The 144,179-nt window shown below is 46.6% G+C and overlaps 4 protein-coding genes across 7 annotated transcripts; 2 read left to right on the top strand and 2 right to left on the bottom strand.

Annotated features, from left to right (window-relative positions):
* Window positions 1-1,351: 1,351 nt before the first annotated feature.
* On the bottom strand, window positions 1,352-2,727 carry LOC149343233 (uncharacterized). The gene has a single exon (XM_089546910.1). The coding sequence runs from the start codon at window positions 2,725-2,727 to the stop codon at window positions 1,441-1,443; it is 1,287 nt and encodes a 428-aa protein (XP_089403036.1). The 3' UTR covers window positions 1,352-1,440.
* A 14,517-nt stretch (window positions 2,728-17,244) lies between these two features.
* LOC149343232 (galactosylceramide sulfotransferase-like) lies at window positions 17,245-27,404 on the top strand. The gene is made up of 6 exons (XM_089546909.1): window positions 17,245-17,558; window positions 19,942-20,078; window positions 21,231-21,588; window positions 23,452-23,763; window positions 26,273-26,515; window positions 27,129-27,404. The coding sequence occupies exons 1-6, from the start codon at window positions 17,490-17,492 to the stop codon at window positions 27,402-27,404; spliced, it is 1,395 nt and encodes a 464-aa protein (XP_089403035.1). The 5' UTR covers window positions 17,245-17,489.
* Window positions 27,405-46,859: 19,455 nt separating this feature from the next.
* Window positions 46,860-85,150, top strand: LOC149343231 (galactosylceramide sulfotransferase-like). Of its 2 annotated transcripts, none has more exons than XM_089542332.1 (7): window positions 46,860-47,157; window positions 75,528-75,676; window positions 76,827-76,951; window positions 77,942-78,299; window positions 80,327-80,638; window positions 83,153-83,395; window positions 84,009-85,150. In XM_089542332.1, the coding sequence occupies exons 2-7, from the start codon at window positions 75,668-75,670 to the stop codon at window positions 84,282-84,284; spliced, it is 1,323 nt and encodes a 440-aa protein (XP_089398458.1). In that variant the 5' UTR covers window positions 46,860-47,157; window positions 75,528-75,667; the 3' UTR covers window positions 84,285-85,150. The 2 variants fall into 2 exon arrangements, with proteins under 2 accessions (XP_089398458.1, XP_089398459.1); XM_089542333.1 differs by lacking the exon at window positions 46,860-47,157 and adding an exon at window positions 69,608-69,913.
* A 3,766-nt stretch (window positions 85,151-88,916) lies between these two features.
* On the bottom strand, window positions 88,917-134,165 carry LOC149343230 (sodium-coupled monocarboxylate transporter 1-like). Of its 3 annotated transcripts, none has more exons than XM_089545781.1 (16): window positions 134,075-134,165; window positions 113,561-114,058; window positions 108,087-108,152; window positions 106,685-106,736; window positions 105,731-105,798; window positions 104,110-104,264; window positions 102,649-102,789; window positions 101,652-101,781; window positions 100,004-100,092; window positions 98,714-98,826; window positions 97,161-97,228; window positions 95,691-95,777; window positions 94,447-94,628; window positions 91,979-92,082; window positions 91,045-91,166; window positions 88,917-89,870 (listed from the first exon to the last, which is right to left on the bottom strand). In XM_089545781.1, exons 2-16 carry the CDS (start codon window positions 113,960-113,962, stop codon window positions 89,667-89,669), a joined length of 1,983 nt encoding a protein of 660 aa, XP_089401907.1. In that variant the 5' UTR covers window positions 113,963-114,058; window positions 134,075-134,165; the 3' UTR covers window positions 88,917-89,666. The 3 variants fall into 3 exon arrangements, with proteins under 3 accessions (XP_089401907.1, XP_089401906.1, XP_089401908.1); XM_089545780.1 differs by lacking the exon at window positions 134,075-134,165 and adding an exon at window positions 123,380-123,869; XM_089545782.1 differs by lacking the exons at window positions 91,979-92,082; window positions 134,075-134,165 and adding an exon at window positions 123,380-123,902 and having other exon boundaries at window positions 89,731-89,870.
* Window positions 134,166-144,179: the final 10,014 nt, after the last annotated feature.

Below are 144,179 nucleotides of genomic sequence, written 5' to 3'. Positions count from 1 at the left end.
TGACCGTTACTCATTTGAACAGACAATATCCAGTAATTGTAACCGACCGAAACATGGTCTGTGTAAGGCCATTATTTCACACTTTCAAACAATATAATGCAACACTTTTTTCTTATCATAGAATTTCCAGGTAATAAAGGTCCATCGCGAAATTTTTAAAGAAAATCAGTGAGCTCGTTTTTTTAATCTGTGTCCAATTTCACGTTTTTAAAGAATTTCCCATTGTATATGGTTTAAATCCTTAAATAAAAATATTCTGCCTGTTCTAGAAGTGAAAATTTTGTTCTACGAAAGTAAGACGGATATATTAATACCCATAAAAAATTTCAGAATCAGATTCTTAATCTTTCTAGCCCCATTATATTCCTATAAAACAGGCCTTATTGGAATTGCTTGCTTTTTCAACAATATATTCCTATAAAACAGGCCTTATTGGAATGCCTTGCTTTTGCAACAAGCTTTGCGACTTTTTATTGCGACTTTTTACTGCGAAATTACATTAGTAAAAAAAAACTTGTATTGCTTCGAACAGAAATGTTTGCATAAAGGCTATCAGATTCCAGAAAATTGTATTTTACTTTGTGGGAGGATCCACAATAGCGACTTTGCGAATTTGCAAAAGCGACTTTTTCCGCATCGTGCGATATACAGTTTTTTTTCCCCAAAAAGCCTACAGTGTTTCTTGCAAAGCTAAGGGTCGAAACAATTGCCCATCACATGTAAACATTTCACTGAAAACAAAGAATGGTCATGGGACGTCTTTTACCGTTCTCACTTGAGCATACCCTTATATATACATTCCTGCAACCCAGTGGGCAGGTTACAAAGCAGGCTTCAGACAGACAAGCAAGCAAGCAAGCAAGCAAGCAAACAAACAAACAAACAAACAAACAAACAAACAAACAAACAAACAAACAAACAAACAAACAAACAAACAAACAAACAAACAAACAAATAAACATACTGTAAGGATAAAGAAGAAGATGCGTCGGATGATTTGAAAAGACGAAGACGAGGTGACAGTGTTCAAGACAGCTTCGGGCAGGTGAGAGAACTCGACTTCGGCTCGAGCACAATCGATGATAGCAGCATGGCGCGATAGGAAATCCCAGCCCAGGATAACAGCATGAGAACAGCAGGGCAGTACGACGAATTCGACGGCATAGATGGTCCCCTGGATTACAACGCGAGCGGTACACGCTGCTGACGGCTGGATGTTCTGAGCGCTGCCAGTGCGCAGTGAGAGTCCAGCAATTGGCGTCCTCACTTTTCTTAAAGAACTACACAGCTTTGCGTCCTTGACGGAAACGGCAGCACCAGTGTCTACAAGCGCCATGACAGAAACGCCGTCGACGGAAATTTCAATGAGGTTAGCGGCTGACGGATGAGGCCTTTCGAAGTTCGTTGTGGACGCAGTTCTCGCCTCAGGAACTGCGGCGCCTAGTTTTCCTCCTGGTTAGCGGTGGGGCGACGTCGCATAGGCGAGATAGACCGGCGTCGTGGAGAAGAGGGCCGGCGGCTGGAGAGGGTAGAACGGTCCGGCGAGAAAGTACGACTTTGCGGCGGCGCAGCTGGCACAGAGTACTGACTCGGTGGGGGCCAGTACCCAGGAGCTTGGGGAGGAATTTCCGCGTCCGGGAGACGACGGCGGCAATGCCGAGCTACATGACCTGGGAGACCACAAAAGAAGCAAATCGGCCGATTGTCCGTTGTGCGCCAGGAATCGCTGACCCTTGGAGTAGGTCGACGGTAAGCCACTGGCCCTCGCAAATGCGCCGGAGGCGCACTATAGATTGGCGGCTGCGGTCTTGTGACGACATCGGCATACGTCACTGGAGTCGAGACAGGAGGCGGTCTCGCGACGGCTTCGGCATATATGAGCGGAGCCGCCACAGGTTGTGGTCTGGCGACAACGTCAGCGTATGTCAGCGGAACCGTGACAGGTGGTGACGGATGAGCCGGTGGAAGAGCCTCAGCAACTTGCTCTTGAATTGTATGTCGGAGCGCTGGAGTCAGATATGATGGTCGGTCGTGAGCGCTCGGCAGAAAGGAAAGTTGACGTGCCACTTCTTCCCGCACGAAGTCTTTAATCTGCTGTAGCAGCGAGGGGTCAGGAGCAGGCGCGAGCCCAGCGAGCGACTCAACCTGCTGTGGCCGCTGGCGTGTCAGAATCCTCTGCTTGCGCAACTGCTCAAAGCTTTGACACAGCGTGACGACTTCAGCAACGGTACGCAAGTCGCGCGCTAGAAGCATCTGAAAAGCGTCGTCATCGATGCCTTTCAAGATGTGTTGGATCTTGTCGGCTTCCGACATACGAGCGTTGACCCGCTTGCACAAGTCGACGACATCTTCAATGTAGCTAGTGAAGCTTTCACTAGCCTGCTGAGATCGTTCACGCAATCGCTGTTCGGCTCGGAGTTGCCTGACAGCCGGTCGACCAAATACGTCTGCAAATTTAGTCTTAAAGGTGGACCAGGTTTGAATATCTGCCTCATGGTTGCGATACCAGAGGTTAGCCACACCGGCGAGATAAAAGATGACGTTGTTTAGCTTCGTCACATCGTCCCATTTGTTGTATACGCTCACCCGCTCGTACGATGTGAGCCAATCTTCAACATCGTTCTCGTCAGTCCCGCTGAAAATGGTCGGGTCCCGTTGACGAAGGGAGCCGGCACAGATGACAGCCTGGCCCACTTGTACGGCCTGGTGTTGGACGTCCTCAGGCATCTTGCGCGTCGGGAGAGCGCGACTACGGAGCTCCAGGGCCGATGTTTTTACCCCGGCTCCTCCACCAAATGTAACGGGGGGTTTTTTACGAGGTACTGGGGCGACGGGAACGGCAACGACAGCAGTCTCGGATCAGGTCGGCAAAAGACACACAAGCGTTGCGCTGGCAAAAACTCTCGAGAACACTGTCACCTCGTCTTCGTCTTTTCAAATCATCCGACGCATCTTCTTCTTTATCCTTACAATCGTGGTAAGGATGCGCATGCGCACCTTTATCCTTACAATTTATCTGAGGTGGTGAAGGCGCTTCTCAAAGAGTGCAACACGATTCACCGAACTACCACCGCCTATCATCCGCAGACCAATGGCCTCACTGAACGATTTAACCGCACACTCGGAGACATGCTCTCCAAGTACGTCGCTTCTGACCACACGAATTGGGATCTCGTCCTTCCGTACGTTACTTATGCGTACAATACCGCTACGCAGTCTACCACCGGATTCTCTCCTTTCTTCCTACTTTACGGCCGCCAACCCTCTGCTACTATCGACACTATTCTCCCTTACCGCCCTGATGAATCCGAATATCGGCCCGTTTCCGAAGCCGCGCAACACGCTGAAGCCTGCCGCCAAATTGCCCGGTCACTCACGACTGACACCCAGCATCGCCAGCGCTCCCGCCTCGACCACGACCAAACCTCACCGAACTACACTTCTGGCGCACTTGTGTGGCTATGGATCCCTTCAGGAACTCCCGGTCTCTCCTCAAAATTTCTTGCCAAGTACCATGGTCCCTACCGTGTGCTGGAGCGCACCTCTCCGGTTAATTATATCGTGGAACCCCTCACGCCGTCTCCTGATCTCCGCCGCCGAGGACGGGAGACCGTTCATATCCAGCGCCTCAAGCCCTACTACGACCCCGCCGTCTTGCCATCATCCTAAGTCGCCAGGATGGCTCCTCTTGTCCCCGGGGCGATTGTAAGGATAAAGAAGAAGATGCGTCGGATGATTTGAAAAGACGAAGACGAGGTGACAGTGTTCTCGAGAGTTTTTGCCAGCGCAACGCTTGTGTGTCTTTTGCCGACCTGATCCGAGACTGCTGCCGTTGCCGTTCCCGTCGCCCCAGTACCTCGTAACAAACCCCCCGTTACAATACAAACAAACAAACAAACAAACAAACAAACAAAAAGGCGCACAAAAACACATACAATGGCTAAATGCGCGGAAAGGCCACTGTAAGTGCTCCCGCAATGAGAACAGCTTTTAATCTTATGTCGCTCTCTACAACAGCTAACAATGGTCGCATCCATCAAGGCATGACAGAAGGCGTGGCGTCTGAGAAAACATGGCGGTGGCAGGAGCCTGTGCTAAACGCAGTCCCAGCGTGCTGTTCAGCTAGGAGAGAGATACTGCTGGAAAACAAACCGGTCGGCGCATGTATTTACGAATTAGGCGAAGCTATCTATAATTCCGTACTCTTCGCGACTTATGAGAGTCTGTCTCAGGCATTTTTCTTTTCCCATCCCGAACACTTGTTCGCGCAGACGCTCTTCGAAGAGGAGTTGCAGCGTAAGAGCGTCATGTGAAAATTGTGCCAGCACCCGGTCATGTTTCTTCGACTCATCGATGCACCGCAGCCCTTTCGAGCTACAACGTTTCGTGAGTTGTTTCCTCGCTTCTTTGCAAGACTCCGTGGACATGTTTCTCCTTCGCACGAAAACTTTTTGGAAGAAAACAGTCTAGAAACATACGTTATCGATGCCACATTCGACGTAAAGGGTGCATAAAATACCATTTTGTTTCTTGCGGTTGAAACTTCGAAACTTCAATGCAGTAAGAGCGCGCCGATCGACTGAATTGCAGGATACCTGATAACAAATTGTCCATTTTTGTCCAAGCCGTCAGAGCATGTGCTCACTGTTGAGGGTTCTGAAGTTATTTAGTCATTTTTAGTACCCAGTAAGACGCGAGGCCCTGACGTTCTTGGGCGCGACTTTAGAAAAAGGTTTAGTTTCGTACTTGCAATTTCTGAATGTAGAAATTTATTTGTAACCTTATATACAGTTCTTTTACTGATCCGACAAGCTGCACACGGCGGTATTTTTCAGCAAGATACAGGCAACATTATACTAGCATACAGTTGATTTCAAATCAAGTATTGACTCCAGCAACCGAGAAAGCAAATTGGCGTCGCATTTTTCAGTAAAAGTTTAATGTTCCCTTGAAACGAAGAAAGCACGATTGCTTTACTCCAAGATTAGATTTCACTGAGAAGACAGCGTAGACATGTCTGCTTTTTGGGTGTTATATTATTCATGCAAATATTCAGACGTACGTACATTCGGAGGCTGTTTAGTCGTGTGCGCCCAAGCAGGCAAACAATGTACAACGTCAGTCTCGTGCAGACACTGCAGAACTTCATTACTAACGCACTACATCGAGCTCATTTTTTCTCAAAATGCGTTGTCTATTGCAATATCGTACATAATGCATAATGATGGCTTGCACCACATTATGAAACTGAAGAACCAAGTGCAGAGAAAAAAAGTACACTTTTTGAATATTTTTATTGCTTTGCCACAGAGTTGGCTATACAACATTCAAGTTTAAGTGCAAGACAACGTAACATACAATCCTGTAACACGCGTAGTACATAATATAACGAGACCAGCGCTGTAACTAAACGCTAGTGGGGTTCCAGCCAGCTGTTAAGTGAGTTCAGTATATCTTCCCCTTCCTCGGTTTGCCCGTGGGCTTCACACGGTACGTAGGCAGTTGTTTAAAATGACGCTTTCGTCGACGCGTGGGAAAAACCTTAAGAAACAAGAACTGTGAATACAATGATTCTCTGAAAAGAGATAGTTTATATTGGGGCTCAGAGAGAGAAAGAGCAGACCTATAATAAACAAATATAAATTATGAGTTGGCGCAGATAGTGAACTCCGGCATCGTCTTGGTTCGCGTCACTAGTCCGGAATGCCGCAAGATCCCGCCGCTCCGCGAGCCCACCGTTCGAGGGTAGCTTGCACCGTAGCACTCGAGCACTCGATGTGGAAGGTCTCCCAAGCATCTACGCCGTCTGTGACGTCGCAGACGAGTTGAGGCAGCAGTGAGGTCATTTGAGACAACAAAGATTGAGATCTATAACCTGTTTGTTCATTTGTTTTCACAACTCATGAAGAAGACTGGCATAAAAGTTAATTAAAACCGCCAAGCAGCTATTTAATCGCAATTTTCTGTGCCTTACGTGATTTCAACATTGCATAGCTTGGGGTTGAAACCTAAACCGGAACAAATCCTGATAACAATTTATTTATAAATTTTCCAGCGGGCGCAGACAAATTGTGGGTGGTGGTTTATGTATACCAATGTCTCACGCACCACTTCAAAGAAGAACACATGCAACAAAAAATACGGTGTCCCTACTTCTTTCAAAGATTCTGCCGTTTCATTCATGAGGAGGCAAAGGGTGGTTCTGTGTGTGTGTGTGTTTTTTTTGTTTTTGTACGATGCTCCACCCCTTCCAACATTTCTTAAAAATTTAGAGAACGAGTCAGATACTTGGGATGTTCTCTGCTTGAATGGAGAAGTAAAACAGCATTATAAAACGAATTTAAATTAACTGTACATTTTCATGTATGGGCAAAAAATCTACTCAGAGAAAAAAAAATTTAAATTACCACCGGAACTATAAAAAAAACATCATGTGCAACGCTGTGAAGGCTACGGAAGTAGTCCGCAGAAAAAAATAAAGAGAGGTGTATCACTCCGCGCTGTTTTGTGGCCGTGTGGTCTAACGCTTCGCTCCGGAGAGTTGACAGGCAATGGGGGTGCATGGGTTGAAATCCCGGATGGTGAAACGTTTTTTTTTTCGCACATTTTTTTTTCATCGCAAGTTGAATTTCGCGTGACTTGAATGAGAAAACTCGTTTGTTCAGAATCGCTTGAATATTATCGCGTGTTCTGAAATGAGCTGCATGCATCTGTTCATTCGATGCATACCGCGTTAATGTGAGCTGTCCTAAATTCGTTGTCAATGAGCTCTCACCGGCTTTTGGTCACCAGTAGCGGTTTTCTTCCCGATTCTGCAGCATTGTGACTATACTTTTTAGATGCAAGCGAGAGGTTTGTGCGAAAGATGACGTTCGTTCGTCGGGTTTAATTAATTAGCACACACCACCTCGATATGGCCTCTTTTCCCGTGTTAAATGTTAAATTTAGAACATAGTGTTGATTCACACAGTGAGAGAAAATAGTACAGCCTCAAGAGTTAGATTTGTTGTCGTGAACAAATGTATATGAAGGCCATACAGATGCAAATCAGCTTGTCTCGATTTCCCTGCTCTCCTAGAAGAGCAAAAGCTGCTCAGGCAGGATTTTCATGCAGCCAGGTAAAAAGACTTCCAAGCTGTGGGAGCGTCAAGTAAGAATGCAGAAAAAGTTGTACAACGCTAGGTAAAAATATTTCGAAAGAGCAAACAATAAATGAGACAGGACAATAAAGAATGTTAACCCCGAAGTGTTTGCGAGAAATGGTTTATTCTGGAAACAGCCAGTGGTGCTTTTTCGAGAGCCACGCTATTATATGGAGCATTGTCCATGACGACAATGCTATTGGCCGGAATGTTTGGCAAAAACTTGTCGGTGGACCACTTCTCTAGGTAGTTGCCATCCATCTCAGAGTCGTAGTCAGCGTGGTTTCCCTTTATTGCTTTGAAGAAGTCAGCAGTGTCTTCGACGAATCCTGTTGCACTGCTCCCACCATGTACAAGGATCAAACGGGCGCATTTGCTCGAAGGTGCAGCCAACCCCGTTGTTAAACCTTTCAGGAAGGCATCCTGAGATGACTTTACAGTCTTGTCCAGCCAGACGTATTCTTTTGTGTGCCCTGCGTTGACCCAGGTTTCATCTAGGTAGACGATGCACCTGTAAATGCAAAACAACCGAGTACACGAGTCAATGCTTGTAAGTAAACAAGCACGCTCCAGCATGTAAGTTGGCGATGCACTGCAACAAACACACTGCTGACCCCTGTCTCACAAACAGCCGCTCAAAGACACTGAGAAAAAGATTTATCTCGGCTTAATTGCTTCCTTGTTCGGGCTTATATTTCACGCCCAGGCGGCATTTGGTAGCCAATTTATATTCACTGTATGTTTGCATGGGGTACTTGACTAATTAGGCAACGTTTAAAATCTCTTCACTCGCGGCGACTGCGAACAAAAATTGCCAACATTCGCAGCAGTAGCGCCAGTAACTCGCACCACCGGAGCAACTGGCAGTGTACAGTGGGTGCCCATTCGTTCCTACGGTGACGACGAGATGGCGCTACCCATTGCAGTGCTACATTCTTGGCAGTTTTGCTGCCTTTGCTTGCCGCACCAATTGGGATTTAGCGATTTAATCTGACCCATGCAGACACGTGCCCCACCGAAACGTAGCGCAAAACTGGTCGTGAAACATCACCACTACGCAAAATGTCGGCAACAGCAACGTGGTTTTTTCTGAAGCAACACTTACTGCTCCGACTACAAGGTTGCAAAGCTAACATCAAGCTCTATGTGAAGCCAGTCTAAACGTGCTGCGTAAGAAAATAAGCAAGGAACGACCCGTACCTGCCCTGATTCTTTGATCGCCCGCAGGTACCTGCGACGCCAGGCAATGATGTCACTTCGCTCGATTAGTGCAAGATTCCGTTTTCTTTTATGAAATGTGAATGCAATGGCCTTCATCAACGTCCACAATGTGGTTTTCTTGAAGTTCGGCAGATCGTCGTCCTCATTGCACACTGCCCAGTGTTGTGACTTCCCTCTTCGCGTACATACTGTGCACTTTCAGACGGATGGCATGGACTGTAAAGCTGTCATTCTTGAGTATTCGCGAGCTTGAAATCTTCACGTCGCGAAGTTTTTTCTTCGGAGACGCCACAGGCCCGCACAGACGCTCCGCCTTGATTTTGGCAACGCTACGGGGAGATACTCCGGTGTCCTCGCTCACAGCACTCAGTACTTCCCGAACAGATTTCTGCGGAAAATGGATCCTGGTGCGGCAGAACACATTTGCAATTACTTGCTTGGCGTGCACGAACCTTCGGGAAAACGCGTACAGGAGAGCTGGCCGCGGCTGCTGAGCTGGACGCCATTTTCTCAAAAGTGAAAGGGAGCCGGACGGAAAGAGTAAACACGGCGGCCAGCGGGGACAGCGAAAACGTAGAATGGAAAAAGACGACAAATGCAAAATACAAAATCACAGATCTCGACCGATTCGCTCGCCATAACATCGTTTTTTGTCACACTGATGACAAAAGCATTATCCACGAAGCCTGTCGGCAAAGCATTTGTTATTTTTCGCTCACCACAAGCAACGCACGATTTTTTGTCACGGATGCAGGCTGCGCAGAAAAGAGCGCTAGCTTTGACGGCGTTGCACCTGATGTATGAAACGGAGTTATAGTGTTGTTGGAGCTTAATTCGACATTTATACCATAAGGCTGCCATAGGGAGCCCAGCCGCGATCGCCGTTGTTTATCCGTTAACAAAAACACAGCTGCAATGCAGCATGTGCGCACCTGGCGCGCCAATGGCCGCTTTTTGCCTTTGCTGCTAAGAGCGGAGGCTGTACGGAGTGTGCAGCTATTCTCCGAGGAATACGTGGGAGCGTCGGATCAGCCGAGCAGCCGTGATAAGCACGATAAACGTCGGCAACTACATATCGAACATCGCCGCAGTGAACGTAGCTTGTGTCCGGGAGTATTGCAAGCGTAAACGGGAAGCAAATAAGTGCCTCCTTGGAGAAGCCCGGACCGTCAAGGACGGAGAAGCCGTCTGTTAAATGTGTTCTGACGGAAGAACAGTGTGCTGGCAAAGCCGAAGAGCAGCGGAAACGCCAACACGAGAGCTATTTGCTGAAGTTTCCGTTTTAAGCAGTAGCTAAGCCATGGTAGCCTTTAACGCGTTACCAGTAGTCCTCTCTCGGTGGAAAAGCCGTTTTGTGCGTGTGCGTGTGCGTGCGTGTGTGTGCGTGTGCGTGTGTGTGTGCATGCGTGTGTGTGTGTGTGTGTGTGTGTGCGTGTGTGTGCGTGTGTGTGTGTGCGTGTGTGTGTGTGCGTGTGTGTGTGTGTGTGTGTGTTTGAGTGTGTGTGTATGCGCGTGTGCGTGCGTGCGTGCGTGCGTGTCACCCTCCAGAAGCCTCCACTCACCACAAGCCCACACAGCACCTGAGCAAAAAAACAACGGCGAAATCGAATTGAAATAAGCAATGGGAAGGCGATCAGTCTAAAATGAATTTTACAACCAATACAAATTTGTAGCATAACATCGCATTTTCACCGGTGCATTGTAATCTTGGGGAAGTTTTTGAGGCGACAGCTCATTAATGGACCCCTTTCTCCAAAGACCGGTGTCGTGAGGTGTTCATGTGGAAGGATGAACGGATAGAAGATAGGAGCGTCTACTTTGAAACGGGGTGGTGGCAGTCGCCGCGATGCTCGGCTTTTTTTTTCCTTTATTTTTGTTTATGCTGTTATCAACTGGTCAAAAAATTCTCATTTTCTTTAAATGCATTTTCACTCCTACACTTCTAACCTTATATCACCTTTCTGTTTCTGAGCCACCAATCTTCCAATCGCTTTTTGCTAACCTCCACTGCAGATTATTTCACATGACCAATGCTATCTCTAAACCCTAGGGCCTCAAAGAGAGTGACTGCGCCTACATCGACATCCGGATGGGTACCATCACATTCGAGTATGGGATGCTCAGTTCCTTCTACAGATTTGCCACGAACAGCACTACTGTCACCTTGGTTGAATTTATTTTGTAGCTCCGCGTTCTACGACACCCTAATCTAACTTCAAGGATTAGGGCACTGCATCTTGAGTTATTATAGAGCGATTCCTTCCTGATCTTCCTTTACCAATTTCGATATAGATCTAGACACTATTTATTTTCCATCGAATTAATCCACTTTTTATCTTCCGCGTTTTTACCAGTCGTTTAAAGTTCTTTACTTCTCCGTCCTCGTGTCCTGCATGCGTACTGGTTAGTTTCCTGCTCTTTTCCGCCAATGTGAATTAATGCTCTTTCTGTATAAGTATTTAAATACCTTAGTTGCCCGCCTGTTATTGCCCAATTTCCTTAGACGTTCTTCATACGATATATAACATAAAGCCAGCACTCCAGGCCCCCTAGCGGACTGGAGCTCAACTAGCGGTCGCACAAGCGGAGTTTATGGAGGAGGGGGTATGGAGATGATGATGATGATTTTTACTTGTTCAAGGACTGCTTTGGCCAAAGAGCGTTATGGAACAAGTCACCTTTCTCTACGTAAGGTGTGGAGGCCGGATACCCGAGAACGCAGGATTGTTTTGCGGTATTCCGCACAGCTATTCAGGTTTTTGAACACCAATAGCGATTAAGAAGTGCTTGCGACTGGGCTATTTGAAAGTGTATTGTACAAAATCCGTTCTGCTGGTATTTACGCGGATTCAGTGAACAAAGACTGACAGGAACTGTTAACAAGTAACAGGTTCGCTTCAACGCAATTGCTTTTACTGTAATGGTAGTCCAATCTAGGAAAGTAAAAACAACGTAAAGACGTGAACGAGAGCCTCTCCTTTGTCTGCGTCTTTGCGCTGTTTTCACCTTCAAGTCATGAACCGGCAAGGCCGTCTCAGTGTTCTTATGGAGCGTATTTCAGAGACATAAGCTTATATGAAAATCTCGCATATAGCGAACAAATATTAACATAATTTCTGCACTTTCCTTGACAGTATAGTTGGTCCAATAAGAACGAAATAATAACAACAGAAAAAATTGGCTTTGGCTTAGCTAAGGTTAAGCCTGGATATCTCGAAGCGCGAAAAGCTGGGCAAGACGGAGGAGGAGCCGCGCGTGTAGTGAACAGGGTGCTGTCTTAGAAGGTTGATTTAGAGACATGTGCTGTGGCGCGCATTCCTCTCGGGTGTACACCAAGATAAGAGAGACAAGCATTTGCTTTCCTTAAAAGCAATTTTCATTTCATTTCATTTTCCTCAAGGCCCTTACGGCGCGGTTCGGGTATCCACCGAAATAGGAGAGAGGCAGGAATCGTTTCCTTTCCTTAAAACCTATTCTCTTTTCATTTTTCTTTCCTTACGGAGGCCAGAAGAAGTCTCACACGGCGGTGGAAAAGGCAAAAACAAGCTCAAGATCAAGATCGCAAAATTAAGCTTGCAAGCAGAAGAGTATGCACGATCCCTGGCCAAAAACAACTGGTTGGCCAAATGCGACTCCATGAAAGGCACCCTCAGCACCAAGGTGGCGTGGAGTCTTCTTAGATGTTTGATAGAGCCCTCTAAGTCTCGCGGGGATCAGCAACGTAACCTCAAGAGAGCCCTACACGGCTTCGCGGGCACGGACCAGCAGCTAGTTGCAGCCCTCGTGAGCAAGTACCTCTGTACAGTGAAAGACAACGAGACAGTACGGGATTATGAGGGTATAGACAATCCGGACCTGGACAGAGAGTTCGAAGTCGAGGAAATACAGGCGGCGCTTATGGCCATGAGGCGGGGCACGGCGCCAGGGAACGACAGGGTGACGGTGGGATTGCTTGTCAATCTCAATCAGCAAGCGCTTGAACATCTCACGCAGTACATCAACGAATGCTGGAAAAGTGGACAGTTACCCAAGGCATGGAAGACGGCTGATGTCAGCTTTATTCCCAAGCCTGGAAAGGAGGTGAACATCAATAACCTCAGGCCCATCTCGCTTACGTCGTGCGCCGGGAAACTGATGGAGAAGGCGGTACACATGCGACTTTCTACGTATATAGAAGACCACAATAGTATACCTCACACAATGTTTGGGTTTAGGGCACACTTGTCAACCCAGGACGTGTTACTGCAGCTGAAGATGGAGGTTATCGATTCCCCGCGCAAACGAAACAGTAGGGCCATACTAGCATTAGATCTGAAGGGGGCTTTCGACAACGTGAAGCATTCCAAGATTCTGGACAATCTACAGGATACTCACTGCGGAAAGCGTACCTTTAATTACATCAAGGCTTTCTTGCAAGATAGGCAAGCGCACATCCGGATTGGCGACACGAGGTCCGATGCGATACCCATGGGCACCAGGGGGACGCCTCAGGGAGCAGTCCTTTCTCCACTGCTCTTCAACGTTGCCCTCATGCATCTGCCGGAACAACTTAATGCCATAAGGGGAATCCGCCACGCCCTATACGCGGATGACATAACCATATGGACAACGGAGGGAAACATGGGACAGATGGAGGAGGCCCTCCAAGAGGCTGCCAGTACGGTTGAAAAGTATGCTGAAGAATGCGGACTGCGCTGTTCCCCGGACAAGTCGGAGCTCCTTGTCCTGCAAGGGAAGCGGGATACTGCATCGCTGGAAATCTCGGTCCATGATACACCTATTCCCGAGGCGGAAACAATGCGGATTTTGGGGCTGCTCATTAACAACAAGGGTGTGAACGCAGCAGCGATCACCAAGCTCCGAACGGTGTGCGAACAAGTCATCCGTATGATATCTCGGATCACAAGCAAGAAAAACGGCATGCAAGAACAGGATACCCTTAGACTAATACAGGCCTTTGTCATCTGCAGGATAGTGTACGTGGCCCCGTACCTTCGTTTGAGGAAGACCGATCTAAACCACCTGGACGTTATCATTCGAACGGCTTATAAGAAGGCACTCGGCCTACCCATGAAATCATCTACGGAGCGTCTACTAAAACTAGGGGTACACAACACGGCTGATGAATTGATTAGCGCCCATCTTACAAGCCAGGTAGTGCGACTGGCCACAACTACGACCGGCCGCAGGGTCTTAGAAGATTTAAACATTAGCTTTCCGCAGCAAGTGGCTGGGAGACAAGATATACCTAAAGAGTGGAAGAGCAAATTCCTTACGCTTCCGCTTCCCAAAAACATGCACCCGGAGCACCATCATGCTAGACGAGTGGCGAGGAGCAAGAAGATGAACGAGTGCTATTCAACAAAAGAAGGAGCCTTCTTCGTGGACGCTGCGGGTCCTGTACAAGGAATATCAACAATCTCAGTGGTGCGCCAAATGCAAGTCGTGGACGGGCTTTCAGTTCGTAACGGGGATACACAGGCTATGGAGGAAGTAGCGATAGCCCTAGCCGCAACGCACTCCGAATCTAAATACATAGTTACAGATTCCCAGGCGGCTTATAGAAACTATATGCGTGGCAGAATCACGCCGCTAGCCTGCAAAATTCTTAGTCAATGTAGGACTTCAGCTGAACGGAAGGAATTAATATGGGTACCAGGTCACCAAGGAGTTGAACGGCGCGGTTCGGGTGTCCAGCGGTTCGGGTGTCCACCGTGACGTCACGCAGTTCGCGCATGCGCACCTGTGGCTTTTTCTGACGACGGGGCCCACGCTAGCCTCGGTGTTGACTAGCCTAGTGAAGCTTTTCGCTTCAAAAGAGAGAGTAGACGAAAGGGCTGACGAAATGAGCATCAGTATATGCACGACCTGCGTGCGCTGCTGTTGCTTCAATCCAATGCGCCTGCCACTGATCTCCACTAGGTGGCTGGATGCCGCATTCCCGCTTTCCAAGACGAGCGCGAGTGAAGCCACCGGAAGTTGGACCGCTTGTCCCGGAAGTGGGGTGTCTGCTGTGTATTTCAATGCAAAAAGTCGCGACTTTCGCCCTTTCGTTCTCAGTTTTTTGCGCTGTTGTCGAGTAATGTCTGCTGTTATGTGAAAAGAACAAGCAAGCTGAACGCGAGAAATGTGATCATTGTGTGCAGAACCCTGTAATTTCTGCGAAAGCGAAGAAAACAGGCATGCAGGTCTCACCCTGCCTCGGCAAAGGGGTACGTGCATTGAACACTATGTTCTTGCCTGGTTCCTGTCTTCCGAGCGTAAAGGAGAAGTTGTGGAATGATGATGAGGCTAGGTCTTCTTAAAACCGAATTTTCGTGCAGCAAAGAAAAGGCACAGCGCGAGAGGAATGACTGACAAGAAAGACGAATGCTGCAGTGCGCGTGAGAAGCGCTGTTAGAAGTCAAATGCACCAAGCACCACGAATTAAAGCCCATTCAGGCTTAACTTGCTCCAATACGAATCAGTACATGACATGCTCCGTCGAAAAAGCAGTACCATACCTTTTGGAGGCGCTAATGTGAACAAACCGAACACCGTCGACACCTCACAAGATAAGTAGCCTAGCCCTCGCTCCTTCGCTAAATATAATTCGGTAAAATGGTCGCTGCGAAGTAAGCTGCCTGGTGAATGTTTCAACCTATTCTTTCTTATATTTATCCCCCATTGAAAGCATAACTTGGGCTTGAGCGTGGGAACAAGCATCACAGTAAAGAGCAGAGTTGGCGAAGCTAGGCAAACGGGACGACACCGAGCCGAGTAAACGAGGCTCCATACTTGCTGCGTGTAGCGACGTCCTGTCGTCTGCTAGTGTAGTCCCATTGAGGTGCAATGGGCCCTTATTTTCGAAACGTCTTTCCCGAAGACTTCGCTGGTCTCCTCACTCAGTTGATGGCGCAACAGGTAGGCATTGTCATGTAAAAAGACGAGAACGACGAAAAGACGAAATGCTAAGTAGGAAAACAAAACTGGAACTGAAAAACCGTGCTGAGGTCCGATGTCATGCACCGCCAAAGGCTGACTTCCGGGACAAGGCCACTTACTTCCGGTGGCTTCACTTTCGGGTGCCCGATGCGGCATCCAGCTCCCCTAGTGGAGATCAGTGGCGCCTGCTGAGCGGTGATGCTGCGCAGGAAGCTCTTTCGACCTCATTGTTCAGCGATGAGTAGAAAAGACGTAATAAATGCGAACGAGGAAGATATCCAGACAAAGTAGTGTGCGTAGCACTTCTATCTTACGCTGTGAGAACATCGTAGAAGATATGCATGTTTAAGTTTATACTTGTGTTGTTTCTTTGGTCGTTGATAAAGGAATTGTAAACATCATCAATCGGCATGGAAAGCTCAACGTGAAGATAAAATGCTTCTGGTGGTGCAGGTGTTCTGCTTTATCGCCTTGTTTCATGGTTCCAGAAGTAGGAGACAGTTATTTTTTTGTTCATGTGCGCAGATTTCTGCGAGCATGTCTAAGACGGACTGCATGCTACTCTATAAAAAAAATATCCTGCAAACTAGAAGAGAAAAGTGCAAGCATTGGTGCGGAAAGGGCCAAAAGAAATAAAAAGGGAGAAATAAAATGATAATGATGAATTTTAAACATAAGGGAACATGAGGGGCATTGGTCATTGTTTCTCCCAGAGGCCACTGTCATGAAAATATGAGATACGTGAGATCGTGAAACAAATGCTGTCAGAAGTTTCCCAAAGAGGCAATGTCATAAATTATGAGACGAAAATGTTAAGAGCTAATCGGTGCCCGTGGTGTGGCAGCAAACCATCGTTGTACCACATCACGTGGGAATGCAGTAAAAACGACAACTTTCGCAAAGACCCGAGTGCAGAACAGTGGGAGAGCCGGCTCTCCAGCGGCGATCTGGGTTGCCAACAAGGTCTGATCCAGCACGCCCAGCGAGCAGCGAAGCTCAGCGGAGCCCTGGATTAGGGGCACCGACCCTGTGAGAAGAAGGAAGATGGACCTCTTCTTTCTCGTCTGCTACTAGCACCTTTCTAGAGCAATAAAAGTCTTTTCTACCTACCTACCTAATCGGTGCTTCGAAGGAGCCAGAGTGCTTCTTGGTATCACATGGTCTTGAGAGCACAGCTTTTTGATATAAAGAGAAACGTTTGGGAACAAGCCTATGGAAAGCGCAGTGAGAGTGTTGCACCACCAAGCGTACAACGTTTTCTTTTTTTTATTCGAGCTGTTTGCCATTAGGCATAATGAAAAAGGAAAGAAAGTTATAAAAATGAGTGCAAACAAGCCTCGCTTAAAAAGCGGCACAAGTTCGTGATATAGCGATTATCTAGAGTCCACTTGGTATAGTCGTCTGCAACGTCCCATCGCAGGCCAACCTTTCTTAGTAAACGTCGTCTCACAGAAGCTGTAGCCGGGCAAGTCCACAGCAAGTGTTTTTCATCACACTGGTCGGGCGCAGCACCACAATGGGGACACTTGTCTGTCACTTCGTAACGTTTGTCACGCCACCGATGACGCACACAAGGAGTCAGAGCCGCTCCTGCCCGAATCCGGCGCACAGATACCTCCTCCTCCCGAGTAAGACTCCGGGGGAGAGGGTACGAACACGGAGGAATTAGAGCGCGTGTTCGCTGACGCAAAGACTGTTTCTCGGAAACATGGGACAGGAACGGATCTGAGGGAAGAGGGGAAGGTGGCGGGATATCGGATGTGTCAAGGTGTGTCATTGCATCCACATGAATATTATGCGGATCCTGGGCATGCCCGCGAATCCAGTGTATACGCACAGGACAGGGGTATTTTGTGCAAAGTTGGTGAATGGATTGTGTAACTTGGAATGTGCGCCGGACAGCCTTAAGCTGCTTAAGGGCGGCAAGGGATTCGGTGTAAATGTGTACAATATCGAAAGTAGGTACGAGTGGAAGGGAAGCAATGGCATTGTGTATCGCCTGAAGCTCCAAGGCCAGGGGGGAGCAAGTATCCGTGCTATATGTAGCGCGGGAGTTGAGATGAGGATGTGAGGGACTGTAAACTGCAGTAACTCCCTGCACTGCTGTGTGTGATGCATCGGTGTATATTATGCACCCTGAAGAAAGATGGGCGGCTGATATCGGCGTCGAAGCAGAGGGGCGATTGTCTGTGAGCTGACAGTATGACCATGGGGGAAGAGTCTGTAAACGATGAAGCTGAAGCGACATCTTGCGTGCTCTGTTTGCCTCACGCTGGTCGATAAGTTCACTCAATGTATTAAGTTGAGCGTACTCTTGCAGAATGGGTATGGGTGTGATACGCGGAAGATAAGTTATGGCGCGCATAGCCTCCCGATTGATTGATTCAAGGGAGTCCCACTGTCGTCGGGTGAGGCGATGAAATTGCGCTTGGTACACTATCCGCGGCTGAAGGATGGAGCGCACGAGCTGACGGGCAGTATCAAAACGCGCTCCGCCAGAGCGCATAGCTATGCGTCGAATCAGACCAAGAGTAGCGTGAGCCGATTTACGGGTCGCGTTTAGCCACGGAGTCCCAGTCCCAGATGTATGAAGTAGAAGACCTAGCACACGCACACTTTCAACTTGAGGAATTGGAGAATTGTCTACCTTAAAGGTAAAAGGTGCTGCTTTCCGTAAGCCACTTCTGTTGTCAATGCGAATAAAACAAGATTTATTACACGAGAGGGTCAGACCCAAAGGGGGTAGTCGTGATGTTAAGGCATCCAGCGCTTGCTGAAGCGCCGACTGTTGCACAAACGCATCTGGATTACAGGACCACAAGGTTATGTCGTCGGCGTACGCAAGGACGCGCACAGAAGGAATTTTCTCTAGGGCTCGGACAAGAAGTATAAAAGTTACATTAAATAATGTGGGGGCGAGGACGGAGCCCTGGGGTACACCGCGGTTGGAGGTAAAGTGACGAAAAGGCTTCCCATGGATACGTACACTGAAGGTTCTGTTTGTTAAAAATGAGTGAATTGAAAGGAGAAAGCGATGCGGGAGACCGAGATCTTGAAGGGTGCCAAGAATAGAAGAGTGTAGGACGTTGTCATATGCCTTTGTGATGTCAGTCGCGATCACCGTACGAACAAGATGACTATGGGGAGAATGGTTTAGTACGTCCGCAGCCAAAACAGCCAGGCCGTCTTCTGTTCCAATGTGAGGGCGGAACCCAATTTGAGATTCTGGACAACAATAATTCGATTCCAGCCACCACGACAAGCGAGCTGCTAGAATGTGTTCATAAAGCTTGCAGATAGTAGGCGTAAGTGAAATAGGGCGGAGGGCCGAAAGAGAAACCGGCGGCTGACCTGATTTGGGGATTGGGACAACGATGGAATGTTTCCACTCTGCAGGAATAACTCCAGTATGCCACACCTCATTGAATGTATCAAGGAGGGAATGTAGAGCGTACAACGTCTTCCTCCATCGATGCAGTGGGAGCTGGCCTCGTACTTCAGTTGCCCTGGTTTGCAGCGTCACAGCACGCCGCTGAACGGTTCCCCCTTATTTTTCTCTGATTGTGCGAGACGCCGGCTTCGTCTGCGCAGCTCTGCTGCTGAAGAATCCGGTGTGCAATGATGCGGGTGAGACACTCAGCGCATACCACGTTCTCTGCATTCTGCGAGAACCTTGCAGCAGTCATCGTTGCCTACTCTGCTAGATATATACGTGAGACATATGTCCGTGCGATAAAACAACAGTAGTATGCGCAATCTATCGTGGTGCCTGTTGAAAATTGGAACCGCAGTTTAACACTAGTAAATGCAGACAAAATATATGCAGGCTGTCTGCAAAATTTTTATTTTTATTTGCAGCCACAATCCGTAGCACTGCGTGTAGCAAACAAACTTCAAAGCGGTATTACTGAGAGTTACGTCTTCACATGCGGAGAATCTGGTGGTGGCTGAATGTACAAAAGGGCACAGAACAGAAGATAACTGAAAGACGCGAAACGGGAAAACTTGAAGAAGACAAAAATACAAAGTGTGTTACGCAGGCTGTGCACAAGCGAATCGATATCCTAGACGACTTATTTCCAATGAAACGTTTAGATGATGGCAATTTAGCAAGAGAATGTCAGTGCGGTTGGCTGCACAGCATTTAATGTACACGTTATTGATCTATATGTGTTTCTCTGCATCGTGAAACTTTATCGTCTCCAAAGGACTCATAGGCTATCAAGGGCGCAGCAACGAAGAGATATCTATTAATTTTGGCCAGCTAGCGTTCTGTAGATTGCGCCGATATAGAACAGCATTAGGCCGTTTTTGTATTTCGCCCCTCTTGAAATACAGCCACTGTTGCCAGGACCGAACCCATCTAAGAAAAGGCAAAGGTGGTTCCAGTGTTTGCTTTTTTTTTTGTAGAAAACTGCACTTTCCTATATTTCTTCAATGTTTAGGCACCTATAAGTTCCATCTCACAAATATGGTCCATCTCAACAAGGAGTAAACTCACAAACAGCATATCACATTCAGATGACAACGATGGCAAAAGGGAGTGGGGAGGTGGAGAGCAGTAGAATGGGCGCGTACAACTCCCTTCGATCCTCATGGCTATTTAACCACTCGCGTTTATTCGCAGTCCCCGACGTGCGGCCCGGGGGTGCAGCGCCACCATCACATCTTTGCTGTGCTCCTATTGGCCGCTTTGTGTCTGCTGTTCAGCGGGAGTGTGATCTTCAAGCCTGTCTTCAACTGTACTAGAAGGTGCCGTTTTTCTGGTTTCATCATGCTACCGGTTTTCAGGTCCCGGATTGAGCGTTCACTTTTCCATCTACACGCAGGGTGACAATGTGTGGCGTCGCGCTGGGTGCAATGTTCCTACCCGGGAAGTTATGCCGAACAGGTGGAGAAAGGCCGCGAAAAATAGGGCTCTATTCAAACAAGGGCTTGCGTCAGAAATATGTCACAGGCTTTTTTGCCAATACTGAAGTGGAGCATGTTCCTAGCAAGCATTGTTTGTTTTAATCTTAGTGCAGAGAACCGCAGGTTTAAGACTAGTGTTTAGAGAGCGACGAAAACAACAAACAGTTAGTTAAAAGCGCAGGGACGCTCACCCTTTAAACAAAACGAAGCTTTGATGTTTGGTTTGGCTTGGTTTGGTTTGTTGGGGTTTAACGTCCCAAAGCGACTCAGGCTATGAGGGACGCCGTAGCGAAGGGCACCTGAAATTTCGACCACCTGGGGTTCTTTAGCGTGCACTGACGTCGCACAGCACACGGACCTCTAGAATTTCGCCTTCATCGAAATTTGGCCGTCCGCGGCCGGGATCGAACCCGCGTCTTTCGGGTCAGCAGCCGAGCGCCGTAACCACTGAGCCACCGCGGCGGGTGAAGGTTTGGTGTCTAGTAGCCATTTATCTGCTTGGATCAGGTTATAGGTGCCCATAAAAGTTTTTGGAACGCAAAAACTACAACAAAGCTACACGGCTAGTCTAAGACTGCAGCTGCAAACTGAAGGGAGCGCTTTAAACTTCTCAGTGCCGCATGCATATTGCACCGCTGAAGAATTTATCGCGCCTCTAGGCAGCGAGTGAGTTCAGGTTCTTCCATGTTATCGGTGTTCCGAAAACATTTATTCGATTTGCAAGGATAGGAAATATAAAGGTGAGGGTGGAAGACTATAGTTTATTAGCGTTCTGTTTTGTAAGACTTTCTACTAGGCTGTCATACGAAGACCCGATGTCACGTCCCTGTGTGTCTCTAGCAGAGCGACAAGCCAGTAAGGAGGTGTTGTCGGCCCGGCAGCTCACAAAATTTGACGATATCTAATAAGTTTCCGATAGACTTCCCGTCACGCATAATTTTTATTGGATACTTGCATCATTTCACAAGTCTGTAAGGTCCTGAATTTTTTTCAGTCTTATTGCTCTCACGGTACGTTTTTTGGGCATCACAGGTTATGTGCGATGCCTCACACCCCAATATCCGAGCCCCAGTGCACTTCCAGGAGCACCGTGTGCTTTCTGAAAACGCACAAGTGTGCCAGTTCTGCCGTGCAGAACATGCTCATGCGCTACGGAAAACAGCACGGTCTCACCTTCGCACTGCCTCCGATCGACAACTACCTGGGGCACCCGGCCTTCTTCAACCGGACGCAATTGATGGGGAGCCCGCCCTTCGACATGCTGGTGCACCACACTCGCTTCCACGAGGACGAGGTGCGGGCCGCGTTGAAGCCGGACGCCGTATTCGTCACCATCGTGCGTGAACCGGCGGCGCTGTTTGAGTCGCTGTTCTCGTACTACGGCCTCGAAGTAAGCGGCATGCTATACAAAGAACGCGATGATGCCGTTTATCGCGCTTGAAAATTGTCGTATACTACCTGCAGTCTTTCGCTCTTAATCTCACTCACTCGCACTCACACACTCTAGGCATTTACATGAAGCAGACCAAGTCAGATCGAGTAGATCTGTAAGGCTCACGTAAACGTTAGCCGGTTAGACTGGCTGTGCCCGATTGCAAAAGGTAGATGACACTGCCCGACCCGCTCGGCAAGGTGCATGTAAATGCTGTCGAGTAAGCGCAAGAGAGGTGGGTCAGCGGGAGAGCGGATGAAAAATAAGAGCTTGCTATGCGCTGGAGTCCTCGTTGCTCCGAGGCTAACGATAGCGCGGCGATCTTGGGCGCCGAGTTTGCACGCTCGCACCGTACTGCTCGACGCTGGGCGTCGCTACAATGGCGTTGATTTTCGCTCGCCAAGGCCGTGTTGTAAACGCGCAGTTGACGAGGCGAGTGGCCTTGCTAAGCTCGACTCCTGTCTCGACACGCTCCTGCCGGGCTCACGCAAATAACGCAAATATGTGTGCGTTCCGGTTTCACTGTCGCCCTCAAGATAGCCATTGCCTAGTTAAAGCAGTTTGCGCGCTGAACAACGTTGCTACTTCATTTGTATTACAGTTAGGATATATCCATTACTTAAATTCGTTGCAGCGCCAAAAAATCGAACACCTAGGTATGGAGCTGGAGTAGTTCACGGCGCTTTCTAAACATATTTGCAGTGAATGTGGCATCTTAAAGAAGTTAAAGCAGCGCAAAAAAAAACGGGGCACAAGAGAGACACAACCAACAGGACTGGCGCTTAGCGCCAGTCCTGTTGGTTGTCTTTCTCTTGTGTCCCCGTTTTTTTTTTTTTGCGCTGCTTTAACTTCCTTAAGATGAACCACCGACTAGCCCATACAAAAATTTTGGTGAATGTGGCGTTTGTCTCATGAGCTGAGACAACAAATATGAGACAATAAATTATGTTTGAAAAATGCTAAATATTTCATTTCTTTAAGGGCAACTTAACCGGACGCCCATCGACACTAAAGCTTACCTCGAGTTACCAGGGGGCAAGATGACGCTAGAATTTAGTATTGAAAACTTTGAACACTTCAAAAATACACTGTTCATATGAGCCAGCCCACAGCACAGAAGGTAGGGGCAATGCATTTTGTGTCTCGCCTTGTGCTTTTGTGGTTATTGCCAGCACATAGGGACTGGAAAACATAAAATAAATTGTTCCAACTTTAGTGTCTACGAAAAGGTACTTTAAAAATTCTGCCATATGAGAGTAATATCAAACGATTAACAGTGAATGGGAACTGGCAGCTGCAAAAGCCAAGGAAGGTGCTTATGCATTGAAAGTAATAGCTTGAGCTGGACAAAGAGAAAAGGGCTGAAGCAGTCTCTCGTCGGGTCCTCAACTCGTAGTTCCTCAATAATCTGTCCATGCTTGTACAAGGCAGTGGTAACAAGCAGTCCTCCGGAACAGAAAACGCACCTTCGTCCGGTTAGTTTGCACATGAGGTTAGCCTTTAGTTTTTGCTAAAGAAACTACATTGTTTGTCCAGCTCCCAATGCGTGCACTAGCTGCTCAACCTAACCATAAGAACCCCTCTTGTTGTTAAGAGTGGGTCTCGCCTGCTCTGCGCGGTGCAGCAGCTCTGGCGTTCTCCCATTATTGGCAGTATCAGTTATAATATTGAAGCAGTGATACAAAATCAAAACGAATCATTATCTTGTACAATGCGAACCGTATCGTAACTTAGCCCGTATTAACATGCTTCCTGTCAGGGCCGTTTGCTGGCTTCACGCAGTTTACCAAAAGATCGTTCTTCCTTCCTTTACCGTCACAGGAAAAGATCAAGGTCAAGCTGGAGCAGCTGCCGAGCGCCGTGAAAAACTCATCGCTGACTGAGCATATGCGGGACATCCTGCCAGGTCCACGCCGCAGCAGGCACGGCATTAATCAGATGAGCTTCGACTTGGGCTTCGACATCGAACAGGCCGACAACGCGACGGCCGTGCAAGCCTTCATCGAGCACGTGGACGCCGTGTTCGACCTCGTGATGGTCGCCGAGCGCATCAACGAGTCCCTGGTCCTGCTGCGGCACCTGCTTTGCTGGGACCTGGACGACGTCGTCGTCTTCAGGCTCAACGCGCGCCAGGTGTGTGTCGCTAGCATGCGCTTCCTCGGCGAGTTGGTTCGCATGCTGAATTACAAATGTGAGCTTCAAAAATTTTAAGCTGGTAACAACGGAAAGGAAAGCCAGTCATACGCAGGTATCAGTCTCAGTGTCAATACAATAGAAGTGGGTTAAGTTAATCATGCAGTCGGCGAGGATTTATGGTCCCTCTTGTATAGGATGGTTGTAGAGTGCAGTCCCAATTGAACTATGTATTTATTGAACTTTTTCGTTGACAAAATTGGGTTCTCCATTGTTTTGCTAAGTAAAATATCTTCGGAAGGGAGTCCGTACCCCCAACCCTCACATATACGCCCTGCACGCCATTATTTTGGCTTCACTGCGGGATTGCCTACGGGAAATCAAGAGAAATGATCAATAAACAGCTGAACGTAATACGGTGTACTCCTCTGAACTCGCGTAATTCTAACTAGCTCGAGTAGACCTGCCGGTTTATTTTAACCGACTCTTTGGGGCAGTTCTTATCCAGGATATTAAAAAGGCTGCTGTGAAATTAAGCTAGGTGTATTTCTAAGAAGTTTTCATTTCCCTTTCAATATGAATCTTCGGTAGTCAAGCCGCACTGGCGACTCAGTGGTTATGGTGTTTGGCTGCTGACCCAAAAGACACGGGTTCGATTTAGGTCGGGACACTCGAATTTCGGTGCAGGCGAAAAGCTAGAGGACCGTATATTGTGCGATGATATTACATGTTTGAGAGTCTCAGGTCGTCGAAATCATCCGGAGCCCTCCACTATGGCGTCCTTCATATATTCTGAGTCGGTTTGAGGCGCTAAACCTCAGAAAATTATGAAACCTAACCATTATCGGAACACAACTTTGCATGCACCTGAACAGTAGCGCAACGAAACAAGGGACCAGCGTGCGAGTACACACACAACGCTGGTCCCTTCTGTTGTTGCGCTACTGGTCATGTCAGAAGTATGAACCAACAAGCCCAAATTTCAACTTTACATGCACATTTTTATGCTTTTCTAAACTGCATTTGGTGTCATGTTGCAGTCGCTAAGTTACTGTAAACAAATAGGTTGAATAAAGGCATAAACTACGTTTTTATGCTGAGTTTTAATCTAATTACTGTGACACATTTTACTCTAGTGCTTTTTAAAACGATCAAGGTTTCTTCCATAATCAAATGGAATAAAATGCCTGGCTTCTCCAAGCATGGGACACTAGAGTTCGCTATTGTTTTGCCTCAAAATTTGACTCAACTGGCTCCAAACTTGCTCCAGCTTCATTCATCCAGTTTAATGGTTAGACCGAGGTATATCCATCTATGAGAGATAGGAAAACACTCACGTCACTCCCATCTCGGCGCTCCGACATGCTATAGGTGAAGAATAGTAATTTGGCCGTAGCGCTGGATATGATCCTCTATTATAAACATGACCTGGTCGCTGTCTTTTCTATCGACCCTTAGGAACTGAATGAGTCGCCACATTTTGTGATGAACCACAGTACTCTTGTACAGATTTGTTACCTATTATTTTGAAGTCGCAAGTTGCATGGATGAATATGAGCACAACTTTGAGACACGAATTGTAGAATTAGCGGTATGTGTTGTGGCTCGGCGCTGACAAGATTATCGCCAGTGCGCATGCGTGACTTGCCTATAAAAGCACTGCGCTCCGACGAGTAAGGCAGTTCATCCCTCCCAGCACCTGGCGTGCGCGTCGTTCCATATCAGAATGGTTGCGCGATTTCTCCGCTCCGGCCCTTCGCTGGTCCGCGGAGTCAGAATGGATCCATTGACTTTAGGAGGCACAGGAACGGTGACGAAAGTAGGGAAGACTGAAGAGTGCTGAGGAGGCAGGCAAGGCACCGGAAGAGGGTGGACTACATTAGGAAAGAAACACGTGTTAATAACATCCCAGCTGAAATCAAGAAAAAAGAAATGGGCATAACTAGGCCGTGCAATGCGGAGAATGGGTAACTGATGATACTTTAGACAAAGGAGCGGAATGCAAGAGGAGGTCAACGTAGCAGGCGTTGTTAAGGGTCAGGTGCTATGATGTGATTAGGAAGTCTGCAGGGATATTATGGCCGCTGCTGGTGCAGGATATGGTTAAATGGAAATCAATGGGATGTGTCCTTCTGCAATTCTCTATGGAAAGAAAAATGATCGGTGTAACGTGGAGAGACCGCAAGCGGGCAGAGTGGGTGAGAGAACAAACGCGGGTTGATGACATGCTTATCGAAATATAAGAGGAAGAAGTGGGCTTGGGCAGGGCATGTAATGCCAAGGCAAGATAACAGATGGCTTTTAAGGGTAACGGAGTGGATTCCAAGAGAAGGCAATCGTAGTAGGGGGCGCCAGGAAGTTAGGTGGGTGGATTGGAATTAGAAGTTTGCGGGGATAAGGAGGCCGCAGCCGGCAAAAGACAGGGTTAATTGGAGAGACATGGGAGAAGCATTTGCCCTGCAGTGGGCGTAGTAAGGCTGATGATAGTGATGATGAATTCTATCCGCAGAACGACTTCCGTCACCCAATGAGCTCAAAGCTGGCGGATGAGCTGCGTGCTCTCAACGCTGCCGACGCTCTGCTGTACGAGCACTTCTTACGGCGCTTTGAGCGACGCGTCCAGGCATTCGTCAGGGAGCGCATGGAGAAGGAGCTGACTCTGCTGGAACAGAGGACGCAGATCTGGTACCAGCGCTGCGTGGCGGAGGAAGTTGCAGCCGACAAGAGAGACAAGAACATCTACTCTGCGAAGGCGAGTACTCGAGCCTCGGGAGAGGCTATACAGAAGTGCTGTGTTCTATGAATACTGGTTCACCTTAAACAAGTGGATGCCTTGATCGTTTGAAACGCAGCGAGTTCGAGGTCGAACTGTTCATTAACCACGGTAGCCGTCAGAGGGCCCTGGGACACCTCTTGTGAGACACAAGAAATTATGCCCCTTCCTCGACTGAACAAAAAAGTAAAAGGGAGTTAAAAAGAGCAAGGAAAATGCGGTTTAAAAGCTTTTAACTGATGTTAGTGTTCATTAACATTATTGACGGGAACAGTCATCCTCCCACTCTATGCCTACCGTGTTGCAAAAATTACGTTCAAAAAGGCATTTCGTGTGCTGCTCATATTTTCTATTCTTTAAATCATGAAATATTAATTCTGAAACCCCTCTAAACACGTACAAAACGGCAAAACATCTACTGCGTTCTTGCATCTTTCTAAAGCCTGATAGTTGATAAGGATTGCCTGTAGGAAACATTTGTGCAAAAGTTCGAATCCGCAGTGCAGAACTTAGTCCCTCATAAAAATTAAATGCAATTTCAGAGGAGGAATTGTACTTGGGGACTGAAAACAGCCAATGGAAATCTACGCAGGTATTGAAACTGCAGCTGCGCAACAGCAGTGAGGAGGTGTGCTTCTGGATGACGGCGGCCGAGCAGCTCTTCACGAAGGAGCTCCGCTTCAATCAGCTGCATCGGAATACTGGACTACGGAAGGGTACTGCGAAAACCAGACTGAACTCAACGAGGAGACTCAGGAGCTCCATACTCCGGGAAACGAGACTTCGTGGCGGCAAGAATGACACGCGGCTGAACCGGGCAACGCAGGCAATGGACAGTGCCGCGCTCTCCTTTGGTACTAGGGAGTGATAACAGCGCCTCAAGAATGACATTGAATGATAGCTGCAGGTCTTCATATGACGTCATCCGCAAGTGGCGCTAGCGGTCGTCGCAGCATTCCCCATGTTGGTGGTCGCGCGCGCGGGCGCCTCTGCCAGCTGTAAAGTTTAACTCGCTGGTAATGTGTGAAATGTGAGCGTGTTTTGCGTCTCACCGCTGATATTTTTGTTGGGCCCGTAACATATTGTGGCTAAGTGTATACGTCGTGAACTGCGCGAAACAGAAAACAGCGGGCACGCTGACAAGATTCCAAATTGGGAAAACGTCGACCGGTAGGAGTGTGGAGGCGCCGGCGTAGTGTGCTACGTACAGGACTGCTGCCGCGGGCACGCTGACAAGATTCCACATTGGGAAAACGTCGACCGGTAGGAGCGCGGAGGCGTCGGCGTAGTGTGTGACGTCCAGGACTGCTGCCGTGCGTTGAATTCACCGACATAGAGGCCCGCCTAATGCACGGCTTAAGCTTGCCGACAGCCCAAGGAATTAAAGCATACAAATCTAGAGAGAGTGCAATTCCTTGAGAAGCACGTGAGCCCAAGATCCGTGCTGAGTGTAACGACGGTTGAAGTGCCGTTTTTGGAAAGGTGAGTAAATCTAAGGGTCCGGTCGCTTAGCTGTAGCTTAACTTGCCATCTCTATCTGCTGAAAGTGACGTGTTACTACTGAGTCTAGCGGAATCGCTGCACATTGCCTTGCTGCGAAAGGGCTAGATTCCAGGTCTTGGGCATTCGGAAAAGCGCTACGGTGCTACTATCAAAACTACAAGACATTCTCGCGAGGTCTGCTGTTCGTGCTGCGAGCGCATAACAGTTTTTCTCGACCGTTCTGTCGCGTAAAAAAGGCAGCTATGACGCTTTGCCTTTCTGCTGAAACACCATCTCTGAAGCTTCAGCAGCTCGCGGACTACAGCAGCTGGAAATATCAGTTTTTGCGGCTGCAGTTTTGAAATTTCGGTAATTAACCATGCTGGTTATCATCCATATGTCCTGCATGAGTAGCTGACAGGTATAAACTGATATTATAAGCTGCAAGTCGTGCACATTATTGCGTGCAGTGCAGGCTGCCAGTTATGACGCTGAGTTGCGGCAGGTAGCTGGGTTATATCACGGCACAGAGGAATTTCTGCTGGAAACTTCACGCACAATAAGCATTCCACAAAGAAAAGTGGTCGCGGACGCATTTAACAACGTGCAAATATGTTACGGATCACTAACAGTTAGGCCGGGCACCTGACTGCGCACTGTGACACTGAGTGAGCTAGCGTGAAACGACCGCAAACATCGAGTGTTTGCCGCGACGACATTCGCGCCGTCTGGTAGCGCGGTCACAGTGAATAGCTCTTACAGCAGCGCTCGAAACAGTGAACGTCACCTTCCCTTTCTGAATAGTGTCAATGGAGTTGGGGCAGTGCTTTGGTATCGTCCCGTCTGCGTTAAATTGGTTTTCACATATCTTGGTGGGCACCTGAACCATGCCATAAGGGAAGGGAGGAAGGTGGGAGTGAAAGAAGAAAGAGAGAAAGAGGTGCCGTATAGTGGAGGTCTCCGGAATAATTTCGACCACCTGGGGATCTTTAACGTGCACTGACATCGCACAGCACACGGGCGCCTCTTGCGTTCCGCCTCCATCGAAACGCAGCCGCCGCGTTTGGGTTCGCACCTGGGTACTCCGGCTCGGTAGACGAGCACTTTAACCACTGAGCCACCGCGGCGGGTCCCCTCTGCATTGTTTGTGCCTTTTGACAATGACCTCGCATAAACATCACTATATGTGTTGCTCTCTGAATAGTACAGAGGTGCGAATAGGCACAAAATAAGCCATCGCTTACCGACTACAAGGGGTGAGGAAAGGGGAGGGGGACATTTCGGAAGGATGCTGACAGGCTTTTTCTCTGCGGTATCTGTGTCGCACCAGACTGGGTGATTAATGCTGAAGACGACAGCCAGGAACGCGTCTATTATTAGGTACTTACTCGAGCGTGAAAGGCACAGAGCTGGGCCGCGATTGACGTTTTTCTTTCTTTTCGTTCATTGAAACTGCTTTTACGGTGTAGCAGTTGCCGGCAGTAATAGACTTCTCCCGTTCTGCGTCGTCAGAGCAAAGGTTTCTGTTGCGTTGGGCTAAGCATGCCGCGTATTGGGGTGCCTATATTCGGAAGAACTGCTTCGACGCGTAGCGAGGCGGGTCCAACCTGGAGAAGAAAGACGGCAGGGGAGCACTCACCCCAAGGAAAACCGGTTCAGAGCGAAAAGTGGAGTTTTGGCCATTTTTTGCCACTAAACGCTGTTCACACCAGAGAGAGGTTTATTTCAGAGTTAGTCCCGTATAGTAGCCAGCCTCAATTTTTGTTGGTATTGTCATTGCAAATTAATTTTTTCTGGCAACCAGCAATCAGAAAGTACATGACGCCCTCGAGGGGTAAGATGGAAGAAAAAACTGCGCAATCGCCCACAAGTGACAGTGATTGCAGTATCGCGTTCGTGCAGTGGAGGTGAAGTGTTTGTCTTGACTCATCCCATCATGAAGTAGGCTGCAGCACTAGCCAATCACAGGGGCAGGCAGTGCACGTGACTTCATGTGACCACATGTGATTGGTAATCTTAGTGTGCAACACACAATACTTGCCATTAAGGTGAATGTTATAGCTGCTCTCGCCTCGCTCGCCATCGACGCCGCTCAAAATTTAACTTCGCACCGCTTTCACGGCAGATGAAGAAGGAAAGGAGCTGGCAAGGAGATAACTTGCTGTTGACCTGACTGCAATGAAATATGCTGTAACGGAATATAAAAGTGAAGGCTAATACGATGTGGAAAACTTGTGTGTGCGGTCAAGTCGCTGACCATCCTATGAACGTCAGCTTGACGGCCTAAGTCTTTATTTACAAAGCTGCTCCAGTCAAAACATGGTTTGCTGTCGTGCAATGCTTCTCGACCGCTATTCTACAGCAGGACTACCTCCTTCCTGGCTGTTATGATTGGCCAGCACTCGTGTGCCTGCCTATCTCGATTGCTCCGCCCTGTGATGAAAAGGTGTTTTAGGAACAAGGCCTCCTGCGCATACTGCAACTTGGAGCAGCAGCAGAGCTCCGTCCGAAGAGAGGGTGAGGCATGAGCAATACTAGAGGGCGTGACAAGAAATGAAGAAAGGGTCAAGAATACTTTTTTACCTTGTAAATTTTATATGTTCCTGGTACACAGAATATTTCAGATCGGCGCCAGTACGAGATTTAAAATAATCAAAATTTTTCGGAAGTCTCGACGCTTCATTAGTTTCTCCTTCTGAAATTCATAAGTATATTTATATTTGCATTTATACTTACACTTACAAACATTTACAAATATTACAAACATTTATACTCACAAAAAGCTATCTCTTTTTTTCAGCAAACACGCGTAGAAATCGGTTTCTTTGCGAAATTATTAAAGAATTCCTTTTTTTTATTTCACGACGAAAAAATTCACCATAGTCGCTCAATTAACCTCCGAATATGTCACCGTTAATCTTCCAAGCACGATACGCAAGCTGGATTACGGCCAAAAAAAATTCCTTAAAGGGTTTGTTTTTTTGTTTGTGTTTGTTTGTGTGCCCAGGAACATGTATTTCATATACGGAAGCGTCAGTTATAGAAAAGGGAGGTAGAACAGCAGCCAGCAGCCCGGCACTTAGAGATTGAAACGTACGTATGAACACGTAGCAGACCACCTGCACCGCCCTTGTCATGGAGCTACTTCACGCAATCCGTAATGCCGTGGAAACCATAAATAAAATACAGCCTATAACAAAAGCCCATATCTATCAAGACTCCTTAGCAGCCATAAAACAACCAGAAAGAGTGACAGGCATGATGTGTAACTCAGGACATCCATGCAATAAAAAAAGAAACAAAGATACGTACCCAGACACACTGGACAGAAGCGACGCTGAGAACGCTGAACAGAGAGAAGCGGAAAACCTCGCACACCAAGCTCCAAACAATAATGCATCCCCCAGCAGGCTTCCTTTTCATGCCCGTTCCGCTCCCCCTGCATCCTCTTTAAGAAAAAATACACGTGCACTCATTCCCCCGTCTCCATTCTCCATCTCTCATAATTTAACGAGATTGAGGAGGTAACCCTTAGAAGGGTAGGGGCTGGGGCTGCTCTTACCGCGTTGGTCACGTGCCGATGGGGCTTTCAAGAAGACGCAGGACCTAAAACATGCACGTGGTGCTCCACACCGGCTGTAGAGGTGGATGTTCGCCACCTGCCGTGGACTTTTGCGGGGACAAGGGCTTCAAAGATAGGAATTTTACAGGAAGTGGGACTAACGGCGACAAGAGAGGAGGATCTCTACAAGCGGCTGACCCACAAGAAGTAGAGCAGGAGCCCTCTCCGGTTCCTGCAAGAAAATACCTTACATGGTTTGCTATCGTGTACCAGTCCTTATGGCAAGTGTGCGAAAAAAAAGGATCCAATGCCTGTCAGATAGGGGGACGAACCAACAATTTTAGGGTCAATTAGTATAGATAATCATCGTCATAATAATCCCGACTCTACCGCACCATCCTGAGAAGAAGTAGAAGAAGGCGTGATACGCACAGGTGTGGACATATCGTGCGAAACGCTTCGAATGGAAAGCCCATACCGCTGTCATGGCACCCAAGAGACGCTGCCTGTGCACCCAGCAGGTACAAAGCTCGTGATCTGCCCACAGAGACCTCGAAGAGAAGCTGGACCTGCGTCGACAAACCAGGTTCCTGTCACAGCTCGCCTCCATGCGTTTTCGCTGGAGCAACCAACACCGGCAACCCAGAGCGGCCACCGCGATTACAAAGATCAGCAATGCCTCGCTGCCTCAGGTACGACACTTCTGTAGCGCTCGCAGGAGAGCGGCAAGGCAGGCTTGGCCTCAGTGCTCGTCATGCTCTCGCTGTGCGTTTTGACGGCGCTTGTTGCGTCGGCCGTGGTATCCACGAGTCGAAAGCTGGCTGCTGGAGAGGGTTCCGAAGACCGACAGCCAGTTGCGACTCAGGCCGCCGCAGCAACGCTACCGGACCCGCCTTTAACGGCCAGCTTGGATGCCCTTGGAGCGGAGGAAAAGCAGAGCTCTTCGAACGGGGAGAGACGAGACAAAAGCCTGAGCCGTCAGGACCTGCAACGAGCTCGTGCTCGAAATGTCACCAAGAGAAGAGATAGGCTTTAAATTGAAGTGTTTCTGTTAAAGACTCCTGGATAGGCAAGCTGGACGAGCGCGAATGGACCATGGACATGCCGACGCCTGCACCACGCTCAATGACGAATCGGAGGCGTCGATTTATGTGATGTTCGGTGACAGCTGGACTCCGTGTTCTGAATCACTTGTCTACCCTAGTGCCGAGTCCGTCGTGTGTAAAATTAAAATCCTTTGGCTAATTTAGCATAGACGACTTCATGTAATTAGCGTTTCATGTATATTGCGAAAAAAAGTTTATTATTTTTTTACGAAAGATAGAAGTGATGTCAAGATTTCAACCGTTCTAAATGTTGTTACGGTACTATTGGTCAGACAGTCTGGCAAGGTTAATCATGACTGAGAAGGCGTTATGAAGATGAAATGTTTTTTGCAAAAGAATAATGATTGAGCTCTGTTAATTCGTCTAAGCAGCATCTAAACTGTTTATCGGCTTCACTCAGGCATTGCCTTGTAACATGAATGTATAATACAAAGTTCTCAGGCACTGTCTAAAAATTAGCGAAATCAATTTTCACCTTAGCGAGGCGGCAAACATGCCGGCGACAAACAGGCCAGGAGCATTCATCTTTCCCAGCACATCCATCACAAAGTAAGGCAGCAGCTAGCAGTGCGAAGAACGGAGAGCTTCGTTAATTTCCTGAGGCATGGCAGAAAGAGAGAGAAAAACTATTTTTTTTTTTAGCTCATGTCCGAACCTTAGTCGCCTTGTTAATGGGCACTATGCAGTGGCAGGGGCGGAGTAGGACCAGAGCACGGTCTGCAGAGGGGTTGGTGAAGCGATCCATTGTGTCCACGTGTGGTTATAGGAGGGAGCCACGGGATGTGACGGAAGTAAGGTGGGGGAGTTAGAGGCGTGGGGTGATAGCCAATATGTGTAAATGTTTGAGGAATGCTCATCACACACGAGGCAAGCGGGATTGCCAAGTTTGTCAAGGATATAGTGGTAATACGGTTCACAGGGAAGAGAGTTTGCGGCCATAACAAATTCTTCAGATATCGTCGCTCTTCAAGAAGACCTTTCACAAGTGCAACATTGGTGTAACACGTCGCTCATGTCTCTTAATATTTCAAAGACCTCACTGATTTCTTTTCACCGTCGCCCCAACTTCATCGCGCCAGTGTACACTATTAATAACTGCCCAAATTCTTCGGTCAATCATTACAAATACTTAGGCGTCCATATCTCTCGTGATCTAACTTGAACTCTCCATGTCACCAACATAACTAACTCCGTAAACAGTGTCCTTGGGTATCTTCGCCGCAACCTTGCTCTAGCACCAAGTTCTCTCAAATCGCTCGCTTACAAGACTTTCGTCAGACTTAAACTTGAATATGCTAACTCTGTCTGGGATCCCCATCAGACTAACCTAATTAATACCATTGAGTCTGTTCAGAATCGTGCCGCGAGGTTCATCTCATCTGACTACTCCTATCATACCAGCATCTCAGGTCTGAAATCACGATTGCAATTGCCTACTCTAGTCACCCGCCGGAACACAGCACGTCTCTGCTTATTTCACAAATTCTTCCACAACTTTACAGAAGCCAACCAATTAATTCCACGTGTCCATCGCATTTCCCGCCATAACCACCCGAACGTTGTTTACCCTGAACTTGCCCATACCACCACATTCCAGCAATCATGTTTCTTAAAGACTGCCCGTGACTGGAATAACCTCCCTGCTGAAGTGGCCACCATCATGATTCACCGACTTTTCAAGACCACCATCGAGGAAGCCCATTCATCAATGTAATTTTTGTCCATTTTCTTATTAATGTATAATATTTTTTTTTTGCCGTGTTATCCCCACCCCTCATGTAATGTCCCGAAAGGGACCTTTGAGGAATAATAAATAAATCAATAAAGTAGCGTCGGCATGGCGCCAAAAATGGGAGGGGGGAGGGAAAGGTTCGTCGTAGGTGCCGCAAGTTTTGAAGGTGTTCGCGACGTTCCTGTCAGTGAGTAGCGTGGTGTACCTTGGGATTATAACGGGCTGTCGAGGCACTCTGATGGCCCGGTAGAATTTTTTCTCGGGCCATATTGTGAGAAATCCCATTCCCCGGTATGCCTGGTGACCAGGAATGCATTCAAGACGTACTTGGAGCGTAGGGTGGGTGGTGATGTACTCTACCAAAGTATCTACTGTATAGAGGGAGCTTCTGAGGTTCAAATGCACGTAGCGCAGCCTGGTACTCTGAACGTATGGTAATGGTGGACGAGAAGTGGTTGTGGAGGGTGATCGCCTCTGCTATGGCTAGAGTCTGTGCATCGGTTGAGGAGGGCACTTCTGTGTGTAGATGTGTGGAGGTGCTTCGAGGGCCAACCACTTCAGTAAAAACTTGGTGTCCCAGGATATAGGCGTCGGTATAAGTGTCGTGTCCTAGTGCTGGTATATGGTTGGCTATAGCTTCACGTTGCCCAGAATTTCTCCTGACATGTGGCCTAGGATGGCTTTCACGGTAAGACACGGAAGGCTATTCCACGGGGGATTAGATGGTTGAAGTTGGGCAAGTGGGCCATCGAGGGACAAAAAAGACTGACGAGGTTTCTGCCTAAGGCATGAGAACTGCGACCATCACAGCAATGTCGTACTGGTATAATTTTATGTTAGATGTAAGTTGTTAGACGTAAAGCAGCGCACTCAAAGAATTCTTCCGGCTGTTTGCACCATACCAGACGGATTTGGTCTGGACTCAATGGGGATAAAACATTGCTATTTCTTTCTAGCAGTATATGAGTATAATAAATTAGTTATATGCCTGTTTACTAACAGAGATAAGCCACCATAGTGGCTGAGTTGTTATGGTGCTAGGCTGTTGACCCGAAAGGAGCGAGTTCGATACCGGCCGTGGCGGTCGCATTTCGAGGGAGGCGAAATGCTAGAGGCCAGTGTACTGGGCGATGTCAGTGCACGTTAAAGAACCCCAGGTGGTCGAACTGTCCGGAGCCATCCAATGCTGCTTCCGTCGCAGCCTGGGTTGCTTTGGTACCTAAAACCCAGAAAATCAAACCAACATTTTGCCAGACAGTTCTGACTGCATTTTGCGGCACTAATAATATCCAAGCACTCATCTGTGCCTTTATGAGGTTTATGTTTTGTTATCACCTGGTCTTTTTAACTAGTGTAGTGCCGGCGCCCACATTTCGCTGGCTGGCCTCTCTGGAATCCAGCGCTGCGCGCCCGCCGTCGCTCAAAGCAGGCCCAGACTCTCTCGGACATGTCGCGGCGTCCAGCGTGATTCATCCAGTCTCGCTGTCGCCGACGCGGACCCTTCCTCCTTCCCTCCTCTCCGTCGGTGCGGACTCCTACGATGCTTCAACGGCCGGCCGCCTCTCGGCCATTCGTCCAATTTGAACGGTAGCCTGTGCCGTGACCTGATTGGAGGATTTGAACTGCTGGCCGCCGCAACGGACCCGGGCGGCTATAAAAACGGAGCCGCGCTGAGCCCGCGCAGCAGACGGGCAGCAGAAGAGCCATCACGCCGGAGCTACGCTCGCCGCCGGGGCCGCCCTTCTTCTTTGTGCTAGCCCGTGGTGCTCTTGGCCCTTGTATCATGTAAAAGCCCTTGTACATACTGTACATAAAAGTCCTTTGACTCACCGTCGTCTCGACCGTTTCCTGGCTCGGACTCCCAGTCCCAACACTAGCCAGAGATACCCAATAGCGCCTACGCTGTCGTGACATGATGTGCAAGCAAGAAACATCGTTGTCACTCTTACTGACCTTGTGAAACAAGCGGGACGCGTACACTATCGGTGCACGAAACGCACTGACAGCGGTGGAAACGAAACCACAAGACTATTTTAAAGGCGGTGATGATCACAGCACAGATAACCTTCAGCCAGGCATAGCTATCCTCCACCATATGAAACTTGCGTTTTACGGCGAAACCATCAAGTGGTAATGTTTTGATCACCGCGCTCGTTCATGCTGCGGAAAACCAAAAAAAAGGGGGGTATTCGTGAGGCATATGCAACCGCGCGCCTGCTTTTACTGCGTCCTCTATCAACGGCAGCACCAAGAAAACCTCCCTAAATGTTCAATTTACGGGGTTTAACGTTTCAAAGCGATTTCTCCTACGAGGGACGCCGTAGTGGAGTGCTCCGGCTAATTCTGACCACCTGGGATTCTTTAAGTTGCACTCACATCTGCTGCTCCTGTGGAAGAATAATGCGGACATGAAAATCGTCATCATCATCGGCATAACTGTGTCCATTGCAGAACAAAGGGCTGTCCCATATTCCTCCCATTAGCTCAGTCATGTGCCAGCTGCGGCCACATCATCCCTACAAATTTTGTAATCTCACCCGCCCGTCTTACTTCTTTACACTTCTTGCTGCGTTTTTTTTTCTCTTGGAATCTAATCGATTACCTTAAACGACCATTGGCTATCTTCCCTTCTCACTGCATGTTCCGACCATGCCCATTTTTTCTTGACTTCCATTATTATATACTCGAGTTCGCTCCCTGACCCACTCTGCTTTCTTCCTGTCTATTGGGCTCTTCAAGGGGCTCAAGGCAATACGGATCGCGGTCAAAGTAGACGCACGGCAGTGATCCTGTCGTAAGGATAGTTTCGGATAGAGCGTCCGTTTTGGGCGCACAAGTACGCTGGTCACAGCGAACTTTGAAGATAGACTAAATAAACAGCTCCACTGCCCTTGGAACACGCAACAGTTGCGGCCAAGGTCGCCTGCGGCTATAACGAAGCAGTGGATAAAACGAAGTAATTGCGGGCCCTCGTCGACTTCGCTATAACGAGACTCAATCGAAGTGTTAGGAGCGGTGATGGCGCCATCCCCTATCGATTAAATTGGCCCGCTTGTAACAGATGGCGCCGGGCAGACAGACGTGTTATTTGAAGCCGATTCAAATTCACTCGCAGCTAATGCGTCTAAGAACAGATAGCGTAGCCTACCGCACTGATACGAAGGGAAGTAGTCCATAGTCGTCGTCCTCTGTCACGCATCCGCAAAGGGGAAGGGCATATGTCATCGTGATCGAAGTCATGCATCACCCTTCATGCTTTGTACGTTTACATTGGGCTTCCAAGTGCCAGCAGCATTCATCTAAATAGGAAACGCTACCAGTATTTGGCGATAGAGGAGAAAAAGGCTCGATTCGCCGGCATAATCGACATTTATGCTGCCGCACATAAAGGTGAGAAAGCAGCAATGGCGCCCGAACTCGTCACAAATGCCAAAGACAAGCGGGCGAACTCTGTGGCGATCCAAGCGGCGAAGGCAACGAGGAATTTTGAGCCCACTGCCCAGCAGCATGGAGAAAACGGTAGACAGTGGCTGCCCGTGGACCCTCGAAATCAGCCGCGGAGACCGAGCGCACTGCCCAGCTCGAAAAACGGAAGCAGGAGAAAGGGACGGCACGTCACGCAGCCAAGGAAGGTGGTCGAAACTTACTTAGACTGCCACTGGCACCGTCTATGAGCCGTCCTAGAATGTGCTGTGCTGGTATCTGAGAAGAATTTCATGTTTACATTTTCATGTACGTTTTATGTACATGTACATTAGACAACACGATAGACTGGATTGTTTATATGCTTACTCTAGCGCTGTATGAACTGAATCAATCTATAGTTTCGCAGCTTGGGGCGTGCAAATACTGGCGTTATGCGTTGAACAGCTTATTGAGAAAAGGCGATAGTATCCAGGAAAGAAAAGAAGGCAGTAAATGGCGGTGGCAATTAATGGTATGAGGTAGGCGTTGATAAGCTTGGGCAAACCTACGACTGGCGCGAGTTAGCCAGTCGTAGTTTTTGTGTAGGAGCACCGAACGACAATTGATACTCCTGTTCCCGCCATGAATCCAACATTTATCCGGCGTACCTCCTCGCCATTCCGAACAGGTTAAGAAATTTTGTAGGCTTCGCACGATGAACCAACAGCTGGCACCTCTGGTTTACCCGCACACTACACCGCATTCAAGATAAATGCTTCTGGCCATAGCTGTGTGCGGACGTCACACGATATGTCAAAACATGCCGTCAATGTCAAAGACGAAAGACGGCACCGATCAATGCCAGAAGGAGTATTGAAGCCCATATCACCACCAAGCAAGATCCTTTTGCGCCACGGCTTTCCGGAAGCTCTCATCACGCATAGGGGAACAGCATTTGTTGCCGAGCTTACTCAAGCCATTCTAAACTACAGCCATACAAGCCATTGGCGAACTACCGCATACCATCCGCAGACCAACGGACTTACTGAGCGTCTGAACAAAACTATCGCTGACATGCTCTCCATGTATGTAGACGGCGAGCACAATACTTGGGGTGCCATCCTTACGCCGTTCTTGCGTACAGCACCACTCTGCAGGAGACCACCCAGATGACATCGTTTAGGTTCGTCCACTGCAGGGAAGCAATCACCACGCCCGACGCCATGCTCCCAAACGTCAGCAGTGAAGATAACATCGACATCGCCGCCTAACTTCAACGCGCAGGAGCCCGACGACTTTCCCGGTTATGGAACAAGAACCAAAAGAGCATCGACGCTATGCACTACTCTGCGGTGAGGGCACACGGAATACAAGCCCGGTGAGCGTGTGTGGGTGTGGACACACATTCGCCGCCGCGACTCAGTGAAAAGCTTTTGCGCCGCTACTTCAGCCTTTTCCAGATTTTTCATCGGATCGGAGAACTTGACTACGGGGTCTTCTCTGATGGAATTAAAACATCCTGGCGGCGCCGTTCATGCACAGAAGTTGTACATGTTTTGTTCCTGAAGCCGTATTATGAACGCTAATGGACGGTTATGTCTGTGTGTTTGCCTTCTCAGTGTTTAATCTTCTCTTCTCAATGTTTATTTAGTTTGAATTCCTTTCCTTTTGTTCTAAAGCATTGAGCTGTTGCTTCTTTGAGAAGCGACCAGACTTATCTCGAATGATCGCAGCCACGCACAGTTGCTTCCATTTCGTTCCAGACTTGTTGCTTTGGCGCCTTATCTCGATGGTTCCTTGGCAGCTTTAAACTGAGGTCGGCCGAGAGCGGCTGGCATTATGTTCGACGACCGCCGAGCAGGCTTGTTGCTACGCCGCCGCCGACTCATTCAGTTCTTTGTGGGCGAAGGTCAGCCCACTGAAAAGTTTCTTGGAGGCGCTCTTTTCGCTGTCTTCCTGACTGCCGTCACCACTACGTGAGGATATCGAACTACAAGAATGCGCGTTTGAAAGCTCGTTGAGTTTGTTTTACGTCATTGCGTATTTATGAAATGGCGTCGCGGCGCGTGCTCTACTTGCGGAATCATGGTAACGTATTTTACATCAGCAAATACATAAAGTGTGTCTCCATCTGATGCATAAAAAATGGCAGTGGCGCCAATTTAAAAGTATGCAATGCGAAAGACCCAACTTGGCAAGCTTTCATATGCCCGCTTCTCGACGCTTGGTATATTTCTAATCACATTGCTCATTAAGAAAATTTAAAAACTTGGTTCACTTTCAATTTTTACGGCTTCAATTTTGCTATATGATCTTGCCACCTCAAATAAAAAAATTAAAAGTTGATTGTACACTTTATTTAATTAATCGTGTAATTGTTGAGCTCTGTCAGGTAAATAATCTACACTTCGCTGTATAATTCGCCTGCACAGACCGCACTCACGTATATGTGAAAGTTTTAAAATTGGAAACATTAAAAAAATTACCCTGTGTGCACCAACACCGCGTTCATAAATTAAGCGGGGGGGGGGGGGGGGGGGCGAGGGGGGGGGGGGGGAGGAGGAGGTTGGTTCGCGGCATGCGGATTCGATTAGAGTTTAAAATATTCTTAGCACTCATATGAATACATGGAAGCAAAAGTTTTCAAGCTGTTTTCAGATTTCTCAATGCACCCAGGATGTCGCCCTTTCATGACGAACAACAAAGTTCATCCTAAAAAAGGTTCCGAAACTATCAGGCGCCATTTCGAAGATGTATTTCTAAGATGTATTAAGAGCACGTCCGGGTGGTTACCAGCTGGGGGTACGGCACGGGAGCGCGTCCCAGTGAAAAACGTGTCAGAAAACTTTCAAAAATATATTTCTCGTTTCACAGAGTACCCTTGCATGCGGCGGTTCGTTTACAGCAGGCGAATGCTTTGAAGAAGACTGTGACAGAGAATGCTACGTCATTTTGAAGGTGTTGTTTTAATATATGACAATAAACGTGCGTTGTAAAGCCGGACATACCCCCAAGAGGCGCTCTATAGAGTTTGTGTTTCCCCAGATCGCGCAATCCTCTCGTGGAGTCCGACATTTATTTTTTTGCAGCTACATTCCCTCGCAAACACTGCCGTTCAAACGATACCAAGTTTGACATTGAAGACAGCTTTCAAACAGCACGATAAACGAACTGCGCACTGTACCAGACGACAAACACCTTGACTTCGCACACAGGTGGCGCTGGCGGACCCCAGAGCCTAGCGCATGATTCTATTTTGTGCGTGTTCCATGGCGTTCGAGAACTGCTTTTTCAGGTCATGCTTTCTGGGCTGTCTAATTTGAACGACACTTATTAGTGAGCAAGTTTAGAGCACGCCGCAGCATCTCGGGCTACAAAAATACCTTGCGCGATTCAGGGAAACACCCAGCGGATAGAGCTTTTCGGGTTATGCCCGGTTTTACAACACACGTTTATCACGACATATTTAAACGATACCTTCGAAACTACGTATCATACTCTGTCACATTCTCTTTCAAAGCATTCGCCAGCTGTTAACAAACAGCCGCCTTGAGCACTCTGTGGAACGAGAAAAATATTTCTGAAAGTTTTACTTACATATGTTTCACTGGGTCCCGCTGCCTTTCCGTTGGGAATCAACCCGACACGCCCTTAATGCGGAGTTTTAAATATAAATTCCTATCTAAATGACGCTTCATACTTACAGAAGCTGTTCTGGGATGAACTCGTTTGTAGTTCACTAAGGCACGACGTCCTAGAGGCACTGTGAAATCAGAAAACTGCTTTGAAAACTTCTGCTGCCATGTATTCTTATGGGCGCTAAGCCTACTTTTCACCTCCAAGTATTATCCAGTCGTCCATACCTGTGACAGCAGCGCCACCGCATCTTGCTTACGTCACAGATCGCTGTTGATCTATGGGTTTGGGCGGAGCGTTTTTAAAGAGAGGGAGAGAAAAATATGTTTATTGGACTAGTTCTCTTCTGTTTTCTGATGAGAAGAGGTGGTTAAGACTGCCTCGCTACCCGGCTAAATGTTTCTTTCGAAAATGTTTAAGCATACGCAGTATAGACAGCGCGGTGTGCTTCGATGAGTCCGCTCTACGAACAATGCTTGGCCGTCGCGCAGTTTACACACTGTTTGGGGCCAGGAGATATATGGTTTTAGTACTGCCTTTTGTTAAGCTTGTGTCAGCATGGTTCCCGACAACAGATTGTTTTGTAAGCGCTTTGACGATCGATATCTCGTAGTTCTACTGCAGCAATGGATCATTTGCGAGCGTTTGAGATCGGCTCGCAGAAAAAGTTCATCAGGTGCATGCATTGTCTAGATTTGGTGGCCTTTAGGCTTCACCCACAAGCGTGATTTGTTCTATATTTAGCTATGAGTGGTATAAAAAGAGCGTGAGCATTAAATCTTATACCTTAGCCCTACTATACAAAGAAATTGGCGGAGAAAATAGCATCGATTGCGTGCCGCTTCCAAGAACCATTCATTTTTCAAGCTCCCTATCTACTCCTTTGTACTAAATAAAAGTTTATTTTTTTCCATAGGTGGTTCTTTTTCCTCAGCAGTCAATGTGTCGGCGGACGACGTACGAAGCAGGCTGTTGCTATCCACTATTCGACTCGCTTCAGCTGCTTGCTACCGATCCATCTACTTTACCGATCATCCTCATCGTCGACGATATTTCCGATCTTAACTGCCTTATTATTTTATATTGTGTAGTGTGCCAACTGTGACAGGTTCCGCTACCGCCATGCGCCGACACTGCGCTGCGCCTGACGACGACGAAGTTATGCGCCGACACTACGCTGCGCCTGACGACGACGAAGTTGCCCCGCTCTCTTGGTGCTGGCTACGCCCGTCTACGCTGCCAGATCCTGCACGGCGGTTCGGTCTCTTGAGGACGCCTAATAAACGCACCCCTACAATTGGTGGAGGTGCTGATTCGTCCCCTACCAACCTGGAACTCCGGAGCCGTACGCTGCCGCCTGTGTCAACCATGCCAGATGAGACTGCCCCAACACCGGCGGCCAGTTCAACCACCGTCATTTGTTCTGGCGCGATCCGGCAGCGTGACCCTGCCCTCTTCAGTGGGACTGCCGACCAAGATGTTGACGACTGGTTGTCATCGTATGAGCGAGTGAGCAGCTATAACAAGTGGGATGACACTATCAAGCTGAGTAACGTCATCTTTTATCTCACGGACGTGGCGAACCTCTGGTTTCGAAACCATGAGGCGGACCTACCCACTTGGCCCGTATTTAAGAAGAGCTTCCGAAATCGCTTCCCGCCATCCCTGTCTCCTGCTTCCCTTTGCTGTTCTGACGATCGACCATGGACAAAGTGCAATTTACGTCTCGAACCCATCTTCGTGCCCGTCAGCAGTGCTCCGAGGTGAATGCCTCGGGCGTATTGAAGAACTTGATTCCTGCCTTCCCTACCCTATTCTCGATACCACCGCTTCCTTCGATGTCGATGTGCTCAGCTCTTGTGATGTTCAGAATGATCCACCGCCCTCCGACGTCTTCCACCGTGCCATTGACGCCGACCTTCCACCCGCGCTACGTGATCAACTCGTCGCCCTCCTCCAGCGCTTCAGTTCTTCTTTCGATCTTCCTCAGACTGCCTTGGGCCGTACGTCTGTCGTTGCGCACACCATCGACACCGGTACACACGCCCCTCTTCGCCAGCGCCCCTATCGTGTCTCGGCTTCTGAGCGCCGCGTCATTTCTGATCACGTGGACGACATGCTCCGTCGGGGTGTCATACAGCCCTCCCACAGTCCCTGGGCGTCTCCTGTTGTGTTGGTAAAAAAGAAAGATGGTTCCATCAGGTTCTGTGTTGATTACCGCCGGCTCAACAACATCACACGCAAGGACGTCTATCCCCTGCCACGAATCGATGACGCCCTGGACTGCTTGCAGGGAGCTGAGTATTTCTCCTCGCTGGATTTGAGGTCAGGCTACTGGCAGGTGCCCATGGCTGACGCTGATCGCTCAAAAACTGCCTTCATAACACCTGACGGCTTATATGAGTTCAATGTCATGCCGTTTGGCCTTTGCAACGCCCCGGCAACTTTCGAACGCCTGATGGACACTATCCTTAGTGGACTCAAGTGGGAGAGTTGTCTTTGCTATCTCGATGACATCGTCGTCTTTTCTGCGGACTTTTCTTCTCATCTCATCCGCCTCGAGCGCGTTCTGACTTGTCTTACTGACGCTGGGCTCCAGATGAATTTGAAAAAGTGCCGCTTTGCTGCCCGACAACTCACCATTTTAGGACATGTAGTCTCTAAAGACGGCATTCTTCCGGACCCCGCCAAACTTCGTGCAGTTGCCGAATTTCTGAAGCCCACCTCACTGAAGCAGCTCCGTAGCTTCGTTGGCCTTTGCTCTTACTTCCGTCGCTTCATCTTGAATTTCGCCACGATCATCGCTCCTCTGACCCAGCTACTCGCAGGCAGCTCCAACCTCTCCGCTTGGACGCCTGCTTGCGATGACGCCTTCGACACCTTGCGCCACCTTTTGGTTTCGCCTCCCATCCTGCGCCAGTTTGACCCGACTGCGCCTACTGAGATCCACACTGACGCCAGCGGTATTGGACTGGGTGCCGTTCTCACTCAACGCAAACCTGGCTTCCGTGAATATGTGGTCGCCTACGCCAGTCGAACCTTGAGCAAAGCGGAGGCCAACTATTCTGTTACCGAACGAGAATGTTTGGCCATCATTTGGGCTATTGGAAAATTTCGTCCCTATGTCTACGGTCGCCCGTTCTGTATAGTAACCGACCACCATGCCCTGTGCTGGCTGGCCTCTCTCAAAGACCCGTCAGGCCGCCTAGCTCGCTGGGCTCTGCGATTGCAGGAGTATGACATTCATGTCATTTACCGCTCTGGCATCAAGCATAATGACGCGGACGCTCTTTCCCGCTCGCCGCTACCTAGTGCTTCATCGCCTGCTCCTGTGTCTGCTTACGACTTGTGCTCGCTTGCCACTGCCGACATGTCCACCGAGCAGCGGAAAGACCCTTGGATCGCCACTCTTATTAACTTCCTTTCGAGTCCTACGACTGATAATTCGTCCCGTTCCCTCTTACGTCAAGCCCGTCACTTTTCTATTCGGGACGGTCTCCTCTATCGTCGCAATTACCTGTTCGACGGACGCAAATGGCTCCTAGTGATCCCCCGCCATCTACGCACCGACATTTGCACCGCTTTCCATGCGGACCCCCAGTGTGCACACGGCGGCGTGTTGAAAACCTATACGCGTATGCGTCTCCGATTCTACTGGCGTGGCATGTACCGCTTTGTTCGCCACTTTGTGCGATCTTGCCAATCCTGTCAACGGCGTAAATGTCCGCCTCACACCTCGCCTGCTCCACTGCAGCCGTTACCCTGCCCTGCCCGCCCGTTTGACCGCGTTGGCATAGACCTCTACGGCCCCCTCCCTCCCACTCCCGCTGGTCACCGCTGGATTATCGTGGCCGTGGATCATCTCACACGTTATGCTGAAACGTCTCCATTACCATCTGCCTCCGCCCGCGACGTGGCTTCCTTTCTTCTAAAGAACCTGATTCTTCGCCATGGTGCTCCTCAAGAACTGCTCAGCGACCGTGGACGCGTATTCCTGTCTGACGCACTTGAGGCCCTCCTCAAGGAATGCCGCATTATCCATCGAACCGCTTCGTCTTACCACCCTCAGACCAACGGCCTGACCGAGCGTTTCAACCGAACCCTCAGTGACATGCTGTCCATGTACGTCGACGCCAACCACTCCAACTGGGGCCAAGTTCTTCCCTTCGTCACCTACGCATATAACACTGCGACACAAACCACCACTGGATTCTCTCCCTTCTTTCTTCTGTACGGCCGCGAGCCCCCCTGCACGATGGATACTCTTCTTCGCTACCAACCCGACATTTCCGAGTCCACGCCACTGTCCGACGCTGCCAGGTACGCCGAAGAATGCCGCCAGCTTGCTCGCTCGTTTACCACGCAGACCCAGTGGCAGCAAAAACATGACCGCGACACTTCCGCGGCCTCTACCTCCTACCCTGCCGACTCCCTTGTGTGGCTCTGGGTGCCTCCCACAACTCCCGGCCTTTCGCGGAAACTGCTGCATCGGTATCATGGTTCCTACCGGGTTCTCAAGCAAACATCTCCGGTCAATTATATTGTTGAGCCTGTTGCACCCCCTGCGGACTTGCGTCGCCGTGGCCGCGAAACCGTCCACGTCGACCGACTGAAGCCGTACTACGACCCCTCTGTTCTTCCTTCCCCTTAAGACGCCAGGATGGCTCCTTTTCACCGGGGGGAAACTGTAGTGTGCCAACTGTGACAGGTTCCGCTACCGCCATGCACCGACACTGCGCTGCGCCTGACGACGACGAAGTTATGCGCCGACACTACGCTGCGCCTGACGACGACGAAGTTGCCCCGCTCTCTTGGTGCTGGCTACGCCCGTCTACGCTGCCAGATCCTGCACGGCGGTTCGGTCTCTTGAGGACGCCTAATAAACGCACCCCTACAATTGAAATATTTATTGTCTTGGATAATAATACAGTTAATTGTATAATGTAATCAAAATAAAATAAGGCACTGCAACATTAAAAACAGACACCATTCTCTAATTACTCTCTCCTTAGTTCCGAAGAGTTTTTTCTTCTCTCGTACTTGACATATACAAAGGTCTTTATTTCTTCTGTTCTTTCGTACTGAGCATATAGAGAACCTTTTAGATTCTCTGTTCTCTCTAAGCGAGGAAATAGGCACAGAAGATAGAAAAGGGGACTCTGGTTGATGTAAAACTAGAAAGATCTGTTTGTTTTGCGAGCACGTGCCCAAAGATAAAATCAACTGCCAGTATGAGCATGTCGCCAGAGGAAAACGTCTGCCAGAAACAGCTTTTCATTGTGTCTCAATCGCTAGCCCAGCTGACAACGTTCGCATACGTCAAACGTGACATTAGCCACGTCGTTTGAAGCAACTTCGCGAGGTCTGTACCACATACAAGCCGGAGCTTAGAACATGATTCAGTTCGCAAACTCTATATATTGAGCTAATAAGCGAAAAAAAAAAACAGCCAGTTGATAGACGCAGGTACAATTTCATCATAACTTTCAGTCTAGCTCCCCTTTTTTTCAATTTTTTGTTTGCAGCTGTCGAAAGTTAATCTTTAGCTCTCGTTTGACATTTTCGTGAAAGTCGTGCTTCGATGAAGAGCTATTTAGCGCCTCGTGTGATATTTACGCCAGAACCCAGAAGTTCACCGGTTCTACCGGACCCATCTCATGGATATATGCTACAAGGCCACTTCGAGCTAAAACATCTTGTGAGTTATCTTATCCTTTCTTTTCAGAACTCCAGGAATATGTTTGTATTTTATACGCAGTAGTTATCTAGGAAAGAGCCATAAAGCCTGTTTGATTAACGTCACGTATTGGAAGGAACCCGTCAGTCTATAAAGCTGCAATCTGTTACTTCGGGGGCCATGACCTTGCTTCAGAGTTCTTAGATTCCGCAGGATATTTGACCTGATTTTAATGTCATGAAGGTAGCGCCGTTCGATAAAGGAAAGAAGAATTTGAAATCCACCGTCCGACTCAGCACATTTTTCCTCAAGAAGTCGCTTTCCCATCAGACATCAAGGAATGCTTCGCAGCGTTGAAGCTTGAAAAAACTGTGATGAGAGAGCCGATAGACTATGTTTCATCATGTTTTGATACGAATCGTGGGACTTTGTTCAGGCCCTAACAATTGGCGCCAGAGCCTGGCTTCAACCTGGAGCTGATCAGGAGTCTGACAGGTCCCACTTGTTTCCCTGGACTGCGCATGGTGCATGCCTTTTGTATCCGATCCAGCGGACAGCGACAAAATGCCGCAGGAAAAGTGCTTCGAAGGCAGCCTTGTGGCGAACGCGCTGAGTTTCTCTATGATGGTTTTCAAAGTCCACGCCAAACTAGACAGGGTAGTGGCGTGCTGTTGAACTAAAGAAGAGCAACCTTTGTTGCTGTCACCATGACGGATGTTGACAGCAGTGTTGGGAGCGTACGACTGCTCCCCCGCGCGCTTTCCTCTTTCTCGTCGCATGTTCAGTCTGTAACCACAGCATACTGTAAAAGGCATTCTTCAGCCCGACTGCGGCATAATAAATTAAAAATTTTAAATGGTAACTAGAGCTAGGTCGGCAAGCGGCACCGTTTTGGCCGCGCAGGTCCTATTGCCCAGCGCTCGCGTTAGTGCCGAGAAAGTCCCCGCTCACTTTTCTATTTGCGCGAGCGTCATGTGCGTATTGAATATTGCAAGCCAAGCTAGGTGCCTAACATTGAAGAAATGCTTCATTCTATCGCGCCTTCTTCATTCTAGACCTCCGACACCAGCGTGCAAAACGCGTTTCTTTGGTCATTGTAATTCGAGATAGTGGCTTAAAATTAAAATTATCGCTGCTTTAAGCCGATATTTTATTGACCTGTGGCAGAGTTTAGTTTTTATGGCACATCGCGCAACATCAAGGCAACTTAAGTAGGACGTAACCACACACATTTCAGCTGTTTTGGATCATGTTAACTTCGCATCAAAAGGTTCTTGCTCAAGCAGCCCAAGACGCTGCGGCAAGGCTTCAGGGAAGAGCCTTGTTTTTATAAGAAGGAAGCCTGCGTGGACCGCTTTCTTCAGAGAGTAACAGAGCAAATTATTTCGTGGCGCTCAGCTGTACCTGCTTTGGCAATGAAAGTCGCTGCACTGCTCTAGTTCAAAGGGGCGTCAGGGAAAATCGAAAAAATGAATTTCTGGCCAATTTCTTCCACTCTTTGATGCTCATATGGCATAAGAGCATATTTCTTTACATGGTTTAGACATTACGTGAGGCAAGAGCTTTGACCGACTGCGATTAACATTCCTCATAAAGGCTGAACTGTGCATAAAAGCGAGAAAAGTGATTGTCGGCAGCCCCGACAGCATTTCGCGTGGCGGACTACAGGCGGTGTAAGCACCGCACTGTTCGGGGCGTTTAATCGTGATTGTAAACGTGATTTACAAACGGGTAGCAGAGAAAATTCAGTATTGGACACAACGTTTCGGTTTGGTTTAGTTTAGTTTATGGGGGCTTAACGGCCAAAAGCGACTCAAGCTGTGAGAGACGCCGTAGTGAAGGGCTCCTGGAAATTTCGACCACCTGGGGTTCTTTAATGTGCTCTGACATTGCACAGTACATGGGCCTGTAGAATTTCGCCTCCATAGAAATTCAACCGTCGTGGCCGGGATTAAACCAGCATCTTTCGGGTCAGCAGCCGAGCACCATAACCACTGAGCCATCGCGCCATTTCTTCATCAGATCTTTAGTCTCCTGAGATAGCTTCCCGGTATCCTGTCGAACCATCCTACCGCCTTCTTCTACGGAGCACTCAATAATGATAGCTGTGAGATGACTGTTCATTGTTTCAACATTACGGTCATCATCTTCAGTTAAAGCGGAAGATCTGTTCTGCAGCAAAATCCTGAATTTCTCTACTTTCCCTCTTAATGCTAACTCATTAATAGACTTCCGCTTCAGTAATTTCTTCCGTTCTCTTTTAAAACATAAGCGAATTCGAGACCTTACCAATTTCCGGTCGCTACAACGGACCTTTGCCAGGGCCTCCACATCCTCTACGATGCCAGGGTGAGCGCACAGTATGAAGTCTATTTCATTTTTTGTCTCATCATTGGGGTTCTTCCACGTGCACTTCCTGTTTGCTCGTTTGCGGAAGAAGGTATTCATGATCCGTAAATTATTTCTATCTGCGAACTCTACGAAGAACTCTCCCCTGCTATTTCTAGAACCTATACCATTGTTACCTACCGCGTCGTCTCCAGGCTGCTTCTTGCCTGCCTGCACATTGAAGTCGCCCGTCATTACAGTGTACTGTGATTTTACTTTGGTCATTGCCAATTCCACGTCTTCATCGAAGCTTTCAACGATCTGGTCATCACAGCTTGATGTAGGCGCGTAGGCCTGCACCACCTTCAGATTGTACCTCTTATTAAACCGAATTACGATAGCTGCCACTCTCTCGTTAATACTATAAAACTTCTATAATGTTGCCAGCTATTTCCTGATTAATGAGGAAACCCACACCTAGTTCTCGTCTGTTCGCTGATCCGCGATAGCACCGTACGCGTCCTCCCTTTGCTACTGTTTACGCCTCATTCGTCCACCTAACCTAACTAAACCCTTTGGCATCCCATTTAATACCCGCTAATTCCTACAACAGCACTGCTAAGCTAGCCTCACTGGATAAGGTTCTAGCGTTAAACGTTGCCACGTAGATATCAAAATTTTACCTCTACGCGCCTTCATTTTTCTCTGTTTTTTATTTGATTTCGTGTGTCCACTCAATCCGGTTATTTCTACCGTGATTTTGAGATGGCTTCGGTAAAAAGAGTAAACAATTACCGTTCGCATTTAACGCCTAGGGACAAAATCACGCCTTTTTTTTCTGCCGAAGCAGTTTTGGAAAGAATAGCACAAGGCAACAGATCTATCGGATAGCGATGACGCCACTCTTACAGGTTTGAAGGCTGCAGCACGAAAACAAAGTTTATTGCACAAAAGGTCAGCAGCCCTTCTGCACAGCAATGAACACAATATGATTTCAATTTTTTTTCCGCAAAAATGTCAGCAGTTAGTCTGCGTAACAATAGATGGACGATGTTTTCAAAGTTCAAAGTTTTTTGGAGAAAATGTCAGCAGTTCCTCTGTACAACAATTTACAGAAGATGCTTTGAAATTGCACACAGCAAGAGAGCAAAACAAGAAATTGGTATTCACTTTAAGAAGTATGACTTTATGTCATTTTTTGCTACTTTTACTTATGTCATAATAAAGTACACTTTCGCACAACTTTCACAATTTTATGTGAAGTATTTGTGGCATGGCCATTGGGTGCAAAAAAATTGGCAGTGACTTAGCACAGCTATGCCAGAATATACGTAGCAACAGTGAGAGGCGACGGCTTCCGGTTAAGAAGAATTGATCTTCACCTGACGATACCGCCGCATGGCGGCGGCTCTTGTCTCTTTTTCGTCACCCATGCGAAGCGATTGGGATACACCGAGTGATATATCCTCAGCTTTTATATACACAGCCGCACATACGTAGTTTATCTACACGACCCCGCAAGCGGGCGGCGGCCGAGCTCTGACGTCATGCGCCGCGCACCTGCTGCCCTTCTCCGGTTACCACGCATGCGCATTCACGCGCAGCGCTGGCGGGCGTAGTCGGACCGGCGCGGCTCTTCGCGCGGTGGCGGCGGCGGCGGCCAACTCTGACGTCATGCGCCACGCACCTGCCACTTATACATTAAGCTTTGAATTTCTGTTGACGCAATGTTGAACATGTGTTGAGCCAACAGAAATTCAATGGAAATTCAACGTGTGTCGAGTCTACACAACACTTACTCAACAGAATTTCTGTGCCCAAAAACAATACAAATATGGGGCGTAATTTCTGTTGAATTTCTCTTGTTTTTGCTTTGAGCACCCACCAGAAAAATGTTCAACAGTAAGCGCTTTGCAACCATCCGTGGCAATGTGTGCGATTTTATGAGCTGTTCTGACAGGAGAATGTAATGCTATATGAGAAATCAGCTGCTACTCTTGATTCATGCACAAAGAAAACGGCGCGAAATAAGGGGACAAAAGAGAAACACACGCGACAGTACCAGCGCCACGCGTGGCGCTGGAGCTGTATTACATTATGCGTATTAAGAACGCATGCAGCCCCTATTAAAATTCTCGGAAACCACTCAAAGTCATTTCCTTGCATAGAGAAAAGTGCTAGTAGTGCTGAAAGTGCTAGACAGTAACGCAAGCCACAAGAGTCCTGAACTAAGGAGTCCGCCCATATTTCTCGTCCAACTTTTAACAAGCTTATAGAGTTTTATCTCTCTATCGAGCACCGCGAACTGCAAGAGGCATTTCTTAATGGTAGTCAGTGCGTTGCACTTGCTCTGGTGAATGACACGCGTCAGCACTTCAACACGTGGAAGTTCTTTCATCCCTCTGTTGCAGAGCACTGTAAAGATATAAAAAGATCAAAGTACCTGTTCAGTACGTTTTGCCACCTAACCTGTAACGTGTTCGAAGGTGCCACAAATTCAAAGGTGTCACATTCAAAAGAAAGCTTGAAATATCTTATTTCGAAAGAACAGTTCATTTTTAACGTTATATTTCTAAAAAAATATGGCTCCTCCTTCATAGATATACCAGAGTTTTAAAGCCGTCAGAGAAGAATGGTTGTGGCTGCTAGCGACACCAACTACGCATTACATTAGCGTAGGACACAAAGTGCATCCCCTCCTTCAGCTCTGACCATAGCAACAAGCCACACGGCGCTACGTCCGGACTATCTGCAATTCCAGATGAGTGCCTCATCAGCTGACACTCGACTTGACAACGCTTGGCCACACACGCGTTGGGAGACAACTGCCGCACTGAAGGAGCTGCAGTTCCGAGACGTTCTACCTCCCCCACCCTGTAGTGCGGACATAGGCCATGTGACTCATTGCTATTCCCAAAGCTGAAGGAGCATCTGAAGGGGAAGCAATTTGTGTTCGGCGATAAGTCCACTCATGACATGTGTATTTGGTGTCGCCTGTAGCCAGCCTCTTCCTTCTCTGACGTCATCCAAATACTAGTTATAATGCAGCATCATCCTCGCCAGTATGCTTCTTCAACGTCCTTGTTCACTTTCTGCTGCTCAATTATACGATCATGAACCAACTACCTCACTAATCCACCTTATTAACTCAAATACTAGTGTTTCAACGACGCAGGTGCTTCTTTGGTAACGGGGAAAGGGAAGAAAACGGATTGTTCTCTCGAAAGAAAACATTTAAAGATATCTTTTGAATCGGACATCTATGAATTTGAACATTTAATCACGACGTTACAGACCAGAAGGCAAAACTTTTTGAACAGCCCTCGTAACATCACATTTCAGAGCCTTGCCTTTTCAAATGTCGAAATGAAGCGCTTGCTTCACGCCAGTGGCCCTTAATCACGCAGGCAACATTTAGCGCAAAGAGTACGATCCCCTTTTGGCTCCATGTTTGTTCATTTGACATTTCAAACGAAACAGCTGTCCTAACAAACAAACATGGCGTTTTTCGTGCTGCCATATATTTTTTCCCATTTCTGATCAAGAGAGACGTCTACAATACACCGAGGAACTGCTCGCATTTTATGAACTACATTCATTAGTGTAAAGTATTTTTTTATTTTGTTCAAAACGCCGCGGGTAAAGTGACTACTGGTAACACAAATAGAAGCTTTATGCGTCTATTGTGCATATGCGAGTCGTTTGTTTCAAGCAGATAATCGGGGAAGTTGGTCGCAGTTCGTAACGAAAATACAAAGCGCGAAAATGACCCACGCAAGAAAAGGAATATGCAGGGACGTGAGCTGACTAGCAATTGAAATCATTGTTGTATATCATATAAGACGTACCAGTTAAGGAACCTGGTTCGTCGTTGAGCAGCATAATGGGTTCAAAGGCCTTTTCCGCACCTTGCTAACCAGTGAGAGCGAGAGTGAAAGCAGAGAAGTCGACGTGAGAGATCATCAAAGATGTTTAACAAACGCTATTCTTGACGCTTGCGACGACTTAAACGTTAGTGGCCAATTTCACCTGTGGACTGTCAGCTGCCGCAGTGACCGCTCAATTTACAGTGTCGATGACCGATGGTTAGACTGGCCGTCATTAGGTTTGCCATTGTGTTAACCTTAATGAATGTTGCCTTGATTAGACTTGCGGATAAAATTCTAAATAGCGCCAACATCAGTTCATATACTGATGACATTTACATCTCAGTTTGTGGTGTCACACGCCCTTGAGCACTGCCTTGAGCGCATGCTAAATAAGTGCATTGTTTTTGTTTTAGTTATGACGGTTTTTGTTTAGAAAGTTACACTACGTTTCTACAAAATTGTCATTCACATGCGAGCACTTTTCATAACTCTCCATAAGCTTCTTTAATCTCTCTAGGTGACCCTCCTGCGCATGTGACGACAAGCTTTATATGTACGTTTCAGACATGCAATAAAATCAGTTGGAAGTTGGCGCTTCGTCCTGTTACCTACCTATGTAACACAAAAAACACAAAAAAACACAAAAATCCCCTGTGCGCCTTGGTTTCTGTGGCTGTTGGCTTCATTCATATTTATAACGAGCCCCTCATTCCCTTCCCTTCTTTGCTTAATTGCTTAGCGAGCGCCTCGGTTCTGGCAGCCTTGACGCCATAGGAAGCATAAGAGGGTTCTCACGCAGCTTCCACCCTCTCCGTTCGATGACGTTCTACGTCACACCTGCGGCAACTCAGGACGTTCTACGCCCGCCGCTTATGAACGTGGGTGGCGCTGATCAACATTCTCAAAGTTAGGTTACTTGTAAACATAAATACCCCCGAAAGCAGAAGATTTGACAGCCGTCGCCGTAGCTCAGAGGTAGAGCACCGGACGCGTAATTCGGAGGTCGTGGGTTCGGATCCCACCGGCGGCATGTGGTTGTTTTTTCTTCTGCTTTTCTAATCAATTAGCTTTAAGCGATAACATATTGAGTAATATTATAAATTGATCCACACCACAAAATAAAAAAAAATAAAAAATCCCCTGTGCGCCTTGGTTTCTGTGGTTGTTGGCTTCTTTCATATTTATAACCAGCCCCTCATTCCCTTCCCTTGTTTGCTTAATTGCTTAGCGAGGGCCTTGGTTCTGGCAGCCTTGACGCCATAGGTAGCATAAGAGGATTCTCACGCAATTTCCACCCTCTCCGTTCGATGACGTTCTACGTCACACCTGCGGTAACTCAGGACGTTCTACGTCCGCCGCTTATGAACGTGGGTGGCGCTGATGAACACTCTCAAAGTTAGGTTATTTGTAAACATAAATACCCCCGAAAGCAGATTTGACAGCCGTCGCCGTAGCTCAGAGGTAGAGCACCGGACGCGTAATTCGGAGGTCGTGGGTTCGGATCCCACCGGCGGCATGTGGTTGTTTTTTCTTCTCCTTTTCTAATCAATTAGCTTTAAGCGATAACATATTGAGTAATATTATAAATTGATCCACACCACAAAATAAAAAAAACACAAAAAATCCCCTGTGCGCCTTGGTTTCTGTGGCTGTTGGCTTCTTTCATATTTATAACGAGCCCCTCATTCCCTTCCCTTGTTTGCTTAATTGCTTAGCGAGGGCCTCGGTTCTGGCAGCCTTGACGCCATAGGAAGCATAAGAGGGTTCTCACGCAGCTTCCACCCTCTCCGTTCGATGATGTTCTACGTCACACCTGCGGTAACTCAGGACGTTCTACGTCCGCCGCTTATGAACGTGGGTGGCGCTGATGAACACTCTCAAAGTTAGGTTACTTGTAAACATAAATACCCCCGAAAGCAGAAGATTTGACAGCCGTCGCCGTAGCTCAGAGGTAGAGCACCGGACGCGTAATTCGGAGGTCGTGGGTTCGGATCCCACCGGCGGCATGTGGTTGTTTTTTCTTCTGCTTTTCTAATCAATTAGCTTTAAGCGATAACATATTGAGTAATATTATAAATTGATCCACACTACAAAATAAAAAAAAGAAACAAAAAATCCCCTGTGCGCCTTGGTTTCTGTGGCTGTTGGCTTCTTTCATATTTATAACGAGCCCCTCATTCCCTTCTCTTGTTTGCTTAATTGCTTAGCGAGGGCCTCGGTTCTGGCAGCCTTGACGCCATAGGAAGCATAAGAGGGTTCTCACGCAGCTTCCACCCTCTCCGTTCGATGACGTTCTACGTCACACCTGCGGTAACTCAGGACGTTCTACGTCCGCCGCTTATGAATGTGGGTGGCGCTGATGAACACTCTCAAAGTTAGGTTACTTGTAAACATAAATACCCCCGAAAGCAGAAGATTTGACAGCCGTCGCCGTAGCTCAGAGGTAGAGCACCGGACGCGTAATTCGGAGGTCGTGGGTTCGGATCCCACCGGCGGCATGTGGTTGTTTTTTCTTCTGCTTTTCTAATCAATTAGCTTTAAGCGATAACATATTGAGTAATATTATAAATTGATCCACACCACAAAATAAAAAAAAACAAAAAATCCCCTGTGCGCCTTGGTTTCTGTGGCTGTTGGCTTCATTCATATTTATAACGAGCCCCTCATTCCCTTCCCTTCTTTGCTTAATTGCTTAGCGAGCGCCTCGGTTCTGGCAGCCTTGACGCCATAGGAAGCATAAGAGGGTTCTCACGCAGCTTCCACCCTCTCCGTTCGATGACGTTCTACGTCACACCTGCGGCAACTCAGGACGTTCTACGCCCGCCGCTTATGAACGTGGGTGGCGCTGATCAACACTCTCAAAGTTAGGTTACTTGTAAACATAAATACCCCCGAAAGCAGAAGATTTGACAGCCGTCGCCGTAGCTCAGAGGTAGAGCACCGGACGCGTAATTCGGAGGTCGTGGGTTCGGATCCCACCGGCGGCATGTGGTTGTTTTTTCTTCTGCTTTTCTAATCAATTAGCTTTAAGCGATAACATATTGAGTAATATTATAAATTGATCCACACCACAAAATAAAAAAAAACAAAAAATCCCCTGTGCGCCTTGGTTTCTGTGGCTGTTGGCTTCTTTCATATTTATAACGAGCCCCTCATTCCCTTCCCTTGTTTGCTTAATTGCTTAGCGAGGGCCTCGGTTCTGGCAGCCTTGACGCCATAGGAAGCATAAGAGGGTTCTCACGCAGCTTCCACCCTCTCCGTTCGATGATGTTCTACGTCACACCTGCGGTAACTCAGGACGTTCTACGTCCGCCGCTTATGAACGTGGGTGGCGCTGATGAACACTCTCAAAGTTAGGTTACTTGTACACATAAATACCCCCGAAAGCAGATGATTTGACAGCCGTCGCCGTAGCTCAGAGGTAGAGCACCGGACGCGTAATTCAGAGGTCGTGGGTTCGGATCCCACCGGCGGCATGTGGTTGTTTTTTCTTCTGCTTTTCTAATCAATTAGCTTTAAGCGATAACATATTGAGTAATATTATAAATTGATCCACACCACAAAATAAAAAAAACAAAAAATCCCCTGTGCACCTTGGTTTCTGTGGCTGTTGGCTTCTTTCATATTTATAACGAGCCCCTCATTCCCTTCCCTTGTTTGCTTAATTGCTTAGCGAGGGCCTCGGTTCTGGCAGCCTTGACGCCATAGGAAGCATAAGAGGGTTCTCACGCAGCTTCCACCCTCTCCGTTCGATGACGTTCTACGTCACACCTGCGGTAACTCAGGACGTTCTACGTCCGCCGCTTATGAACGTGGGTGGCGGTGATGAACACTCTCAAAGTTAGGTTACTTGTAAACATAAATACCCCCGAAAGCAGAAGATTTTACAGCCGTCGCCGTAGCTCAGAGGTAGAGCACCGGACGCGTAATTCGGAGGTCGTGGGTTCGGATCCCACCGGCGGCATGTGGTTGTTTTTTCTTCTGCTTTTCTAATCAATTAGCTTTAAGCGATAACATATTGAGTAATATTATAAATTGATCCACACTACAAAATAAAAAAAAGAAACAAAAAATCCCCTGTGCGCCTTGGTTTCTGTGGCTGTTGGCTTCTTTCATATTTATAACGAGCCCCTCATTCCCTTCTCTTGTTTGCTTAATTGCTTAGCGAGGGCCTCGGTTCTGGCAGCCTTGACGCCATAGGAAGCATAAGAGGGTTCTCACGCAGCTTCCACCCTCTCCGTTCGATGACGTTCTACGTCACACCTGCGGTAACTCAGGACGTTCTACGTCCGCCGCTTATGAATGTGGGTGGCGCTGATGAACACTCTCAAAGTTAGGTTACTTGTAAACATAAATACCCCCGAAAGCAGAAGATTTGACAGCCGTCGCCGTAGCTCAGAGGTAGAGCACCGGACGCGTAATTCGGAGGTCGTGGGTTCGGATCCCACCGGCGGCATGTGGTTGTTTTTTCTTCTGCTTTTCTAATCAATTAGCTTTAAGCGATAACATATTGAGTAATATTATAAATTGATCCACACCACAAAATAAAAAAAAACAAAAAATTCCCTGTGCGCCTTGGTTTCTGTGGCTGTTGGCTTCATTCATATTTATAACGAGCCCCTCATTCCCTTCCCTTCTTTGCTTAATTGCTTAGCGAGCGCCTCGGTTCTGGCAGCCTTGACGCCATAGGAAGCATAAGAGGGTTCTCACGCAGCTTCCACCCTCTCCGTTCGATGACGTTCTACGTCACACCTGCGGCAACTCAGGACGTTCTACGCCCGCCGCTTATGAACGTGGGTGGCGCTGATGAACACTCTCAAAGTTAGGTTACTTGTAAACATAAATACCCCCGAAAGCAGAAGATTTGACAGCCGTCGCCGTAGCTCAGAGGTAGAGCACCGGACGCGTAATTCGGAGGTCGTGGGTTCGGATCCCACCGGCGGCATGTGGTTGTTTTTTCTTCTGCTTTTCTAATCAATTAGCTTTAAGCGATAACATATTGAGTAATATTATAAATTGATCCACACCACAAAATAAAAAAAAACAAAAAATCCCCTGTGCGCCTTGGTTTCTGTGGCTGTTGGCTTCTTTCATATTTATAACCAGCCCCTCATTCCCTTCCCTTGTTTGCTTAATTGCTTAGCGAGGGCCTTGGTTCTGGCAGCCTTGACGCCATAGGTAGCATAAGAGGGTTCTCACGCAGCTTCCACCCTCTCCGTTCGATGACGTTCTACGTCACACCTGCGGTAACTCAGGACGTTCTACGTCCGCCGCTTATGAACGTGGGTGGCGCTGATGAACACTCTCAAAGTTAGGTTACTTGTACACATAAATACCCCCGAAAGCAGAAGATTTGACAGCCGTCGCCGTAGCTCAGAGGTAGAGCACCGGACGCGTAATTCGGAGGTCGTGGGTTCGGATCCCACCGGCGGCATGTGGTTGTTTTTTCTTCTGCTTTTCTAATCAATTAGCTTTAAGCGATAACATATTGAGTAATATTATAAATTGATCCACACCACAAAATAAAAAAAACAAAAAATCCCCTGTGCGCCTTGGTTTCTGTGGCTGTTGGCTTCTTTCATATTTATAACGAGCCCCTCATTCCCTTCCCTTGTTTGCTTAATTGCTTAGCGAGGGCCTCGGTTCTGGCAGCCTTGACGCCATAGGAAGCATAAGAGGGTTCTCACGCAGCTTCCATCCTCTCCGTTCGATGACGTTCTACGTCACACCTGCGGTAACTCAGGACGTTCTACGTCCGCCGCTTATGAACGTGGGTGGCGGTGATGAACACTCTCAAAGTTAGGTTACTTGTAAACATAAATACCCCCGAAAGCAGAAGATTTGACAGCCGTCGCCGTAGCTCAGAGGTAGAGCACCGGACGCGTAATTCGGAGGTCGTGGGTTCGGATCCCACCGGCGGCATGTGGTTGTTTTTTCTTCTGCTTTTCTAATCAATTAGCTTTAAGCGATAACATATTGAGTAATATTATAAATTGATCCACACTACAAAATAAAAAAAAGAAACAAAAAATCCCCTGTGCGCCTTGGTTTCTGTGGCTGTTGGCTTCTTTCATATTTATAACGAGCCCCTCATTCCCTTCCCTTGTTTGCTTAATTGCTTAGCGAGGGCCTCGGTTCTGGCAGCCTTGACGCCATAGGAAGCATAAGAGGGTTCTCACGCAGCTTCCACCCTCTCCGTTCGATGACGTTCTACGTCACACCTGCGGTAACTCAGGACGTTCTACGTCCGCCGCTTATGAATGTGGGTGGCGCTGATGAACACTCTCAAAGTTAGGTTACTTGTAAACATAAATACCCCCGAAAGCAGAACATTTGACAGCCGTCGCCATAGCTCAGAGGTAGAGCACCGGACGCGTAATTCGGAGGTCGTGGGTTCGGATCCCACCGGCGGCATGTGGTTGTTTTTTCTTCTGCTTTTCTAATCAATTAGCTTTAAGCGATAAGATATTGAGAAATATTATAAATTTATCCACACCACAAAATAAAAAAAAAACAAAAAATACCCTGTGCGCCTTGGTTTCTGTGGCTGTTGGCTTCTTTCATATGTGTCTGTCTGTTTTTTGCGCCTAAAACCTATTCAAATATGAACCAAAACCAACTAGACCAGCAGCAAGTGCTCTTTAATCTCTCTGCATAGAAGTTCGCCGCCTGACAATTGAACCAGTTGTTGCAATTGTTTCCCAAGTGACGCAGAACGTACCCAAGAAGGGGGATAGGCCAGGGTTCATTGAGGAGGGCCAGAAGAGGTACTGCTGGGGCCAGTTGGTATATGACCCTTGCGTCCAATAGAAGGGGATAAACTGGTTGTGAGCTAATCAGTTAACAACGGTGGTCTCGAGTTCCTTGTATTCAATCCATAGTTCGCCAAGTAACTGTTGCAAGACTGGGAAATAGTTGCTAGGTGCAAACTCGAGACAGCAGTGGGCTGATAAAAAAGTGCGCGACTTGAATCGTCTCTTTGGTTCCTTCAGCAATGTGTGGAAGCGCGGACTTGCTGGAGGACTATTGGTGGTCTTGGTGGAGGACTATTCGGGAAGTCACTTTCCCTCGCCGTCGATTGAATTTTTGACGCATGTCTCAATCTAGTGAACGTTTCGCAGTACATGTTAGCTTTAACTGTTGTTCCACATTCATTAAAATCGTCTCAGAAACAGTAGCCGTCATTTTCCGACTCGACTAATCAGATTGCTTGATTGTTTCTCGGTTTTAAAGAAGTTGAGTGGCGCCGCTGCACTGACTGATGTTTTGTTTCTGTGTTTGCGTGGAGTATCCACGTCTTGTCGCCCATAACAACGGGAAACAAGACATCTGCGTATCGTCGACAGCGGCCTAAAAATGGTCACCTTCTACACAATTTGTGATGTCCGAGCTTTTCCGCAACAGTCGTGTGAATAGTGGTGCGTCGAACAAGAGGAAATTTATTCGCCAGAGCACTAATCGCCAGTCGTCGATCAAATTGCAGTTCTTTATCCACTTGATGAACCATTATTTTCTTGCTCTGGATAATAGGCCTACAACTCCGCTCTTCACTATGCACATTTGTGCGGCCATTTTTGAATCTTATACACCATCATCTAACCTTTAGTTCAGTCATTACTGTAGGTCCGTAAACTAGACACAACTTGGGATGAATCTAGGCAGCCGATGACCATTTTGCACAGAAAAATCGAATAACAGCACACGCATCGCAACAGGCAGGAGCGACAATTTTCGCAGACATATTTGTCTGCAGCCATCAACAAGCAAAATGAGTACTAAACTAAACAATATCAGTGGATTCTAAAACAATCTATAGAACCCGCTGCGTGAGTGCGACTTTGTTCTTACCTGCTAGTGTTTAAATATAAGTAAGTGACCCTTACTTTTCGAATACACCTCGTATTTTAGCTGTTGCGGCAAAAGGCTGTCTACATATCTATCGTAAGTTTTTTCTTTAACATTAGCTTTGCAAGGCATCATTTTACACGAGTCATACGCTGGGCAAGGCTTTCAGCATTGTTTAAAGCACACTCCGGTGGCAGAGAGCGAATCTGTCATTACTGAACTCGAGAGGAAACCTCGCCGTGTTTAGGGTCTGCCGACCAGCTGTGGTAACATAGATGATCGGAGCACGGTTAGTCACTTTCGGATCTCGCGAACGCATCTGCATCACAACTGAAATACTTGATAACTGCGATTACAAGCATTCTTTATGTAATTTGCATTATAATGAGTGAAACTGTGAATCTTGACAGCTAAAACCGGAAAATCTTCACAGACAGGAAAGACTTCAATTCAGATCACTCGGGGAGCCACCGCGCAATACTTGGCGTCGGTTCAATTTAAGGTATTCCGATGTGCAGAAAACTGAATTTTCTAATTGCGCTTTTCGTTCGTATCCGGCAGCAAATTTATGTTAATCAGTGAAAGTAATGTCTTGCTGTCGAGGAATGGAAATCCATATTTACAAATGAGACAAAGCCAGTGCTTGACGGACGTGTGACATGTGTAAATGTACAAGGTAAAAGCCTAAATACTTGCACATCTAAACAAAAAAATGTGGAAATATCCAGAATTATATGTGCTGCTCAACTTAGCTTTGAAATGGTACAGTGAGCGCCTTTTTTGTTTGCCACTAAAAAAGCACTTTTACAGTGCGTTTACATCAAAATGGAGCTGTGCAGCACTTCTTAAAGGCACGTAAAAAGTTTCTACTGAAAGGACACTTCCTTGGAAAGCAGTTGAGAAGTGACAATAGATGTGTCCTGCGAGTAAAAATATTTTAAAAGCGCATTGGATTAATGATCGATCTAAAAGCGATTTAAAAGAGCACGATGTAAAATCACCCGGCTTCATATTTAGCTTCTGTTCGTGACTCGCCACTAAGTAAAAAACTATTGCTTCGCAGAAATGAGAACAACTGTGACAACGGAAAAAGCGAATTCACCACATTTTGTAAATGCCTAGTAAATGGGCAGAAACATAAAAAATGTAGCTCACCTCACACAAAACAATCATTTTTCGTTGGAACAAAGTTCTTTCTACCAATGTTAAGCAAATACTGGTTTTGCGCTGGTCGTCACGTTTCTTGAGGAATGTAGAAAACTGAAAACCGTTTTGCCGTCCTATTTGTGGACTGATACCCACAGTAGCACAAAACATCGCGGGTGTGACGGATACACTGTTGGGCGAAGTTCGTATGTTATTCACAACTTTTATGCTTCTTGGAGGTCGTCATTAAATCGTCTGATAGTTAACACGGCTTCGTGCTCAGCATGTACCTCACTGCACAAAAGAGCATTACGTAACATTATAACCCCTGCAAACCTTCCTTTCCTTATCCATGTTCATCATTTGCTCTCCGCCTTCTCCTACGCTATTGTCCTTTTTCTGCGCTTCCATAAAGTTAATTAATGTCACTTATTCGATTGCATTTCTTGGTCGCATGAAATGAAAGGACAATATCGCGCATTTAATCTACACAGTTAACGGTCTGCAGAGTACACATACACTGACGTATCTGAGGGACGTCTCATACACTGGTGGTCTCAAGGCCACCTGTTATCCGAGTCAAGTTATAGTGTTGTGCGCTTGCTTTCATGCGCCCATTACACTGTTTAACATTAATGCGTTTCTACGTATATAAATAGTATTTCTTTCTTCCGCCAGGGTACTGGTCATCATGATGATTTATCTACTTGGTTCAGGGAGGGCAGCTCTCGCCTCACACAGGAAACCGTAACTTGAGACAGCACAAAGTTTTGGGACGTTCATTACAGAGGACAAATATTTGTTAAATTAAAATCTTAAATGTCGGCGCAAAGGCCCATGTCAATCATGCCTCATATGGTTCTCGTATATCCCTTTAATTTCGAATCCTTACTTTCAATGGCTTACAAATATACAAAGGTACGCATTTCAGCGAAACATGATATGATATGAAAACAGGTTGGTTTGGTTTGGTTTATGGGGTTTAACGTCCCAAAGCGACTGAGGCTATGAGAGACGCCGTAGTGAAGGGCTCCGGAAATTTCGACCAACTGGGGTTCTTTAACGTGCACTGACATCGCACAGTACACGGGCCTCTAGAATTTCTCCTGCAAAGAAATTCCAGCCGCCGCGGCCGGGATCGAACCCGCGTCTTTCGGGTCAGCAGCCGAGCACCATAACCGCTGAGCCACCGCGGCGGCGAAAACAGGTTGTACTCTTGGGTGACACCAATAAAAATAAAAATAGTGCAAGCAAAAAAAATGGAAGGTAAAAGCAATGAAAATAAAAAAGCTGTTTAAAAAAAATAATGCGTGTGCTCAGAACGTAATCGTGAGTAAACAGGAAATCAGTGCAAAGTGCTGAGGCAGAAGTACTCGTATTCGGGCGTGTTGGTTCATAACTTTTCAGGAGGACACAGGGGCGCAATAAAAGACACGGACATGGAAGTAGACAGGGACGAGCGCTCGTCCCTGAAGGCAAGCAATTCGAGATGTCTTTTTAAAAATGAACAGTGCCAATGACATAAACTTTATATTATGAGATAGAACGTCTCAGTTTTTTTAGTCTTCCTCTAAATATATTAACTATAGTAAAGGTAATTGATTGGATGCTGTAATTAGCTTGAACTCAAAATAATCACACTTAGCGTTTGAACGCAGAATTTTTTTGATTAAAAATAACAGTTTGTAGAGGTTGAATGTGATACACAATCTTGCTGTAGTGAATGCCACAGAAAACAACTATGGCAGCGTTAACTTGAAGTCCCGTAAGGGCAAAAGGCTAAGAGATATAGAAAGCGTGGAAATGACGACGCGAAGCCTGCAAGCGAAGTGGGTCGCTTTGTTTTTTTTAAATCTTGAAGTGTTATAGTGTGGAGCAAATAGCTCGACCACCATAACTCTTACAATAACCTACATTGCTGCGAATGAACGTGGAAAGGTCGCCAGAAAATTGTAATTCTTGAAAGAAATCCGCTACAATGTACATTTGCGTTTCGATGCGTTTCGATGCTTTCGATGCACATTTCACTTCATCTTCATGACTTTAATCTTTTAGCCCATATATTATTTTACAACTGCACAGCTAACCTTGGTTAACTTGGGAAGGCCAGAAAGCACGATGTTAGAACACATCATCTCCACCGAAAACCTTTTCAAGCCTTTTCGACCTTCTAAGCTTTTCATAAGTTTATATTTAAAGCTTGGCTCAGAGCTGCTCAGCTAGGAGTAATGAAATTAAATTTGAAAAAGCAAGTTCCCCACAAACTGCTTAAAATTCACGACAGGAACAGTGCGCATATTTTATTGCACATTCATTTATTTCAAACATTTGAGGTGGAGAAAGAAAGAATATTTAGTTCATAAAATGCACATAATGGGGACTCAGATCCTACTTTAGAGCACAACGCTACCACCACCGTTAGTGCCCCCTGGGCAGCACTAATTTTGAGAGAACAAACGTGAATGATGATTAAAGAACTTTATTTGCACCCGTCAAGAAATCAGTGCGTGATGAAGACTTCACTCAGCGAAGTCCAGGGCCAGATGGATGACTTTCTTTTGGTCTCCTTCTCTCTGGCTGACCATCAAAGCCTCCAAGGACTATATATTCTTGTCTGGTTCGCTGTTGCTAGGGCATGTCCACACCATGTGGATCATGTCTGCAATTTCGTTACACTCTTTACACCTCGGGACAAGGATCGCCGGATGCCATCTGCTTAGTGCTAGTGGGTTGGGAAAAACACGTGTAGCAAAATTCTGCTTGCTTTTGCACCGCTTGCACGCTGGTCTAGGACAAGGGACTGCAAGAGACATTTCCTAATAGTATTTTGTGCGTTGCATTTACTCTCGCTGCTTGTACTGGCTCGTGTTCAGGTTTATGCTACTCCGTTAAAAAATGAATCCCGGCAATTGCTAAAAGTTGCAACATAACCACTCTGCTCAGCCCTTTTCATCTTGACATGAAATTTAACAGGCAGTAAAATTAGCATGGCAAAGCCATGTCGGCCCATCATGCGGCAGAATTCTTTAATATCTATAGTGTAGCGCAGCACCGAATCCATTTAGGAAGGAAAATCCCGCGGGGTTCAGAGCTTTGCCTTTTCAAATACCGCCATGCCATACATTTACCTCGTAGGCTTACCTTTAACGCCAATGGTTGCAACTCAAGCGAAAGGCATAATAGCCGCAGACTCCACGCCTGTTCTCTTGACATATGGTACGAAGCAGCTGTCCTGCCACTCAAAAAAATAACGGCCTCTCAGCTTCCACGTTTTCAGTCCAGCTTATTTAGCTCAAATAAGAAATGCGTCTGCGATTAAGCGAAAAACTTACATAGGCTTCTAGGAAAAGCGATGTGGGAAGCTGTATCTTCTTTTTTTTTCATTTCCATCATCATAACGTACTTGATGGAAGCCAGTACTAGGCAATATGGAAAATAGTATATTAAGAACGCCCTTAGTAAACTAGGTGATAACAGATGGGCATGGCAGGCATTTAAATACTTCTATAGAAAGAACGTGTACTCACAGTTGCGGAGAGGTATGTAAACTAACCAATAAGCATGCAGGTCACAAGGACGGAGAAATAAAGAGCTTTAAACGGCAGGTAAAGAACGCGGAAGGCAAAAACTGGATTAATTCCTTTGAAATAAAGCAGAGTGTTGAATTGTATCAGAATTGGAGGAGGCCGATCAGAAAGGAATCATTCTATGATAACTCAAGGTGCAGTGCCCTACTCTTTGAAGCTAGGCCTAGGCGTCTTAGAACGCCCAAATACAAAAAGAGAAATTTAACCAAGAAGACCATGTTAACCATGTAGACAGTGTGGTAAACCTGTAGAAACAATTGAACATCTTATACTCGAATGTGATGGTCTACATCAGGATGTCATTGCAGGCACAGCCACTCTCCCTGAGGCCCCAAGGTTTAGAGATAACAGTCGTCGGGTGAATGAATTTGCGATGGAAGTTAGCAACAAGCGATAGGAAAATTGGTTGCTGAAAGCAGAGAGGTGATGTGAGGTTAAAAGGGTAGGATTTAAAATGGGTTTAAAGGAAATGGTGAATTTATGCGCGGAATAATAACACCATTAAAGAAATATAATGGTGAAAAGTCGAGCATGGTGGCAGCTGCCACCACCTCGTTTCAATGGTTACGGTCCTATTTATTATCCATCCGTTCACACACACACACACACACACACACACACACACACACACACACACACACACACACACACACACACACACACACACACACACACACACACACACACACACACACACACACACACACACACACACACACACACACACACACACACACACACACACACACACACACACACACACACACACACACACACACACACACACACACACACACACACACACACACACACACACACACACACACACACACACACACACACACACACACACACACACACACACACACACACACACACACACACACACACACACACACACACACACACACACACACACACACACACACACACACACACACACACACACACACACACACACACACACACACACACACACACACACACACACACACACACACACACGTGCACGCGCACACTCTCTCCTGCCTATTTAGCATCAGTTGAATGGTGTCTTACAAACAGGACTTTACCGTGACAATGATGTGTCCGTCAGTCAGAATCAACACGTTTGAACCAAGTGCCGACTATGAATAGTTTTCGCAGCGTGGGAAATAAAGTGTGTTTTTTAAAGTATCGAGTGAGTTCCTCGCAGAAAGAAAAATGGCTGAGATAGACCGCAAATACAAATCCGTACCGCAGAAATAGGGTCGAAAGGGGAATGTCCATTATCAGTCCCTTTACAGCAGACTCTTGGGCTTACTTTAGGGCATAGTTAAGGGCAGGGCTGGCTTCATCTAGCCTGAGCAGGTATGCGCTACCGATTTACAGACACACCCGCTGTGCTCTACGTTGTCTGTGCTGCACATCATCCCTGCCTGAAGGAGGCTTGAGGAATCATCGCGGTGTTCTCGCTTGAGGCCGGTGCGTGCGGAGATCACGCACGGATCTTCGTGGCCGTAAGAGGTGCTAAAACTGCCCTTAATTATTCTTCCGCAGTCCTCTGCGTCGTTGGTCGAGGAAGCATTGTTCGTGCAAGAACGCGAAAGCAGCCAACTTGTGAGCCATTTTGCAGTGCATGCACTTCTTAAAAAGGCCTTTCTAGAAACTCTTAACGGATATCGTAGCATGCGGTTCAAAGTATTCCTCGTGCTGTTAAGATATCAATGCGTGTACAATTGCTGAAATCGGAGCATGCAAACAGAAATTATTCCACTAACAACACTGAATATCATCATCATCATCATCAGCCTGACTACGCCCAATTCAGGGCAAAGGCCTTTCCCATGCCTCTCCAATTAACCCTGTCCTTTGCCAGTTGCGGCCCCCGTATCTCCGCAAACTTCTTAATCTCATCCACTCGCGTAACTTTCTGCCGCCCTCTGCTACGTTTGCCTTCTCTTGGAATCCACTCCGTTACCCTTAAGGACCAGCGGTTATCTTGCCTTCGCATTACATGCCCTGCCCAAGCCCACTTCTTCCACTTGATTTCGGCTAGGATGTGACTAACACGCGTTTGTTCTCTCTTCCACTCCACCCGCTTCCGATCACTTACCGTTACACCGATCATTTTTCTTTCCATAGCTCGCTGCGTTGTCCTTAACTAATGCTGAACCCTTTTCGTTAGCCTACACTTTCTGCGCCATAGGTTAGTACCGGTAGGTTGTAGCTGTTGTATACATACACTGATAAAACAAAGTCTCAATTCACACGCCCGGTACCGAAGACCGAAGACTACGCGCTACAAATCAGAACCGCGCCTTGCACGCATGCAGTGAAAGCTTTTATGCAGTTGTTGGCTTGAGCTACGCATTTGATAAAACTTATTCTAAGCCAAATTCCCATGAAACGCTTTTTAAGTAGTGTAAAATTCTCAATCAAATTAGGCAAATGTATAGATTCCACGTGAAAAAGCGAACGTATATTTGTGTTGACTTATTAAAAAACACTTACGAGCAAAAACATGCTTGAAAGGAATTTTCTTAGATGATGCCAATATCCTAACTAATGTGAAGCAATTTTTTTAAACTGCTAAATCGAATTCATGACCGTTACTCATTTCAACAGACAATATCAAGTAATTGTAACTGACAGAAACATTGTCTGTTCTCGCCCATTATTTTACACTTTCAAACAATATAATGCAACACTTTTTTCCTGTTATAGAATTGTCAGATAATAAAGGTATTTCAGGAAAATTTTTAAGAAAATCAGTGAGCTGTTTTTTTTTTTTAATCTGTGTCCAATTTCGCCTTTTTAAAGAATTTTATAATTGTTGATGGTTTAAACACTTAAATAAAAATAGTCTGCCTGTTCTAGAAGTGCAAATTATGTTCTACGACAATAATAAGAATATGTTAGTAGCGAGAAAAATTTCCGCCTGAGATTTTTAATCTTTTTGCGTCATTATATTCCTATAAAACAGGCCTTATTGGAATGCCTTGCTTTTTCAACAAGCTTTGCGACTTTTTACTGCGAAATTACATTAGCCAAAAAAAAAACTTTTGTATTGCTTCGAACAGAAACGTTTGCATAAAGGCTATCAGATTCCAGAAAATTGTATGTTACTTTCTGGGAGGATCCACAATAGCGACTTTGCGAATTTGCAAAAGCGACTTTTTCCACATCGTGCGATGTACAATTTTTTTTCCCAAAAAACCTACAGTGTTTCTTGCAAAGCTAAGGGTCGAAACAATTGCCCATCACATGTAAACATTTCACTGAAAACAAAGAATGGTCTTGGGACGTCTTTTACCGTTCTTACTTGAGCACACCCTTATATATACATTCCTGCAACCCAGTGGGCAGGTTACAATGCAGGCTTCAGACAGACAAGCAAGCAAGCAAGCAAGCAAGCAAGCAAGCAAGCAAGCAAGCAAGCAAACAAACAAACAAACAAACAAACAAACAAACAAACAAACAAACAAACAAACAAACAAACAAACAAAAAACAAACAAACAAACAAACATACAAACAAACAAAAGGCACACAAAAACACACATACAATAGCTAAATGCGCGGAAAGGCCACTGTAAGTGCTCCCGCAAAGAGAACAGCTTTTAATCTTATGCCGCTCTCTACAACAGCTAACAATGGTCGCATGCATCAAGGCATGACAGAAGGCGTGGCGTCTGAGAAAACATGGCGGTGGCGGGAGCATGTGCTAAACACGGTGCCAGCGTGGTGTTCAGCTAGGAGAGGGATATTGCTGGAAAACAAACCGGTCGGCGCATGTATTTACGAATTAGCCGAACCTTTCTATCTATAATTACGATCTCTTCGCGACGTATGAGAGTTTGTCTCAGGCATATTTTTTTTTTCACATTGCGAACACTTGTACGCGGAGACGCGCTTCGACAAGGAGTTGCAGTGTAAGAGCATCATGTGAAAATTAGGCCAGCACCCGGTCATGTTTCTTGGACTCATCGATGCACAGCAGCCTTTTGGAGCTACAACGTTTCGTGAGTTGTTTCCTCGCATCTTTGCAAGACTCCGTGGACATGTTTCTCTTTCGCACGAAAAATTTTTTGGAAGAAAACAGTCTAAAAACATACGATATCGATGCCACATTCGGCGTAAAGGTTGCATAAAATACCATTTTGTTTCTTGCGGCTGAAACTTCGAAACTTCAATGCAGTAAGAGCGTGCCACTCGACTGAATTGCAGGATACCTGATAACGAATTGTACATTTTTGTCCAAGCCGTCAAAGCATGTGCCCAGTGTTGAAGGTTTTGAAGCTATTTAACCATTTTTTAGTACCGAGTAAGACGCGAGGCCTTGACGTTCTTGGACGCGACTTTAAAGGAAGGGTTAGTTTCGTACTTGCAATTTCTGAACTGAGAAATTTATTCGTAACGAGTAAAACATTATACACAGTTCTTTTACTGACCCGACAAGCTGCACACGGTGGTATTTTTTAGCAAGATACAGGCAACATTATACTAGCATTCCGTTGATTTCAGATTAAGTATTTAGTCCAGCAACCGAGAAAGTAAATTGGCTTCGCATTTTTTAGTGCAACTTTAATGTTCCCTTGAAACAAAGAAAGCGCGATTGCTTCACTTCAAGAGCAGCTTTCACTGCGAAGACAGCGTAGACATGTCTGCTCTTTTGTTATGTTATTCATGCAAATATTCGGACATACATTCGTAGGCTGTTTAGTCGTGTGCGCCCAGGCAGGCAAACAATATACAACGTCAGCCTCATGCAGACACTGCAGAACTTCGTTACTAACGCACTACATCGAACTCATTTTTTCTCAAAATGCGTTGTCTATTGCAATATCGTACATAATGCAAAATGATGGCTTACAACACGCTATGAAAGTGAAAAACCAAGTGCAGAGAAAAAACGTACACTTTTCTGCATATTTTTATTGATTTGCCACACAGTTGGCCATACAACATTCAAGGTTAAGTGCCAGACAACGTAACATGCAATCCTGTAACACGCGCAGTACAGAATATAACGAGCCCTGCTCTGTAACTAAATGCTAGTATGGTTCCTGCCAGCTGTTAAGTGAGTTTAGTATACCTGCCCCTTCCTCGGTTTGCCCGTGGGGATCACACGGTACGTAGGCAGTTGTTTAAAATGACGCTTTCGTCGACGCGTGGGAAAAACCTTACGAAACAAGAACTATGAATGCAACGATTCTTTGATAAGAGATAGTTTATATTGGGGCTCAGAGAGACAGAGAGCAGACCTATAATAAACAAATATAGAGGATGAGTCGGCGCAGATAGTGAATGCCTGCATCGTCTTGGTCCGCGTCACTAGTCCGGAATGCCGCAAGATCCCGCCGCTCCGCGAGCCCACCGTTCGAGGGTAGCTTGCACCGTAGCACTCAAGCACTCGATGTGGAAGGTCTCTCAAGCATCTACGCCGTCTGTGACGTCGCAGACGAGTTGAGGCAGCAGTGAGGTCATATGAGACAACAAAGATTGAGACCTATAACCTGTTTGTTCATTTGTTTCGACAACAACTCATGAAGTAGACTGGCATAAAAGTTGAAGTGAATTAAAACAACAAAGCAGCTATTTAATCGCAGTTTTCTGTGCCTCACGTGATTTAAACATTGCATAGCTTGGGGTTGAAACCTAAATCGGAACAAATCCTGGTAACAATTTAATTATAAATTTTCTAGCGGGCGCAGACAAATTGTAGGTGGTGGTCATGTATACCAATGTCTCACACACCACTTCAAAGCAGAACACATGCAACAAAAAATACGGTGTCCCTACTTCTTTCAAAGCTTCTACCGTTTTATTTATGAGAAGGCAAAGGGGCGGTGCTTGTGTGTGTGTTTTTTTTGTTTTTGTACGATGCTGCACCCCTTCTAACATTTGTTAAAAATTTAGAGAACGAGTCAGATACTCGAGATGTTCTCTGCGTGAATGAAGAAGTAATACATTATAAAACGAATTTAAATTAAATTTAAACTGTACATTTTTATGTATGGGCACAAAAATCTTGTCATACAAAAAAAATCAAATTACCATCGGAATTAGTGTTGCTCCAGCTTATTTCGACATTTATACCGTAAGGCTGCCATAGGGAGCCCAGCCGCTATCACCATTGTTTATCCGTTAACAACAACGCAGCTGCAACGCATCACGGGCGCATCTGCCGCGCCAATGCCCGCTTTGTCGCCTTTGCTGTTAAGAGCTGAGGTTGTGCGGGGTGTGGAGCTATTCTCCGAGGAAGACGTGGGAGCGTCGGATCAGCCGAGCAGCCGTGATAAACATGATAAACGTTGGCAACGACATATCGAACATCGCCGCAGTGAACGTAGCTTATGTCCGGGAATATCGCAAGCGCAAACGGGAAACAACTAAGCGCCTCCTTGGACGGAGAAGCCGCCTGCTAAATGTGAACAGTGTGCTGGCAAAGCCGAAGAGCAGCGGAAACGCCAACGCGAGAGCTATTTGCTAAAGTTTCCGTTTTAAGCAGTAGCTAAGCCATTGTAGTCTTTAACTCTTTACCAGTAGTCCTTTCTCGGTGGAAAAGCCATTATTTGTGTGCGTATGCGTTCGTGTGCGTGTGTGCGTGTGTGTGCGCGTGTGCGCGTGCGTGTGCGTGCGTGTGTGTGTGCGTGTGTGTGTGTGTGCGTGCGTGCGTGCGTGCGTGTGTGTGTGTGTGTGTGTGTGTGTGTGTGTGCGTGCGTGCGTGCGTGCGTGCGTGCGTGCGTGTGTGTCACCCTCCAGAAGCCTCCACTCACCACAAGCCCACACAGCACCTGAACAAAAAAAACAACGGTGAAATCGAATTGAAATAGCAATCGGAAGGCGATCAGTCTAACATGAATTTTACAACCAATACAAATTTGTAGCATAACATCGCATTTTCACCGGTGCATTGTAATCTTGGGGAAGTGTTGGGAAGTTGGGGAAGACCGGTGTGGTAAGGCGTTCATGTGGATGGATGGACGGATAGGAGATAGGAGTGCCCACTTTGAAACGTGGTGGTGGCAGTTGCCGCGATGCTCGGCTTTCTTTTCCCTTTTTTTCCCTTTATTTTTATTTATGTTGTTATCAACTGGTCCAAAAATTCTCATTTTCTTTAAATGTATTTTCACTCCTACACTTGTAACCTTATATCACCTCTCTTTTTCTGAGCCACCAATCTTCCAATCGCTCTTTGCTAACTTCCACCGCAGATTATTTCACATGACCAATGTTATCTCTAAACCCTAGGGCCTCAAGGAGAGTGACTGCGCCTACATCGACATCCGGATGGGTACCATCACATTCGAGTATGGGATGCTCAGCTCCTTCTACAGATACACCACGCACAGCACTACTGTCATCTTCTTGGTTGAATTTATTTTTCTAGCTCCGCGTTCTACGACACCCTAATCTAACTTCAAGGATTAGGGCACTGCATTTTGAGTTATTATAGAGCGATTCCTTCCTGATCTTCCTTTACCAATTTCGAAATAGATCTAGACATTATGTATTTTCCATCGAATTAATCCACTTTTTATCTTACGCGTTTTTACCAGTCGTTGAAAGTTCTTTACTTCTTTGCCCTAGTGTCCTGCATGCGTACTGGTTAGTTTCCTGCTCTTTTCCGCCATTGTGAATTAATGCTCTTTTTGTATAAGTATTTAAATACCTTAGTTCCCGCCTGTTATTGCCCAGTTTCCTTAGACATTCTTCATACAATATATAACATGAAGCCAGCACTCCAGGCCCCCCTAGCGGACTGGAGCTCAACTAGCGGTCGCACCAGCGGAATTTATGGAGAAGGGGGTATGGAGATGATGATAATTATTTTTAATTGTTCAACGACTGCTTTGGCCAAAGAGCTTTATGGAACAAGTCACCTTTCTCTACGTATGGTGCGGAGCCCAGAAACCCGTGAACGCAGGATTGTTTTGCGGTAATCCGCACAGCTATTCAGGTTTTTGAACACCAATAGCGATTAAGAAGTGCTTGCGACTGGGCTATTTGAAAGTGTATTGTACAATAGCTGTTCTGCTGGTATTTACGCAGATTCAGTGAACAAAGACTGACAGGAACTGTTAACGAGTAACCGGTTTGCTTCAACACAATTGCTTTTACTGCAATGGTAGTGCAGTCTAGGAAAGTAAAAACAACGTAAAGACGTGAACGGGAGCCTCTCCTTCGTCTGCGTCATTGCGCTGTTTTCACCTTCAAGTTAGGAACCGGCAAGGCCGTCTCAGTGTTCTTATGGAGCCTACACTTCAAAGAATTTCATAGACATAAGCTTATATAAAAATCTCGCATATAGCGAACAAATATTAACATAATTTCTGCACTTTCCTTGACAGTATAGTTGGTCCAATAAGAAGGAACGAATAAAAACAGAAAAAATTGGCTGTGGCTTTAAGCCTGGATATCTCGAAGCGAAAAGCTGCGGCAATGCGGAGGAGGAGCCGCGCGTGTAGTGAATACGATGCTGTCTTAGAAGGTTGCTTTAGAGACGTGTACTGTGGCGTGCATTCCTCTCGGGTGTACACCAAGATATGAGAGACAGACATTTGCTTTCCTTAAAAGCAATTTTCATTTCATATCGTTTTCCTTAGGGCCCTTACGGCGCGGTTCGGGTATCCACCGAGATATGAGAGAGACAGTCTTCGTTTCCTTTCCTTAAAACCAATTTTCTTTTCATTTTCCTTCCCTAACGGCGCGGTTCGGGTGTCCACCGTGACGTCACGCAGTTCGCGCATGCGCACCTGTGGCTTTTTCTGACGACGGGGCCCACGCTAGCCTCGGTGTTGAAGCTAGTGAAGCTTTTCGCTTCAAAAGAGAGAGTAGACGAAAGGGCTGACGAAATGAGCGTCAATCCACTGCGCCTGCTGAGCGGTGATGCTGCTGATGAGTAGAAAAGACGTAATAAATGCGAACGAGGAAGATATCCAGACAAAGTAGTGTGCGTAGCACTTCTATCTTACGCTGTGAGAACATCGTAGAAGATATGCATGTTTAAGTTTATACTTGTGTTGTTTCTTTGGTCGTTGATAAAGGAATTGTAAACATCATCAATCGGCACGGAAAGCTCAACGTGAAGATAAAATGCTTCTGGTGGTGCAGGTGTTCTGCTTTATCGCCTTGTTTCATGGTTCCAGTGGTAGGAGATAGTTTTTTGTTCATGTGCGCAGATTTCTGCGAGCATGTCTAAGACGGACTGCATACTACCTTATAAAAAAATATCATGCAAACTAGAAGAGAAAAGTGCAAGCATTGGTACGGAAGGGACTAAAAGAAATAAAAAGGGAGAAATAAAATGACAACGATGAATTTTCAACGTAAGGGAACATAAGGGGGAATTCAACGTTTCTCCCAGAGGCCAGTGTCATGAAAATATGAGATAAGTGAGATCATGAAACAAATGCTGTCAGAAGTTTCCCAAAGAGGCAATGTCATAAATTATGAGACGAAAATGTTAAGAGCTAATCGCTGCTTCGAAGGAGCCAGAGTGCTTCTTGGTATCACATGGTCTTGAGAGTATCGCTTTTTGATATAAAGAGAAACGTTTGGGAACAAGCCTATGGAAAGCGCAGTGAAAGTGTTGCACCACCAAGGGTACAACGTCTTCCTCCATCGATGCAGTGGGAGCTGGCCCCGTGCTGCAGTTGCCCTGGTTTGCAGCGTCACAGCACGCCGCTGAACGGTGCCCCCTTATTTTTCTCTGATTGTGCGAGACGCCGGCTTCGTCTGCGCAGCTCTCCTGCTGAAGAATCCGGTGCGCAATGATGCGGGTGAGACACTCAGCACATACCACGTTCTCTCCATTCTGCGAGAACCTTGCAGCAGTCACGGTTGCCTACTCTGCTAGATATACATGTGAAACATATGTCCGTGCGATGAAACAACAGTAGTATGCGCAATCTATCGTGGTGCCTGTTGCAAATTGTAACCTCAGTGTAGCACTAGTAAATACAGACAAAATACATGCAGGCTGTCTGCAAAATGTGTCTTTTTATTTGCAACCACAATCCGTAGCACTGCATGTAGCAAACAAACTTCAAAGCGGTATTACTGAGAGTTACGTCTTCAAGTGCGGAGAATCTGGTGATGGCTGAATGTACAAAAGGGCAGAGAACAGAAGATAACTGAAAGACGCGAAACGTGAAAACTTAAAGAAGATAAAAATACAAAGTGTGTTACGCAGGCTGTGCACAAGCGAATCGATATCCTAGACGACTTATTTCCAATGAAACGTTTAGATGATGGCAATTCAGCAAGAAAATGTCAGAGCGGTTGCCTGCACAGCATTTAATGTACATGTTATTGATCTATATGTGTTACTCTGCATCGTGAAACTTTATCGTCAACAAAGGACTCATAGGCTATGAGGGGCGCAGCAACGAAGAGATATCTATTAGTTTTGGCCAGCTAGGGTTCTTTAGACTGCGTCGATATAGAACAGCATTAGGCCGTTCTTGTATTTCGCCTCTCTCTAAATGCAGCCACTGTTGCCAGGTCCGAACCCATCTAAGAAAAGGTAAAGGCGGTTCCAGTGTTTGCTTTTTTTTTTTGTAGAAAACTGCACTTTTCCTATATTTCTTCAAGATTTAGGCACCTAGAAGAACTCTAGTTTGGGCTAGTTGGTTCATGATTCAGGAGGAAAACTGCGCAGAAAAACGTGGACAAAGAGACAAACACGACAAGACCAGCGGCAACTTGCAACTTGCAATGTTGCAAGATGTTGCAATGTTGCAAGATGGAACTTGCTAGTTCCATCTCACAAATATGCTCCATCTCGACAAGGAGTGAACTCACAAACAGCATATCACATTCAGATGACAACAATGGGAAAAGGGAGTGGGGAGGTGGGAAGTAGTGTGATTGGCGCGTACAACTCCCCACGATCCTCATGGCTAATTTACCACTCGCATTTATTCGCAGTCACCGACGTGCGGCCCGGGGGTGCAGCGCCACCATCACATCTTTGCAGTACTCCTACTGGCCGCTTTGTGTCTGCTGTTCAGAGGGAGTGTGATCTTCAAGCCTGTCTTCAATTGTGCTAGAAGGTGCCGTTTTTCTGGTTTCATCATGCTACCGGTTTTCAGGTCCCGGATTGAGCGTTCCACTTTTCCATTTACACGCAGGGTGACCAATGTGTGGCGTCGCGCTGGGTACAATGTTCCTACCCGGGAAGTTATGTCGAGGAGGTTGAAAAAAGCAGCGAAAAATAGGGCTCTATTCAAACAAGGTCTTGCGTCACAAATATGTCTGCACAAACTACAGGCTTCTTTGCCCCTACTGAAGTGGAGCATGTCCCTAGCAAGCATTGTTTGTTTTCGTTTTAATGTTAGTGCAGAGAGCCACAGGCTTAAGACCAGTGTTTAGAGAGCGACGAAAACAGCAAGCAATTAGTTGAAAACGCGGGGCCGCTCACCCCTCAAATAAAACGAAGCTTTGATGTCGAGTAGTCCTTTATATGCTTGTATCAGGTTTATAAGTGCCCAGAAAAGTTTTTGGAACGCAAAAACTACAACAAAACTGCACGGCTAGTCTAAGAGTGCAGCTGCAAACTGAAGGGCGTGCTTTAAACTTCTCAGTGCTGCATGCATAATACACCCCTGAATAATTTATCGCGCCTCTGGGCAGCGAGTGAGTTCAGGTTCTTCCATGTTATCGGTGTTCCGAAAACATTTATTCGAAAACATTTCGATGCGTGACATTTTTCACAGAGCTACAGATTTGCAAGGATAGGAAATATAAGGGTGAGGGTGGCAGACTGATAGTCTATTAGCGTTCTGTTTTGTAAGACTTTCTACTAGGATGTCGTACGAAGACCCGATGTCACGTCCCTGTGTGTCTCTAGCAGAGCGATAAGAGAGTCAGGAGATGTTCTCGCCCCGGCAGCTCGCAAACTTGGGCGATATCTAATCAGTGTCCGATAGGCTTCCCGTTACGCATAACTGTTATTGGATACTTGCTTCATTTGACAAGTCTGTAAGATCCTGAATTTTTTTTCAGTCTTCTTGCACTCACAGTACGTTTTTTGGGCAACACAGGGTATGTCCGATGTCTCACACCTCAAGCCCCGAGCCCCAGTGCACTCCCAGGAGCACCGTGTGCTTTCTGAAGACGCACAAGTGTGCCAGTTCTGCCGTGCAGAACATGCTCATGCGCTACGGAAAACAGCACGGCCTCACCTTAGCACTGCCTCCGATCGACAACTACCTGGGGCACCCGGCCTTCTTCAACCGGACGCAGGTGATGGGGAGCCCGCCCTTCGACATGTTGGTGCACCACACTCGCTTCCACGAGGACGAGGTGCGGGCCGTGTTGAAGCCGGACGCCGTATTCGTCACCATCGTGCGTGAACCGGCGGCGCTGTTTGAGTCGCTGTTCTCGTACTACGGCCTCGAAGTAAGCGGCATGCTATACAAAGAACGCGATGATGCCGTTTATCGCGCTTGAAAATTGTCATATACTGCCTGCAGTCTTTCGCTCTTAATCTCACTCCACACTCTGGGCATTTACATGAGCCCGACAACGTCAGATCGAGTTGGTCTGTAAGGCTCACGTAAACGTTAGCCGGCTGGACTGGCTCTGCCCGATTGCAATCGAGTAGATGTCACTGCCCGACCAGCTCGGCAAGGTGCATGTAAATGCTTTCGAGTAAGCGCAACAGAGGTGGGTCAGCGGGAGAGGGGGTGAGAAATAAGAACTTGCTGTGCGCTGCCGTCATCATGACTGCGAGGCTACCGATAGCACGGCGATCTTGGCCATCGCATTTGCACGCTCGCACCATACTGCTCGACGCTGGGCGTCACTGCAATCGCGCCGATTTCGGCTTGCAGAGGCGGTCTTGTAAACGCGCAGTCGACGATGCGAGTGGCCTCGCTCAGCTCGACTCCTGACTCGACACACTCCTGTCGGGTTCATGCAAATGATGTTATTGTGTGTGCGTTCCGGCTTCGCTATCACACTCAAGATGGTCTTTGCATAGTTAAACAGGCTGTGCAGTGAACAACGGTGTCACCTTATTCGTATTACAGTTAAGCAATATTCATTACCTAATTTCGTCACAGCGCCAAAAACTCGAGCACCTTGGTATGGGGCTGGAGTCGTTCGCTACGCTTCCTAAAGAGCTTTGCAGGGAATGTTCTGTTTGTTTCATAAGCTGAGGCAATAAGTTATGTTGTTTGAAAAATGCTAAGTATTTATTTTATTTAAGTTCACCTTAATCAGACGCCCTTCGACACCAAAGCTTACCTCTAGTTTAAACGGTACAAGACGAGGTTTAGAATTTAATATTGAAAACTTTGAACACTTGAAAACTACACTGTTCATAGGAGCCAGCCCACAGCACCGATGGCAGAGGCAGTATATTTTGTATATTTTGTTTCAAGCCCAGTGCTTTCGTATTTATTGCTCGCACGTAGGGACCCGAAACAAAATAAAATAAATTGTTCCAACTTTAGTGTCTGCGAAAAGGTATTTTAAAAATTCTGCCTTGTGAGAGTAATATCAAATGAAAAACAATGGATGGGAACTGGCAACTGCAAAAGCTAGGGAAGGTGCTTATGCGTTGAAAGGAATAGCTTGAGCTGGACAAAGAGAAAAGGGCTGAAGCAGCCTCTCTCCGGGTCCTCAACTCGTAGTTCCTCAATAATCTGTCCATGCTTGTACAAGGCAGTGGTAACAAGTAGTCCTTGGTAACGGAAAACGCACCTTCGGCCGGTTAGGCTTGTCCACGAGGTTTAACCTTATATTTTGCTCAAAAACCTACATTCTTCGTCCAGCTTTTCAATGCGTGCACTAGCTGCTCAACCTAACCATAAAAATCTCGTGTTGTAAGAGTGGTTCTCGCATTCACTGCGCGGTGGAACAGCTGTGATGTTATCCGATTATTGGCAGTATCAGTTACAATATTAAAGCAGTGGTACAAAACCAAAATGAATTATTATGTCGTAGAATGCTAACCGTATGGTGATTTAGTACTATTGTGAGACATTCCAGCGGCTAAAAAGACAGGGACGAAGGTAGACGAGACAGGACGAACAGGAAGTAGTCCTCAAGAACAGAAAACGCACCTTCGCCCGGTTAGATTTGCGCACGAGGTTTAACCTTTACTTTTTGCTCAAAAAAGTACATTCTTTGTCCAGCTCCCAATGCGTGCACTAGCTGCTCAACCTGACCATAAGAACCCCTCTTGTTGTTAAGAGTGGGTCTCGCCTGCTCTGCGCGGTGCAGCAGCTCTGGCGTTCTCCCATTATTGGCAGTATCAGTTATAATATTAAAGCAGTGGTGCAAAATCAAAACGAATCATTATCTTGTACAATGCGAACCGTATCGTAACTCAGCCCGCATTAACATGCTTCCTGTCAGGGCCGTTTGCTGGTTTCACGAGGTTTACCAAAAGATCGTTCTTCCTTCGTTTACCGTCACAGGAAAAGATCAAGGTCAAGCTGGAGCAACTGCCGAGCGCCGTGAAAAACGCATCGCTGGCTGAGCAGATGCGGGACATCCTGCCAGGTCCCCGCCGCAGCAGGCACGGCATTAATCAGATGAGCTACGACTTGGGCTTCGACATCGAACAGGCCGACAACGCGACGGCCGTGCAAGCCTTCATCGAGCACGTGGACGCCGTGTTCGACCTCGTGATGGTCGCCGAGCGCATCAATGAGTCCCTGGTCCTGCTGCGGTACCTGCTTTGCTGGGACCTGGACGACGTCGTCGTCTTCAGGCTCAACGCGCGCCAGGTGTGTGTCGCTAGCATGCGCTTCCTCGGCGAGTTGGTTCGCATGCTGAATTACAAATGTGCGCTTCAAAAATTTTAAGCTGGTAACAACGGAAAGGAAAGCCAGTCATACGCAGGTATCAGTCTCAGTATCAATACAATAGAAGTGGGTTAAGTTAATCATGCAGTCGGCGAGGATTTATGGTCCCTCTTGTATAGGATGGTTGTAGAGTGCAGTCCCAATTGAACTATGTATTTATTGAACTTTTTCGTTGACAAAATTGGGTTCTCCATTGTTTTGCTAAGTAAAATATCTTCGGAAGGGAGTCCGTACCCCCAACCCTCACATATACGCCCTGCACGCCATTATTTTGGCTTCACTGCGGGATTACCTACGGGAAATCAAGAGAAATGATTAATAAACAGCTGAACGTAATACGGTGTACTCCTCTGAACTCGCGTAATTCTAACTAGCTCGAGTAGACCTGCCGGTTTATTTTAACCGACTCTTTGGGGCAGTTCTTATCCAGGGTATTAAAAAAACTGCTGTGAAATTAAGCTAGGTGTATTTCTAAGAAGTTTTCGTTTCCCTTTCAATATGAATCTTCGGTAGTCAAGCCGCACTGGCGACTCAGTGGTTATGGTGTTTGGCTGCTGACCCAAAAGACACGGGTTCGATTTAGGTTGGGACACTCGAATTTCGGTGCAGGCGAAAAGCTAGAGGACCGTATATTGTGCGATGATATTACATGTTTGAGAGTCTCAGGTCGTCGAAATCATCCGGAGCCCTCCATTATGGCGTCCTTCATATATTCTGAGTCGGTTTGAGGCGCTAAACCTCAGAAAATTATGAAACCAAACCATTATCGGAAGACAACTTTGCATGCACCTGAACAGTAGCGCAACGAAACAAGGGACCAGCGTGCGAGTACACACACAACGCTGGTCCCTTCTGTTGTTGCGCTACTGGTCATGTCAGAAGTATGAACCAACAAGCCCAAATTTCAACTTTACATGCACATTTTTATGCTTTTCTAAACTGAATTTGGTGTCATGTTGCAGTCGCTAAGTTACTCTAAACAAATAGGTTGAATAAAGGCATAAACTACGTTTTTATGCTGAGTTTTTATCTAATTACTTTGACACATTTTACTCTAGTGCTTTTTAAAACGATCAAGGTTTCTTCCATAATCAAATGGAATGAAATGCCTGGCTTCTCCAAGCATGGGACACTAGAGTTCGCTATTGTTTTGCCTCAAAATTTGACTCGACTGGGTCTGCCTCCAAACTTGCTCCAGCTTCATTCATCCAGTTTAATGGTTAGACCGAGGTATATCCATCTATGAGAGATAGGAAAACACTCACGTCACTCCCATCTCGGCGCTCCGACATGCTATAGGTGAAGAATAGTAATTTGGCCGTAGCGCTGGATATGATCCTCTATTATAAACATGACCTGGTCGCTGTCTTTTCTATCGACCCTTAGGAACTGAATGAGTCGCCACATTTTGTGATGAACCACAGTACTCTTGTACAGATTTGGTACCTATTATTTTGAAGTCGCAAGTTGCATGGATGAATATGAGCACAACTTTGAGACACGAATTGTAGACTTAGCGGTATGTGTTGTGGCTCGGCGCTGACAAGATTATCGCCAGTGCGCATGCGTGACTTGCCTATAAAAGCACTGCGCTCCGACGAGTAAGGCAGTTCATCCCTCCCAGCACCTGGCGTGCGCGTCGTTCCATATCAGAATGGTTGCGCGATTTCTCCGCTCCGGCCCTTTGCTGGTCCGCGGAGTCAGAATGGATCCATTGACTTTAGGAGGCACAGGAACGGTGACGAAAGTAGGGAAGACTGAAGAGTGCTGAGGAGGCAGGCAAGGGACCGGAAGAGGGTGGACTACATTAGGAAAGAAACACGTGTTAATAACATCCCAGCTGAAATCAAGAAAAAAGAAATGGGCATAACTAGGCCGTGCAATGCGGAGAATGGGTAACTGATGATACTTTAGACAAAGGAGCGGAATGCAAGAGGAGGTCAACGTAGCAGGCGTTGTTAAGGGTCAGGTGCTATGATGTGATTAGGAAGTCTGCAGGGATATTATGGCCGCTGCTGGTGCAGGATATGGTTAAATGGAAATCAATGGGATGTGTCCTTCTGCAATTCTCTATGGAAAGAAAAATGATAGGTGTAACGTGGAGAGACCGCAAGCGGGCAGAGTGGGTGAGAGAACAAACGCGGGTTGATGACATGCTTATCGAAATCAAGAGGACGAAGTGGGCTTGGGCAGGGCATGTAATGCCAAGGCAAGATAACAGATGGTTTTTAAGGGTAACGGAGTGGATTCCAAGAGAAGGCAATCGTAGTAGGGGGCGCCAGGAAGTTAGGTGGGTGGATTGGAATTAGAAGTTTGCGGGGATAAGGAGGCCGCAGCCGGCAAAAGACAGGGTTAATTGGAGAGACATGGGAGAAGCATTTGCCCTGCAGTGGGCGTAGTAAGGCTGATGATAGTGATGATGAATTCTATCCGCAGAACGACTTCCGTCACCCAATGAGCTCAAAGCTGGCGGATGAGCTGCGTGCTCTCAACGCTGCCGACGCTCTGCTGTACGAGCACTTCTTACGGCGCTTTGAGCAACGCGTCCAGGCATTCGGCAGGGAGCGCATGGAGAAGGAGCTGACTCTGCTGGAACAGAGGACGCAGTTCTGGTACCAGCGCTGCGTGGCGGAGGAAGTTGCAGCCGACAAGAGAGACAAGAACATCTACTCTGCGAAGGCGAGTACTCGAGCCTCGGGAGAGGCTATACAGAAGTGTTGTGTTCTATGAATACTGGTTCACCTTAAACAAGTGGATGCCTTGATCATTTGAAACGCAGCGAGTTCGACGTCAAACTGTTCATTAACCACGGTAGCCGTCAGAGGGCCCTGGGACACCTCTTGTGAGACACAAGAAATTATGCCCCTTCCTCGACTGAACAAAAAAGTAAAAGGGAGTTAAAAAGAGCAAGGAAAATGCGGTTTAAAAGCTTTTAACTGATGTTAGTGTTCATTAACATTATTGACGGGAACAGTCATCCTCCCACTCTATGCCTACCGTGTTGCAAAAATTACGTTCAAAAAGGCATTTCGTGTGCTGCTCATATTTTCTATTCTTTAAATCATGAAATATTAATTCTGAAACCCCTCTAAACACGTACAAAACGGCAGAACATCTACTGCGTTCTTGCATCTTTCTAAAGCCTGATAGTTGATAAGGATTGCCTGTAGGAAACATTTGTGCAAAAGTTCGAATCCGCAGTGCAGAACTTAGTCCCTCATAAAAATTAAATGCAATTTCAGAGGAGGAATTGTATTTGGGGACTGAAAACAGCCAATGGAAATCTACGCAGGTATTGAAACTGCAGCTGCGCAACAGCAGTGAGGAGGTGTGCTTCTGGATGACGGCGGCCGAGCAGCTCTTCACGAAGGAGCTCCGCTTCAATCAGCTGCATCGGAATACTGGACTACGTGAGGGTACTGCGAAAACCAGACTGAACTCAACGAGGAGACTCAGGAGCTCCATACTCCGGGAAACGAGACTTCGTGGCGGCAAGAATGACACGCGGCTGAACCGGGCAACGCAGGCAATGGACAGTGCCGCGCTCTTCTTTGGTACTAGGGAGTGATAACAGCGCCTCAAGAATGACATTGAATGATAGCTGCATGTGTTCATATGACGTCATCCGCAAGTGGCGCTAGCGGTCGTCGCAGCATTCCCCATGTTGGTGGTCGCGCGCGCGGGCGCCTCTGCCAGCTGTAAAGTTTAACTCGCTGGTAATGTGTGAAATGGGAGCGTGTTTTGCGTCTCACCGCTGATATTTTTGTTGGGCCCGTAACATCATGTGACTAAGTGTATACGTCGTGAACTGCGCGAAACAGAAAACAGCGGGCACGCTGACAAGATTCCAAATTGGGAAAACGTCGACCGGTAGGAGTGTGGAGGCGCCGGCGTAGTGTGCTACGTACAGGACTGCTGCCGCGGGCACGCTGACAAGATTCCACATTGGGAAAACGTCGACCGGTAGGAGCGCGGAGGCGTCGGCGTAGTGTGCGACGTCCAGGACTGCTGCCGTGCGTTGAATTCACCGACATAGAGGCCCGCCTAATGCACGGATTAAGCTTGCCGACAGCCCAAGGAATTAAAGCATACAAATCTAGAGAGAGTGCAATTCCTTGAGAAGCACGTGAGCCCAAGATCCGTGCTGAGTGTAACGACGGTTGAAGTGCCGTTTTTGGAAAGGTGAGTAAATCTAAGGGTCCGGTCGCTTAGCTGTAGCTTAACTTGCCATCTCTATCTGCTGAAAGTGACGTGTTACTACTGAGTCTAGCGGAATCGCTGCACATTGCCTTGCTGCGAAAGGGCTAGATTCCAGGTCTTGGGCATTCGGAAAAGCGCTACGGTGCTACTATCAAAACTGCAAGACATTCTCGCGAGGTCTGCTGTTCGTGCTGCGAGCGCATAACAGTTTTTCTCGACCGTTCTGTCGCGTAAAAAAGGCAGCTATGACGCTTTGCCTTTCTGCTGAAACACCATCTCTGAAGCTTCAGCAGCTCGCGGACTACAGCAGCTGGAAATATCAGTTTTTGCGGCTGCAGTTTTGAAATTTCGGTAATTAACCATGCTGGTTATCATCCATATGTCCTGCATGAGCAGCTGACTGGTATAAACTGATATTATAAGCTGCAAGTCGTGCACATTATTGCGTGCAGTGCAGGCGGCCAGTTATGACGCTGAGTTGCGGCAGGTAGCTGGGTTATATCACGGCACAGAAGAATTTCTGCTGGAAACTTCACGCACAATAAGCATTCCACAAAGAAAAGTGGTCGCGGACGCATTTAACAACGTGCAAATAGGTTCCGGATCACTAACAGTTAGGCCGGGCACCTGACTGCGCACCGTGACACTGAGTGAGCTAGCGTGAAACGACCGAAACATCGAGTGTTTGCCGCGACGACATTCGCGCCGTCTGGTAGCGCGGTCACAGTGAATAGCTCTTACAGCAGCGCTCGAAACAGTGAACGTCACCTTCCCTTTCTGAATAGTGTCAATGGAGTTGGGGCAGTGCTTTGGTATCGTCCCGTCTGCGTTAAATTGGTTTTCACATATCTTGGTGGGCACCTGAACCATGCCATAAGGGAAGGGAGGAAGGTGGGAGTGAAAGAAGAAAGAGAGAAAGAGGTGCCGTATAGTGGAGGTCTCCGGAATAATTTCGACCACCTGGGGATCTTTAACGTGCACTGACATCGCACAGCACACGGGCGCCTCTTGCGTTCCGCCTCCATCGAAACGCAGCCGCCGCGTTTGGGTTCGCACCTGGGTACTCCGGCTCGGTAGACGAGCACTTTAACCACTGAGCCACCGCGGCGGGTCCCCTCTGCATTGTTTGTGCCTTTTGACAATGACCTCGCATAAACATTACTGTATGTGTTGCTCTCTGAATAGTACAGAGGTGCGAATAGGCACAAAATAAGCCATCGCTTACCCACTACAAGGGGTGGGTAAGGGGGGGGGGGGGGGACATTTCGGAAGGATGCTGACAGGCTTTTTGTCTGCGGTATCTGTGTAGCACCAAACTGGGTGATTAATGCTGAAGACGACAGCCAGCACTAAGGTATTTGTTTGGGCTAGTCGGTACATTGTTAAAACTGAAGGCACAGCGCACGAAAGACGCGTAGCGAGGCGCGTCTAACCTGGAGAAGAAAGACTGCAGAGGAGCCCTGATCCCAAGGAGGACCTGTTCAGAGCGAAAAGTGGAGTTTTGGCTATTTTTTGCCACTTAACGCTGTTCACACCAGGGAGAGGTTTATTTCAGAGTTAGTCTCGTACAGTAGCCAGCCTCAATTTTTGTTGGTACTGTCTTTGCAAATTAATTTTCTCTGGCAACCAGCAATCAGAAAGTACATGACGCCCTCGAGGGGTAAGATGGAAGAAAAAACTGCGCAATCGCCCACAAGTGACAGTGATTGCAGTATCGCGTTCGTGCAGTGGAGGTGAAGTGTTCGCCTTGACTCATCCCATCATGAAGTAGGCTGCAGCACTAGCCAATCACAGGGGCAGGCAGTGCACGTGACTTCATGTGACCACATGTGATTGGTAATCTTAGTGTGCAACACACAATACTTGCCATTAAGGTGAATGTTATAGCTGCTCTCGCCTCGCTCGCCATCGACGCCGCTCAAAATTTAACTTCGCACCGCTTTCACGGCAGATGAAGAAGGAAAGGAGCTGGCAAGGAGATAACTTGCTGTTGACCTGACCGCAATGAAATATGCTGTAACGGAATATAAAAGTGAAGGCTAATACGATGTGGAAAACTTGTGTGTGCGGTCAAGTCAATGACCATCCTATGAACGTCAGCTTGACGGCCTAAGTCTTTATTTACAAAGCTGCTCCAGTCAAAGCATGGTTTGCTGTTGTGCAATGCCTTTCGCCCGATATTCTACAGCAGGACTACCTCCTTCCTGGCTGTTATGATTGGCCAGCACTCGTGTGCCTGCCTATCTCGATTGCTCCGCCCTGTGATGAAAAGGTGTTTTAGGAACAAGGCCCCCTGCGCATACTGAAACTTGGAGCAGCAGCAGAGCTCCGTCCGAAGAGAGGGTGAGGCATGAGCAATACTGGAGGGCGTGACAAGAAATGAAGAAAGGGTCAAGAAGACTTTTTTACCTTGTAACTTTTACATGTTCCTGGTACACAGAATATTTCAGATCGGCGCCAGTACGAGATTTAAAATAATCAAAATTTTTCGGAAGTCTCGAAACTTCATTAGTTTCTCCTTCTGAAATTTATAAGTATATTTATATTTGTATTTATACTTACATTTACAAACATTTACAAACATTACAAACATTTATACTCACAAAAGCTCTCTTTTTTTCAGCAAAGACGCGTAGAAATCGGTTTCTTTGCGAAATTGTTAAAGAATTCCTTTTTTTTTATTTCACGACGAAAAAATTCACCATAGTCGCTCAATTAATCTCCGAATATGTCACCGTTAATTTTCCAAGCACGATACGCAAGCTGGATTACGGCCAAAAAAAATTGCTTAAAGGGTTTGTTTTTTTTTTATTCATCTTGTCCTCCTTTCATTATCCTCTACATACATAGTTTTCACTCATTGGACTGCTTCGTGGTCTCAAATCAGGACAAACGTCACAGAAGCAGCATTAGAGCAGCGTAAGCTACAGAAGAATAGCTTTTAGAAAGCAACGCCAATGTTATTTGTTGCCATAGCTTTTAGTAATGTGTACTTTTCTGCCGCAGCCTGAAATGAAGCGTCACCTTAGTGACTGGGGTCTAAAGACGGTTAATGTGAGGCAGCAGTAATTATGGCACCAACAAATAATTGCTGAGGCAATCTGACATAATTCTAGATTCACTCTGTCAAAATTACGCTGCCTTTTTAGTAAGAATATAGATCTCGAAAAGGCAGCTCGGAGGTAGAGAAGAGTTGTGGCTTATATTTCTGTATCTGCGGGTACGGAAACCGGAAAGTAAACGGATAATTCTATCAAGTGGTCTCTATTCGGGCTAGGAAGGCTTAATTAATTCTGTCTTTTGGAGAAAGTGCTTCTGTGGATGAGGAGCCCCATGACACGCTATGACTCCTTTCGCACGTCTACGGCGACCCCGAATTGTATGCTGAGTGGTTCGGTTTATGATATTTACAAGTTTGTTGATTGCAGTTTAATGAATTCACAATCTAGCACGCGCAAAAGTTGTTTGGTAATGGTAGTTAGTGGAATGAGTGGGTGGTGTAATTTGCTCCGCAAAATGTCTTTATCCGGTGGAAAATGCTCGGAAATGTCAACATGTCAGTGATCTACGGACAGAAGCCACGATCACACTGTGTCCATTTGCTTCAAGTTAGGCCAGCAGGGCCTCTAAACTGCTGTGGTCTCCCGCACAAAGCACAGCCCCTATTGCGTTCACGATCAAAGGCCAACTTAACACATCCTTCAGGGTGCCCAGGTCCTGCCTTCCTAAGTAGTGATGGAGCGCACTGATGCCCCTATACAGAAGTTTTGTTGCACAGAGTCGACCGACATTCAGCGGATGTTAAACAGAACCTTCGAGAAATATCTGACTGCGTACATTATATCTTTTGAATTCAAAATAAAATGCAGCCAGAAAGCAAAAAAAAATTGTTTTTACATGTACATGTCAAGTGCAGTGCTAAGAGAGGGGCGGTCAGTCCGACGCATAAGCATCACTGAATGCGCAGTGCGCATTCAGTGACCAAACCAAAAAACAAGCGTGCACGGTGGACGCTGCAGCATTTATTTACACGTATCATAAACACAGTCTGAGAGCAGGTGTCTTGAACGACGTCGCACGTATGTACAAATAAATTACTGTTAAGCTCCACCTTTGCTCAGCCTTAAAAATTGAGCCTTCTGTAGGCTTTCTATACACATCACAAAGGCGGACAGCTTTTGTACGGAGACGTACACATTGGGATCATTGTAGATATATGTAACATTGTAGCACACTGTATATGTATGGTAGAGACCTTGCAACTTCTCTGTCAGAGTTCAATATCTCTTGAAGCAGGGATGTTGTCGACGGCTGAAGTCACTTGCAGTAAACGTCTCAAGCTTAAGTACTCTCGATGTCTTTAGGCCCTCTAAGCTTTCACTGCCAGGATGTTCGGTGCAAAGGAAAGCTTGCACTTTCATCTACTTCTAATACACCATGCTTACACTGCTTTTCCGGAAGTGTCCTTCTACTGGATCGTGCCAATCACAGGTCTTCGTAGGCTTGCCGAGCATGAAGAACACACACGGTTTCTCTTCTCTCTTCACAAGAGTAGAATAGCACTGCTGGTGTCGCACATAGCGGCCGCGCAACGGCACTGACAGTCTCCGCCTCACGTGGTATGATTCGCGTTGTCAGTTGATCTTTCTTCACGTGATGCTTGTCGCATCTGGAGGCGCGTTTCATTTCGGAAAAGCGCATGGGCGGCGCATTCTTGAAATACTCGAACAACGATGTCGGTGCGTATTCACTACATGTGAGTGCTACAGTCGCATGTGGATGGTCTTCGTGGAGGGGGCGGAGGTGGTGGCTGTACGAAAGAGGCGTTAGTCCCTCGACGGACGTACGAGACGGCGGCGAGCGGCGACTTGTTCTTTCCTTCCTTTTTCGTGCACTCGAAGACAAGCTTCGTGGATTGTAGTTTTTCGGGCGCCAGCTTCTTCTCGGGTTCAACCTGGAAGCGAGAAAATATTAGAGTCAGCCAAGGATTAGACCTAATCAGCGATAAATAGAGAAGTTCATCAAGGTGTGAACTGGGCTAGTTAGAACATACTCCTCAAGAGAGAGCGCAAAAACAACGGTAGAGAACGAAATAAATAAATAAGATGGAACTGGCGCTGGTCACCTGCGAGAGGTGCTAATGTCTCGAGAGTTTTTTTTCCTCCTGTCCTGATGTTTTCGCGCTGCCTCTTAAGATGAGTATAAAAAAGGTAAAGTTGTTAATATTACAACCCGTAAAACCTTGAGAATGTCAGAAATGTCTGGTATGAATCTAAAAGACTTTGTGTGGAACAAGCACATTTCTCTGGTACGGCTAAGTATATTTGCTATGATGCGTAGAAGAGTAGGAAGACTGCTATGTGAAGAAACATACTTGACTAGACCAAATATACAGAATCACGAACTGAAAGCCGAAATTCAGGCACTTAGAGGATTTTTAGAGACAAATTAGAAGTTTAAACAATTGCCCTGTTTTTTTAACGGGTAGTTTTTTTGCAGGTTCGGCACCATTCTCTCTGACTTTATGCAAGTGTAGGTTGTAGTGAGGTACACACGAAGTTGGATAAAAAAGTTTCCATACAAGAGTGTGGCTGATTCCATATGAAGCCGCATCGCCGAAAACCATAAAGACCATGACAAAACGGGAGGCGTAATGGCAACGGGGTGTAAGTATGGGCATTCTATGAGAGGGTGGTTATCTTACGATGACACGTATACTCCTAAACCTAAGGCGATGGTGCAGTGCTTGCTAACAAGGCTTCCTACGCATTGTGGCTTTCGACAGCCACTAATTCAGAGATCAGCGTGAACTGCTTTTAGCGCGTCCGCCGGCTAAACAAGGGCTGCGATGAGCCTTGGACATCAGATGCGAGCTTGGTGAGATGCATTACACTGCCACTGCACTGAAACTGACGACATTTCCATTTCTAATGCGCTGTGCTCGTGGACGCTCATTGATTGAGGCGATGCTAGCGTCCAGTGCTGAAAGTTTGTTGAATCAGTTGCCTAATTACCGGGTTTTAGATGCTCACAGGCGTCACTGTAGAATTACTCGAAGGATGTCGCTTGTTACAACACGAAATAATATTTTATGGTTTCTTTTTGACAGATTTTTTAGCATTTCTTACGTAGTCCTTTCCGATGTTGAACCTCAGACGGCGTCTGAACTTTTCGGGGGCGAACCAGAAGATGACGTCTCCCACTTGACATATCAACTTCGGGTTCATTGTGTCGGCGCTTGATGAGGATGCTGCGGATACAAAAAAAAAAGTTTAAAAGAATGTATATGGCATTCACAGACGTCTGCCAATGGTTTGCAGTTAGTAAAGCATCTGCGTCGTTCTCTGAGTGCCAGTGGGAATTAACTGAATAAAAATCACAGGAACTGTTTTTTGAGTGATTTTTCGCGCATTATTATTTATTTATTTATTTATTTATTTATTTATTTATTTATTTATTTATTTATTTATTTATTTATTTATTTATTTATTTATTTATTTATTTATTTATTTATTTATTTATTTATTTATTTATGTGCAATGGTCTTGTTCAACACCAAAGCAGGTGTGTGAGTTATTCTCATGAACACTGTTTTTTCAAAGTTGTCAGTTGCCGTCAGTGACATCATGCGACTAACTTGAAGAATCTATTGTTTAATGCAATTTGGTTTCTAATAGAATTAATAGGCATTTAGAGCACGCAGTCGTCTGGCTGGAATTTTATATCAACAGAAAGATTGTCGATATTATTGTCTATGATGAAGAAGAAGAGAAGAGGGCGCAGTACGGACCCCTAGGGACCTCCGCTTTTTTCATTAATTCAGATTGTTATGACAGAGGGCGCCTGGAAATTAGCGTACGATTATAAGTATGCATACAGAAGTACCGCTGAACGGTTCATGGTGGGGAGTTCAGAACAGGATTCTCAAATAGTGCCGATCGCAGGCTAAATTTTCTTTGCATTATTGACATAGCGCAAGGCGAATGAAAATCCAGTTTACTGCCTTCTTTTCACTGCTTGGATAAAAACATCAAAAATAAACTGATGCTCAAGATCACTTACATGTGAAATAGCTCACAGGGACAGCAACCGCAATCAAGACGAACCATGCAAGCATGCTGTACCACAGCGTTGAGATAGCGTAGACGTCGGGCAGGAGTCCAAAGCTAAAAGGCAGGCAGGAGATGGAAGATTACTTAGATTTTTCAAGAGCATGCGAGTTGATAATATTTTTACAGCGCCTGCCCTAAAAATTATTAACATGATAGTGTAACAGGTCCGTTTGGTGGAAAACGCGGCAATGGCGTCGATGTGACTGGAAAATCATTTGTCGATAGGGTCGTGGCGTCACACATGACACCGCATATGTTAAAATATTTCATAACTTGTCATTATGAGGTCATAACTTGACTCAAACATTATTATAAAGCGCAATTAAGCAAAGCAAATAATTACTCTTTATAAAAATGGCTGTCAGGAGGTGGAAACGACCCTCTGACCCATAGGACACGCGACAGACATGCTACCACTGCGCCACAAAGGCACGTGTGGTAGACAGGGCTAAAAGGAAGTATGTGTCAATATCTATTATCAGGTGGTCTGATATGTTCGGCAATTAGTCAAGTGTCATTGGCGGCATCCTGGTTGCCGTCACTGACGTCGAGCAGCAGTGTGAAGTGAGCGTTGACGACAGTGGCAAGTACGAATGAGTACAAGGGGTCGGATTGGGAGAACATTGGAAAGGGGTGTGCATGGACGATGTTGTGCAATACAGGCGCATATGATAGCAATAAGTGTATCGACGTCTGATGAAGCTGTGGTTTATGGGGTTGAACGTCCCAAAGCGACTCAGGCTATGATGGACGCCGTAGTGCGCCAAGGTAACCGTAACCGACCGTAGGGACCCTTCAACGCTATCGCTTCAAAATCTTGAGGTGAAGTTAAGTGTTCCGAAAGTTTTTTATTGAATGACAAACGGATTGACGAAGAGTTAGCATAGGTGCAGCAACACGTACATTTTCAGGAGAACCGAAGAGGATGGGGGATCACCTAATTTGTCTGCCTCCTGGGGCAGAACATGTGCGCGAGAACATGTGGGCACCTTTCTTACAAAGTCTTTTGCTCGTTTATTTTTTACCGGGCATACTGCGATCGCCTCGAATAGCTGGCTCTTCACGAGGCATGGAGTGCCATGTATGTCCTTCGGATTGCTTTAAATACTTTCAACAGTCTTCTGGGCCCAGAGTGCCAAAACATGGCTTACGTAGAGTGCTCCTGGAATACCGAGCACCTTTATCGGTGCCTGCGATGATAGGCGAGTGTTCGTGCCTTAGTCATTCTCGTAAGAAATTACGTGATGGAAAGTTTAAAATATTTGTCTTGTGAAAGAAAAATAAAAATCCGCATTTAGTTGTATGCAGCGTCCAGATGGGACGAAAAAACTAGCGCAGTCTTTCCACGGTCTTTCCGTCTCGTCAGTTTAGCACCAGAAAAATGACTTCACCCCAGTAATGAACCAGCCCAGACGTCTTCTTTATCGAAGTTTCATGCTTTAGTTAAGTTGGCTCTGCCAGTAGCCCAAGTCGTTAGCTCAGTCATCAAGTGAAACGAAACAGACAGCCTTCTCCCCGGTTTTTACCACGAAAATTTTGCCCACCAGACCTTCTATGATGATATTGCAGAAGATGTCACCAGTTGTGTTGGGAGTGCACAAAATACTTAACCGCAGCTGAAATGCGTAGAAACTGTGGCATTGCTTGCGAGGCACCCTTTTACATATAGTACTGAAGCTTACGGAAGTAATAATTCTATGGAAACAGTCTGCTGAACTAGCTGCATCATCTCGTCAGAAAGAAGGAAGGAAAATGACGGTCGATTTCCCGGAGTTCGGCCAAATCTGAATCAGGCGCGCTAGCGCTACATGGCCATTTTTTTGCGTTGTTTATCGCCCACCGGCCACCTAGGTCAAGTGACCTTGTGACGTCATCACAACCTGCCAGGTGTATATACCTATATACACCCGGGCAGGTTGCTCAAAACCCGCTGGGCAGGTGGGCAGCCTGCCACTAAGCATACTTCAGACAAACACACAACGGCTAAATGCGAGGAATCTCCACTGTAAGTGCTAGCTCAGTAATAAGTTACGCACGCAAGATGCAGTATGCATACGCGCAGCTTCATAGGATGCATGCATCATCATCAAATTACAGATTACAGCTAACGAGTGAAGGATATCCCTGTGATGTACCTCGAGACGAACGCGTTCTCTAGCCACTGCTTGCAATCAGGCACACTATGCAAACATCCCGGCGTCATACCCTTCCTTTTGTTGAGCATTATTGCAGCCAGCTTACGTCAGCGGTAAGGTACTCTACCAGTAGTATAGCTGCATAAAAGTCCTTTTGTGCGCTTTAAAATTGAAGTCACATATGCTTCCAACATTCTCCTCGTCAGACCTACACTGGACGGTTTAGCATGACATCTAGTTGTACTTTCTGCGCAACCTTCACGACAATTTCATGAAGACTTACCCCACGTCTTCTTTAAGGACTCCTGTGACGTTCTCCAAGCCAACAGACGTTGCGTTTCGGATGTAGGCCGGACAGCCATTCATAGAAGACAGTGGCTTCTGAAGCGCCATGGAGCTCACGAACTGTCCCAGGTTGATCCAAAGGGAGAATCCCAGAGACACAAACAGGCCAGTGAGCGCTCCCTGCAGGAAAACACCGGTGTGTTAGGGTGGGACCGGTGTCTGGGTATTATGGGCAGCTTGCCTGGACTTCCTGGCACGTATGCAGCGTATGTAGAAAACACAAAGATAGGGATGATTCAAAGCTATGAATAAAGTCTTATTGCCAGTAGCAGCACGAGTATAGGAAAGCAAGAAAAAGGTTGCGCTTTGAGTTCGCGACAGCATTAATGTTTCATGCGTGGGAGTAGGTACTGATCTTCTGGGTTTATGAAAGAAGCGCCCATATTCCCGTGCCTCACGCACGTTCAAGATTAATTGAAACGATACCTTGGTAGCTGAAAAAAAAACCGCTATTTAATGTGTTGTTCATCGTCTAAAGGTAAAATGAAAAGAGACCTGAAGCGTGTTCGTGTTAAGAATATATGGCCGCCTGTACATCATACACATCTCTTTTTTTCTGGCCCTCTCACTGTCAAAGACGCAAATCACAGGGTAAGAAGCAATCATAGCTTGGTTTTTTTTTTTGCCCCGGTATTTTTTTTCTAGCTTCCATTTCTATAGAGCACCTTGGTGCCCCCCCCCCACCATTAACTTTATTTGCGCTGGAACCCAACGTTCACATTCTCCACCGGCAGGTGGCCCATTCTTCCTCACATACGTAGCCTATACGGGGCAAACTGCTTTTAAAAATCAGTGCGCTGGCTCCAAATAGGTGTAAGCAGCCAGCTCCGCTCACCTCATCGAACTGTGAGAAGAAAGATGAGAGATACTAAGTTGCTTCAAACTCTCGCCTTCAATCCCTAACCTCATGAAACCACTTAGCCAATGTTTCTTAATGCTTTGTCGGTTCTCTTGTGTCACAACCAGTACCAAAGTTGAACGTCTTAAGGCAACTAGCACGCACCTCATTTAGAAAACGTGAGGTTTACATAAGACATCTGCAATTTAGAGATCGGATAGCGCATATTTATTATCTCCGCGCTGAAAATGCGTGTTATGCAAATGAGCTTTGGTCTCTTGTTACTAGGCTTTCTCTGCGTCCAAGTTAGTGTTCTGCGACAAGACAAATTATCCATTTCTCACCTTGCTGTTGGCACACGGCATGAACATCCCCAGAGTGAACAGGCCCAACAGCGGACCTCCGATGGAGCTGTTGATGACCTGTGATGCCTGTTGGAGGTCGGCAGAAAAGAGGAGCGTGTCGACAGAGCAGCGATCGATCATTTGGAAATCGTTAAAATTTCTGCATTCCATCATGATACACGAAGCTTAGCCCTACCTGTGTTTAATTAAGGTGTTTTAGCTAGCAGAAATCAGAGTAGTTACATGCGAAAACGAGGGTGGTTACTAGTTTTTTCTTTGCCACACTAAGTGTCGTCTTATTTTAATTCTCAAAGTACATTAAGTGTCGTCGATGTGAATTACCTAACATAGGTGTCGTTGACGTGAATTACCTAACATTTTTGTTTCCTTTTTCCGCAACAGCGTTCGGCGACAGTGGCAAATGCGGGGGTAGAGCACCTATGCTGCTTTATTTCGGTGGAACTGCGTCACAAGGCTGTGATCTAACTTAACCAGAGGGTTAGTGGCAGAAAATGCGTGAACCGATGGTTGCTATTGTGCCTTGAAGAAGCTGCGAGTCCGACTCTGCACTAAGAAGCTTAAGCATCACCAAGTAGTGCTTTGATACCTGCTTGCTGAAAACATAATTGTGCAATGAGAAGCAACTTACATTTCCGTCATAGTCCGGGTTTTGCATTCGGGGCGCTCACGAGGTGTTTTTCGAAGCTCGTCGATTGCGTACGAACTCGGTAAGGACGCCGCAAGCGAGGCACGCTCCACAAATATCGCGCCTAAAAGGAAACGAAAGCTACTAGTGAATTCGTCACGTGTGCCTGCAACTAAAGATGAACCAATATGTCCCTTTTTTTGGAGTTGTACTCTAGACACTAACTAGAAATATATCAGGATGCTTTCTATAGAGGGCCACCATGTATTGGTCAGTCAGTTCTCATGTCCCTCTGTAGCCTCCTCTGCTGCTTTATTTGCTCCCTGTTCCTTAGCTCTTTCCTGAACAAATAAAATTTTTGAATGCAATATTTTCTCGGTGACAGGATCTTTAACATTCCTTGCTTAAGCAGTTGCATGCGAAAAGTTACCTTCCTAATGTATGCTTTGATAGTTACTCTCCACACAACTGCAGCTGAACATTTCGTTTTCCTACATTTTCTACCATATCTAATTGCCCCTAAAGCGCTCACGTTACGCCTAGCAGTCGAATGTGGAATAATATGGCAGGAACAGTGACCTATGTGAAGAAAGCATCTCTCTTCTTTTTACCGACTGGAAGCTTTACCCTCGATAATTTTTGAGTCAGCGCTAAGGACATGTAAATAAGCGTAAACGTGCGGCACTGCGGCGTCCTTTCCAGAGATCGTCCCTCCCTCTATGGGAGAACAGAGGAGGAGGTCTGCAGGCCGGCTCCGACAAAGGCACCCCTCGAACGCCCAGGAGGCATAACTCCGGCCGACGGAAGCGCAAGCGTCTACTCACGGCCAGCACGTTGCCCATGCGCGAAGCAATGCCCACCAGGCCGATCGTCAGCAGGCCGAAGAACACGCCTGCGAGAGGCAGACACACCGCGCGCCATCTCTCGTTAGCTGGCGCAGGAATTGAAACGGTTTCTTCTTAGCCAAATCATACCGTAAAAAGGGAGCTAGCTCAAACTAATTTTTTTACTGAACTGATTTCGTATACACCTAGCTTTCCATTGTACCGCCACCGTTCTAATCTGCATACACAGAAAGTCTGGACAAAAGCATTTTTCAACGGGAAAGAGTTTATGAACGCAATTTTTTTATATATTGCATGATTTCATTGTAAAAGTCAATATATCCAGGGACTGCCCGGACGGCAGGCTTGCATTCCTTTGCTATTAACGTTTTTTCTATCGTCAAAAACGTTCCCCATTGCTTTTCTAAGAGACTTAACTGCTCGATTCGGGCGCTGGAAAAAATTTAAAAGAAAGATTTTGCAACGCATCTGAAGAATGGACCATTACCTTCAGATTTCTATAGCAGTACATTACAATATTCCAATATTCAACATTTTTGTCCAAGTATGCTTGATATGTATCTTCTCAAGTATCGTGTTTTGTGACAAAATTTTCCCACTGAACACCTCGCACCTCGATTTTCTAGAGCACTTATGACATCCTATATAATCTGAACGCTTAATAAAGCAGCACTAAACAACCTGCAAGTGAATGCACTGAGAGCACAGAGTAACTTTCGTCAACTGCACGTTACTTTTCAGGCCTCCCCGCCTGTGTTTACCCGTCAGCACTTAACCAAACTGCGCACGATGCCAAACTCGCACGGCGCAAACTGCCTTGTGGTATAGTTACACAGGCACGCAAGGGACTGATCAAGAACAGTTGAACGTTATGTTCACTTATGCCCCCACAGCGGTGTTAGGTACCGTCGAGGGCAAAAGTAAGAGGCCCCCCTCCAAGTTGCGACAAGTGCCACTCTGCGTGGGAGCGCCACCTGACAAAGTATTTCTGGTGTAGAGACCGACGCAATAGGCCCGTTTCGAGACCAGAAGCGCTTTGTCAAGTGGCGCCCCCACGCGGCATCGCAGAGTGGCACTTGTCGGAACTTGTAGGGGCGTCTGTTACTTTTGAACCCCGGTGGTGCATTATTACATATGCGCTCCCACTCATGCCGACGTGGCATTGAAACATAAAAAAATAGCCGGTGGCAATAATTAGAGCAAACTGAAAAGCCAGTATAAATGCGCAAAGAAGTCAAATTAAATCAGATATTTATTTTGTACCCCTTCCGGAGAATTAGAAACACTAACCCCTCATTTGCATGACAGGGTGAACTGCAAGTAAAGAATCCGGACGTAAATGCTGACGATACTAAATGACTATGGGGCCAACACATGCAGCGAAAAATTTTGGAGTCATCTTAACATTGGTCACATTGCAGGAAGAGCACCTGCATCTGAATTTCCTAAATTATTCCCCCTTTTATTGCAAAAAAGGAAAGTGGAAAGTTTTCCTCTTTCAAAGCTGCGGCACCAGACACATCAGCACTCACCTAACGCTACGATAATCTTGGCCCCAGTTCGGTCCGGAATGCCGGGTTTGATGATGGCAATGACGTCCACGTATGACACAGCGCAGAGGGCGTTGACTCCCGATGATATGGAGCTACATAAAAGGTCATCGCACAAAGGCTAAGCCATACACACTGCAATGAAAGCTGAACGCGCAAGTTGTAACTTGGCAAGCCATTTTTATTTATTAGTTACTTCATCGTCCTGTAGAGCATTACAGCAGGAGGGCTATATATGTTAAATACGAACAAGAAGAAATTATTTTGAAGCATAGAAAATACATCTTTTGATGTGATATATAGAGTGCTGGAGGGCCCAACATTCCAATCTTGGACAATTCTAACAAAAAAGATCCAGATACAACGTTGCCCTTATGACAAAATTCCCTAACTTTCAAACAGTTGTCCAGTCACACTGATGTATAATTTAGTGCCTGACTCTATTTTTTGCTGTTTATGACCATTTTATAATAGAACAGTAAGTATTGTAGAAAAATTTTAATCTGATATTTATTCGGCGGTATTTCAGCTCCTTCCATTTAAGTTTAAGTCTTTCAGTCGTGTTAAGTTCCCGTCTATAGTTTATAGAATAAACCCGGCTGCTTTATTCCAAATTTTTCTTTCTTAGAAGCTCAGATGTATATGGCTCCCAACAAACACACTCCTTTTCAAGTATTTGGTTTGCATAACTGAATTACAGCTGTGTTTTTAAGTTAATGGTACAATGAATAAAAAACATAATATGTAAGCTATTTATAGAATAAGTCAGTAAACAAGCGAAGAGGTTAACCTGGGGCCAAACAGAGCGAGTGCAGTGTTTACAAGGTCTAGCTCCAATATGCACAAGCTTAAGAAGAAATTGAACTACATTCAAACGATTCAAGGTTTCCTCCCTTTCCGTAATGCCCTTGGGGCTTCTGTTAGTTATATTATTAGTTATTATTAGTTATTATTAGTTATATTTGTTATTATTAGTTATATTGTTCCGCCATTCACAGAACTCGTGCGGCTGTTGCCCGAGTTTCCTAGCATGAATACGGACCAAGTCTTGAGACTGTGCTGTTACTCGATACGGTGGGAATGCTTTTATGAAGGCTAATCATGTCAAAGAATATTGCCTGATCTCTATTTATTCGCCTAAGTGGCACCGAAATTATTTGTCGGCTCTTGAATGAGGCAATGTCATGTAACACTCTTGTGTTACATGGCATCGTAGAGTGTTCTACAATGTTCTCAGACGCTATATAAAAATGCAACGAAATCAATTTTCACCTTAGCGAGGCGGCAAAGATGCCCGCGACAAACAGGCCAGGAACACCGGTCATCTTTCCCAGCACGTCCATCACAAAGTAAGGCAGCAGCTACGAGTGCAAAGAACGGAGAACTTCGTTAACTCCCTAAGGCGCCGCTACTGCGACCGTGATAGCATAGTCAAACCGGTAGAATTATATGTTACTTGAAAACATCGCTCATTACATGTTAGATGTAAAGCAACGCACTCAAAGGATTCTTCAAGCTGTTTGTACCAAACCAGAAGGGTTTGGTCCGGACTGGACGGGGATAAAACATTGTTATTGTTATATAACAGTACATGACTGTAACAAATTCGTTATATGCCTGTTTGCTAACAGGGATAAGCTACCACGGTGGCTGAGTTGGGTGCACGGCGAGCTGACCCGAAAGAGGGGAGTTCGGTCCCGGCCATGTCGGTCGCATTTCAATGGAGGCGAAATGCTAGAGGCGCATGTACTGTGCGGTATCAGTGCATGTTAAAGAGCCCCAGGAGGACAGAATTTTCCGGAGCCCTTTATAGCGGCGACCTTCATAGCCTGAATCGCTTTCGAACGTTAAGTTCCATAGTCAATGATCCAAACTGATGGGAGAGAACACAAAATAAAGTTTTGGGGGCTCAGAAAAACGCTTCTATGCGAAAAACCGTTCGGTCTTTAGGATAAACATTTGTTATTTCTGCCCAAATGCATGTTGTATATTTTCCATAAACAAAGATAAATGGGAAAGTTCCCGACTTTTACCCACGATCGGAAAGCACACACATAAAAACACAAAGCCGAATTTCTATGCTCCGCAATCCGTGCACTGAGTGGCTGAATGTGTACTGACATCAGCCTGTCAGTCTCGGCTGCGCATTGCGTTGCGAGCAATATTGACAATAATTAGGTCTAACTGTCTAGAACAAAGCCCTGAGAGCTCGACAGCAGCTCAGGTTTCGCAGATCTGTTCATGGTGCGGCAAAAGAGACGGCCAACAAAACTTTGATTCACAAGAAAGCACTTAACAGCAGCCCTGCAACAAGTGATGGATAGTTCGGCCGCTCCGACCGCATACGAGCGGCTCGCACAATATCGAACGTTACTGTCGTGCTTATACCAGGATAAAGAGCCGTGCTGTACTACACTCTTATTGCAGTACAGCAAATGTGTGATGTCCACGTATTAGCACTCCGAAAAAACGACGCTCAACCAGTGCTTACCTAAAACCGACAAGCTTTTGTGATCTTATTCCTGCTGCTGCCTCCATGAACAGCATTTTCAGAACGTTCTATGGGCCAAAAGTACGATTCCTTCTCTACTGAGATCCGCTCTCAAGGTATGAACAGATCGTAAGTGGACCCGAAAAAATAACATGCTGTACTACCGCGACTCGTCTCTGTATATATGCATTGAGTGAGGCTAAGAATATAATGCTTCTTAACTGGCATGCGGTGTCTATTTAGAACCTTGAGCATAGCAAAAAGTTTCATCGCACTGCTCGGCGGCTGTATTCGTAACGAGTGAAGTCGCCTAGGTTTTTACAGGTACTGACATTCACATGCCAGTCCGCTACTTGTCAGCGAGTAGTTTTCGTACTGGATTCAGCCTCATAAACCAAACATTCCATCAATCGGTGACCAAGGGCTAACCTGGTCATCGGTGGAAATTTGTTGAGCGGCAACGGGATCGCAGGTGGCATATTTCACGTAGACCAGCAGACCCGCGAGGCAGCTCAGAGAGAGTACGGTGCACAGCAAAGGAAAGTTGAACCACACGACACTGCAGGCAAAGGAATATGAGGGACCAAGAAATTAAAGCAGGCACCGTGAAAAATTAATCTTCCTTCAATGAACGTGTACTTTCTAATTAGAATAGCCACACAGAAATCAATGTGATTAACCTGCGAAGAAAACCGACAGCACTGTAAGGATTCCATGTACATAACTCAGTGCATTTGCAATACACCAAGTATTGGTGTACATAAACCTAGAACAATTTGGAAGGCTAGTTGGTGGCTCAGGGCAAGAAAGCGCAAACGAATGGAGCGAAATCGTAGAGCTCTGTACTGTCCACTTCATTCCTTTTGTCTGCGTCTTTTTGCTTTGCAGCCTTCAACCAAAGGCACGAAAAACGAACAATTGTTGTCGGTAAATTGCTTGCACTGCGCCATTTGGTAAGTCGTTTGGTGGTTGAAGGCACGTATACTTCTTCGACTGAAAGAAATGAGTACGCACTTAATCATTCTACATTAAAATCTTGCTTTTTAATAAGCTTCTCATTGACACAATTTAGTCATTTCTACATATGTCACGCCCGCATGACACATCTTAAACATTGTAATGGCTCAAGGAGGTCTGCGCTGGCCTAAATTTATTTTGCACGGTTCCTCCTTCACAATTAGTTACTTTTCTTTTCATATAAAGACTTGCGGTATTTTGTTATTATGCAAGTATTCTCAAAAGTTCATGGTTTTTATAGAAATCCTCCGAGGTGGAGCAGGTAGACGCTAATGAGAAATTACTCCTTTTACATTCTCTAAAGTTACAATACGAATCCCTCTTGGTCGTTTCCTCACTTATTCGTTAGCTAAGAAACCGCTTCTCGGAGCTGCCGCTAGGGTGTTCAGGTAAGGCCGAGTGTACTCACAACTTGGCCTGGCTCAGAGTCGGCACCGTGAGGTAGCGCAGCACCATCATGTGGTTGGTAGCGTAGCTGGCGGCGTTGGAAAAGAAAGCTCCGATGGCCAATCCCCACACGGTGTAGTGAATCGTCGGATTCGGGTCGATGCTGCGCAGTTGTGTTAACTAAAATCAACACCCTCACGCCCCAAATACCATCATAACCAAAAATTATGTTCAAGTAGGTTTCTCGGAAGGGAAACTGAATTTTTTTTTTTTTGGCATATCGCAAGATTGCGCCATAACATAAACATTACCGAAGACATCTCCTCAGAACGCTGGCAGTTTTCTGTTATTCATTGTCAGAAACGTACCTCACTGGTTTTCTAAGCAGTCTTAACTACTCGTTGCGAGGGCTGGATAAACATTAAACAATATTTTGCGGCTCATAAAAAGATTTTAACACTCCCATGAATATGTTCCTAACAGTATCTAACAATATTACATACTTAGATCATAGATATTATCAAAACGCATCTCGCTGGCTTTCTATGGCAGTCGTAACAACTCGCTACAAAATACACCTTCCAAGAGAAACCTTGAAATTAAAACTTTTGGTACCCATCAGATTATTAGATCATTCCCATAAATATCTTCAAAGCAGTATTTTATAACATTTCACAGTTGTCTCCCAATTAAAAGTGATATACAAGAAATATGGACTCTGAGACTACGGCTGAGCTCGTCAGTACATCGTTCCATGGGTGAGTGACTTCGCGCGATATTTATGCAATCCTATTTATGGAATAAGGGTTCAAAAAGCAAGCCCGCAAATAAAGCAAAGACATGATCCTAGTACGTAGCTCGTTGCGTGAAAACTGAACAGTACACGGCGCCGCGATCTAATTACATCAGTTGCGTAGACACTGAAAATTCAGGGGTGGTATTCTTTTGCACAGAAATGGCAGAGAAGTGCTGAGACGCACACAAGGGATGCTTATAAATTCTGCGTAAACACTGAAGCTCTTCGACCTCAGAGCCAGTTCTGTATTGTATCCCCTTTTGCCCGGTCCATGACTCACTGAGCACGCAAAAACAGGGGTTGAACCGCAATAAAATCCTACTTAAGCATTATAAATACGCTCACACACTCTTGTTTAATTGTTTTTGGACAAATTCTTCTTCTGGAAACGGTTCATTCGACGTGAAAGAGCAGTTGGGGTGATTAAGAAATCATGCCTCAGGTGCTTCGTGTATTCTCTGGATGGCGATACAATTCGCAGCGCTCGGAGAATAGGTGGATGATGACACAAACATAAGTTTGCAGGGAAAAGGGGAAATGCAGCCAAATCCTAGAAGGTATATTTCTATGGTTAAAGTTTTTATCACACGATTACGAGGACCATACTTATGTGGAACATAGTCACAGCCATTTCGCTTGGTGGCGTATGTATCGCACAAAGATAAAGACTTTGTCGGAAGAGCTCACACGTCGAACTGTACGTGTCCACCACTGAGTGAGGTCTTCCAGACGGCCTGCATTCCTCCCATTTGTTGCACCCCCAGTGCCACCACGACCACCATGGCCAATATTGTCACCACGGCCTGGAAAGTGTCTGTCAGCACGACTGCCTTGATGCCGCCCTGCGAAGCGCCACGCACACCAACTGAGCCCCACGGGGGTACATAATGCATCGTCCAATTAAATGCTACCTAAAAGATTCAAGCTTCATAACATAAAACCTAACTAAGAAATATAAACAGCTGCAATGTTTTTCAGGGCTTAGAGGTGCCACCCTGATGATGGTGCGACGAACTTTACCCCACAATTCAGATCAAAATATTTGTGCATTGCTCTCACCCTTACACGAGAAACAGCATCCTACCCAATGTTTTAGAAAGACGTGTTTAAATGTTCACTGCTATTTCTTGACTATGCGCCTGGCAGACTAATTGGAATTGAAATCTCTAAATTATAAAAATTACTCAAGCCAGACATGCACAGGAACTGCTCGCGGGGCTGTTCACAGGTTCATTGTTTGTTACTTATTTGTTTAACCTAAAGTGTAAAAAAGACGGTGGATCCCGTTATTCGCAGCAAAAAAAAAAGGAAACGATTGCTTAAAGAAAACAAACACCTACAGAAAAAACGGGGTACCGTATTGCAATTTAGAGTGGTTGTGGTCGATGCATGATATTATGCAGGTGAGCTCCGAAATGAATTCACTTTTGAGTGTTACACTTGAGGAACGAGTTTCGTTAAAACGAACAGCACAAAAGAGTAATGATTTTTCGATGGAATAAACTTGGCAAACCGAGTTGTGAATTTATTAATAAAACAAAAGCAGCAGATGCATAATTGCAGAAAATGTAAAGAAGAGATCGACTGTGAGAAGCTTCAATGTCGCCCATCAGCATGCGATTCATGGGATCTCTTGATTCAGAGAAGTGGCTGGTAAAGAGTTAGCTTAAGATGTTTTCGGGCGTCAGTCAAGTTGCTGCGCAAGTAATGGAGGCTCCAACTTGCATTATTAGTGATGCATTTTGCGTGAGCAAGTATCGAAGCTGCGTTATGCAAGCTACGAAATAGGCTTATACGAAGTGGCAATTTCTAGGTTACTGTCAAATCACTCTCACCCTCCAGTCGAGTAGTTGTGCCTGTGATATTAAAATAAATCTATGCTGCCTCAAATCCTTATGCTGCTGCTTGCAGCCTTACTCACCAAACGTTCGGCTTTGTCAAACTGCCCATCGTCTGTCCATGCTTGCAGCTCTCTTTCACACCAAAGCACAAGCCCTTCTCCATAAAGGCTACGTTGTTGAGCTAATCGGTACATTATTCGACCAATCGTAAGCAGCGGACCAAAACGGGACCAGGCGGCCAAAGGCATAGCGCTGCGTTTTGTGTTCGTTACATTTGTGCCCAGTCGTCTTGTACCCGGCGCTGTATAGACCTTCCTCTCGCCTGCCACTGATTGTTTAATATGTGTTACATGCGATCTTTCACCTTTCACTAACAAGTGAAGAAAGCTCAGAGCAAGGTCCTATTGATTCAACCGTGATAAGCGGAACTGCCATCTAAAAGAAGGGAGCAAGATAAGGGAACGTACGATGCTGGTGTAAGCAGTGCAGACAAGACCGATAGCGACGACAGCTGACCACAATGTCATTCCAGTCACTGTAAGATGCAGAGACGGGCAAGCGTGACATCGCAATGCTCTGCGTAACTTTCTGCGGCATACTGATCAACAAGCAAATTTTCTGTTCAACTTTGACGTGTACCTCGGTTTATAATTGCGGTGTCTGTGACTGTGCAGAGTCCAATGATGGTAACTACTGCTATAGTTACGGCACTCTTCGAAAGCAGAGGTGCCTCCCCCGGTCAATTTTAGGAAGCTGGCTGGCGTAGGGTCATTTGAATATATATTTCAAGCAACCGTGAGGAGTTCGTTTGACTAGCATATCCTGTAAGACAATGCATCTTTCCCTGTTTGCAAGCAGCGTGAAGTCCAGGACCTTGCCTGATAAGAAAAACGACACATTTTCCTCCTGGTATACTTCCCTGTTTCTGTCTCACTATCAGAGCCATCCTTCCAGCACACGCCTCATCTATGCCAGGCAAATGAATCATGCGCCAAAGACGTAGACCGGGAGAGCTCTGTTTATGTGCCTTAAAATTCCGGACCAGAGCCCTTGTGGAACTCCACACTCACAAAGGCCACGCGTTTTCCGCATGTGCGAAGCTCGTGGCCTAAGCGGAATTTCACTGCGAGTGAGACCGGACAGCTGTGGCATTTGCTCGGAAATAGCTTCATGCACGCGTGGCAGAAATATTTGGAGTATATAGGAATGCCCTGTTTCGTTATTTCGTAGTGCTGGGCTCGCAAGCTGGCGCTTGCACCGAGCGAGCCCGCTATTACATTGCAGTCTATAGATATCCCGATTCCAACATAAAATCACTCAATCCAAAAAATAAATAAGTGCAAGCACATTGACAGATGCAATAAAAAATAAAGCTATATAGGTCGCCGACAAAATCGTAAGGTCGCAGATGCGGTACTCACATTGCGAGAGTGCCAGTGCTGGAGCGTACAGCGATATAGCGATATAAACTGTCTGAAACAAGAAAGATATCGGTCATTGACTTGATGCAGTTTGCCGCATTGCAACTATGCTCATCGTTGTTGTGAACGCTTTGTACCGAAATAGGGCCGCACTGGCAAGGGCAAGAACTCCCCAGTATTATTTTGTGATTTCGTAGCGAAAGCTACATTAGACTAGCCAGCGGCGCATTTCGGCTGGTTGTTGCAGGCCAGTACTGCGCATGCACCATAACCACGGCAACCATGGCAACCGGTTGCCATGGTTGTTAGGCGCCGAGCATGTTAGCTCATCGAGGCCAGGATACACAATCCTGGCCTCGATGAGCTAAGCCACAGCAAATATTTTTCGATTGCCCGTTCCGATCTAGCACTGGGCAAGCAAGTTACCTTTGTTATAAGGCGAAATGGTCGATCACAGATTGCGAAGCGATGCATCTGACTGGAGCACTGCGTGTGCAAGCTGAAGTATGTGTGGTAAAAGTTTTAAGAATTGCGCTCATCACCGAGCGATCTCTTTTACGTTTTACGCCAAGGCAGGTTGTTAGCTTAGGAAGTGAAGTTAGACTGCTAGCGCGGCTGCTTCCGCATCTTAGGTTTCAACCATCGGTTCGTCACCAGTGAGACATATTTGAATCGATACTTGAAGATTTACAGGCGGTCGGTACACCTACTTAGACTCGGAATTTCCTATGCAGTGGGCAGTTATCAGCCCCTTCAACCCAGCCATCGCTTATGTGCAATCTCACTTCAGTTTCTACCATCAGTGCTGCCTATATAACAGTCAGAGCGTTCAGCCCGCAAGCGCAAGTACGAAAAGGCTGCTGTCTCGTCTCTTATGAGCACTGTTAGTTGTTATGTAGGTACCGTCTTTGTCAATGGGGTTTGCTTCAAGGCTGTATAGTGCAGCCGTTACGGCACTTATAGCGACAAAATGGTCTCAGAAGGAGAGGAAACGAGTTATCTTTATGTTACACATAATTAAAGCTTAAGGGGATGTCATAAGTGCTCAGCTACACACCTAAAAAACCAGCATAGTTGCTTAGTTATTTCTTGGCAAAGTCGGTAAATGCCCCCGCTGCCCCCATGAGCATTCAGACGATGTCGAGAGGTGTGGCTGCTCGTTATCACCTCTGAAAAAGAGACCACGCCGTAGTATTTTTGCCTACACTTATATGATTTACAAATGGCTGTGTGAAACCGCCTCACGGTGAGATAATGGCATGCAAGAACACTGGGACGTGTCATCTTAGTTCGCAGTGGTTGCTTTTGCATCAATGGAACAAGATGCCTTCAGCGCAACCTGGCAGCTTACTTCGGCAACACATTATGAGAAAGTGACACATGTGCATGGACTATGACTTACCATTTCAAGCATGTAAAGGATGACGGCAGCGATTCGTACTGTTCGATTGAAGCGCATTTCGAGGTACTGCAAAGAGAAATGGATCGGAAGAAACCGTGATTGTCAGCTACGAATAGAACTGTTCAACTGCTAAGTTTGCCAAAGTATTCATTTTACTTGTTCATTTGGAGCTTAAATACAAGTTTGCCTATCTGCCTGCCACAGTATGATTTGCTCAGCCATGCAACCCCATACGTGCCCTAGCCGCATCGGTGTATAGTTCCGTAATGAAAACTGAAAGGCATTGATATATGTCACGCTCTTTATTGTGTTTTTCTGGTTGTCGCTAATATAAATCAAAACCAAAGCTTTCATTACTGATATTGGAGCAGTTCTGGTTTTACTTTTAATCACAGTTAAACATCACTGACTCAGAGCACATAAATTATTCTGGAATGTTTCTTGCAGGAAAGACAACATGAATTCCTCAACATTGATTACGTTTTTTCACTTGTTTTTTCCTCATTTAACTCACAAGAAGTGAGAATATATTGGTCCACTACTCAAACAGTCCTTTGACGAAAATGTTCGAAAGCATCTGTCACCATCGGGCTTCATTATTTCACTTAACTGCTCTGTTGCAAGAGGATCACCATTATTGTCCTTCGGCCGCTGCGGTGGCTCAGTGGCTATGGTGCTCGGCTGCTGGCCCGAAAGACGCGGGTTCGATCCCGGCCGCGGCGGCTGAATTTCTTTGGAGGAAAAATTCGAGGCCCGTGTACTGTGCGATGTCAGTGCACGTTAAAGAACCCCAGGTGGTCGAAATTTCCGGAGCCCTCCACTACGGCGTCTCTCATAGCCTTAGTCGCTTTGGGACGTTAAAGCCCATAAACCAACCAACCATTATTGTCCTTCGTTTTGATAACTTTTTTCTTTTATATCGTTTCATTATAAATGTAATATCATTCTTGATATTTAACGAGATCCATGCTTTTGATACGACATCAACAAGTGGTTTTCGACCGATCCGTACAGATGGCTTCGAGTCATATAAACCCGTAATATCTTATTGGGTAATTCATGTAACAGTGTAACGACCAGGGGTCACGCAAGCTGGAACTCCGCCTTAAAGAAAACATGTTGTAAGAAATAATAGAGGAATGTCTTTGTAGAATTACCGCTGCTTCCACAAGTTGTCTGTTTCTAATACATGGCCTATCTTTTGTGTGACGCCCTGTATAACGCTCAAGGCAGAAAAAAAAATTAAAAGCGAGGGGTATATGTGTCCTTCGCATAGCCTCGCCACCACATCTGTGCGTTGTACTGCTCCAACAACTGCACTGAACGGCATTCAACAGACCTTCAAACGATCGACTGGTATCTGCCATGTATACATCACAGGTGCGACTTACTGTCACGACGGATGCGTGCTTCCGCTCTACCTTGAATCGCTGCGCTTTCTATGTGATAGGTTTCAGTTGTTTGAACCGTGAATGGTTCATGTGTTATTGCAGCGCTTTCCTTGCTTTCCTCGAAAGAGCCATGAGCATTTAAGGTTAAAAATTAGGGGTCTAAAAGTAATTGTTTTGACATACATGTTGTACCAATATGTATATGAGCTATTTTCGTTTTACGAAGAAACTCAAATAAGTGACACTGTAATTGTAATTTGAACTGTGTCCTCGGTATGCGCGTCGACACCAGTGTAAGTTATGTGTGTGCTCCCAAGCTGGAACTTATAACAAGAGTCGTGGTAAAAAATCTGTGGGACACCGTCGAAGGTTGATTAATATACATATTGTAAACTCATTGCCTTCACTGTACACGGCCTTTATTGACAGCCCGATTCAATATTCTAAGATACTGAATTTCTAAGCTTAAGAGACACGTAAGATTTTAGTTGTCATGTTGCACACTAATAGTCATTCCTGTGGTGGATCCGGAATTGTCATTTCTTATAATACCACAATTTCTTTTTTTTTCAAAGTTTCGAAAGGAATACATGGGTTTCAATCTTGCTTAAACTCCCGCTTAACCACTGGGCTCGTTACGCAGAAGCAAAAAAAATATTCTTCGAAGTGAGCAAAAAGAAATGTCGTAATTTATCGGTATATTACTCGCCTAATATGTCGCACTAAGGAACACGGGTCTCGTGCGGGGCCTTGGTTGACAGTATGCATCTTCATTTTTGTTCTCTTTAATGAGTGCCAGTTTGCTTTCGCGGATTACCACTGGGTGCTGTGATAGAACTCTGGACAATGAAGTGTCCTTTGACGAAATCTAGCCTTCTTGCACGAGTGTTCAACGTATAACATCTGTCATCAAGAAAAGGGCGTACTCAAGCCATGACCTCAGCGGCTTTTATCTTGTGCGACAAGGAGTGGGTTTAAGCCGATCTAAAGGCTATTATAAGCACCCTGGTCGCTAGGTACACGAGCTACATGTTAGATCGCACCTCACGCAATACTTGCTGCGTCAGTATTACCGCGTCAGTACGTGTCATTGCGGACACACGGCGGAGCACTATAACCGCATTTTGAAGCGAAAAGCTTCACTAGGCTAGTCAACACCGGGTCTGGCGTGAGCCGTGATCAATTTTAGCCGCAGCTGCGCATGCGCGATTTCGCCTCGTTAGAGGCGCAGGTAGTCGGCGGAGCCGCCGCCGAGCGCGGCTCCGCCGGTCGACCTTCACCGTCGTTCGCGCGCTCTGCGCGTGTTTACCGAGTGTGCATCGGCGCGCGCTCGGCTTCCTCGTATGACGCTACTTGCAGCCGCGAGTTTACCACATTTACTACGCATGCGGAAGGAGGGCTACATAACGCGCTTGCCTACACCGTTATCGTGGTGCTCCCAGTGCATTGTGCGCGAATTGCGACAGCCATGACGTCAAACAAAGCATAACTGCAGCTCTTTGCTTGTATATCCAGGCTTAACCAGAGCTAAGCCACTGCCAATTTTTTCGTTGCAACTCTTTTAGCACCGCTGTTTTTATGCCCCCGACCCACAAAATTGGTTGTGGAGCTATGCAAGATCTATCGTGCCTCCGTGTGTATGCTTTCTCAGGTAATTACATGCAGTCTCTATGAAACAGTATGACATGCGGACTGAGACACGCAATAGTAGGACGCTCAGGATTAATATCGACTGCCAGGATGTTTTTTAACCTGCACCGAGAGCGCGCGGCACCTGAGCAGTTTCGTATGTCGCCTGCATCGAAATGAGGCCACCACGACGGGCGTTCGATATCACAACTTTGGGATCAACAGACCAACGACATACCCACTGAGCCACTGTAGCGGATAGATGAAACAGCCGCGGAAGATTCTGGCCGACACAGTCCACAGTACCGCCATCGAGTTTGCATTTCAAGGTCGCAAAGAGGTCAGTCTCACCCCTCTCAAGTGCGTGTGACCAGCACGAAATGCAAATGACTGCTATCTACTTCAAGCCTGTCCCGCCGTAATTCAGAGATAATTATTACAAAAGTTTTGGTGTTGGCAAATGTGCTTGATGTAGTTAACTATTTTCTTCTGTTATCCAACTCTCCTACTCTTATCTAAACATGAGCTAGAGCGCATCCAATTCTGATTTAAGATTTTACTTTACCTCCTGCTGCTAAAAAAGAAGACTTTGCAATTCACAGCCAGCAAATTCAGCTGTTGAGGCAGAATGCTTTCAGGCAAGCAGGCTGGAGCTGCTTGTCTGTGGAAGGTGGAATAGTCGAATATCCGTCCGAACCATCGAATGCTCCATGTCCACAGGGGAGCACGCATGCTGTTCTCTTCCCTGTCAAAGCCGAAGTGCACACGTCATTTCACTTCGCAGGAAATTTCTGCAGAGTAAACAGCTTCTGGAGACGGGAGCACCGCCGGTTTGCCCCGTTTGTGCTCATATCTGTCTTTTAGGGTGCACATGACTTAAGAACTGTAACAGCTGGACATTGACGCAGTTATAGCTCTCTATAGAAGCCCGAATCCCTTTCACTATTCCTTGTTTTTCTAAAGGCACCAGTGCTGGCCCGAAATACGCGGGTTCGTCAAGACCGCGGCGGTCGAATTTCAGTGGTGGCGAACTTCTAGAGGCCCGTGTCTGTGCGATGTCAGTGCACGTTAAAGAACGCCAGGTGGTCGAAATTTCCGGAGCCCTCCACTACGGCGTCCCTCATAGCCTCAGTCGCTTTGGGACGTTAAACCACCATAAACCATAAAGGTACCAGTACTGTACTACGAGAAGCATTTGCGCAATGCGTTCAACATCTGTGGCGGTCGGTGTTTTAGGACGACATGCAGGCGCTGCCAACGTCAGGCTTGGTTGCGCAAATTCAGTTTCGTAGTGACTGCAGCTTTTGTTGTTTGTCTCCATCTCACATCTGGAATTTTGCGTAGATACGGCGCAGAATTGCCTCTTTGGCATTTCTGCCCGCAAAGCCTTTTTTGTTAAGCTTGCACAGGTAGAGGTATTCCGCCCAGCTACAATAAAAACAGAATCGTAGCACAAGAGTGGACAAAGGTCGGGTATATAATGCACTATAACGACATCTCGCGGTATATTGCAATTGCAAAGTGGGCAGCCAGAACAGGAAAACAAAACTGTTGGTGGCAGAGAGTCAGATGGAGCGGCATGATAGTAAAATTTCTTTCTCACGTTACATGGTCGTTATTGACGCGAAATGGAAGCAATTGAAAGAGCCATTTGTCCTGCAGTAGGCTGAACGCAGGTAATGCTCATGGGGATTGTGCATGGCGGATGAAATGCATGGCGCAGCATCGATGAAATCGTCACGGCGCACAGCAAACTGTTGATGCAGTTGCACAGAACCACACAGCACGCCTAACGTTATTCAAAGTTTTCTCAGCAGCGTCTGTTTGAGGGCTAGTTGGTTCATGTTTTCAAGCCGGAATACTTTTTAGCGTGACACATCAAGGGGACAGGACAGGCGCTTTCTATATTTACAATGTAGTCCTTAAAAGACGTGCCATATTCTGCAAAAATAAAACTTCATATCAGCAGGGCTGCGGGTTGTCCGATGTTCGTGAAGAGTAACGGATTGCATTTCGAAAGAAGGAACGCGTAGCAGGTTGGCAGAAAGTTGTGTGTGCGGATGAGAATAGAAAGTTTGCGGGGATGAGATGGCCGCAGCTGGCGCAAGACATGGTTAAGTGGAGAGATATTGGAGAAGCCTTTATCCTGAAGTCACGTATTCAGGCTGATGATGATGATTAAAGGCTTTAGCACGACAAAGCCCTCTCCCATTGACCTCCAGCTGTCCTTCGAACGTACACTGTTACCCTTAGGGACCATCAGCTACCTGTCCTCGGGATTACACAGCCCGCACAAGTCGACATCTTCCTCTTCATAGCAGTTGGCCACCCTGGGGTAGTACTTTGCCACTAATAAAAGGTTGCCAAGTAGTACACCGGGACAAAGATGTCGAACACATTTCACGCGAATATATCAGATAGCATTGTGTATAGAGTCTGTAGCAAAGTACTCACCTCGTAAGCCGTCATGACCCCAAGCCGGTAGAAGACTGGCATGAAGAGGTGCGCCGTCACGGCCAGGGCGAGCGCGTAAGACACGAAGGTCATGAGGTAGAGCGTCCCGTTGCGGTACACCTCGGCCGCGTTTCCCAGCAGGTAGGCGGCCGAGATGAAGCTGGCCATGAGCGAGGCGCCCACGGGCACGGGAGGCAGCCGGCGTTCGCCGTTGAGGAGTAGGGATATGCCGCTCTGGGCATCGCTGCGGCTGTCCTGCCAGGCGCTCCACAGACCCAGCGAGCCGGACATGGCAAGCATGCACACGAACACGGCATAGTCGTAGTACGTGAACCGCGCCAGCAGCTCCTGGCTGCTGGGGAACTGCAGGTGCAGTGGCGACGGCGACGACAGAGACTCCATACAGGCTGAGGTGTGCAATGGACAACCGCGGGCACGAAGAGATCGGTGGTGGCGAGGTAGGGAGTTGCTTCTTCGTAACACTCAGCCGAACAGGAACTGCGTAAAAGCGAAATCACCGTTATCATCAGTTACTTTTGGTGTAATGACAACCGGTGTGCCGCTGACGATGTCAGACTGTGAAGCGGTGGTATGAATTAAAAGATTCCTGTGAAGTGAAGGCGGTTAGATTCTTTTCTTTTGTTCTACTCTTTCTACCAAGTATATGCATCACTTATACTTACAGCTTTCGTAATTTCGGATCTCCTTGTGCATTTCACTGAGGTACTTCATAAGCATTCATAATCATTCATAAGCATTCGTAACCATTCATACTTCATAAGACTTCATAAGCATTCTTCTGCGTCGATTTATAACGGTTCTGCTTTGCCAGAGTTGCAAGTTTATATTAAAGCTTTTTTTTTCTACCAAACAAACGAAAGTGGAAAACATTTATTATGCCCCAGGAAAGTAATTCCAGCTTGATCGGAATATTTGCACTGGTTTCTATCATTTGCATTCGATATCGAGTGGATAAATGGCGCCATGGCTGAGTGAAAGATAGCGTTCCTGTACTGCCATAAAATGTATTTTCTCAACTACAAACTTCGGTTTGAAGAAGGCCCCTGAAGTTATAAAGGTCGTGCTCATGCGTATCTTCTTTGATTCTGTCGAAAGTAAATGAAATGAAATATTTGGAGACTATTTTGTTATTTTAATTCTTTAACCACTTCACCTTCCGTTAATCACCGTGTGTGATGTTTGGGTTGATAGTCGTCAATGTGTCTAGCTCGCTTTGGTGCCAGGAACGGAGCCGTTCAATTTCAAAGAAGCCAGAAAATGAACCGGAAAAGGGGTAATTTAGAAACACTGACTGACATCTTCCCATTGTCTCATGACAGCTGGAAAAGATTACTGCCATGAAGAGACGTTACTGCTTTTCAGTAAGATATACATGTACAGAGGGCAAAACGCATGTCTAGAACACGCTTTGAGCGTGTTTCGGGCGTAACACGCGATAACTAGCGAATAGATTTGGTTGAAAATGGTCTCGATGTAAACATGGGCTGTTAAAGTCATAGAATTTCATCGTCATTTTTTGCCTTCTTGGTTGCAGCGGCTTTGGGAGCTCCGGAAAGCAGGGTTTGGTTGTTCTAGGCATGTGTTTTGCCCTCTGTACAGTGCAATTTTTGACAGAGGTTGCTCCGCCAGCATGTAATATTGCATTCGCTCAATTCACACCAGTAGCTCGTGGCTCTGTTCAACTTGCACACACCTTTTACGGCCTTCTATAATGCGCCAGAAAATGTCCTAAAAAGATATCGTCACTGCCTGGATCAAGGATAGTTATGTCTGAAAATCGTAAAAAAATTTGTTTTGAATGAGAACATAGATTATGGCCTGCGTGTAGAATGGCTTCAACATCAACAAACTCTTACACCACAAGAATTTTCTATTTATATACGCGTCCATCTCAAAGCAAAGCTGAATTATTAAAATGTAAATAAATTTTCTTGACTAAATTTGAAGTATTTTCAGAAAAGCAAAAGCTGATACTATTTATTTATTATTTATTCTGGTCGTTTCATAAGCCCTTGACGACAGTTTTTACACTTTTTAAGGCAGGCTGTGAACGCTATAGATCCAGTTAACAGACATTTCAGAGCTTTAGATCAACTTTCTTTTGATGCTTCGCAATGTCTTTGCTCCGATTTGATGGACAGACCTCACACCTAGCGCTAAGCAATGTCTCAACCGTTTAATATTATCGCTGGCATTCCATCATTATACTGGCTAAAGTACTTAGCAAACATTATTTTGTCCAATACTTGTTGATGGGCTAGTTGGTTTGTCGCCTGGTCGCTTTATACTCCGAAAAGAGAAACCCAAGTTTTAGGCATACTGAACATTTCATTTGAAGCACTACACTGATCATAGGTCGCTTATTTGTTTTCGAACCAATGCCTGCAGGCGTTGTGTGTGCGAAGTCTTTCTGCTTGCAGACTCCTTTTTGGAGAGCGTTACTTCTCTAGTTTAACTTGTGCTGCCTTCTACCCTGTAGGCATTGCTCCTGTATATTATACGCGATGTCCACAAAAATTAACTTTCCTCCTTTCAAGCGTCAGCTTTTCAAAGGCATGTACACCCGGTGGCAAAATAAGTCGGGGCACGCGAGAGCCGCTCAGAATCAGATAAAACTGCATCGCCGCGCCGTCTGACGTTGCACTTCTGGTGTCGAGACATTGCAGTGCGCGTGCGTGTCTTTCATGCTCGCAGCCGCTTATTTTTTTCTCGCTTGCATCGGGCTAGCTGATTACTTGCAGCGTTTAGCTATAGGCGTCGCTCTCTCTATTTCCTACGTCACGCGCGTAGTTCGGGATGGGGCCAGGAGGGGGTGCACGGCTAGGGTGAAGCGTACGCTGCTCGCTTTGCCCTGGCTGGACAGATAACGTACCGCGTCTCTCGGCGACAGCGCGGTGCCGCATACATGATCAATTCCATTCCTTCTATTTTTGAAGCGAAAAGCTTCACTAGGCTAGTCAACACCGGGTCTCGCGTGCGCCGTCATCAATTTTAGCCACAGCGGCGCATGCGCGAGTTCGCCGAGCGACGTCACTGGAGCGGCGCACGTGGTCGGTGGAGCCGCCACCGAGCGCGGCTCCACCGGTTGACCTTCGCCGTCGTTCGCACGCTCTGCGCGTTTTTACCGAGTGTGCATCGGCGCGCGCTCGGCTTCCTCGTATGACGCTACTTGCAGCCGCGTGCTTACCACAGCAACTACGCATGCGGAAGGAGGGCTATATAACGCGCTTGCCTACACCGTTATCGTTGTGCTCCCTGTGAATTGTGCGCGAACTGCGACAGCCATGACGTCAAACAAAGCATAACTGCAGCTTTTCGCTTGTATATCCAGGCTTAATTAACCAGAGCAAAGCCACTGCCAATTATTTTGTTTCAACGATCCTGTGATGTAGAAATAGAAACGAGCACACCGCAACGGAGAGGCGTTCAGGCGAAAAATGATTCCATTTATTAACTTCAGATGAGACAAGATAGGCAGGTCACTTGCACATGAAATGAATACACGTAGACGAATAACGAAATAACACCAGTACATTTAGGCGTGGCCATTTATGTTGGACATAAAAAATAAAAGTGAAACCAACCCTGAGGGCCAACAAAAGAAAAAAAATATTGTCTAAATCTGTGCTCCGCGTCCCCCCCCCTCCCCCTCCCCCTCATTACACATACATAGCGAGTGAAGTGACCACCCGCGTAAATGATCTGCGACATCCTCCTTGGCATATAATCGTAAAGCGAGACGACGTATTCGCGGTTAGCTCGAAGGACGTCCCACTGTTCACAAATGGCGTTCCACAGCGCGTCCGCTGTTGCTCTGGGCGAGTTTCGTCTGGACAGGCAGGACTTCATGCCAGGCAGGACAGGCGCCCACACATTTTCGATATGATTTGCGTCCGCGCCATTCGGAGGCCACAGCAACGTACGAACGTCAATTTCTTCAAGCAGAGTGGTCACCTGGCGAGCCATGTGCACGGTGCTTTTGTCCTGCTGGAAGGGAAGCAGCCGTTGGGGCAGGGCCCATCCAGCACATATGGAAGCAAAGTGTCTTGTAGCAGAGAGCTGTAACTGGACGCCGTGAATTTCCTCTCAATGCGAACAGGAGGCCCTAGCCCATCTTTGCTCATGGCACCCCACACAGAGACTGAACACCAGCCACTTGAGAGAACGCTCTGGGTATAGCGAGGGTGGTATCTGCAGCTTCGAAACATAAACAAAGGACAGGTATGATATTCGGAAAACCGATTTTCTGAACGGTAACCAATAGTTTACAATACGCGTTGTATACCTTTAAACCATAACATTGTGAAACAACTTGAAACTCGTATTTGAGATGGTGCTAACCATAAGTTAGTTTTTCACATTTCTCTTGCATGCAGTGTGTTTAGTTAGTAACGGATATTACCAGATAATTTCATCGCAGCGAACAATTTCGATAATTCCTCTGAAACATTTGATCCACGAAATTTTGGGCATATGCAAAGCAGCAAAATATGTCAACGCCTACAAATAGTGAAGCCAGCGTTTACCTGGAATTCAAGGGGTACCTTGAATTCAAGGGCCGCCACACCCACCTCTGTTGATCCCAGCGAGCGCACAATGTTGATTCATCAGAAAAAAATTACATTATGCCATTCTTCTGTGTTCCAGTGCTGATGGTTCTGTGCGAAGTCCAAGCGTTGTTGGCGCTGTCGCTCGGTGAGGAAAGGATTTCGTGCTGCCGCACAGTTCGAAATCCCAGCTGCTTTCAAACGGCGACGTATTGTCGAAGTAGAGACCTCTAGAGAGAACTCATTTCGGTCCTCGGGGCGCTCGAAAGGCAGGGACCCAGCGAGCCGGCAACGGCGAGGGGAGACCCGCGCCGAGTAACGGCAGCCTCGTAGACGACGTAGGCCCTCGTCGGGGAGCGCGAGCGCCCAACTGCAGGCACAAATAAAGTTTATTCCAATCCAATCCAATCGGAACTCTTTAGCGTTCAAAAAATGGCTGAGGCTTAACTTGGTTAAGTCTGGAGAATGCGAAGCATCATCGTGTCGCGTAATTTGGAGGCGCACAACCACAGCGACGGCGCGAGGTGGGCCCCCGTTTCTCCACTGTCGTGACGTCATCGTGTCACGTGGTGTGACTTCATGTATCACGTGATTTGGAGCGCACAACCACAGCGACGGCGCGGGGTGGGCCCCCGTTTCTCCACTGTCGTGACGTCATCGTGTCACGTGGTGTGACGTCATGTATCACGTGATTTGGAGGCGCACAACCACAGCGACGGCGCGAGGTGGGCCCCCGTTTCTCTACTGTCGTGACGTCATCGTGTCACGTGGTGTGACGTCATGTATCACGTGATATGGAGGCGCATAACCACGGTGAAGGGCTGAAGTGGTAGCTAAAGTAGTATGCTTCGCATAAAAAGGGTACACGACAGCTGCGGCAACAATCAGTATGTCGTCCTCGTGCTTCGTAACTCTTGGTATACCGGACCACTTCGCATCCACAAGTGTTCCCTCCTCTCGGAAGGCACGGATAAGAAGTTCACCGATGCCTTCGACCTGGCAGTTCTTCGGCATATCTCTCTCTTCGGTACACCGTCCACGAAATGTCTGGCGATTAGTCTTCAATCGGAACGCGTGGTGCCATTTCAGTAGACGACGCACCTTTGTTCGGTTCTCCAGACTTTTATACCTTTAGAAAGTATCGCCGATCAATGAAGCGCGAACTTATGACGAGCGGGTGAAGATAAAGGATTGTCGCGACAGCCGTATTCTAGTTGAACCACTGAAATTCAACTCCTTCACCGTGTAGATAAATGTTCATGCTAGCGCTGTGTCCCTCGCGTTTGCTTTTTTAGGTTTTCTTGTGGTTGTCCAGCGCTTTAATGGACACCTACTCTGTCGCCTCAAAAAAGACAGCCCTAATAGCAAAGCCGAAAGTGCTTCGCATCTATCCAGGCGAGCATAAGATTCCTTTTCTAAGAGGCATCGAGGCATCGGTGAATGTATTGTTTCATTAATAAATGTTTTACTGTGTTTACTTGATGATGTGACTATTACGTCTTTAAAGCTGTCTAGTTCAAGTGAACCCATTTGCTTACAACTCTATACTATGCATTGCCCTTTCATGTAGCGGTGTCCATACGGCCCGCCCATGACTAAAATACCATGCGTGTTTTCAGGAGTAGTTCTGCTAGTGAAACGTTATGTGTTATATTAATGGAACTGGATGAGAGGTTATGATCAGTACAGCACAGTGGTTTAGTCGCGTGCCTGCAAACTCTTTTCGTTAGGCTGTATGGCACACCAGAACTTCCACGATGATCAGCGCAACAAACAGATTTGGAACCTTTTATTTCCTACAATTTATTTCCTACTTAGTCCTTTTGAGTTGGCAGTTTACAGCAGAAAAAAAACGAATAAAAAAATGGCCCTAAGGGTTTGTCTCCGTGGCAGGAACGTAGCACCGTAGTACAGACACGAGCACATGGCAAGCAAACCGTCCAGCTTCGACCTCGAGGCACAAAGGGCCTTGGTTGCGAGAGCTCGGGCAGCGGCTTCAGCCAACGGAGTCCCGGATTCAGGACCCGACCAACCCTGCCCTTATCCGGAAACCATTTCTACAAATAAATGTTTTCTACTACTACTACTACTATGGCAAGCAAATGCTTCAGCGCTTACAACTGTCGGGCAGGTTGGCGTATTATTCAAACTCTTTAGTGAAGAACATGCACATGTGCAGGCAAATATAAAACTGGTCAGCGTCAATACTTGCTGCTGCACTGAGCTGTCATTAAACAGACAAACTGTTGTTTCACATGATCGCAGTGGACGACTGTGGAAGCTGTAATGATACAAACACGGCAAATAGTCTTCGGAACTATCACGTGTAATCACGCTTATAGTAAGCGTGGAAATCGCAACGCGTCCAGAGTGGTTGCAGGAAGTGAGAAGGACCCGTGCCAGCAGCGATGAGTAATAGCTCGTTCAAAAAAAAAAAAATTGGCAGTGGCTTAGCTCTGGTTAATTAAGCCTGGATATACAAGCGAAAAGCTGCAGTTATGCTTTGTTTGATGTCATGGCTGTCGCAGTTCGCGCACTATACATTGGGAGCACCACGATAACGGTATAGGCAAGCGCGTTATATAGCCCTCCTTCCGCATGCGTAGTAACTGCGGTAAACATGCGGCTGCAAGTAGCGTCATACGAGGAAGCCGAGCGCGCGCCGATGCACACTCGGTAAACACGCGCAGAGCGCGAGAACGACGGCGAAGGTCGACCGGCGGAGCCGCGCTCGGCGGCGGCTCCACCGACCACGTGCGCCTCTCCAGTGACGTCACGAGGCAAACTTGCGCATGCGCCGCTGTGGCTAAAATTGATCACGGCGCACGCCCTACCCGGTGTTGACTAGCCTAGTGAAGCTTTTCGCTTCAAAACAGAAATCTTGCAACTGTGCGTTATCTGTCGAACCAGGGCAAAGCGAGCAGCGCACGCTTCACCCTCGCCGTGCCCCCGCCGAACTGCGCGCCTGACGTAGCAAATAGAGTAGGCGACCCCTACAGCCAAACGGCGCAAGTAATCAGCTAGCCCGCTGCGAGCGAGAAAAAAGACACGGCTGCAAGCATGAAAGGACGCGCACGCGCACTGCGATGTCTCGACGCCAGAAGCGCAACGTCAGACGGCGCGGCGATGCAGTTTTGTCTGATTCTGACCGCCTCTCGCCTGCCCCGACTTATTCTGCCGCCGGGTGTACTTGTGTTGTTCGTTAACAAATGCACACTGGTATTATTTACGAGTTGCAGGAGTTCTGTCATGGCATGTGCGGATATAGCCGGATGTAGAGCAAGGCCAGGTGTGAAACTGAAGACTGCAGACGCGAGCAGACGGAGCAGCGAGGAAAAAAGAACACGCTGTAGCTCGCTATGCGCGCCAGCCACCAGCTACACAACACGACAGCTCGTCCATCAAAGATGAAAGCATGCGCAGCTTTCCTATGGACATTACCAAGTAGCGCCATCTGTTGGCCACCGGTAGCTAACACCGCATGACCCAATGGGTTATTTTCATTCGTAACTGAGCGAATACTAAATATTGTTGTGAGATGGTGCACGAAAGTGTTCATACTGGCGGTCTACTCTTCGTATGTGCTGCAGAATCTGACTTATAAAACGCGTCCTCCGTTCGCGCCAAGTAGTTTTGACGGCCGCAGAAAATCAATGGTGCGACCAAACATTAAAAATTTACACCACATTTTTTGGCTCGTAACCATGCAGCACGAGATGTCAGCCTAGCAAACAAGATGCGTTTGTCGAAATTTTTCTGGGCTTTATGCTAAAATGATGAACCCCAGGTTTCAGACACTGGCATTTGAAATAGCTTGTACAAATAACCAGCGCCTGTTTGTCTTTACCCCTCAGTTTCCACGTCCCGTCTTTGTTGCGCTGTTTCAAAAATGAATACGTACCAACTTGCCCAAATTTCTGCGTTACAAATAACACCTTAGATGCAATATAGACTGCGGCACGGAACAAGACTAGGCCTAGTGTGTCCGCTTTCACTGCTCCGCCGGCGGCATGTTACCACTGAATATTCAATAAAGCGAACATTCTCTCCTTCTGTAAACTCGCTCAGTCTTGTTTATTAAGCGCGATGGAGTAATCAGAGGGAAAAAAATTGACCGACAATTAGGATCGTCGGCATTGAGAAATTTGAGCTCCGCTAATAACGTATTTTCACGCAACGTGCCACGGCTGGCAGGTGTCTTCCCGAAGCAGCCGCCTTCCGGTTGTCCTTTCCGCCACTCTCGCCTTGACAGGTGGCGTTTTGCTTTGCTACTACCTGCCAGCATGCAACCTGTCACACGCCTACAGTAGCCACCTGTCAGGCGGCGTGCCCTAAGAAAATAAAATGCCTTAGTGGGTTTAAAACGATAGGTTTCATAACTACAGCCATCGCTTCTAGAAGTGGATGACAATGTAACCCGGCCTCAGAGTTCCCTTACATAACATCATCCCAGTTTAGTTAGGAAAATGTCATCTTGCGACAATAAATTTCTTCCATTTTGTGGTCTTTTCTTGCTTATATGGCTTCCATCTTCACTGAAAACAGCCTTTTCGTCGTTATAACGCGGTAATCTATTGATACAGATCGAATTCAGCTTGTCCTGAATGCCCCATTAATAGTACATGGCTAGATAATCCCTCTACAGAGAACGGTACCTGCTGCTCTGATCCCAACGAAGTCTGTGAGGTAGCAGAAAAGGGAGGAGGAACAGTCAGGAAGCAGCCGCAGTTCTTATTTTGGTCATAAAACTTTGACTACCGAAAACAGGCATGAAACGAAAGTATATAGCGGTGCTCACAAGCAGACATACAAGAATCACAGGTAGCATGCTTACTGGCCGGGCAGATAATTTGTACTATGGCACTTTTGATTGCCTTGAATGGAAACAGTTTTTGTCTGTCGAATGCCACAACTGTTGGTACGATTCCATGGACCCCAAACTGCGCAACTTATCGGCAATGCGAAACGGCCGTGTCTGTGTTTCGCTTGTGGCAAAGACATGTGGCATATGCGCATGTCTTTGATACTCCCAAATTTTAGCTAACTTCAATTGAGTACCCAGACCTCGTGGAATACGAACAAACTGAGATACACTCAAACCCGTGAAAATGGCCTTCAGGATGTGAATGAGTGTTTTTAAAACGGCATTTGAGCATCCAACTTCTCATCACAGTAAGCAAAGGATATCTGAGTAAAGGAGAAAAATAAAAAAATAAAAAGTGCGAAAGAAGAAAAAAATCTGGAAACGAACCTGTTGAAACACGGATGTCGACTCACAAGAACGACAGCTGTCCCAAGTCTTGCCTGCTTCCGTTGAATGAAGTAGACGCACAAAAGGCGACACAAAACGCAAGGCTGGCGCGGCTTCACAACGTTTGTCGGAGCTAACAGACGGCTGGTCGCCCTCCTCCACACACACTATATATACGCCAGCGCAATATCGCCTCGTAGTGGCTGGAAAACATTAAACCTCCGTACCCGAAGGAGAGGGGGACGGGACGATGCAGAGAGTGAGGGGCAACAGACATGACGAGCAGATGGCCCGTACAGAGAGATGCCTCGCCTCGACAGGAAGCAGATACCGGCGGTTTTACTCGCACCAGGTATGTGACCGGCGCGTGCGAAGGTGGCGGTCACGGCGTTGTGTCTCTACACACGACGCGGCCCCCATTGCTGACGGCCTGGCCCGCGTAGTACGCGGCGTACGCATCCTGCCTGGCCGCCCTCCGCGAATAAAGATCGTAGAACGGCTTTATTATCGTACGAGCGAGGCAACGCGAGTCTTAGATAACAGTGTTATGCATGGCGCGCCTCCGGAGGTAGAGGCAACGACGTTGTTGTCGTAGCGGCGACGGTGCTCATGAGAGAACCGGCTTCGGGCAGCCAGACTTTATTCATGAGATCGACACACTTTAGCGGCGACATATTTTCTGAAGAGTATGAAATTCCGGTTTCAGACATCAACTGGAGATATAGACTTTAGACAAGAACAAGGAGGATTCCGCATAAAGCAGTCCGTGGGTAGCCCATAGGAGATGTTGAAGGGAAAAAAAATGAATGGCAAAGACAGAATGCGTGATGCAGAAAGTCAGCGCTAGCTGGAAGGCGATAATGATTGTCCGCAGAAACGTTTTAAAATCTCTTGTCCCGTCTACCTTTGTCCTACTCGTCGCGTCTGCATTTATGTACGATTATGCTGAGCTGGGCGGGTTGGAGAGGATGCATTTTGGAAAATTCAGCGCAACAAACGGACAAGCACGAAGCAAGAAGACACAGACGAGCGCTAAATCGTGCATAGTCCTGCAGTACCTTATTTCTGAATTGGTGTCTTCATCCTGTTTTATCCAGCGCTCACCTGTGTCCTCTCCCTTTGTAATAGTCCCTTTGTTGCGCTGAATTTTCGAAGGGGCATTTATGTCCTGTGTTGTGTGTTGCGCTATGAAGTAATCCGTGTTTAACCCGTCTTTAGAAATGTACAGCCTGCACTATAAGCCCATGCGGGGTCCCTGACCTCTTCGCCTGAGTCATGTTCAGCTGTACGGGGGCGAAATGATTACAAACACAAATTTATTTTCGCTCTCTTTATTTTGGGAAAGTTAGCGCGAGTCACGGGCTGGGTGCGCGAGATGGTCACGTTGTTGCACCACTTTGGGAAGGCACCTTGTGCGAGGTACTCATCCTGTCCTGACTACCCCCAGCCGCCCTCCTTGCGGTCAAGGTCGGCTGCCCGGACGCCTTTTGGCGACGACCACAACGAAAACACGCTTTGCCTTTACCTTAAACAGCCACCGCTGTAAAACCTCATGCTCGGATGTTTTAGCCTGCACTGAAACAGCACCAGCGTGAGTTCAGAACATCTCGTGCTCACGAATGAGTGTTGCAGAGGAGGAATAGACTTCTATTGAATTCAAGGGGTTTTGTCGACTTTAGTGTCCTCATTCCAGGACTCCGCTGGACCTTGCTACTTGCGCGGCGCTGGGTATCAGCTGGCGCTGGGTATCCTGCTTAGGGCTGGTCAACGGGCCCTCCCATTGCTAAGGTCTCGGGTCGTCTACCTTGGTGATGTTCGTATCCAGCTGGCACGACCATACCGCATAGGTCTCTATGTTCGTGGCAGTATTTGCACGTTGTCTGATATTGGCCCGGATTGAACCTGCTTCTTATACTAGAGCTGGTTAACGTATAGGCTTGCATTCTTCACACAGTTGTTTCCTCTTCCTTGTGGAGTTGTTTGCTTCAGGGTCGATATCTTCTTCTGCTCAGGGTCGATAGTTCAGGGTCGATAGTTCTGCTCTCCCGTTTGGAGGGGCCCGGTTGGACAGCTGTCTAGCCGCAGTGTGTGCGGCCTCCTTCCCTCCCGTGTAGCAATGGGCGGGGATCTATATGATCCACTTCTGTTTTCCAATTTGCTGAGTGGGATAGTATTGCTCGCTACTTTCGAGATTCTACCTTCGCCATAATGTCTGGCTGCTTGTTGTGAGTCTGTGACGACAGATACTAATGCCGTCCTGGGCTAGTACAGAAAGAAAAGAAAATGCTACGGCATCGAAGTAGGAAATACGAAAATAACAAGGATGAGTATGCACACTATAACTGTCGCACACAATGGATACCGGCCCCTACTCGATCTTCTTCAGTGGAGGTTGATGTTTTTCTGCAGGAATGTCACCGCTCAATGTCCTGGTTCCTGAGCAACGCTCTGAACATGCCTCCAAACGTCTGTTTTCCTGCATGTTCTCCTGTCAAAATATTGGCACGTGGTGATGAAAACGCCGGGGACAACAGATGAGCGGACTGAGGTGTCACTTAAAGGCGCTGACTTCTGCTCACAAGAACTGAACAACTCGTTTGTGGTGACAGCAACAAACTCGTTCGGCGGTCGTCGAAGGAGTCAATCACCACCTCTATATTGAAGCTGAAAAACAACTTTCGAGGTAAAGCACGAAAGCAGCCACGACAACATCGGACGACGTAGAAGGAGTTCCAGGTGGTTGCGATCATTCCAGATCAATCTGGTCGCATATCTTGCAATAGGAACAAAGCAATAAAGCCGTATGTCGGCAGCTTTGAGCATGAACAAACAAACATTAGAAGCCTTCGTGGAAAAAAACATAGTGACTCCGTCAGGTTGCAAGTCGGAGCTGTCCTGTCGCTTTTGCTCAAGTTTAACAGACGTGGCTTTATATTTTCACTCTCTCAACCGCATCCGCTTCGAGTAAGAGTTGGTAGTGTAGATTAACGACGCTGGCAGTCGCTAGGAAAAATTGAGGCTAGCCGTAAAGCGTTTGTGAAATACGTCTACGTATTGTGACGAGTGCAATAAAATTTAGATGACTCCTTCTTTTCCTGTCTTTTCCGTCCTGTCAGTAATGCCGTTCAATTGAGCTACACATTCCGTTCCTCTGTGGAGAAGAACTACTGAAGATCCCCATAATTGTTGACGTGTTCGAGAATGCGGTTTTTTTTTAGTTTTAACGTTTTTAGTTTCAACTAAAGAACTTTCCATAGTTCTGACACGAACATTGACAACAAAAACAATATGATTGATCAGAGCCGCTGATAAGTTAATAGCTATGCAGATGGAGTAAAATGCCGCTGGAACGAACTTTTCAAATAAATGAACATTCGAAAAAAGTCAAAGAGAAATGCCGTCACCAGAAACTCTCCATATAGGTGGACATCAAAATGAGCGCAGTGGGGACTGGGAATTGGGGCATCTGTGGCTGAAGCAGGCGTTGTCGCTTTGATAGACGGGGTTGCTGCGACCCGCGTCTTCTGTTTAGGTCCTGTCATATCTCTTTCTTTCAGTTTCCTTCTGCCTGTACGCGGCAGTAGTAGTTGCACGGCGCAGAAAGAAAGCAAGTGTCTTAGTTGCCGCCAAAAAAACATATTTCGCAACTTTCCTACCACCTCTTCCTTACTGGTACCCGCGAACACCACAGTGAGCCTTGAACATGGTTACGGGGACAATAACATGGTAACATCCTAGCCGGAAACAACTTTTCGCTAGAATAAACCGCGTTAAACTATTGGCATCCATTTGGGATATTTTTTATCTTTAACGTTACGCAAAGTTTTACTAGAATCACTGCACTTCTTCGTGCGTCGAACCGCTGCATGATACAGACCATCAATGGTAGTGGTTAAAATGCATGGTATGACAGCACTTATACTCAGCGTGGGTATAACCAGTCTAAACTCTTTTTTTCGCGTTTACGGCCACGGGAAGATGTTTTAGTGAAAGTAGCCAGCGCCTGGATCGCACGACACAGTCAATGCACAAAAGCTGAGCTGTGTCCCAAGGAAGCACGGAGCGCCTATATAGCGCGTCTTCGTATGCAACTCGATGGATGTTCTTGATTACAACTATTCTTGTCCGAGGAAAGTCAGAGGGACTGTATAGGATATAGCTTTACACAAGCCTCTCCATCGGGTCAAAAAAAGGGGGAATTATTTAACGTGTGAAATGGTGGAAATATCGGCCGGAGTAACACACGCATCCGGCCTCCGGCTCCGCACTAGAGGAAAGAAAGAGGGGAAAAAACGGATATAGGAAGGAGTGGAGGAGAGGGATGATGGATGAATACGGTATGCTATGCACGGAATACCGAAGGTCAGTACTCAAACGCACACAGTACACAAGAGCATCACGGCGCAGCCTAACGCCAGTACAGATACACACAGTCTGCATCCAAACAGCCGGCCTCGTGTCGGAATTACTAACCCGTGGGTCGTTTGCACGAAGAGGCGACCTCTTTCGCGACAACGCATGTCAGACTGGTGGTATAGAGGAGACGGTTTTGTTTGCTCCGAAGCGCATGTGACACATCTGTGACAAACGAGTTGGGGCCGCCAGATGTCCGCAAAATTACGCGTAACTGTAGCTTGACGTAATCCACACGCGCTTGAAAATAGATAGAAATATTTTCTACTTTAGCTGCAGCTCTATAGGGATTTTCCTCATGGAACTAACGTTGTCCCCAGCAAACAAGCGCTATAGTTTCGGGGCTTCGACTAGGATCCCCGCATGAAGGGTCGGTTAATCGCTCTGCGTGCGCTATCTCCATGCCAGAATATTACCAGCGAATGGTGACTCGCCGTTGCTACGTGATGGATACTCACAACCCCACTTACTTGTTCGTTCTTTGCTCCCGAGCTGACGCACGTGGCAAATTTCTTTTTTATACGCATAGGACACCGTAGTGCTTTCTCGCTACCTCAATGTCGTAATTTTGAAAGCAATTTCAGTCTGTTTTTAGCAACGGCGAAATAGTTATCAACTGACGAGTCCCAGCACACAAGAGACTGCCCCGTGTAACCACATAAAAGACTGGAAAGCGAAACAGAAAAAAAAAACACGTGTTAGTCAGACTTTTGTGCTTTCGTACAAAGAAAAACTTATTTTTGTTAAGAATATCGCTTGATTGCCTTTGCGTCTTTTCATAATCCATTGTCTTGCTCAGGGCTAACAATAAAATAGTTTGCTCTCTTCTCCCTCTCTTTCAACCTATTCTGCTGCAGATGCACTTTTTATTCTTCCTTTACGGTTTTATGATATTCCCATGTATTCTCTGCATTTTCAATATCTTTATTTGCAAATATACCGCTTCCCTCGTTCCCGTCCGTTCTCTCCTCTCGCGTCTTATGCGTTCAAATATATTCGTTGAATGTCTGCATTTGCTTCCTTTATCTACAATAGTGCCCTGTTCGGCATGTCGTGTCTTCCGGCTTCTTAAGCGTATACATATGCTTGAATTCATGCTTTTGGCAGTGGGAAGGAAAGTACTGCCGAAGAGTTTCTCGTCACCGGCGTTGGCAGCGGAGCACGGCGCGTAAAGAGTTTACCGCTCTTCCTTCCGGCGTGTCCCAACGCAAGAGCTACACGTGCCCGGCCAAGGTCAACTCGACTCTCGCGCAGAACATCGCGCACACCGAGACCCTGAAGCACCCAGCGCGTGCGCCAAGCACGACAGCATGTTCTCTTCCTTCATTTTTATGTTTAAATGCAATCTTTGTTGGTTGCCTCGTGAGCACACGAGGACAGCAAACTTGTAAAAGCCGTCGTGTCACGCTTGCAGCGTCTACTGTATGACCAATAAAAGTTTGTTCTTTTGCGTCACTTTATCCGTGTACTTTGTGCTACGGTCCCTTAGTGCTAGAGAAAAAATTCTCCGCCAACACTGCCTCAGTGCTCGACCTAAGAGCGTTAGCTACGGGAGCTTCAAGTGATTACATCGATGGGCTCAGTAAACATGGAGAAGACCGAATATCGAGAAACATCCCTTCTAAAATACAAGCAGCGCCATCTACCTTATGGATTTGCAACATCTACCTCGTACATTACCGCATGACGAATTTGTCCGTTGGTTGGTTTGGTTGGTTGGTTTATAGGGTTTAACGTCCCAAAGCGACTCAGGCTATGAGGGACGCCGTAGTGAAGGGCTCCGGAAATTTCGACCACCTGGGCTTCTTTAACGTGCACTGACATCGCACAGTACGGGCCTCTTTAATTTCGCCACCACAGAAAATCAACCGCCGCGGCCGGGATCGAACCCGCCTCTTTCGGGTCAGCAGCCGAGCACCACAACCACTGAGCCACCGCGGCGGCTCGAATTTGTCAAACTACAAAATCATACGTGATAGTGTGTTTATTCTCTTTGATTTACTTTGCACGCTTGTTGCTACTTCTGATCATTGTTTGTGTATGCGCCCACTCCTATAATGTCTTGCCTTGCGAGACAAGAGTATATGTAAATAAATAAATGAATAAATAAATAAACAATAACTAATTTTTGCACTACTACTGCGATTTACAGTCACCTCCGCTATATCCGGTATATTTCCTCGTCATAACAGTCAATAAATTTTATAAACGTGTGCATCACAACACGATGAATCGTTTGACACCATCCAGAATCCCTTGCAACGAACGGTCCAGCCGTAATGGCTATTCGAAGGTCCTCGGAATGCACGTTTTGGGGGCATAAAGGTCGTCGTTTCGAACCCCACACATATTTTGGGCTTCGGTCATCTCAATTAGTAATTTTTTCCTCAAGAACATGCCAAGTCATTGGACACCACTTGGAACATTCTGCCTCAAACGGGTGACTCTCAAATTTTATGCAAATGGTGGTCCTGAGGGGTCCCACTTCGATGGCCGCTATACCGGCACATATACGTATAACGAATAGAAAGTGTAGGTATCAAGTGATTCGTTACGCGCCCACTGTTGCTATGTGATAAATTGTGGGTGAATTCTATTTTGGTGATTTTGACCTCTATTGCAGAGAGACGAGCCCTTGACAAACGTATGTAGTAATGGCTAACGCTGTTAAAACACTTCCGGTCTCAAGAGGTGGGGAGGTGGGAGTGGCCAGCTGTAAAGCTGCGCTCACGTGCTTGAGGTGTCGACGTTTTTAGTGCAGAAATGTGTTGCAGAGTTTGGACGCCAGGGGACCGTGGCTCCATTTTAGTGCGTTTGAGGACAGGCTGTACTGTCTGCACTGCGAAGCTGACCTCGGGCCCGGTGACTGCGGACCTGGATGATAATTCAACAGTCTATGTTCACTCTGATAACAATAAAAAGAAGCCGATTCTTTAAAAATGCACGCTGCGTATACGGTCGCGTAGGCAGGAGGACAGGTTATCCATGTTATCCAGACAAGCTTGGAAGAATAGTTTGGTTTTGGGATTTTATGGGGTTTAATGTTCCAAAACGACTTAGGCTATGAGGAACGTAGTAATGAAGGGCTCCGCAAATTTCGACCACCTGGGGTTCTTTAACGTTCACTGACATCGCACAGCACTCGAGCGTCTAGAATTTCACCTCCATCAAAATTCGGCCACCACGGCCGAGATCGCACCCGCGTCTTTCGGGCCAGCAGCTGAGCACCAAAACCACTGTGCTACCGCGGCAACCACTTGAAAGAATAGAATGACGAAGAAGAAGAAGCAGTACTGGACGGAGAAAATAGCCTTTTAATAAAGGGTATGCATTTCTTCACTAGTTGCTCACGGGATTTCAAGTGTGTAACTGCAATTTATGCTTTACTTATTAATCAAATATAAGTAAGTGTATAATATAAGTAATATAAGTAATATCACCGCACCGCTAGTGTATCCTCAAAGAAGTCTAATCTCAATCTGCTACCCCTCACATCTCGTCGAAAGATTGCACGGTTATGCTTCTTTCTCAACATTATTTACCATGATGACTTACACAGTAAATTGCTCATTCCGCCTTCATAATGTGTCATCACACATTGACCACGTTCACAAAGTTGGCATAAATTCATGCAACACTATATGTTTCTCCGATTCATTCATACCCCGCACATCTAAATACTGGAACCGCCTTCCCTCTTCCGTTGCAACAATCAATAAAGTTTGGTTATTTCAGTCTGCCGTACGCAATATAGACCATGCCAGTTTTTCTTAGAAAGAGAGAGAGGGAAAGGCAGGGATGTTAACCAGAAAAGATTCCGGTTGGCTACCCTGCACAGGGGAAGGGAATGAGGGGAATTAAAGAGGAAAGAGAGAAGTAAAGGGAAATAATCACAGTCTGTCAATCAAGGCAGTCGCTCTCAAAAAGCGAAAGAGTGCCTTGTAAGCCTTGACAGTTTTTCTTAACATTGTGTAAAACCTACCTCTCTTCCTGTGTGTTCATATATTATTTAATTCCACCACTGTGTACTCTCAAACGTTATCGCGAATTTCATTGTATTATATTAATTAAGTGCTATGGGACTTTGTTTAGATCCTTTTTGTAACCAACCTCAACTGTCACTTACAGTGTTACTTGCATGTTGTTATTGCTGTGCATATTTTTGTTTGTTTATTGAATACAACCCACTCCCCTCTGTAATGTTTATACCCTGAGAGTAATAACATATAAATAAATAATAAATAAAGATGACGCTGAGGCGTTAAAATACATGCAGTCACACTTTTGCTAAAATTCGTAAACAGTAAATTAACTCATTTCGAATAGTTCCGCCAAACTACCGGCATTTACTAAATAATTTTCAAGCAGGGCTATACTAAGCTTAAAATAAAGGAGTAGCATCGCTGGCTTAGCTTTGGTTCCATGCGAGACAGATGCGGATTGGCGGATTTGACTCCTGAAATTTATGCTTCGACATAAGACTTCTTGGATGAAAAGTATCACTACCAGATTCTGTTTTATAATTATGTGGCTAAACTCGTCATTATTTAGCGGAATCGGTGTAACATTTGAAGGCGAAAACTCTGCTGGCGATATCAAAGCTGTCAGAAACGAAAAGGTAAAATATGCCACCAAGCTTTGCCCTTTTTTTCTTGTATGAGCCCGGTTTCGTGCATCTGTTCTGTCCAACAGGTGTCTGCGTACTGCTGTTTGTTCGCCTTCATTTTTTTCGTCACCGACAGCAGCTGGTAGTAGCGCGTCGCTTCCAACATCTCAGTCCGCAAACCGTTGCGAGAGAGAGGTATAGAAAACGGAGTTTCGGATAGAAGGCGTACAAACCGGCTCGCCACAAGCTGCAAACCACTGTAACTCCACATAGCCGAGTATTTGATGCCGTCAACGGCGACCTCGATTTGAATAGAGAAGAAATGCAAGAAATGTCCATGTATAAATTCCGGTGCACAATAAAGCGTCCCAGGTGGCCGTATGCGGCGTGCGTCGTAGCCCGGTGCTGCCATAGCATGTAAAGCCCACCTGCCACCAGCCCGCCAGCCTGCTTACCCGAGTTACTCCGGTAAGTTCGAGTGAATCCGGAGGAGCGTCGTGCAAGCTGCAGCCAATGGGAGGAAGATCGGGTAAGTTCGGAAGATCGTCTCGCCAGCGGTAGTCAGTGAGAGGCAGGTGGGAGTTAAATTAATGATTGGCCGCGAGAGTTTTCTCGGGAGGAGCAACATGGGTCACTCACTACGTACCAGTGACTGGGAAAGAAACAGCCCCTGCCATTATAGTGGCACATTGCTTAACCGCTAGGCTACTGCGCTGGTAGTGATACGAGGACTTGCCGCAACCTATGAACGTTGAGCGTAGAATGGTCAATTCTGCATGTATAGGCATTAACCCGCTAAAGCTGTTGCGTCGTACCATTAAAGCGGAGCTTAGGGGTTCCCTCTAATTGAAGAATGAACAATGATGAATGAAGAATGAACCTCTACTCGGTTTAATTAAGTTAAACTCTTTTCATTTTTTTTTCTTACATGTATGCTTATATCTCGGGATGTAAGAACGACTCAATCTGGTTTTGCGCTGTATACAATTCTGGAGCGAAGGCCTAAAACGCCATTACACAAACCAGGCGCGCAGCACCGTGTCTGATGCTCTTTAAGATTACCACGAGAATAACTGATACATTCACCGTACTTCGATTCCTTAATCGATGCGCATTATTTGAATCAGTCATTGTTTAGGTTGAGTAAGCTATGATCAAAAACCAGCAATTAGTGGAATTGATAGTATTGGCAACTACAGACCGCATCTTCGTAAGCCACAAAAATACACGCTGTGGTGACATGCGGCTTTCGATATCAAAGGTATTGTCTCACTTTTTCTTTTTCCCAGAGCTACCGAAACTACAACTCGGCCACGGGTCGGACTTGACACTTACCTGCAAAGACCGGATAGTTACGCTCTGTGCTGGAAGTGTGACCCACAAGAAGCTCTAACCCTTAATAAGTCAGGCTCCTGAGTGCCCGTTCATTGCGCCTGTTGGGAAGCGAGTGTCACGAGAGTTCACGTTAGTACGGCGAATACGGAGGCTCTCGTCGCTATAGCTGTGGAAGCGGGAGCCAGCTGAGGCCTGCCCACCTGCAGCAGCACGACGCGTGTGGAAACGGATTCCTCCTTTATTTTCTCTATTTCTTTTTCTCTGAGGCCGCTTGAAAACTTCGCAGAAAGTTACTGTCAGGGACATTGGGGATACAGCCCTTGACGCTCGAAAACGCTTACCTGGGCAGATGGGCCAGCGGCCATGGTGTACGCGTAGCCTGCGCACAACACGTAGGTCACAGGTGTTGCGAGTAGCAAAATGTTGTCATGCTAGTGTCCTTTCTCTTCAGACCAGCTGCGAGCTTCATTTGTTTGTGGTTTTAATGTCACGTCAGTCACTCATTTCAATCTGCGCACGAGTGCCAATTCTCTCAAGCGTTCAAGTGTGCTTACGTGGGGTGTCATTTGGAGATATTCACGTGACGTCACGGGCGCTATTTTTTTCTCTAGTTTGTAGCTTCAGCAGTGCAGGCCGCAGCAGGAGGCGATAATCCCATTAGACACTCCCGCAGCCTTTCGCAGGTCTCCATAGGCAACAAAATTGCGGCCGCTGTGACGTCAGTGAGTACTCTCTTTGGCCAAGCCGCACAGTGAAAGCTGAGTGTCTCTCGCAGAAGAGGGAACTTCTGTCGCAGTGCGTTTACGGAACACACTTCGCTCGGCGAATGTGTAGTCTTCGCCGGCAGCGATTTCGAAGGCACAACATTAAAAGAAAACATTTATATTAGTTGTTGTAACACTGCTTTTTAAAAGTTTTATTTGAAATAGCAAGAACCACGAGATGAGATGCAGCTCCTTTGTCTGCTGCCATGTTTTTGTGTGTTTTTTGCTGTCATCATTCTATATAGGTTAGACCAGGAATCTCAAACAAGCGCCCCGCCTACCCTCCACGTTTCATCTTTTATTCCGAAAGCTCGTGCCAGCTTCACGAGTCAGCTTCCGCACCTGACTTATTTTCCAATTGAAAGCGGCCAATAAGTTACGTCCGCAGACGGGACTCATTCTTTTCGGAAAGTAAAAGTGGCAGGTGTCCCTTAATCTACGTTACCTTCAGACGGATGCAGCTTCCTTCAAGAGCGCACAAGCAGCCAGGCGCCGGGCAATCCTATCTCTCTCTAACCACTCCGCACCGCCAAACCGAACAACTAACCTACTCCTAACGGCACAGGAACAAAGGCACATCTCTTTTCCTTTTCTGCGTTCCCTTCGATGCAGAGCCGCAGAAAGTTTTCCGGGAGTGGAAAATTCTACACCAAAGTTCAATTGAAAGTGAGTAACTTCCTACCTTCGCCGTTAATCCTGAGTGTGAGTCACTAAATTTCATCTTGTACGCGGCGACAGTATCCAGGTGGCAATAAAGGGCGTGGACGATGCGCTTCCGAGTGGACACGGCAGAGGTGATCTGTAAATTGACCCATTAACCGCCTCTCGGGGCGCTCCAACACCTATACTGTTCCATTGCTGTTTTGTTGTTGATGTTACTGCTTTGTTGCTGTTTGTTGTTGGAATCGCGTTTTGAAGACGCCATAGGCAACAACAGGCAACTAATGAAAGATCTCAACGCGCTCAGAGCTCATGTCTAATTGCACACAAAGCATGCGTATGTGATTGGAACGTATCAGCTAGCTGCGTCGTTTCATTTTTTTTGTGTGTGTGTGGAGGGAGAGGGGAAGTGGGGCCTGAAGCCTGTGTCAAGTTCTCATCTGTTTACTGAAACTAACGGATGCTCATCTACCGTTTATTTTTCCGCTCTAGCCACTGATTTCCTGACTGCCACCAGCCCAATGAAAGCTTTGGCCTCCCTCAATCCTGAAAGCCCACTCTTACCCTCGATATATTGCCCAGTTTTAAATATTTCACAAGTAACACTTGTTGCTGAGCTAGTCGGTGCATAGTTCTGCGGACATAAGGTAGCGCAAAAAAACGAGGCATTCACAAGAAAGGTGGACAGGACGACGCGCTTCCTGTCCACCTTTCTTGTGAATGTCTCGTTTTTGCTTTATCGTTTAGCGCTAAAGCAACGCGCTGAACGCTTTATTATTATTTGGTATGCATCTGCCGGCAGTGCATTGTAAAAGTTTCCATCGTGTTGCCATCGAATACTTCTGCTGTGCTGTGAGATGATGTCCGACTTTTATGACGCAAGGGCAACGAAGGCCAAAGAGTACCAGTCAAAGGACTAAACGGCCAGCCCACATCTCTCAGAATGCACCAGGAAAGTAATCCTAAAGATGTGCTAAGATCTGTGTGCAGGGGTCTTGTTCAGTTCATCATTTAAACATTTTCTTTTTGTTTTTGCTGCATGCACGTGTTCTTTTTAATGCATCTTTGTTTTCCTTCTTGATTGGTAAAGCCGTGTCTACTCTGGGGATTACTGTATGCCCCAGTTTCAGTCGAGCATGCAACGAAGGAGCTTTAAAAATCGGCAAAGGGGATACGATGGCCGCAGCTTGCAAAGGACAGGGTTAATTGAAGAGACATGGGAGAGACATTTGCCCTGAAATGGGCGTTGTCAGGCCGATGATGATGATCCACGGTAGTCTGCTAGCCTGAACGGCATTTGGGTACAAAGGACGCATGACACTAATCGCGGCGAGTCGTTTTCTAGACCTGGCTGGACTTCGCAGCTGTGCCGCAACAACCAACAGATCACAGCTACCAGGTGACGGCTATCCACGAGCTTGTATCACGCCATCACGGAACCGATCACCACGGTAGGTACCAAACCGCAGCACAAAGCTTAGTTTTATAAAAACTTGTTCGTGCACGGTGCCCACCGCCACGCAGAAACAGAGAACCTAACGTTTACGCAGTGATATGCACTCTGGCAGCAAAATCAAAAGAATAAAATGGCTAGATACGCCACGGAAAGCCGGGCACACCACTTCGCTGTGTCCACCGTTCTGCAAGCGGTTAGCCCACACCCCGCAGCGCCACTGCGCCTCTGCGGTCGGCTTATGTACTAGAGCGTGAACATTATCTCTGCACACGCTCCGCCGTGGCGGGCGGTCAGTGTGGACACCTAAATATATTCTTGCACCGTGTCTGTATATAATAGTTCCATTTCGAGCAAGGGAAGCCTGAACGTTAGGCTTCTGTTTGGAGCTCTAAGAATAAGAGCAATAGTAAAACAGCAGCCGTTTATTCCCTGCCGCTAGGATCAAGATAGTAAGATTAATAATTGGTTAGAACAAAAGTTAAGGCGTTATATGTGTCTTTCGCTCGGCGCGCACCTCAACCACGCCGTAAAAAAAGATGAAGGAGGGAGCGAAAGGAGAAAGAGATGCCTTATCGGAGGGCTCAAGGTAAATTTCTACCACCTGGGGTTTGTCAGTTTGTCAGCACGCACCGACACTTCACGGCACAAAAGCGTCTGGTTCCATTCCAGCGCTCTGGATACTCAAAATTTTAAGCCAATAGTGCTACTTGAAAATAAATCGCTACTCACCGAGACCTAGCACACTGCAGGACGTTTTTCTTTGGCCGCGGCTATGGTGTCCGTGATAGATAGACAAAGCTCAGTTTCAACCTTTAAGCTGCGCAACTTGTTTATTAATAAAGACAAAGCGTAGTGTAAAACCCAGCAAGCATAGCACGCGTGCTGAGGCTAATAACAAATAATTATAAACTCCCTTCAGTACCTAAATTTACTTGCCCATACTGTAAACAATCATTTGACCTTAGTAGAAGGGCCCTCACAGAGTACCTAAATTTAGTTGCCCATACTGTAAACAATCATTTGACCTTAGGGCCCTCACATAATACCTAAAAAGGGAAGAGAAAAGGACTGCAGATAAATTTGTTGATTGGCGCATTTTTGTTAAGAATGTAGTCGATACACAAGTCCATGAGGAAAGGTAACGAAGAAGGTCTCGAAGTAATATCGGCAGTGTCAGGGGGACTTTTTATTAAAAATACGTAGAGAACATGTACTTTTCAGATAACTTGGCAGAATATAGCACTGAACAATTCCGAATTAATTGAAACAAAATAAAGTGAGGAGAATTTCTACAAATGTTCCTTAATTTTCGGATCAAACCAGGTTTTACCCGATTTTTGCCCCCCAGCATGTTTCTTAGTAATTAGGTTAAATTCGATTCCTACCTGAAACTGCATCTTCTAGCGAACGTAAATTTCCAGTGCACATAGTCTCAAGACGTTGCATTAAAAGTTATGTAGCGCAAGAGAAGATAACGTGCGTGAACAAATAGCAATAAATTAGAAAAAAAAGTGATATACCTGATCTGGCAATAGTTTTTGGGCAACATGTCATTTCTATACTGCTCATAAAATAATTAACAAAAGAGAAGGCATGCTATTAGCCGTACAAAAAAAAAGCGCTAATATTAAATGTCCGTTGGCCGCAAAAAAAAACAATTATTGAACTTTTCGCTGAATAACCCAATTTGTCGCCAAATTCCGAATTACTTGAAACAAACACAAAATGAGGAGAATTTATAAATATGTCCCGTAGTTTTCAGATAAAACCAGGTTTTACCCGATTCTTGCCCCCAACGTGTTTCTTAGTAATTAGGTTCAATCCGATTCCAACCTTAAACTGCATCTTCTAGCGAACGTAAATTTCCAGTGCACATAGTCTCAAGACGTTGCATGAAAAGTTATGTAGCGCAAGAGACGATAACGGTCGTGAACAAATAGCAATAAATTAGAAAAAAAAATTAAATACCTGATCTTGAAAATAGTTTTTGTGCAACATGTCATTTTTATACTGCTCATGAAATAATTAACAAAAAAATTTGCTGGGGTTTAGCTTTGGTTAAACCTGGTAGGTTGCGTAAGCATCCATAGCGTTCCATTCGGGACCATCACCGGTTGTAGACGATTCGGTTTCGATAGAGGCGCGGCGCGCCCGTTTAGCAGCGTCTTGAACGCGCCGCTTAGCTAGGCACTGTTCGCGTTCTTCATCCGTCTCCGAAGCCCGTTGTCGTTTCCTGGCTTCGTCAAGCTGACGTAGCCTCCCTTTCTGTTTATCAGGCAGCATAACGACGGAGCCGGCAAGCGAGCGAACACATTTTATTCCCCCGTCCCCGTTCTACAGCCTCCTCTCCACACTCCGCAGCTGGCGAGAGCGCGGCGAGAGCAGCGCCTCCACTCCGCAGCGGCGTGGCTACAGCTGTAGTGCGCCGCGCCTCGCGCCGCCCTTCAAGGTCAAACGTGCCTCGCGGCCGCCCCGACGCGCCGGGCTGAAACCTGTCGTAATATTGCTTACGCAATAAAAGAAGGCATGCTATTAGCCGTACAAAAAAAAAGCGCTGATATTAAATTTTCGTTGCCCACAAAAAAAAGAAAACAATTATTGAACTTTTCGCTGAATAGCCCAATTTGTCCCCAAATTCAACCCCCAAAAAATATCACCCAATTTTTGCCCTTCCTATTCGAGAAAAATAAAATGCGCAAACGATGGGCCCTGTTTTTAAATGACTTGGAGAAAAATATAGGGTTACTAATCAGGTGTATTGGCTTTTTATGTGAACAGTAGATAAAAGGACAATGCATAAAAATCGGCCAACATTACGACTACTTGCAAACTCAAAGCCACATTCGACGAACAAACAAGGCATTCCAGTTGTTTTGGAAAGTTTCAACTCATGGTATTTAGGTCATCGCAACATATGATGTATGGCAATTCCTCCGAACAGAAAAGTAGCTAGTCGAGTTATGACCTCTCTTGTGCCTGACGTTGTTTGCCTGTGCATGCAACCCAGGGATAAACATCATACATATTTATTTAGTTTTAGTGAAAAAGAAGACTAGAGGATTGTGGAGTTATACCACCCAAAACGGAAGGATTAATTTAGACTACCTTGGCCTATTTAACGTGCGCTGAAAACGCACAGCACCAGGACGTTTTTGTAGTTCGCTTCCATCCAAATATAGCTCCAACAGCTGGGGTGAAACACGCTACCTTGGGATCAACAGCCGAACCACAAAGCCACTGATCCACTGCGGTGGGTGAAAGACCATGATTGTTTGTAGAATGCTACTGAAAAGGCCTGCTTCCAAGGTTCGCTCTCAGCTGACAGGAAGCCATTTCGACAATCGTTGTCAGAGGCAAACCATTCTCACGGATGCAAGGAGGGCGTGTGGGTCCGTGCGATGTAGTTTTTACGGCTTCCGTTCACGAAGCGGCTGGCTGTGAGCCCCGGCAGTGAACGACGCAGAGATAGCGTAGGCTTCGCTTGGGTTAAGCGCTCACGGCTGCGCGACGACCGCAGATCTCCAGCAAGAACCGGTTCCCGCCATAATAGTCGCTCGAACGACTACAGCGACTCACTTCAACTACAGTGCGTGCTTCGTTGATGCATGAGCAGTGTAGTCGCTGGATGATATATGTGCGCTGAAAGCTGTTGCCATGCTAGACCGCATGACTGCCTGTGCCGAGAAGTTCTGGCTGTATATTTTTTGCACGTGCTTAACGGCACTGCTTTGACTGTCCTTCTCAATTCAGGTAATTTATCTCAAGAGATAAATTCGACTTGGGTGGCATAGCGTGCCTTAGTTCAGCACTTTATCTCATCGTATGAAGGTGAAGTAGACCGAATTTTGCGACATACAAAGTGCAGTAACGCGCTGTGCACACTTCTAAAGTAGGAGAGTAACCGAATGAAGAAGTTTTCGCTTCTGATTGTGGTGCTTAAAATAGGACGTACAGTCTTTGCCAAAAGTAACCAGGCTGCACGCTTTCCTTCTCAGTCGTATTTTAAAGCTATTATGCAAGCTCTCAAGCTATAAATCTATGTACGGTAATGGGAAGCCCTGCCTTCACCGTCAAAAAACGTTTTAAAATTAGGGGAAGCCGTAAGGGCTCTACTATACGAATGAGAAGCAAACCATGCAGCCTGGTTACCTTTGGAAAAGACTGTACGTGGAAAAAATGTACACCTACACGGCTCAAAGAAAGAAATAATGGCTGCCTTGGTTCACTGCTGCTACAGGTGGCTTCGAGAAGCAGAGGCGATACTCGCCAAAGTAACGTGGGTGGGAGTCGTCGCTGGCCAAAATGGACATGGGCAGCACTTATGTAAGGCACAGAACTGACAACTGGCATTCCGTTAGTGTGTCATAGTAGACAAGAAGGGGAAGTGATCGCAACCTATCACTGTAAACGGCAAAATGCGTTGACTAGCTCAGAAAGTTTGCTGCGGGGCGTAACATGGCAACGGCTGACTTGAACAGGAATGGCTTGAGGTCATTTGGAGATGCGTTCGTACTGCAGCGAATTCACCTCGGCTCACGGTGTTCATCACTGACACCATTACGATTGTTGTCGTCATCATCATCAGTGGTCATGTTCATGCGCTAGCTAACTAAATACTATAATAGTTCAATTAGTTATTGTAGTACAGCGGAAGACGAAAGGCACAGTAATAAAGACGAACTGCACTAGAGGTATTGCTCTTTGCCTCTATTACTGTGCCTTCCTCTTCTGCCGGCCTACAATTATTTATTGAACTACGCAGCAGTAACCTCCACACGCCAAGCTATTCTTTCACGCAAGAAAACTTTAGTGAATCTTAACCCCTCGACACCACAGGTTCGCCGCTGTCGAGAGACTCGATAGTCACCGGCGTAGAAAAGAAACAAACAAAATAAAATGATTTCAGCGGCTGCCTTAGTTCTTTTGTTTAATGAGGCCATCTTGCTAAGCAAGTGGTTGTGCTTTCATCAATTTGTTTTTGTGCTCTTTAGCACCTCGAATCGCTTCATAACAAAGTTTGAGATGAACTGAGCATTTTTATTTCCTTCGAAAGTTCAGTTCAACAAAAAGTCACTCCATGCACGCGGACGTTTGGAGACGATGAGGAAAAAAGGTGCAATTTTTTTTCTTTCTACAAAGCTGTGTTAACTAAGGGTAGCCAAGCTCGTGTGTTTAGCTTAGCTCTGCTGCAATAAGATTAGAGTATCCTCAATGAGTACCAGCTTTTTTTTTTTGTTTTGTCTCTGTTTTTAGGAACTCCTATTTAGTAAGTTGATTATTGCTCGATCTATTTCAAACTTACTTTCGGTATCAAGGACCACGAACATCGAAAAAATAGGCAACGCTTAATCCCTTTATCAGCAGCTGAGGGTTTTATTATGAACTTATATGGGTCTTATTTGAAAAGGCAGATAGCCAGCAAGGAAGAAACAGAAAAGCTACGTCTACCCTGAAAATCGCACGAAATGACACCAACCGCACTTCCAAAACATCTGCTCTATGCGCGGTCATCAATAACGGCTGCAGTTTTTACTCTTAGCCGGCTCTTTTTCTTTATGTGGAGGCCTCCGTGGCGGATTCAGACCACTGACCATCAACATCCGGTCACGTCACCGGCCACCTGAGGTCACGTGTCATCACATGGCTGTGCGCCTGTTGTGATCGTTGTGGTAGTCCCCGTTACCATAGTGTCCGTGGGTCTTAGACAAACGCCAGGCACGAGAGCTTAGACATTTAGAAAAGCCTGCAGACAGCGGCAAAGCGACAGCTTCCGCTGAGTTTAGCACGGTGCACAACAAAGCGTAAACATATCCCAGTTTTAATGCAGGGATGCACTTAACGGCTACGTTCCCGCCTCTCACTGTCCGCAGGTTTTTGTCTGTCCAGCCACACCGCAATAAAACACGCGAAAATAAAACACAAGCGGAAAGGTATAAGTTTAAACGGTGTTCGAATCTATGCTTTTTAGGTGCATGCAAGCATTGTCCTTCAAAAGTCTTGAACGACTATGGTGCTAGTGTGGGTAATAAAAGTGCGGCACTCTGAGTCCTCACGCGCCGGCGCGTGCAGACGGAGGCGTTCTTAAACTGGCTCGCAGGCCGTAAAGCTTATGCAAATGTCACTTGTTCGTGTACTAGTTCGTTCTCAATTAGTGCGGCATGAACGACAACAGCTTTGTAAAAACTGGGCTAATTTCGTATGCAACGAAGCGCAAGTAGGAAAGCAAATGTTTACATAAAACATACCGGAGAAATATAAATTTCATTCGCTTGTCAATGCTCAATATCATTAAGAGATGACGTTTGAGAGGCTCCATGAGAACATAGTAGCTTTTCATGCTTTTGCGATGCGCAAAGTGCCTTTGTTTATGATGAGTTCTTTGCTGCATTCGTGCGCAACGTTTGTAGCGTCCCTCTCATGTGCTCATGTCCGGGCTCCTACGTGATTGTGATTGTTGATTAGTAACCATCCTCCGGTTACGTATTTCTATGCTATGCTGTCACCATTCCTTCCTTCTTACACGATACTCTCAACCTCCTTCTTGCAGGGTACCTGCCCTCATGGTGGTTCCCGTGGCATCCATCCTTCGTTTGGCCTATTAAGGTTTCATTGCGAAAGCAATACTAGTTGCACTTTCAGCCCGTCGCGTAGCAAGGCCGGTAGCTACCATATTCGCGTATTGGATTGGATTGGATTGGATTGAAATGAATTGGATTGGATTGGATTGAAATGGATTGGATTGGATAACTGATGCATCCCCACAAGTCTAACCACAGGCACCACCACCAGCTACACTACCAGCTGAACCATGGTATAGCTACGGATATTGCTTTCGCTTTTACCGGGCTTAACCAAGCTAAGCCACAGCCATTTTTTTCTTTTGTTTTATTGTAACCGCCCAGTGGTTTCCGCAGCAACCACTCACCGGCTGCGCCTTACGCTCTCTCCATTCCCTGCTCCTTCCCCGGTGAACATTCTCTTGTCGGGGAACCCTCCACCCTCGCGACACCCTCCTTTGATGGTTGGTAGCTACCCACCGGTGACGCATTCCTGCTCTCACGTCACACTCTCGTCATACGAGTGGTTCCATTGCTAGCGCATCCACCGGTTACGCCGACGACTACGACATACTACTACTACAACTACTACTACTACTGCTACTTCTACTACTATCGTTACCAATACTACTACTATGACTACCACTGCTACTACTACGAAGACGACGACGGTGACGCGAAACTCATGAACGACCGCTTAAAGGGAAACTGCATAGGTTTAGGAAATCGGCGAGCTTAAGGAGGTCGAATATGTCAAACTTGCTGGTAAAGCGTGGCAAGTCTTTTCAGGCTAGCATTTGAAATGATGACATAATCGGTGATCGAAATCGAGATAGTCATCAAGCTTCTCCGCAGCGCACAGCTCCTAGTGGGAGAGAGCATCATGACATCATGGAAGGTACCAGTTCATTTACAACACATAAACGCTTGATTTCAAAGAAAAAAACAACGCCACTGAAGGCAAAGGCATCCGAGCGTCGTTTGGCAGCATTCTACTGGGCACGGCTGG

This window comes from Amblyomma mixtum, chromosome 5 (assembly GCF_055824585.1).
Source record: "Amblyomma mixtum isolate Tamu chromosome 5, ASM5582458v1, whole genome shotgun sequence".
In the NCBI taxonomy this organism is placed as follows: Eukaryota; Metazoa; Arthropoda; class Arachnida; order Ixodida; family Ixodidae; genus Amblyomma; species Amblyomma mixtum.
Note: the sequence above shows the minus strand (reverse complement) of the source record. Positions and strands in the feature narration are given on the sequence as shown.

Excerpts from the sequence above, each read along its gene's own strand:
- LOC149343230 (XM_089545781.1), bottom strand. The coding sequence starts at position 113,962 with ATGGAGTCTCTGTCGTCGCCGTCGCCACTGCACCTGCAGTTCCCCAGC. Across the intron at positions 105,799-106,684 it reads AGCACTGGCACTCTCGCAAT|TGACTGGAATGACATTGTGG; the intron begins GTGAGTACCGCA and ends TGCATCTTACAG. Across the intron at positions 94,629-95,690 it reads TGCCGTGTGCCAACAGCAAG|GGAGCGCTCACTGGCCTGTT; the intron begins GTGAGAAATGGA and ends GTTTTCCTGCAG.
- LOC149343233 (XM_089546910.1), bottom strand. The coding sequence starts at position 2,727 with ATGCCTGAGGACGTCCAACACCAGGCCGTACAAGTGGGCCAGGCTGTC.
- LOC149343232 (XM_089546909.1), top strand. The coding sequence starts at position 17,490 with ATGACCATGGGGGAAGAGTCTGTAAACGATGAAGCTGAAGCGACATCT. Across the intron at positions 17,559-19,941 it reads GCGTGCTCTGTTTGCCTCAC|CGCCACCATCACATCTTTGC; the intron begins GCTGGTCGATAA and ends CCGGGGGTGCAG. Across the intron at positions 26,516-27,128 it reads AGAACATCTACTCTGCGAAG|GTATTGAAACTGCAGCTGCG; the intron begins GCGAGTACTCGA and ends AAATCTACGCAG.
- LOC149343231 (XM_089542332.1), top strand. Across the intron at positions 76,952-77,941 it reads GTCTTCAATTGTGCTAGAAG|GGTATGTCCGATGTCTCACA; the intron begins GTGCCGTTTTTC and ends TGGGCAACACAG. Across the intron at positions 78,300-80,326 it reads TCTCGTACTACGGCCTCGAA|GAAAAGATCAAGGTCAAGCT; the intron begins GTAAGCGGCATG and ends TTACCGTCACAG.